At 35.6% G+C, this 144,179-nt stretch overlaps 2 protein-coding genes across 2 annotated transcripts; both read left to right on the top strand.

Annotated features, from left to right (window-relative positions):
* The first annotated feature begins 29,848 nt into the window (after positions 1–29,848).
* LOC126759567 (uncharacterized) lies at positions 29,849–71,714 on the top strand. The gene is made up of 4 exons (XM_050474443.1): positions 29,849–30,075; positions 32,025–32,357; positions 66,852–66,982; positions 71,622–71,714. Exons 2-4 carry the CDS (start codon positions 32,067–32,069, stop codon positions 71,635–71,637), a joined length of 438 nt encoding a protein of 145 aa, XP_050330400.1. The 5' UTR covers positions 29,849–30,075; positions 32,025–32,066; the 3' UTR covers positions 71,638–71,714.
* Positions 71,633–93,976, top strand: LOC126759541 (delta-sarcoglycan). Its single transcript, XM_050474406.1, has 5 exons — positions 71,633–72,617; positions 72,933–73,053; positions 80,869–81,130; positions 92,843–92,966; positions 93,157–93,976. The coding sequence occupies exons 1-5, from the start codon at positions 72,348–72,350 to the stop codon at positions 93,343–93,345; spliced, it is 966 nt and encodes a 321-aa protein (XP_050330363.1). The 5' UTR covers positions 71,633–72,347; the 3' UTR covers positions 93,346–93,976.
* Positions 93,977–144,179: the final 50,203 nt, after the last annotated feature.

The following is a 144,179-nucleotide window of genomic DNA, read 5'->3' as shown; positions in this document are numbered from 1 at the left end:
GCAGAAGATGTTGAACCCAATTTTCGACGGTTTTCAAACATAAATCGGTCGATACTAGTGCAATTTCACGTTCAATATTCGTACAAAGTTCATCAATCGTTTCTTGTTGGCATAGACCGCCAATTGACTTGACCATTTTAAAGATAGCACGGTCACCAAACTTATTTAATAAATCGATTGTGACATTCTGTTCATATCTAATTCAGCCATAAATATCTATCAATAGATTCCGATTCACTGTATCGATCTTGATCATCTCGGAAGAAATACCGCCCAATGACGCCGCCGGTCCATAGACCGCTGCAAATCGTAATACAAAAAGTTGTGTCTGTGCAACATCCAAATATCGTCAAGAAACATTCGTCTGATAGTTTTAATTATTTTTCTGTACAAAGCTATGCATTCGACTAGAAGATATTTTATAGCCCCTCCTTCTTCTATCTCTTGACAGCTTTTACAATAGTCATTATATTGTATTCCTAGTCTGCTGGCATTAAGTGTCATTCTTTTTGAAGTTTAATAGTCAGCATGTATGCCCCATATTTCATTCATACCATGTTTGTCGCTTCTTGAACAAGTCGGGGATTACTTCAATCGAAACTCTACAAGTAGACAGAAGCATATAAACTACCTCTTGTTCCATGTCTAATTCAAAAATGATGCCTGCTCTGGCTAGTTCATCTGCTTCACATTTAGCGTGAATATCACTATGTCTTGGAAACCATTGCAGGTTTCTCGTGAAATTGGATGTTAGATTCACTAACAGATCAAAACATTTTTTCAATATCTTGAATGAAACCCCAAGAAATTTTAGTGACTTCAAAGCCGCTTAACTATTTGTGTATATAAAAATATTTATTGTTGTATGAACCCTCTTTGTCAGAACATGAAAGCTTTCTTTAACTGCTGTGATCTTCGCTTCGAAGATCCCTCTGTGGTTTCGTGGACGAAAAGCGATTTTGGTATCATATTTTTATAGGACCGCTTCCTACTCGACTATCTAGTTTGGATCCATTCATATAGACGCTTATCCCTGCGACTCAGTCCACCTCGTCACTTTCCCACTCTTCTCTGGAAAAAGAAAACTCAAATATTCATTTATAAGTACAGATGTCACTTTAATTTAAGATGGATGTGTCAGCCGAGTAACTGCATACCGGAGACTATATTATACTTTTGAATTAAGCATGCCTAACCAATGCTGAAACAGGGAGGAGCTAATGATTTTTTCATCAAAATGTTGCAATTTTTAATAATGTTCTTCCAAAAATTGTGTATTTCTTATTGGAGCGCATTCACACACGAGGACTTTTGTTGCTTCAATTTGAAGTTTGTATGCGAGGTGGCGACGAGCAAAGACGAAGAACATCGGGTCGTAACACACCTTATGTTATTATTCGTAACATTCTCTGCTACGTAATTCTTGTAAATGGTGAATATAAGACAAAACGGTGATCAGCCAAAGGCTCCCAATATTAAATAAACACTAAATCTGTTGAAAAAGAATTTTTCGAACTTGTGCACAAAAAATGTACTCATCAGTGTTCTTAGATTCAAATGAGATGGCGGAAATGGAAAAAAAATATATGTATGTATATATATTTCTATTTAATTTAACTTTAGTAATTAAATATTCCATCATGACCTATAAGAAATGTGGTGGTACACTATAGAATATTTACTTTCAACTGCCTAAATACCAATAGATCATTTTCTGACACAACGACAGATTTTGGTTTTTGTACACAGAAATTTTGGAATGAGATATATATATATATTTAGCTCAAACCCTAGAAGTTTCCACGATACTTTTTTGGAAAGATAAATGTTTTAATTCAATTATCGTACCTTTAGTTTTATTTCTTTACTATATTTTATTTATGTTTATGGAAACATGAATTCATATATAAAAAGTGAGTCTACCTACAGCTCAAAGTTAGACAAGCAACACAGACACCTTGGATTAATAAGATTTCATGCAGTAACTTGCTAAAAATACAGTGCGTTCAAAAAATAACGTTTCTGTTTTCCAAAGTAGGTAGCGCTTAGTGGGACATTTTTTTAACTATAGCTGAGTTTAGTTAATACTTGCTCCAATCTGACGCGTTGTCTATTATAGCCTGGCATCTTTAAATGAAATCTTCCGTTAACATTAAATCTTTTCTTGATATTTTGGCTTCCATTGAAGGCCAAACACTCTATATTAGGTTAGCGTCGGGTGACTGTGATACCCAATCTAAAGTAATAGTATGGTTTTCTTCTTTGTTTCGATGCATAGTCTTATTGCAGTTTCCAATCAAGGTTATTTTTATCATAAATCATATCATCTGACTTCAGTTAACGCTTTTTATACAATTGTATCATTCTAACAGCGTTTAGGTTTTTTGTAAAGCATCTCGAAACCCCAAATTCACGAGCGACAATCATCAATAAACACGCGCCTTTTAGGGAAGCTACTTATGGACTTAATTATGAGCGGTTTTAACTCCAAGTTTTTCGGTTTTCCACCGCGAACTAACAAGTAACAAAATGCATAAATAATATCCCATTTCAAATATTAATTGTGTATTAACAATTTACTAAACACACGATTTGAAAATCACTTTACCTAACTCCACATTAATTGATATTTTATTTTACATTCAGTGAAGTTGGTAATGTCAGCCATTAACTGCCTTTAAACACGTGTTTATCTTTCGAAATAAACACCAACAGTAAACATCACTTCGACCACTGGACGCACGTACGAGCGAATCTATCAACTCGCATTAAAAATAAACCACTGAAATCAAAATAGAAATTAGCACGAAAAACCGCTACGAATGATTATAATTGCAAATAATTGTGTGGTCAATGGAATCGTTGAACTGATTTTATTGCTTTATTTTGGTTGGTGTGTACTCGCGTTCGCGCAAATGATGTGGCAAAGGTTAATGTCAGTGATTGCTAAATTATCCCAACGAAATGCAATATGCATATGTGCGTAATAATATAAAGGGTGACGTTTTTATACTCTCGCAACAAAGTTGCTAAGGAGAGTATTATAGTTTTGTTCACATAACGGTTGTTTGTAAGTCCTAAAACTAAAAGAGTCAGATATAGAGTTATATATACCAAAGTGATCAGGGTGACGAGTAGAGTTGAAATCCAGATGTCTGTCTGTCGGTCTGTCCGTCCGTCCGTCCGTGCAAGCTGTAACTTGAGTAAAAATTGAGATATCTTGATGAAACTTGGTACACGTATTTCTTGGCTCCATAAGAAGGTTAAGTTCGAAGATGGGCAAAATCGGCCCACTGCCACGCCCACAAAATGGCGGAAACCGAAAACCTATAAAGTGTCATAACTAAGCCATAAATAAAGATATTAAAGTAAAATTTGGCACAAAGGATCGCATTAGGGAGCGGCATATTTGGACGCAATTGTTTTGGAAAAGTGGGCGTGGCCCCGCCCCTACTAAGTTTTTTGTACGTATCTCGGAAACTACTATAGCTATGTCAACCAAACTCTACAGAGTCGTTTTCTTCAGGCATTTCCATGTACAGTTCAAAAATGGAAGAAATCGGATAATAACCACGCCCACCTCCCATGCAAAGGTTATGTTGAAAATCACTAAAAGTGCGTTAACGGACTAACAAAAAACGTCAGAAACACTAAATTTTACGGAAGAAATTGCAGAAGGAAGCTGCACCCAGGCGTTTTTTAAAAATTGAAAATGGGCGTGGCCTCGCCCACTTATGGACCAAAAACCATATCTCAGGAACTACTTGACCGATTTCAATGAAATTCGGTATATAATATTTTCTTAACACCCTGATGACATGTAATATAGGTGAAATCGGTTCACAACCACGCCTTCTTCCAATATAACGCTATTTTGAATTCCATCTGATGCCTTCTCTGTATAATATATAGTACATTAGGAACCAAGGATGATAGCGGAATAAAACTTTACAAAAATTCGGTATTTGAAAAATATATAAATGACGTATAATGAAATCTCGATTATCACTTTATCATGCGAGAGTATAAAATGTTCGGTGATACCCGAACTTAGCCCTTCCTTACTTGTTAGATTTTAATTTCAAATAAAATATGGGAAAATACATAATATCCCCACTTGTCGCTGTATAGTATTACTTCGTACTTAATATTTGGTATATAAGAGCACAGCGAAAAATGATGTCCTTCAAAATATGGGGAGCTACAAAGTTTCGCATCTTCCGGCTGTAGCGATAATTATTTGTATCTTTTCACAGTTCACAAAGACTTTGAGTCAATAATAAAGTTGACACGCAAACCATATCAGACTGTTACCTTTTGTGGATGCAAGAGAGCGTTTCTTGGATATAAATTCCATTACTAATACGATAATATTGCTTATATTAAACAAATTCACTCTACTTCCTTTCTTATGTAATGTATAGGTCAAGCTTCATACTCAAAAATTACATTTACGCTAAAATCCTTACTCAAAAATGTCTACTTATGCTTCTTCAGAGTAGGAGTTCTTCGGTAAGAGTTCACATATGCTAAGTATTGTCAATATCTGATAGTGTATAATATGCTCAGATGACCCATTGACGTACCGAAGTTTTTATGAAATGTCAAATCTGCTGCTCACAGCTCGTGTTTTCTAAAATTTTACCGCTTTCAAGCGTTGGACTTAATTGTCAAGCACAATTTTCTCTTCTTTGACAGTTGGTTTGACAGCTATCACTCTACGAACTTCTCTACGTCTAAACATACACTCTTTGATTTTTGTTTTTTTACATAATATGTAGGTTGTATGTAGTTTTTTACACATTTCATGGGAGGTTTTTGAATTGCACTGAGAGCACATATGTATATATTTAAAGCGAACATGAACTTGTAATAAACCGTGCTTAATATTTTAATGTCGCAAACATTATAGCACGTGGAATCATTGGAAATGATAAATAGCCAAAGGGTGATCGAATTCGAGATTCCCTACTTTTTTGAAGAAACACATACCTTTCAAATTTAATGGGGAATGTTCATTACCATTAGAAAGACCATTCTTTGACATTTATTTTTTGAAGACTATCTTTGTTGACCACGGCTATGCCTCAGATGGTCTATCCATTGAGTCCAATTTTTCTGTATCGATGATTTCACCACACCAAACCGTTATTTTTTCTGGATGAAATGGCAGCTCTTGAATCTCTTCAGGTTGCTCTTCGTCCCAAATGCGGCAATTTTACTTGTTTACCTACACACTGAGCCAGAAAGGGGCCTCATCGTTGAACAAAATTTGGCTCAAAAACGTCGAATCATTTTGGAACTTTTTAAGATTTTGACATAAAATGCGCCAAGTTGTCCCATACGTACATATTATACTTTCTTCCCTGCGTGCTGGACGTGGTCTAACGTCTTAAGTGTATTGATATACATATTACTGTCTTTCAGTCTTCTCTTCTTTAATGACTTTTGAAAGCACTTATTTCTCCTACACTACAACTGAATATACCTGATTGAGCAAACAAAAAAAAAACAAGTTTTAATATCATTATTGATATGATCATGGAGGTAGTGCACTTCTACGCCCATATTACAGACATTTTTCAAGTTCAGCAGCATTTCCTCGACTAAATGTTTGTAGTTAGCTGCCTTATAGTTACCTAGAAGTTCTGTATTACAACAATGAAAGATTTCCACACCAGTTTTTCTTTTTCAGTCATAGAAACTTCATATTCATAAAACTTTTTATCAACTGGCGTATCTGAGGCCCATCAAAAATTCCTACAATTCATTTTTCAATACTCAGTCGCGATTTTTGAGCCAGGAACTTGAAGCATTGACAATTTTTGTCCAGAGTTTTGACAAATTGTGTTATGTGTCCAAATAATTGAAATAAATATTATATGTTAGCCTTAGTTGTCAGCTGACATCTAGTAGCAGCAATTACGATAATACTACCTACTTTAACGGCTAGAGATATGATAGAACTGCACCAAAAAAAAAAATTTGTAGGTCAGTGTATTTGTAGGAGTGTTTTATATTTTTTAGAGGTCAAAAGGCTTCGCAATATTTTGTAATAATAATTTATCATTAATACTATCTAAAAAGAACAACCAATTTTTTAACAACAATATACATATTGTATATTTGAGAAAAGAATGCTTGCAGATACTTTCAAAAAACACACAGTAACACCGATAAGTAATAAAAGCGAAAGCCAAACCCGCAAAAAACCCTCCAAGTAACCGAGACCGAGAAAAGTTAACTCAAACGACCTGCTCAAGTGAGAGCTTAGCGCGGAAATCTTTATTCATTGATTATTTAACGACTTCTTAAGTGGTTCCTTAAGTACACAAAAACTTGCTCCTTATATGCGATTAACTGCGGCGAATAAGAAATAAGAAAAGCGAAACTCAAAGGCGATGCATGACGACAAAAAGGAAAACAAAATAGAAAGTGTATGCAAAAAGTTAGAAAAAATTTGTAAATGAAACCAGAATCAAAGAAAAGACCAAACGCTGATGAATTGCTTTTGAGCTCAACAACAAAAATCTGGCTTCATCAAGATGTTGTGAGTGTGTATGTGGCAGGTCGCACGCAAGCATTTAAGAAAGTAAAAGCCACTAAGATTTGCTCGCTTTTTCTGCCCTTTACATTCACTCGAATGCGCAGTCAAATGGCAGACAAAAAGTAATCACGACACAACACAGGAAAGACGGAAGGAAACGAAGCAAAACAGAGCAAAAGCGAGGCAAGAAAGCAGTGAATCTCTGCTAAACAAAAAGCGGTTTAAAGATTTTAGCACAGCTAGACACTTATACTTATGCATGCAGATTTATGATACTGGCATCATTGCGCATGTGTGTGCATGTGTTTTTGTGAGCCAAATGCGTGGCATGCAAACAGCCGCTTCGCTGCGCTTAAGTAACTTAGCAGTTAAAGTTTCAACCAAGTGTGATTACGCTTTCAACAGCTGCGTCACCGACATCTGTCAAAGTGCGTTCTCTTCACTAATGCCACTCAATTATCCTTTCTTCGTCTTCTTAATATTTTTTTTGATTGTTTCAAAGCCGATTTTATGGTATTAGATACAGTTTGGTCGAGTTTTGCTGAGATTTGTTGAATAGTGAGAAAAATTACCGTGCAGCTATTGGTTTAATGGTCAGTTTGGATAGGCAAAATGCTTCATATGGTTTTCGCTGTTGCGAATATTGTAGTAAATGATACAATAGTATTTATGGGATATATTAATTATTTAAAAAAGCTGTTCGACTTTCTTCAATCTTTTTAGCTTTCGCTTTATAACAACTTTTATCTTTTAAATAAACTGATGACAATATTGTTGAAGTATTCAACATTTTTATACCCTTCACATGGTATATTAAGTTTACTACATAGTTTCCATCTTCATTGAACGATTTCGCACACGCTTAACACCCTAAAGTCGCATGTCCGGATTCTGTCGTTGTAGCAGCTGCATGTTCCGAGCTCATCATGCGAGGTATGGTTCCCCTTGCTTTAGGTACCGATGGAATACTGCTGCGGTCCACCACCTCCGGCTTTGCTTCTTTCCACTGCTTTGGAAGCATTTTGACCGCTTCCCTTACCCATGTTAGCGTCGGGTCGTCGTTACACGCTTGGTTCGGCGTCTATTCTCGAGAAGAGGACTTTCAATAGCTTCATTTCCACTATTTCCCCACCGCTCCTGTGACATTTTACCCAGCGGACTACTGCGTTCTATGAGCGCGACGGTCGAATGCCGTTTCGCAATCTCATTGGCTGCCGCCGCTGCCTTGGACGTTGTCGGTTTGTCGCCCGCGTGCTTGACGTCTAGCTTGCCGGCTACGTCTTTGCACTTCCTCTTTTTCGAGGGCGCCTTCTGTTCGCTTTCCGTCGAAATTCCCCTCAATGCGATTAGCACACGAAGGGGCCAAGGCATTAAACCAAATGCAAGTGGCGAAGAGTGCCAGCCGTTCAAGCCAGCCGTTTCACCTCTTCTACTTCAGGCTGGACTTACCTTCGACACCGTTGCATGTTTCGACATTCGCCTTGTACCTCACTTTTGCTTTCAACACCTCCTTGCTGGCTTCTTCCGGAGCCCTCTCTAGTTGCCAGAGTTGGAACCCTCGGTCACCTGCTCAGGAGAGCGAAGAAGTTCTTCTGCCTTTTTTTGTGTTTGTGCTTACAGCGATTGTGGACTGTTGCATCAGTGCGCTGTAAAGCTTATTTGGCAGTAGTACCACACCCGCTGGTGACACGGCTCATAAGATCGTTGTGTCCGCCATTGGCAGCAGACACGTCTCCCACCAACGTTTGGACTGATATCCCAGTCCGCTTTGTTCCTTCGTTGACCTTCATGTTGACTTTTATGATTCGGGGGTCTCTACCCTTAGCGTTTTATACCTGCCACCAGGTACCTCAATAGCAATAGCCGTTATACTACCCACTCACCTACTTTTGAAAATGCATATAAAGCAGTCCATCCCCAGCCCCAGCCTTCGCCAGGGGTCGCCTGCCTGCAATGTAATGACTCTGACAGGAGCCAGCTTGAAATCATGACATTGTAAGCAGTGACACCCATTGCTCAGTCGATACCCGCGAGGAGGATACAGATAAGAAGGATTTTTGCCGTCCAGATATCTTGTTACATTAAAAACATTTTCTATATAACCACTTGATTCCAATCGTTCGGTTTGTATGGCAGCTATATGCTATAGTGGTTCGATATAGGTGGTTCCGAAAAATGGGTAGCTTGTGAAAAAATACGACGAGTGCATAATTTTAGATCGATTTTTCAAAAACTAAGGGACTAATTCGAGTAAATACAGAGCCAGCTCGTCACGGTGATCTATACATTTTAGGGGGTACCCAAAATGGTATAAGATGGGCTGCTGGGCTTATTATTACTTTTTTCAATAATATCTATGTAAATCCACGTGAGTGAATTCCATGAATCAATCTGTTGCAGAATGCGTTTATCTAAATGGTGGATCTCATATATTCGCTTGTACTTGTACCCTGAAGTAACACTGATAAAACCACTGAACCTCTTTCAACGCAACTATGTGTAGAATGTTAAAGCTAAATAATCTAAAATTACGAAGTTCTTCTTTAGGTTAGTTTCGTTAGCTATTAAGTGTAAAGTTTAAAGTGCATATCTCACATCCCACTAAAGCCAAATTGACCAAACTTTCTGAAAGCAGAGTGAAAACTGATGAAATCGAATACATATGTATATGCAATACGTCAGCAACAAAAAATTTTAATCTGAAAGTGGGGTGAAAGTCCCTCATCAGAGTATACTCAGTATACAAATGATGATATGAGAGGTTTATCATCGGCTACTTTTAGGTAAAGTCCTATATTTTGAGAATTCCTTTACCACTTTTAACCAAATTTGGTTACATCATTATGCTAATATCCTTAGTTCAAATTGCAAAAATGGCGAAATCGGACCACACCCTTTTCCAATATGTCACAGTTTTTTTTATTATCTAATTCTTTTACTTAACAGTATACATATAATGTGCCAAATAAGGAAATAAGGCTTTACACAATTAATGTTTTGAAGGTAGTTCGTCTCACTTCTTTAAGCTGTCTCAATCGGAACATGACTCTTCAAGCCCGAATGTGTGAGCCTCTGTTTCACATGTGATTACTTTTCCTACCTCCACTTAACATAGAGATTATATACTTCGAAGTGTGACCCCTAAAAGCTTTTTTTATATATTAGTCGGCAAATTTTAATCAGCCACTTTTTTAGAAATCTCGTAATTGTTGGCTGAGAAAGGTTCACATTTTCTTTTTTGTTGATTGTCCTATAACCTGGCTATGGCTAATATACTCGTCTGAGCAGCACCTTGTTCATAGTTGTCATATAAGTTCGACCAATGTTGAAATAAAGAAGAATATAAGATCATGAAGTTGATCGTTTATGTACGAAGAGCATATTTAACAAGCACACACATACATATATATATATATATAAGAATGGTGAATATATATATATATATATATATATGTAATATCATTATGTTGCTCCAAAGTAAAATTTATTTTTATAATGCATAAAGTAGAAGCTCCTACCTGTCGCTATTATTTCATGTTATTGCAAACAACCGCTAATTCCTCACGCCAACTTTATGATCCTGCACCTACAACACGCAAATACATTTCGAGTGCTGGAATGCGATAAATTTTATTACATTTAATGGAAAGCCCAACGGAAGTCCTCGCATGAATCTATCACTCACATGTGCCTATTGTGCTCATATTTAAGCTCTAAATAAAAATTCGGCTTTATGGAGGGATTTTCGTGCATTAAATGCGAAATGTGTTAAATGGGAGGTGTTTTGTGGCATTATGAGCATCGCACTTGCGCGCACCGCATTTTGCAACTTTTAGCATTTTGATGCAAATATTTTCACTGTCATTGGTTGTTGTTATTGTTGCATTAATTTCGGTTGTTATTTCGAAAACAGCAAAACTTATTGACAGTCTGCCGCACTTGCTACATACTCGTACGGTGGCATGCGTCATTTCATGATTAAGCACACACACGCACACTCTCCAACATATACACTAGCATACTTATACTCACATACGCTCGCACACATAAATCCATGCACTTGCTCATAACTTTTGTTGCAGCAGCAGCTGTTGTCATTGTAACTCATATTTTTGCTATTAAATACCAACAACTACAACAACAAATGTTTGTTGCCATTACTGCATGCGTTTGGTGTTTGTTTTGTAACTGCAACTGCAACTACTGCTAGTGTTTTTCTTGCTCTTGTTGCCACTGCCACCTCGCTTGGCTGCGGCTTATCATTGCTGCACGAACGTGTTCACAATGCATCGGATTAGATTTTTAGCAAAAATTCACTTTGGTTTCATTTAACTTTGTTTGCTTGTTTGTTGTTGCATGTTTGCTTGTTGCTGTGATTACTTTGCGTTAAAGCTTATGCTTGCCAGCTATTTGCAATTAATAGATATGCCAGTTTTGTGGGTGAAAACCAATTTAGATTTTTGGATTAATAATAGTTGACAAAATAAAAGCTAAAAAATATATAACAAAACAAATTTATGAGAGGAAAAAGTAACGCACTTTAGGACACGTTAAAAATCCACAAACTTTTTCATATTTAAGGAATTTGGTTCTTACATTGATGCACGAGATCTTAAAAATATTTATAGATTCTAGAACAAATCGCACCATTCATTTTTACTGAGACGTTAAGGTGGGTTGGGAATATTATTTTTTGTACTTATTCACAACATAAGGTTATGTCAAGAATTGGCTCTTTTTAATAATGATTAAAACCTAATCGTAAAGTTATTATTAAAATAAAATTAGTGTTTTTGGCCACCCTAACTCTTTACTTCTGATCTCTATAAGTTTTGTATAAACTTGGAAATAGACGAATATCTAGAGATTTTTCAAATGTGTCTTAAAAACTTTCATTCTTATTCTGAAATGCTTACCTGCTCAAACACATTCTGCCAAATACATATACCGTTCCTTTTCTAGTGTCGGATACCATTGACACGGTTGAGAGTAACACAAGCGACACAACTCTATTGACTTCCGAAGTGAATCAACTTCAGTAGGAATTATAAGCAAGGAATATCTCTTTTATGGTATGTTTAACCGAAAAACTTCTTATAATAAGTAGTATTGTATCAGGTTCAAGAGTACTATTATGTATAGTACATATACAATAGTATATAATACAATATTCCGACTCATGAAAAAGTATCGTTCGATGCCTACAAGTACATTACTGATTATAGTTCCTTAGTTGGCAGATAATCTGGGTCTTCGTATTTTTCAAATAAGTCAATAAAATAAACTCCTTTATCCAGATTCCTACTCCTAATTTAAATAATCTATTATAATTGTCGAACGTTCGTCTTATTTGTATGCATATTGAAGGGAAAAATGGCGCTAGGACAGTATTTTCTCAATGATTTTCAAGACCTTATTTCGTGAATCTTTGAGAATAGTTTGTATACTTCTATATATCTACTATATACTAAAAGAGTTTTGAAGAATTTCTTTGAAAATTTTCGAACGTGACACCATCAGACTAAGACTAACAGCTTGTATCATTTGAAACAGTATTTATTTTAATTTAACATCTTCGTTACACTAATGTCAACAATTTTATTAACAAATTAAGAAAAAACGAAGAGCTAAGTTCATTTATAATTGAACATTTTATGCTCTCGCAACTTTGGCATTAAACTATAGTACTACATACTATGATCAAAAATAGTAAGACTTTGTTCATAATTTTGAAATTCTTAATTTATTCCTGGAATATATGTCGTCTCCCTCAAAGCAATTACCCCTGGCCCAACACACTTGTGCCAACCAATCCTCACAACAGTTTTCAAAGTCAATTTCCGGAATATCCGTCAACCCGTGTAGCGATTCACGTTTAATGGTTTCAGTTGATTGAAAACTGTTTCCCCGGGGCGGTTGCTAAATAGCCAATCATACGAATTTAAATCAGGCGAATGCGGTGGTTGTGCCACTCAAAAGGTATTCCTTGTTGACAGTTTGACTGGTCGGAAGTAATTTTATCACTATCGAGATTGTCGCAGAAACTGTCAACATCCATTGACCTGTTGTAACGTGGTATTTCTGCTTCGACACACCTTTGCCACGATTTTCGGCCGATTGATCATCGCTTTCCGGTTCGTGAGCATAGATCCAAGACTCGTTGCCAGTAATGATACATTTCATGACATCCTTGTAGTCGGAAAGCATTGTTTCACAGACGTAAACGCGACGTTGTTTTTTGAAAGAGTTGAGTGATTTTGGGACCAATAATGCTTTTACTTTTCTTAGGCCCAAATGATCTTTCTAAATGGTTTTTACTGATACTTCAGATACTCCAACGATGCCAGACCGTTAATCGTCGATTCTCAAGCACCATTTCATTTATTTTAATGACGATTTGTTCGTTAATTCATGTTGATGGCCGACCTGGTCTTATTACTTTAGACCACATCAGTATATCTAATATTATATATGTATGTACTATTATAAAGGGAACCGCAAGTTTGAAAGTATATATATCAATTTGAAATTCGTTTGTATTTTAATTTTTTGTTATAAATTTTCTTATTTATGAAACCTCCCATATACCTGTTATAGAATATAAAATCAAGAAGATGTTTGAAAATCCTTTTATTAGGCATATAGGGACTGGGGCATGTGTTCTCCTGATTTCATGCATTTTAGGCAAGAGGATACACTGTTATTAGAGAGAAAGTATTTTTGAATTTCATTAAGGTTCGTTGAATGTCGACTGTTAGATGCATCATAAAGTCAATCGGAAGTTCAAAAAGATTTATTTTAGGTATATGTTATGTTCTTAGAGAGACTTGATTTTACCCATTTTAGCAAAAGGGCATGTAGTCATCACAAAAATATTCTCCTTGAATTTCGATACCAGACCTCACAGATTGACCGATATGTTCAGTAAAACATCAGCCATATGCATGAGGGTTCACATATTTGGTGTCTGGGTTCTTGAAAAGTTATAGTCAAATTTGGAGAATTTTTGGACTTTGATTTTATTTCGTTTGTGAAAAGTTTTATTCTGATAACTTTATTGTTGTTTGATTTGTACACTGTTGAATGAAATTATTAGATGAAATTTAAAAGTTTCTTATATTAGGAGCAGGTTTTGAAATAACGATTACAGCGTATAATTAGAATGTTTGGGAAATACAAAACACCAAATTTTGGTTCAAATTAGTCGAGTAGTTCCTGAGGCTTTACGTTCATTGTTCAATATATTGTGAGCGTATAAATATTTAATCCGTTTCAAACTGTTTCGTCTTAAGTTCTTCATACTGTCTTCATTTGTCCCTTCTCACTCATTGCATGTCTGTTGGTGCCTCGTTGAAACTTGTTTATGGTCCTAGCTTTCGTGTACGTTTTGATGGGAAGCCTCAGGTTTCGTATCTCAGATATGTAAGTTTGGTGCAGTCTATTGTCAGGAGATCATTCAACCATACTTTCCCTGCGTTCGCTTAAATTGCCAGTTTCTGCTGAAAAATCCTCTATCCAACTTAAGAATGAAATAAAATTGAAATGCCAGTTACAGTCTCTAAAAAAGAATTCTTAAATGCGCTTCTAATACAATTTTCTTATTTTGCAAGCTTAATACTTCATTAGGTCGCCTTCAATTGTGGCAGAGCAACACGAGCGCTAAGCAAAAATGCAAAACAAACAAGCAACTAATTGCACACTAATACTAATATAATCCTGCACTCACACACACACACACACGCCGCCTTACAATGGATAATATCCTTCAGATACTATATTCATATATATATGATCTCTGCACACTCTGGCAACACTGGTAACAACTAGCTGCATGAATTGTTTCATTTTAGCATTTTTAATCTAATTTTCATTACGACACATAAATACCATCATAAATGTCGAGAGAGTGTCACGGACAATCAGACAAACATACAGCAGAGTAGTGAGTGAGTCCCGGCGGGAATGAAAAAGGCAGGGAGTTGTGTGTGGAGGTATTTTCAAGTGAACGTGGGAATTAGCAAAAGTAAAAGTAGAAAAAAAGAGATCATATCAAAATGTGTAGCACCACTGAAGTGCCGCAGAGTACAAGGAATGCTGTGGAGTTGTTTATTTATACTCACCATTGTTTGTCCGTTTGTTTGTGTGTGTGCGCGAGCACTCGAGTGGAATTGCTACGCGGCTTCGTGAAACTGTGACGGGGCACATCACACCCGAGCATTGTCCTTGTGACTAGGAGAACCGCCGCATAGTCGCAGCTTCATTGCCAGCAATTGTCAGGCGCCACGTAGCTTTGTCACAAACACTTTTTTATACCGTGAACAGTATATATTAAGTTTGTCACGAAATTTTAAACAGAAAACGACGTATCTGCGTGACGAGCTGACTCGATTTAGCTATGTCTCCATCTCTCTGCCCGTCTTTCCGTCCGTATCTTCTTCTTCTTTATCGGCGTAAGCACCGGACTGGCACAGTTATAGCGGAGTTAACAACAGCACGCCAGTCGTTTCTTCTTTTCGCTATTTGACGCCAATTCGAGATACCAAGTATAGCTAGGTCTTCCTTCACCTGATCGCTCCAACGGCGTAGAGGTTTTCTTCTTCATCTGCTTCCGCCGACGAGTACTGAATGGAAAACCTTCAAAGCTGGACTGTTTTTTTCCATTTGGACGACATGACCCCCCTCGCCAGCGCAACATCTGTCTCTTGATTCCGTATATCTCGTACAGTCCATCGTTCCATCGATTGCGGTACTCGCCGTAGCCAATGCGCAAAGGACCATAAATCTGCCGCAAAACCTTTCTCTCGAACACTCCTAAGGCCGGCCAACTCATCAGATGATCTAATTATCCATTCCTCCGCACCATATAGCAGGACGGGAATGATGAGAGACTTGTAGAGTTTGGACTTTGTTCGTCTAAAGAGGTCTTTACTTTTCCGCCTACTCAGTCCTGTTGGCAAGAGTGATCCTGCGTTAGATTTCATGGCCAAACTAGCCCACATGCTTTTAAGATATTCTTTAGAAATTTTGTACACGTCCCTTTCTCACCAAGAAGCTGCTCATTTGTCGGAACCGTTCATATCGGACTACTATAAGATATAGCCGCTAAACAAGCATACCGAGCGAGTCCGGGTATGAAAAACTTTTTTATATTATCTTCATGAAATTTGGCACAGCTTAGTACCGAAACCATCGCTATAATTTCTGAAGAAATTGTTCGGAACGGACAACTATAGCACATAGCTGCCATACAAATTGACCTATCAAACTCAAGTCTTTGTATGTAAAACTTTCTTATTTGGCACAAAATCTTCGCGAAATTTTACACAAATTATTGACCAAGGAAGCGCTACAATCACCTGTGAATGGTATTAAAAATAACTGCGGTGCAGCCGAAGTTATAATTTTTTCTTGTTCCCCATACATATTAGCATTGTAGCGTGGCAACGAAGTGACTGGTTAATGGACTCTCCGTATCCGACTGCGAAAAAAATGTCAAAAACAAATACCAGGCAATGCTGCAGCGACGTGCAACACTTAGTGGCATGTCTCCATTTGTTGTGATTTGCGCGCTGTGCACTCTTCTTCACATTTATTTCGTTCGCCGTTTTTGTTACTTCACTTGTGCTTTATTAATTTGCATTTGGTTTGTAGTAAACTTTGTTTTTTTCTGTACAACAACTATGGTAAGCCCGGCTTGAGCGCGTGTGGCATGCTCGTTATGCAGAGCTCAACTGTTGCGAGTGCATTTGGCGTCAAAGTAAAAAACACAAAAAAATAATAAATGTAGAAGAGCATAGAAATTGCAATTCTTTACGTGATCTCAAAGGAGCAGCATATGGTAGCGTTGTTGTTGCCGCCGCTGATGTGCCTTACAGTTTCTTGATTGCGTTGATTGTGATGGTCGCTTAGCTAGCTCCACATGGTCCGGCAGATCCCACGTTTGTACACACTCGTCCAGCTGGACAATCAAATACTAATGCTTGTAGTCTTCTAACTACACATACATATACACACATATAAATATTTATATGTATGTATAGTGGGTCTTGTGCGTCACATCTCCACTAACTCGCTGCAGCTACCCTTCTTCTTCCTGCCCGCCTTTGAAATTTTCCAATTTTCTGTTTTCTTCCTTTTACTTTTGCGGTCACATGTTGGTCATTTTCTCTTTCAGCAGTTTTTTTCCTAACAATTTTGCTTTCTATCTCCTTGCTGTCGCATTGTTTTAAGCGTTCCTGTTGCCGGTTTTGCCGCTGCAGCTGTGATGACCACTTTTATGATTGCTTAAATGTCAGCAACAGTCAGTTGGCATCAACGTTTATGCCACAACATGGCCACAAATGGCAACCGCATCTGTCAGTCGCACGTTCATGGTGTCCATGCTGAAGAGTACGCATGAGATTTGAATTTTCTAATTTATTTAGTGAACGATTACGGTGACTGCTAGTGGCATCGGTTGCACGGTATGTCATAAATTGAGTTATATTAGTATTTATGTTGGTCAAAGTATGTCATATGTCATGAGTACAGTAGATTTGTTGAAATTAAAGTGCTCAATAACGCTGAGTTTATAGCAAATGAGAGTGAGTGTCAACTGCTTGGCTTGAAAATTTATTAAGCGCTTGATTTTGTGACTTTCATAAAGAAGATATATTGCTCTAGTGTATATTCAACACTGGCGTTTCTGATACATATGTGTATCGTAGTCCAGGAACCGATATTTTTCAAAGCTACTACTAGTTTAGGCTAAATCGCAAAGAACGGGGTACATATTATAAAAATGTCTTTTGGCTTTTTTTCAACCGTCTCTATAATCCAGTTAATGCGAGTTTTCGAGCTTGCTCGAATTCTTTGTCTGCTATAAGCGATATCTAGAAAAAAACAATACAACCATTTTTCAATCAAATATTGCAGTATTTTGGTCAATCTGACCAAACATCAGTGTTCTGATAATCCTTTTTGACTCCAATCGTTATTAGATAACTTATTTTCAATTGCAAGCATGTCTCTGATTTCCTTGTTCTACGACTAATTCAAGCATAAATTGCTAAGAAAGCCAATGTTTTGAGGTTGATGAATCCTTCTCTTTATAAATAGATTCCAAGAACTTCCACTTTTGTTAGAGGTTTCAGGATATATTAGTGCTATTATTCAAATGTTCGATAGTATTTCTATATTAGTTAGTCTCATTCAACATTTGCTGATCTGCTTGAGATCTTTGGCCCAACAGTGAGGTTTACTTTGGGAATACCACTAAGACTTCCCCAATTATGCTGTGCTAAAAACCCTCAATGTGCTTTCAATCCTTTTATTGAAACAGCTTCACAGAGGATTGTAACTTAAGATAATGTGAAGATCATACAACGAAGGATTTAAGGTATGATACCGAAGTTTGGCTTCAACTATCACAATGCATTCAGAGCTAGACGAAGTACTACATACAGGGTTTGTTCGATTTGTATATCATGAATTTGAAATACCTTTATTAAATAGACAAAAACAACTGGAAATATTAGCTATATTTGTAAAGTAAAGAGACTAGCTGTGAATGTGAGGTGTTTAGATTTAATGCTCGCTTCAAAGCTGTATCTCTAGTACTGTTTCCAATTGAAAGTTTTTTTCATAAAATATTATGTTCCTTACCTCAAAGTTGTGTCTTATATTGAAATATATCCATTTCTAAAAAATGTCAAAGGATTTGTAGCCTCGATACTACCAATTGTTCACTAATAACTTAAACCAATATATTCAAGTTGAAATATATTAACTCATAAAACCCTACAAAGAATGATCTGTTCACAACTATCTTCATTTTAATACACTTCGATATACATATGTATACTATAGTATGCTGTGAATAAGTACTTCCTATATTAAAGTAATACTGTTCAACCCAAGCACATATGTATAATGAAAAGAACCACATTCATATATTGTTTTAAGCCACACAATAGCCCTTTTTGGAGTTTCGCTTCTTTGACATCCTAACAATAACGCAGAAAGTTGATTAAAGTTTCGTTAAAAGCATAATTTATTCATTGTGTAATTAAGTTGACTCTACGAAAACATAATCAAGAGTACATATGAGAGCATTAAACTCACATGAAGTGATAGAAGAACAAGCGACTTGGGAAGGAGTTTAAGTTACAGAATGAGCGGTACATTTATCAGGGAATATTTTAGGAAATGATAGTTGATTATAAGTGAAAATAATATATCCATTTTCCATCCTATAGGAAAGTTGCTTGGAAACAATTTAATAAGAATGTTTTAATGCATTATTTTCGTTAAAATTTTAAAGCTATAGAGTGCAATGATACATATATATTTTTTTCATAAACTTATTTCTGATAAGATGTTTACACGAACGAGTGTTCCTATTGCTCTTAAGCCAATATCAGATGAGAAAAAAAAAAATTCCTCAGAATAATCATATATTTTTCAATAATTTTCGGCTGACGGCAAATGTATAATCGAACATGAATTGGTTGAAATCCTGGTTGGCTTATATAATATTCTTACGACTGATAACAAGTCGGCATTTTAAAATAAAAAACTTCTGAATTTTTATAAGCAATATTCTCACATTTTTTTCATCAGTATAATTGTTGTCGTGGTTATACTATAAAAGAAAATAATTTTAGGGTACAAAATAAATCATATTCCCCCATGTTACTGATCAGACGATCACAGATCTCACTGACTCACCACTGTAAAGCGATTTTGACGAAATGCTCTTCGATTAATATCCAAAAATTTCTCATTTGACAGAATTCTGTTCACTGAAATACATATATATTTTTTATAGGTATTCATAACTAGTACTGCCCACATATTTGTAGCTTCTTATACATTCATAAATCCTATACATCTAACAGTCAACTCAAGTGGTTATACAATTAGTTAGGACTGCAAGCGCAACTAGTCAGTCAACTGTTTATTGGATTTTGCAAATGTTGATATTCTAGGTTAGGTTAACAGTGATCTCATTCAGATAGCTTAGGTGTGATACCTAAAACCTAATGCCTAATTGTTGATCACAAAGACTCTTATAAATCAACAAAGCATATTGGGTCTATCTCAAATTTGTTCAGTACCAGTTTGGTTATCTGTTCTTTGTTCGCCGCAAGTATGACAGCAACGACTTTTCAACCTCAGCATTGCAGAAGACAAAAAGTGCTTGCATGACCGACAAGATTATTAGTCCTACCACATAAATGCCTACTGAGCATTGTCTAGTACTCCAACGGGGTCCAGTGTCAAAACGCAGGAGTACAACGGAAATCTAAATCGTTTCCACTCCAATGTAAATGGAACAAGGGTTCCCCTTCTGCTAGCTCATTGGCTATCAGCATTTCCGCTGTGACCAGGCATCCAAACGAGTCTGCTAATAATGTAGCTTGATGATATTGATATTGAGGGCACTCAGTGAGCGATCTCGAGGCTAATACTACCGCGCTGTTGTGGTGGTGAATGTTTATCAGATTATCCTAAGAGATATCAAATGTTACATTCCGCTCAGACACTTGTGTCATTTCAATCACTTTGATCCAAGAATATAACTTTCTGAATTTTTTTAATCGGTGTAATTGTAAGGGTTTGCTGCCCATCTGATTTTCAGACAGGGTTTGTACTTATAAGTTGATATACCACACTCTCTGACTACTTTGCTACACTAAATGATCATATGCACTCTCCACTCCCATCTTCATATTCCCTAGGTGGAACACAGAGCCTCATATACGTGCTCATAAATGTCATAATAAGATTACAGAAATTGCAGAGCGTAAGTAAATATTTTATGTATGTGGGCGCGTGCGAAGAAGGAGCCTTTTATACAATTGTTCTATATTTTATGCCGCAGCCATTGTCTTTTTAGTGGAGTTTATTGTACATGCAACATGCAGTACAACTGCCAAAACCAACACCGCTTTGTTGCACTATTTTCTTAAGCGCAAAGCCACTAACTCAACACACCTTCCCCTCTATCTCCGCTCTCTCCTGCTGTCGCACTTTAAGCGCATAACAACAAAGATGCGCCAAAGTCATTCGACGGTACATTCAAATCCACACATACTGGCGAGCAGTGCTTCGTAATATGTGAAAGCACAAGTACCGTTTAGCAATTCACCACAAAAGCCACCAAAATGCACAACAACCACCCGGCAGTTGCAGCTGTTCATTCATTGCGGCGGTATACAACCCACACAAATCCACATTTGCCGGCTTTTATGCGATTTTAAATGCCGTTGCATGCCACAATTTTGCATCGTGTCTTCATTGTCATCCCTCACGCGGTCGCCGCTCAACTGGCAATTGCTCCCGCGTTGCGCATTTCCCAGCGAGTTTTGTCTCGCTTTTATGCATTTATAATTTGTAATTTTAAAACTGAAGTCAAACTGGATTTGGCACCGGCAAACAGCATCAAAGTTTTACACTACGCACCCCCACCCACTGTCGCCCCCACCGGCAGCTCCATCTCTTTATTATTTATGCTCACGTGCATAAATATTGTTCAAAAGTGCTGGCAGGAACGGTAAATAAATGGGTTTGTGGGGATGTGTGTGCGCGCACGTGCTCGTAGGTGTGAATGAAGTAGTGCCATAATAGTCATATGTTGTCTTTGTTGGTGTCTGTATTTGTTGTATTTATTTTATGAATCTTTTTTCCTCACATGACAATGAAAAGTTTTGTGGTTGAGTTTTCCCAAAAAAAAAATGAGTTTTACATGTGGTGGCATCAAAAGTTGCACCTTTCTCGTTGCCCACCACATAACTATATATGTATGTACATACCTACATAAATATATTTGGGAAATAAATTTGTTGTGATTGCAATGAACTTTTGAGTTCTGTGAATATGGCAGTTCGAGGTAGGCGTTCCAAAACTTTTGGCTTTCAACAAAACTTCATAGGTTACCAAGTATTCAATGTTGGAAAAAATCTTACTGGATTTTGAAAAGGTTGAAAGAATATAATAAACTTTTCGCTTGAACTTTAAACATTTATAATATATATTTTTATGCATTTCCGTTTTCAAAATTGCTTTGTTTATTAATTATTTTTAGATTAGCGCAAAAGCCTTTGAAAACGATAAAAAAGAAATAAATTCCTATAGATATTGAAACCCATGATAAAATAGCAAATATTATAGGAAAGATTATTTAACGGCGATCTGAGATTGGGAAAAGAAAGTGGAGGGACCTACAAGTATATGAAATTTTAAGGGTTAGGTATGGTTTAACTGGTCTTCCACCGAAACTACGACTCTTATAGAAAATAGTTATATAGCAATGTTGTGGGTAGTTAAAATAACCTCAAAATTTATGTGAAAAATTCAAATAAGCTAAATTTTGGGTTTTATATTTTTATCTTGTACACAAAAATTTTTCCTTTCACCAAATTTGTTGGAATTTAGCTACTTATGTACCAAATATACCGTATCATTAAGAGCCTACTAAGGCTTTTATATTAAGAAAAGATAGATATGTATATTATAATTGTTCCATCCCATCAAATTTTAGCTTAAATAATACTTTAATTTTATTTTATATTTGAAACAGTAAATTGTTGCCCGCTTTCTGAAGCACAAAACAAGAGCATACGCTGATCATATCAAAGAGAAACAGGAAAAAACGTTAACTTCTTTTCTTGCATTTCTTTTAGTAACTATGTGTATAGTTTGTATGGAAGCTATATGCTATTAGTATTAGTATATAGTAATCCGATCTGAACAATTTTTTTGGAGATTGTGTTATTACCTTAAGCAGTAATCCATATCAAATTTCGAAGATACCACGTCAAATGCGAAAGTTTTCCATACAAGGACTTAATTCCGATCGTTCAGTTTGTATGGCAGCTATATGTTATAGTGGTCCGATATCAGCAGTTCCGACAAATGGGTAGCTTCTTGAAGAGAAAATGACGTTTACAAAATTTCAAAACCATATCTTAAAAACTGAGGGATTAGTTCGTATATATACAGACAGACAGGACGGACATGGCTAAATCGACTCAGCTCAACAAACTGATCATTAATATATGTATATACTTTATAGGGTCTCCGACGCTTCCTTCTGGGTGTTACAAACTTCGTGACAAACTTAATATACCCTGTTCAGGGTATAAAAATATCCAATTGATAATATTCGACTCGACACGCTTTCACTTCTTCTTGCTTTTTTCTGGCTCAGTGATTCCGCTAAGTATCCAGAGAAATGTAATTATGAAAAAGACTCTTTAACTGGACCAACTTTGGGGGAAAATGCCCTCTTTCCCGAAAAAGGCTACACTTGGGAGCAGTACAACAACTGCAACCGTTTTGGCAGTTACCGCTGCTTGAAAAACACTGCATTGACCTAAACTTGATCAGGCATGTCATGCTATGACTGCGCGAAATTTAAATACACTTCGGAAGTTTTCTCTTATAATTTTCACACAATTTTTTTTCTATGTACAGTTTTTATACCTTGTGCAGTGTTTATAAAGTTGTTATATACCGTTAGAAGGCCGAAGAAAACGAATCTTTCAGATTTTTTTTTGAGAAATCTTTTAAATTTATTGATTTAAAAAATTGTACACATGGTATCTTTTAACTGTATTCTAAGACTTAGTATTAGTAAATTATTTATTTGGAAACGAACTACAGAACGATAAAAATTTCTGTGTATATTCTTAAATATATGTACCTTAAGAAAATAATATAAAAACATCGATTGTTTAAAAATTCTAACTGTAGATAAGCCCTTACGTTTGCCACGAAATTTGTAACAAACAGAAGTATATACTGTCTGTCTTCAGTAAATAACGCGAATTTTAAAATATTGCAGGTTTGGAGAGTTCAATTCTCAAATTTTTTTAATTATATGAATTGGCAAGATGACACCCGACCCACCCGTCTATCAGAAACCGATGAAAACGTGGAAAAAGTGAAATCAATGGTTAGGAATGACCGTCGAAGATAAGAGAAGTCATAAATGATGTTGGCATATCGATTGGCTCATGACATGAAAGTTTTCCCTATGTTTTGGATATACAAGGCATTGCGGCATTCGTTGTATTTTTTTTAAGGCAACGGCCTAACTCCACGAATAATAATGCGTTGATTAGTGCCCCAAATAATACAAGCTTTTTGCAGGTAATTTCGGAAGAATTTTCAATTCTGCCTGCTTTAAGGCCTAAACCACAGCCACCATGAATCTCCCAAAAGTTCCAAACTCAATGAGTAGATTGAAGTGAACTCGAAGGACTAACTGCTTCTCGTGATACCAGATTTAAGTCTCCGGTCAGACCTTGTAGCTTTTGCCACCATCAGTTGAGCACCCATAAAACTCAATTACTGGTGACATTTATTGCTTGAATTTCAAATATCTTTTCATTAGAAGAATCTTATTCAAAGTCATTATAGACTAAATATTATAGCACTATTTCTGACAAGACTATGCTGATATTTCGAGGCAAGCCAAAAAATACAGACATAGTGCATACTAGATTTTAGCCGCCTCTTACGACAGACATACCTTACCACGGGCAATTCTACCCCCTGACCGCTGGGCAGAGAAATTTGTTCCAAAACTGTTAAATTTTGGATAAAAAAGCGGCGTCGGGAATCACTAAATGAAACCAACACTGTTACAGAAATAGTGAAGCCTGGTGACGAAAGCATAGGTTTTAAGAATATGACGTTGAATCTACGGCTCAATCGTCTCAGTGGAAACATTCGGGCTCGTCCAGACCGAAAAGGCTCGACATGAAGGTTATGCTTATTAAGTTTCAATGATACAGTGCATCATGAATCCTTGCTTCAAAGTCCAATGGTCAATACCAAATACCTACAACAATGAGCCCGGATTTGTGGAAAAAATAATCATGGCTTTTTCAATACGATAATGTCGGCTTACACTTCGTTGCATGTTCGTACTTGACCAAAAATAATACCGTAACGATTCCCTAATTTCCATATTTGGCAGAAATGGCTTCTTTTGATTTTTTTCCTATTACTGAAAACAAAGAGAACCTTAAAATGCTGTCGTTTTACAAGCATAGATGGGATTAAATTTTAATTAATGATTAAAAGCAAATCACTTAAAGAGCTAGTCGAGTTTGAGATATGTATATTTCGATGATTGGAAGCTGCGCAAACTTAAGTGCATAAATAGTGATCCATTTCGAGGTTCCCTACTTTTTTTTAAAGAAAAAAATGATTCCATTGGCCCACAAACCACACCAAATAGTTGTTTTTCTGGATGAAATGGCCGCTCTTGACTCTCTTCATTTTGCCCTTCGTCCCAAATACGACAATTTTGCTTGTTCACATACTGATTGAGCCAGAAATAGGCCTTATCACTGAACAAAATTTAGCTCGAAAATGTCAGATTTTTTTGGAACTTTTCAAGGATTTAAGCCCTGTATTAAATAAAGGAACCTGAACTTTATAAGTTCTTATTACAAATATTATGTAATATATTTGCTATTTTTTTCAAACACACATGTAGTATATCAATTATCTGTAAGGCCGTAAAAGGGTGTACAGAATCTAATTGATGCTTGCTTCTCTACTAGATACTTCAATGAACTTCTCCACGTATTTCGATATGCTCTGGGTGTTCTCCGATTAGTGAAGAGATTTTAATGTTTTAAGATGTTTTGCTATTTTCTAACTCACGAGAGGAAACCGCTGGAAGCATAACTTCTTGTTTGTTGCTCAAGTAAGGACTCAAATCTTAGTTCTGCGTTCAGATAGTACGCACCTCTAACCTTACTATTAGAAGTTTTATCGAGCATACGAGTACAATACTCTCTAAGCATTTTATATTATTTTGCGCTGCTTGTGATGCGTACACTTTTAATGGAGTTAAACAAATATAATATAACAATAGCAATGTTTATTTGACTCCTTTTCATTGTGTGGCAACAACACATTCGCGCTGAAATTAAATGCTTTTGAGTTGCAGCATAATTTCTACACACTAATGAATGGTTTTATGGTTTAGCAGCTAAGCACACACGCACTCACACTCACACACATAAGCGCTCACACATTATGCACATATATTTGGATGAATTAAAAACAAATGCAACGCACACATGCGCAAGCATTCACCTACTGATTATGACCGTTGGTACAATAGCACAGTTTGCCAGTTTGTTTAGCATTGTGTTTTTGCTGTTGGTGGCAGCCGCGCGGTGGCAGTTCAAGTGTCAAAAACTGCAGCATTGTTGCATCTACTTGGGGCGCTTAGCGTACGCCTTCGCAACTCGCGTGTTCACAAAGTCGGTCAGGCAGCATATTTTTCATTCCAGAATCAGGCATTTTATTGTTTTCGCCGCGCTTTTGTTTGTCCCCAGCTGTTGTTGTTGCTATTGTTGTTGTACGAATGCTGCTGGCAACCGAAAGTTGTTTTAAATATATTGTTGTTGCTGTAAGTAAGTTAGTTGGTTGCCTGGTTAGTCAGCTAAATGCTGCTGCTGCTGTTGCCTGCTGCTGGTGTTATTTTAATGAATGGATTACGAGAATTCTATGGACATTTGCGAGGCTAAAAGGTTTAAATGAGTTTAGAGTAAGTTCTTGTTTGGTTTTATTAGTATTTCGTGTGGAATAAGTTTATTGTTGGCTTTTTTTTTTATAGTCGGTGTGTTTTACTTAATTTAGCAAAATAAACGGCGAGTTTAGGTGGAAAGTTGGGACCAAGTGAGATATAAGCGTTCGGAGCTTACAAAAGCGGTGGCAATAAACCTTAACAACTACAAAAGATTCCATGATTCCATGAAGAACTGGACTTTGATCGGCCAGTTTGTATGGCCGTTATGTACTGCCAATCGGATCTGAATAATTTCTTTGGAGATTATACATTTGGGAATAATCCATTCTAAATTTCGATATCTTGTCAAATACAAAAGTTTTCCATACAAAAACTGGATTTTTATAGATCTGTTTGTATGACAGCTATACTCTATAGTGATCAGATATCGTCGGTTCCGGCAATTAAGCAGCTTTTTGTGGAGAAAAGGATGTATGCAAAACTTCAGAACGATTTATATTAAACTGAGGGCCTAGTTTGCATATATACAGAGAGACGGACGAAAATCGACTGAGCAGTCATTCTGATCATTTATTTATACATTTTATTGGGTCTCCCGCGTTTCCTTCTTGGTGTCACAAACTTCGTGGCAACTTAATATATCCTGTTTGGAATAATAGAAGTACTGGCCTATGGTTTTTTTTACTCTGCTTCATCAATATGTCTAAAACCGCCGCATATTTACATTTTTTGTCTGTAGCAATTGTGCTCTCTCTGAAGGTTCCTGTAGGGGTTTATTCACCAAATTCATTGTAATCAATTATTATTAAAACGGCAGAGTTATTTTCTTTATTACATTTACCGTTGGAGCTTCTTAGCACCCATTTGATATAGATGGTATTCATGTTTTCAACTGCGAAGTTTACAGTATGAATAGTTCGTAAGAGTACTGATTTTCTTTTTGTGGATCAAGATTTGCTGCAAAATTAAGCCCCCCAAGCCCCATTATGTAATTTCTCAACAAAATTCTCTTTTTAATGCAATTCATTGCTTGTGAATGTTCTTCTCTTGTTTGCTAAATCTATTTTACTGTTTGAGTCTATTAACTAAAAATCTTTTTGCTAACCGTTACGTTGCTCATCCTGCGGTTGTAAGTCAGAACCAATCGTCTTTGTGTCTGTGTGAGTTTTGTCCTGAGATGTTTGGAAGTCATATGGACACTTCCAGCCATCTCAGTCACTGATTTTATCAAAGTTTTTCTATTTTTTTATGTCTTCATCATATTAGTTCATCCCTTAGTTTTCAATTGTTTTAGTTTTAGAGTTACATGATCTCGATCGCTGCGCTTCGATAAAGGATATATTAATTTGGCTGTCAAAAGTAATCAAAATCAAAAAATAAAAGTAAAATCATAATTGATTCCGAGCTGGTCAATTACTAGCACTTACATAGTTACAATACCCTTATGGCCCAAAGTAAATCGCAAGGTAGATATCGACATTACGCCCTCAGCTCTCAGGTTCGTCGTGTCCTAATGATAGAGATTTATGCTGAGGATTCTTGCCTGGAAGAAGGCGATATAAAATTATCTAAACGCGTCCTTCTTTACTGACGCAACTTGGGAAAATGAAAACTAGAACACGTTGAATCCCACACCTTCGGACACCCAGTTGACTTAGCGGAAGTAGAAATAGAATACCTAAATAGATTTTTAATGCCGTTTGTTGAAATTTATCAACTATTTCGAGCCTCAGAGAGTACTGTTATTTGGCATCTAAATATGAGCCTCTCATCTTGCAGATCAGCCATACAATCAAAGCTAAACCAATAAGGGAAAGACTCTTTCGTAAATCCATTAGAGTAGTTTAATCATTGATATATCCAAGTTAATTCCCTGTTTCATAAAGCTATATTCTTGGAGAACTTTGTAAAGTTATTAATATTTAATTCATTGTCTATACACTAACCACAAGGATATAGCGAAGTGCATATGAATTTGCAAAAACTAATTTATTTACCTATGCGCATTCCTTTAATGCAATAATAATGAAAAAATCGGGACAAATTATAGCATCGATCAAATTTTAATAACCTAAGTTTAAATTAAAAACGTTACCTTCGGCTGCACCGAATTTAGAATAGCCTTCACAGCTGCATATCTTGCAGCATAAAAGTGTAAAAGAAATAATTTTCTTGATTTGGATTGGTAAATTTGTATGGCAACTATATAGCTAGTCGTCCGATCTGATAAATTTGTTGGATGATTGTAGTGTTACCTTGGATAATTTCGCGAAGATTAATAACCAAAACTTCTATACAAGGATTTAATTTTGATCCGATCGGTTTGTATGACAGCTGTATGCTGAAGTGATCCCATAACTCCGATTCCGACAAATGAGCTTATCCTTAAAGAGGAAAGGATATGTCAAAAACTGAGGGACTGGTTCTCTACACTCAGACAGACTTGGCTAAATCGACTCAGCTCGTCACGCTTCTGATTTAAAAATATATATATTTTATATATATAAATACTTATTCTGGCTTTACAAATTTCGTTGCAAACTTAATACATATATTATTTTCAGGGTTTACACATTATTGGGTGAATAGACTTTGTGGTTTCAGGCGGAACCATAAAGAGCTTCAGCAAGATATTAAGGGCAGACTTAGTTTCTGAAATAAAATGAAGTTATTGGATTCCATATGACTTATTTTTGGTCAATAACTATACTTAGTAACCCAAAAATCAGCTTCGTTTAGTCTAAGATTTCCATTTTCTTTCTATTTCTAAAAAAATAATACACAGACGACAATCTGGTACAAAAATCACGGACTGATTGATTTATAATCAGATTTTCTACCTTTAGTTAGTAGTGGTGTTTGGTTCAAAATAGCTCAGGTTAGGTTATGTTAAATGTCAGATCCTTCAGCACTGTGGGGGGATAATGCACAGACATTTGTATGCCAAGCGAAAAACTCCTCCTTTAGTTGTTCCTCAGTTATCGGCAGAATCACCGAAGGCTAATACTGTCGGAGTGGATAGTCACCACTCTAAAGAAGACTGCGCTCCGGAACAATCGATATACTGCTAGCTTTATGGTAGTCACCTTGGCTTGGAAGACGCTGCAGTTGTCAGGACACCAAAACCTATATAGAATCTTCCACCACCATACTTTACAATCACCTGAAATATTATTTTCACAATTTTTAAAAGTTTGGAGTAAAACATGTATAAAAGGTCATGAATTATTTAATTTTTTCCCAACCTTGGCAACTCTATTCACTTGTACACGTGCACTTTAACAGTTTCAACCCTTGAGCAAGCTTACAAGCCAAACACCAACAAATACTGCACAACAAAACAAAAAGCACATAGCAGCAAAAAATAAACAACAATAAAGTATCGCAATTTACGAGCACAGCCCCGAGTTGTGGAAGCCACACTGCACATTGTGCTGCAAACCACGTGTTGCCCACACTGCCTAAAAACAGCAATAACAACAGTACCAAAGTGCGATGTAAACAAACCGGCAATGCAAAACAAAACATTGCACGACAAATGCTCACATTTACTCTCACATCGGAGAGAGCATAAAACTGAAAATGAGCACTTACTAGCGAAAGCTTTCAATCGCCTGCAAAGCATATTTTGTGGCTGCACAGCATTGCTTGGCTGCAAAGCTGCTGCCGGCAAACGAATTTTCCGCTAAAGCGATTCGCCGCGCCGCACGAAGTGATGAAACTACCGCCGAAGATGTTGACCAGTCAGTGTTTGGCAAAGCGTGCGCGTGAACAGTTCGCAAATTGTGCCCGACGGCGCGTGAAAATCGTGAAAGCACTAAGTGCAATATAAATATTTAATTGAGCGGTGAAAGCAAAACGACTTACAATAGAATAAAGCGCCGAAATTTTGATTTTACGAAAACGCTTAGTGAAATTTTAACACTTTCGTGTATGATGGGCGGTGATTATTATTATTAGTGTGTGAAAAATAATTTTTGTGGAATTGGTGAGTGCAAAGTGTTGCAGATAATGCAAAAGTAGTCAATAGTAGTAGTGTAAATTGCAACCGCGACGAGCTGGGCTAATAAAGTTGCGTATACGCCGTGTGCAACGCGTGTGAATTTAACTTTCAAAAAATAAAAAAACACATTTTTTTTTGTAATTTTTCCAATTGCCACAAATGCCTGCTTGTCACTGTTTTACATGCTGGAATTTAGCATCATTTCACGGGCAATTAAATCACTGCAATTGCTGCCGTCAGCGCATTCGCTTTTGTGTTGCCAACACCGGACAACCGGAGTCAGACGGCGACCGCCGACGCGCGTTACGTTGGCATTTCTCGTTTAATTGATTGGAAAATCATATAATTTGACTGGACAGAACCGTGCTGCTGTGCTGCACGCACTCATTTATCACACATTTTTTGCCATGCACCGTTGCACTTGCAACATATTGACAAGAGGCTATAAAATCGCGCGATATTTGTTGCTTTTGATGCAAAGCAATAATTTGTGGGATTCTACTAGCTATCTGCCTTAACGTTTAACTTTCTTTATTTTTATACCCTGAACAGGGTGAAAAAAGTTTGCCACTAAATTTATAATATCCTTTCCTTCTGGATGACGGATACCCCTTAATATATATATACATATACATATGAATATATAAATGATCAGCGTAATGGGCTAAGTCGATTTTGACATGTCCGCCTGCCTATTGGTCTATGTCTACGCGAACTAGTGCCTCAGTTTTTCAGTTATCGATCTGAAATTTTCGACATCTCAACTTCTCTCCCTGAATCTGCTCATTTTCTGGAATTATCGATATTGGACCACTATATCATATAGTTGCCATACAAACTGAACGATCGGAATCAGGCGCTTGTATGGAAAACTTTTTCATTTGACGAGATATCTTTACGAAATTCGGTATAGATTAATAACTAAAAATATAATGTCATATCCGAAGAAATTTTTTTGATCGGGTCACTATAGCATATAGCTGCCTTACAGACTGAACGATCAAAATCAAGTCCTTGTATGGAAAACCCTTCTGTTTGAGCAGGTATATTCACGAACTTCGGCACCTGTTATTGCCAAAAGAAATGGTGCAATTTCTGAGGAAATGGTTCAGATCAGATCACTATAGCATATAGCTGTCATACAAACTGACCGAGCAAAATCAACTCCTTCTATGAAAAACTTTTTTGTTTGACAATATATCTCCACGATATTATATACTGATTATTTCCCAAATCAACTATATAATTTCCGAACAAATTGTTCAGATCGGATAACTTTAGCATATAGCTGCCATACAAACTGACCGATCAACAACTAATTATTTTTATTTGTGAAGGGTATAGCTTCACTAACCCAATTTAATTTTTTTCTTGTGTTTTTGTTTTTTTTTTGTTTTTCAATTTTTTGTTTTTGTACTGGTATATTTACACCCAGTCCGGAGGCAGACCAGACGTAGACCATTTAACGGTTTATTGTTTTATTTGTGCGCCTGTTTATTCAACTCTCGTTGAGCGTTTGTTTACTTACTCATCAATTAATTAATTAATTAATAATTTGTGCGGAAAATTCAGCGCGAGTCAACGCTGAGTCAAGTGCAGTTGCAGTCACGCGCTGACTTCTGACGCATCAGGCATCAGTGTATGACCGGTGTTTATGGTTGCACGCATCGTTGAGTACATTTAATATGTGGCAATAAAATTGTGTGCATTAAATGTGCCACGTGTGTGTCTGCATATAACGGAAAATGCCAAAACAACAACAAAAAGATAAAATATAAATTTACACACACATACGCAAGTAAAAATAACAATTAAATAAAACAATACAATTAATTGATAGAATGCTATAAATTAAAGAAGAAAACCAACTACAACAGTTAAGCGTAAATCAAAGTGCCCATATATTTTTCGTTTTCTCTTGTTCTCGTTTGTAGTGCGTCAGCAATCTTTCGGCACCGTGTTTGGCTTTCTTTGCCATGGTGAATGATACTGTCGACATTGCCGCACATATTTTAGATTTTAATTTGGACTCTTCGACGTCACTGCCGCAGCCGCAAAATCATAACCTACAGCATTCTACTAGTAATAGTACGCTGAGAGTAGCGAAAAAACAAACGAAAGTGCACGATAATTTGGCCAGGCAAGAGCAGCAAGGTCAACAAATTACTAGCAATTTGAATATATTGCCGAATAGCGCTGAGAATTTGAGTTGGACCTTCTTTGAACATGTTTCCACATTGGACAACCAATTGCGCGGCGATGAAGAGGTGAGTGCAGATATTTGCTTTTATTTGTTTCGCTAAGTTATATGTATTCTTAAGTGCGAGAACCGAGAGAAACTATACGAATGTCCAAGTGTTAAGAATTTTATGAAATTTTAAGAAATAACCAACTTTGCTAGAGGAGAGTAGTTTTCTTCATTTCTCTTTTTAATTTATAAAAAAAAAATCATTTCTTTCTCCGAAAATTAAATTCGATGTTACAGAAATTTTGTGTAGAAATCTATCGCAAACATGTATAGAAATGTTGGATCATAGACTCTTTCTATGAGGAATTTTCCCCAACATTTAAAAAATTTTAGAATTACGAATATATTTTTTCAACACTCGAGAACATAGTAAATTTGAATAAGTTTTTGAGTATGAATTAATAAAGATAGGCAAAAATTATTTTTCTCACTAATTTCTTCTAATTTAAATTCAATTAAAATTTTCAATTATCTCGGGTAATCGTAGGGAAGTAAATACTCTTAAGTTGATTTACAACAAAATTTTTTTTTATACAGTATATCAACATTATCCAGTGCAAGTCAAAGAGCTTGGTTTAACTAAAACTGACTTAAATCAAATTATAGAAATGTAGAAACTTTTCTATTCGACATAAGCTATTTTTCCTTTTGAACGTTTATCTAAAATTCGCGTTTGCATATAAAAAACTACGTTATTCTTCGAAAACTAAGTCTACCTAACTAAATTTTTTTTACAATTTCATAAAAATTGAGTTCAGAATTTTTTTAATTACATTAAAATCATTTCCAGGCGCCTAGTTTATCTTCCCATGCTTTTCTCAGATCTCTATAGAATAATGAACGTATTTTTGTACGTTGAAAGCACAGCTTTTGACTAGAGGCTAGACGTGGTTTTATGAGCTTGTCGATTTTCGTTTGTTAAAAGAAATCAAGCTATCAAGCGATTTGTTCGTGAATTCTTGGTATACCAAAAAAACTGTATCGATGGCCCAGCCTCCATATTCTTCAAACATGGCTTCGACCATGAGACCGTTTCCTATTTCAAAAATGAAAGAAAGCTTTGAAGAGCGGTCGGTCGCTTTACAAATTATATGAAAATTGCTAAAAGGCTTATAAAGGCTATCCCGAAAATGGAGCTTAAGAAGTGATCCGACGATTGGAAGGAGCGCTGGCATAAGTGCATAATATCGAATGCGAACCATTTTGTTTATGCTATTCATTCAAACCTCATAAATAAATAAACATTTACCCCACAAATGCATCTTGTTGGTAATACGCGTAGTATACGCAACATTTTGGCACACCTAGTGTGAAAATTTAAATAAATATATATTTTTGTCCTTGCATATTTCTACATTCTACAGCTTTAAAAATAACATGGTAACAAATGAAATGTAGCCGCTCAGTTTAATCAGATCAATAAGTTTATTTTTAAATGCACAAAACGTCATTGAATTATTATTTCATTGTAAATAAAACGCAAAACATTTAATTATTCATCAATATTTATTTTTTCACCATCAAAGTAATCCCCATCAAATGTAATACACTTCTGCCAACGATTTTTTCAATTATCTAAACACCTTTTATAAGCAATTTTTGGCATGGTCTTCAGCTTCTTCAATAAATTTGGTTTTATCCTTTTGATCCACTGAAAACGGGTTCCATAGAGCCGCAATTTCAGTTTGGGGAATAAGAAAAAACACACGGAACCAAATGTGGTGAAGACCGTGGCTGATCAATGGTATTCATTGCGTTTTGGCTTTAAATTCGGTCACAATCATCGCTCGATGGGATGGTGCAGTATCATCGTGTAAAATCTATTAATTGTTCTTCCACAATTCCGGTCGTTTTAGATGGATGTTCTCACGCAAATGTCTCAATTCGACAAATAGAACTCTTTATTAGCCGTCTATTAATAATGATGCCCCATGAATATCGAAAAAAACAATGCCCATCACCATGGTTTTTGAGCGGCTTTGGTGTGGTTTTTGGTTTTGTGTCATTTTTTTCCCTCCATTCCGATGATTTTTGTCTTGTTGACATGTCAAACTCGTAAACCCGTGTCTCATCGGCAGTTATAATGCTATCCATGAATGTGCGATCGGAATTCGCACTATCAAGCATGACCAAAGAGACCTTTTTGCAGTACTATTTTAGAAAAAATTCAGCTTCTTCAGCACGAGTCGTTTCATACCCAAAATATCCACCAAAACCATTCGAACGGACTCGCGAGAAATGTCGAATTCTCTTTCCATCTCTCTTACATTGACGATTTTCAAGCACCATATCCTCCACTTGTTTAATATTTTTATTGGTTGAAGAGGTCTAATTATACCGCACACATCGGCAAATACATATATGAGTTATCTTAGTAAACTTGTATTTCTAATAATAATATTTTTTTTTTTTGCATAAAGTGAATAAACCCTTGAGAAAATTAGACGCTAGATAATTAATATCAGGACAATTGATGGTGGTATGTGAGGCACTTTAGGGAAACTCAGAGGGCATCTTTTTCTGTTAATAGTTAATAGATAAAATCTGGTTCATATCTAAGCCCTATCTCCTATATGTATACCTAATATAAGATCAAACTTCCGGTTGGCTTTATACCATATATATTGGCCATTATCTTAAGAAAATTAACTGAGCGCTTACTAATGGATATGCTATAGTTTAATGCTAAAAATAAGTGGAATTCGTCCACGATTAACCAACCTACAAGATACAATGTTTTATTTTCATTATTGGAACAAACCCTATATCGAATTGTCGGTCAATGTATGACTTATCTATATATTTATTCAAGTTTGATTGTAATCCGTTCACTATTTTGTCGAACAATGATTCGCAATATTCGTAAAATAAGCTTTTGACAACAAAAATCCTGGAAAGTTGCAAGAGTAAGCAATATTCGGTTTCGTCCCAACTTAGTTATTCCTTACATTTTATTTGTTTTTGAGTTTAGCCAACGACAAGACTGCAATCACTGCAGCAGTAAAGGGTTATATTTAGTAATTTGGAATAGCGAATAACTAACATAAAATATATGTTCTTTTTCATATTTGGCTTATCTTAATTAAATATATCCATATATAGAATGTGTGAATAGGTACATAATAAAAATTTTACTTCAGGCACAAGCTTTGTAAAAAAATTCACTATGTGTATGCCTCGCACCAGGTGTACCTCTTAAAATATTTAATCTTTAATAATTTTAATTTTTAAGCTAACAGATCAGCCCAAGCGAAATAGCTGGAAGAAGTATAGATAGAATTAATCAGCATCACAGCCCTTTTCTTATATTATTTTCAAAAACTAATTGGTACTTTCATTGGCTATTATAACAGAACTTCATCTATATTATGGCGATTTACATAAAGATAAAATGCCATCGCCTAATTTTATCAATTCCAGTACACACCTTTACCAAACACAACAAATTAAGCGCACAAGACTGCAGAGGCAGCAATTTCTTGATAAAATCAGCTTTACGCATAATTTAAAACAATTTCAGCTTCCATGAAATCACACACATATACACACATGCACATGCTTGCATGAGTATGAGCAACGAGCACCTTTCGAATAGCCGGAAGAAAATGAAAATGTTATTCATTTTATAGGGCGACCGCAATTACATCAATTTTAGAATGACAACAATAATAAATTTTTAAAGGCGTACACATGTTGTTTACAGTTTTTGCTATCACACAAACACACACTTATATATTTGAAACTTGTTGTGCTATAATAGGCGAACACTTGGTCTGCTCGTTGAGGGAATTTCGAAAGGCCTAAAGATGCCTTGCAACTACACGTATGCATGTGCACCCTTAAATGTGTTTTGTTGAGCAAGAACGTGCAACTATTTAAGCGCTAAATGTGTACACATGTGTGGCTGTTGTAACCGCACGCACAATGTGCCACAGATAGGAACTAATGCGTTGACAACAACTGTGTCGACAGACAGACAAAACACTCAGCCAGCAGAGTCTACTAAAATGTAAAGGTTACTTGGGTTGGGGTTATTATTAAAGAGTCTGCGAGTGGCGGAGCGGGGGCCTGTTGGGCGGCCGCTTGTGCTTTACAGTGTGGTCGACACAACATAAGCGACAATAGTAGAGTGGCAACATTAAATTACACACATCCGGTCAGGATATGCTAAACACAAGCAAAACACACGTATGCACACACATAGAAGCAAATGGTAATTTTTCGGCAGCGCCAGATGTGTGCGACATACGAATGCAATGGGCATGCCACATGCCAACACACACACACGCCTATGCGTTGAATGGCTCTGTCGAGCATAGGGTTTTAATATAGTTGTTGCCCGTTGTTGTACGTGTTCTTGTTGATATCTTAATGACATGGCAGTGCATGCAGCTCAGCAACAGTTTTTCATATAGTTACACTCGTTGCTTATTTTTGCTGTCACTTCTAATGTTGCAACACCAATGCGATTGTGGTAACGGCCACAGACGGCATCACAATCAGACCACTAGGCGCAAAATGTTTGCACACTTGTGATTTGGAGGTAACACGCCACTCTGAGGAAGGTGGTAGTTGCCTTGAAATTCACCACTGCCAAGGACAGGTTTCTATAAAATATTTGATGTTTCAACAAACAGTGGAACATTATGTATTTTTTTATTGTAATCTCTAAATTATTTTTAAGTGGGTATTCTGGTCTAAGAGCACGAATATTATGTGTTTTTTGGATGCTATAAGTAAAAAGCAAAACAAGTAAGGAAGAACTATGTTCGGGTATAACTAAACTCTTCATATTCTTGCAACTTGCAAGGATTAAAACCAGGGAAGTCCCTTCAAGTACATAAGGCGTGTTAATTAAATGAGGTCTAGGGCGAGTCTTCACCCGATTTTATTCAAAAATGTACCGTTATTAGAAAAACACGTTCTCTCAATTTTATTAAGATAACTCATTAACTGACTGATATATTCGGTATACATTCACCCGAAAGTTCGAACATTTTTATATTAGGTATATGGGGCCTAAGGAATGTATGCAGTTAGAAAGCCGAAAAAATCGAATTTTCCAGAATTTTTTCTGAGAAAACTTTTAAAACTATTGGACCAAAAATTTTTACACATACTATTATGGTTACTTAAAAGAACTACAACTGATATTCGGGAGCTGCTCTCAAAAGTTACCCTTTTCGGTTACCACTATACCACTGAACTTGATCCTTTGAAATTCAAAATTTCGACTTTAAATTTAAAAAAAAAAAAAACAAATATTTATTGATTAAAAAAATTATTATAATTTATTTCTTCCAAGCACTCTGAAATACCCTTTGCGTGTAACTTCGAAAATATTCCCCGGAACGAATTTTCTGTGCATATTCTTAAATAATGGGTTGTCAAAAAAGTCTTGTGGTTTATTGAATTTTTTTTTTATTGAAATTGAAATGAATTTTTAATGACTCATGCCCAGCTCTTGACCGATGCTACAGCTGCTACTATGCCGGTCTCTTTCGACCAATTCAGCGATTTTATCGCAATTTTCGACGACAGGCCTTCCGGAGCGTGGTGCATCTTCGACCACCTCTCCACCAGAACGAAAACGTTGAAACCATCGTTGTGCGGTGGAAATGGAAACTGTATCGGGTCCATAAACTGCACAAATTTTACGGCTTGAGATGCATTTTTGCCTTTATCGTAGTAGTACTGTAAAATATACCGTATTTTCTCTTTATTTTGCTCCATGTATGCGACGCTATAACTCACGAACGACTTAAAACAAACGACAATCAATCAAACACGTGTTAGCGCGTGAAATGAGCTTTCCAAAAAGGTATAGGTATGACCCGATGCGACGAATAAAACTAGAACTACGCGCTTTCAGCGCCAACCAGCGAAAATACCGCAAGACCTTTTTGACAACCTTTATATTATATGTACAATAAGAAAAAAATTTAAAAATCGATTTTTTGAAAATTCTAACTATGTATAACTAACCCCTAAACCAGATTCAAACAATTTTTGACACATAGAAATACGATCGACAAGAAAGGATTCTCTCTGAATTTCAATTATAAATTTAACACACTGACCAATATTTTCGGTAAAGTATCAACTATAAGTACTGAGATCCAAATATTCCGATATTTATTTATAATTTAAAAATACACAAAAAACTGAAAACAAAATTTAAAAATGTCATGGGCTGTTAAATTTGGTGTTGGGAAAAGTGGGACGACAAGTATGTCACTATTGCAACTTTCCAAATGAACTGAAAAATTTTTTTTTTTTTTAATATTTATCTAAATAAATACCAAATGCTGAAATTTGGTTAATTGACAAAAAACAAATAACTTTCAAGTTGGAGTGCCACGTTAATCCGTTAAATACAACTAGAGAAAACATGACAAGCTTTTTGAAAAAAGTAGTTTCGAGAAAAACGCGCCCAAAGTTTTAGCCAGTGTCGGTTATGCGCATCATGAAACTAAAATACCATAAATTCATTAAGAACATATGTTAGTTTTGATGGGTCTAACTTTCAGAATATTAAAAAAAAAATATTTTTTTATGACTATAATGCTAGGAGTATTAAAAAAAATTACAGAAATTTTAGTTTCGTGTAGACGATTTCATTAATGTTTTCAATTTCAAAATATTCCCCATTCAATTTTATTCACTTATGCCAGCGCTTCTTCTAATCGTCAAAACATTTCTCAAACTCGATTTTTGGGATAGCCGTTAGCTCTTGCAACGATTTTCATCTACCTTGTAAAACGACTTTGGAAATAGGAAAAATCACACGGAACCGTGGTTAATGAAGAGGCTGGTCATCGTCGCATTATAGGTTTTGATTAAGAATTCACGAATAATTTCCTTGATCCATATCTTTTAAAAACAAATCGGCTCATTATAGGGTGCCAAGACCAATAAATACCAGCTGGAAATGGTATCGTACTTCAGGTGCATTATATAGCATAATAAAAAAAAAAAAAAATTTAACAAGTTCGAAATTTTATTTTAGCAAAAATCCTAAAAAAATTTATTAATATTTTTGAACAATCGTTGTATATCAAAAATATTAGCGAAAATCCTAGAATTTTCTTTGCAATTAATTTTTAGAGAAAAATAGAAAATGCTTCACATAGAAAAATATAATCGCTTTGAATCTTTTTTTTCAAAATATGGTATTTGTATTACCTTAATCAATAAAATTTTGAACCAAGGAGAAAAAACTGAGCAGTATTCCTCAAAATTTCTATTTTTATTTTTATTGTACTACTTTATTCAATTTGGTTAGCAATGAAATCTTTCGCTTGTAATAAACTCATCACAGCTTTTCTTAATGCTTGAAGATTTTCTGAAATTTTAAATTTTTTTTCTTTCTTTGTGTATGCTTTTTCATAAAAAACATTTATCGGTAGTTTGAAAGCGCTTCACCATCAACCTAATTTAGACATGCTCAGTAAAATATTCTGTTCTGATTATAAATCAAATATGAGTACTAGATACAACTATATAAATATTCCTAAATATTTCCAAATGATGCTCTGATTTCAACTAGAGGTTTGTGGTAGTTATCAGATAATATTAATGATAATAAATAAGTATTTTTCAAAATGAATTTATGCAACTTTTGGAACATAAAATATGCTACATTTTTATAATGTCTGTTTAGACCTCGGCAAGAAATGTACTTAAAAAGTTTCAAACATAAATATACCTCTCCGTTTCCGCAGCAACTTTTCTCAGATAGCACTAATTTCAGCGACGATTTGCCTCATACAAAAAACTTCGTATAAACAGCGATGAGTAAATAAAGAAGAGTTGTAAAGAACTTTGTTGTTGAAACGCTTTTATAAACCCGAACCCGAACGCTAACCCGAAGATCTTTTATTATTTAGTATTTTTTTGAATTTATCTTAGCTTAACTTATAATGGGGCGACACCTTTTCAATTATCCATTCCATCAATTATCTATTGTCGGGACTCTATTGTGCACTTTTTAATATTTTTAGAAATATTCTTTAATAATTCTGCATTATTAATTCAATTAGAAAATCAATCAAAAACTTTTCTTTATACTAAAAAATGTGCGATTTATCATATATCACATCCTCATTTTCACTTTAGGTTGAGTGGTTTTTGGCTACCCAGTGGATACTTGGTCTTTGCAAGTAGTTATCTCTTCGCTTATTTTTAAAATCTGAATTGCAATTTCTAGCATCTAGCAGCGAAACCCAGAAGGAAACATCGGAGACTCTATGAAATATAAATTATCAGCGTGACGTGACGTAAAGTCGATCTGACTGTATAAAATTAGCCCCTCAGTTTTTGAGATTCGATCTGAAATTTTGCTGACTTTCTATTTCCCCCAAGAGACGTTGTCCCTATCTACTATCTAGCGAAACCACAGCCAAGTGGTGGTTGTGGTTGAAACCCAAATCGCGGGAAGAACTGGCTTTGTCAGTTGAATGTGAAGTTGCATTGCAACCGGGTGCCGGACCCAAAGCACGGCAGAGGTTTTAGATGGGCCTCGAACCCTACCAAGGTGGTTAGTGTGTCCATTCCACACTGCCAATTGGTACTGAAAATGCTTTGCATTCTCAGGGTGCTGATCAACGCATTGATTTGATCCGCTGTGCTTTTGAGCGCCGTGGAGTAAGGCTGTCGTCAGCAGGTGCCCACGTAAAACACACCGGACGTTCCCCCAAGAGGCTACTCCTTTGAAGGAAACGAGACTATCGGACGACTTTAATATATAGCCATATTAACTGAACTATCGGTTTCAAGTACTTGTATGGAAAACGAGATATCATCTCGAATTTTTGGATTGATTATTGCTATTTGATGTAGTTGTGCAGCCTCCGAAGAAATTGTTCAGATCGAATCATTATAGCATATAGCTGCAAACTGATCTATCAAAATCAAGTTCTTATAAGGAATCTTTTGTAATTGTTTTTTTTGGTTATTGGGTGAAACGGTATATTTATGACTAATTCTGCTTTTGAAAGATTAGAACTTAACTATAATGTTTCATGTGTGTTTTATTCACGAATTCAACTTTGTTTTTCGCTTTATGCTTATTGTATGCTTATTTCATAATATATAGCAATTTGACTTTCATATTTTATTCAGTAGCTCAAATTGGAGAAAGTAGGCATAAAATATGGCTTTTGTTCTCAGTGTGGTCTCAGTTTAAGTATGCTTAATTCGCATCCTCGAACTCACATACAAATATACACACATATTCCGCAGTCTCTTTTAAAGTTTGCCTGCTTTACATTTGCCCAAAAATGATCATAACCCCAGCGTTGGAGTGGACTTTTCAATGAATGAGCTGCATATGTTACACATACTATACAAAGTATAAGAATTGACATACATACATAAGTGTAAGCGTAAGCTTGTGCGCCAACATACAGTTACGAGGCGGTGTGTGCGTGCTTACGTGCGTAAAGACACCAGACGACATTTTATGAGTACATGTCTCCAGCGTATAATGGCTGCAGAGTCAATTGTAGCACATGTATGTACATGTAAGTGTATGTGTGTGTGGTTATAAGCTTATGGCGGCATGCGTGTAATAACCGCTTGTCTGCAGATACTAAATCAACTCAATCGCATTTGCATTCATTTCATTACACGCTGAAAACTTCCCCACCAACAAGCAACCCAAAAGGCGAGAAGAAGGTGTAAGCCATGGGTAGAGGGTAGAACTGTTATTTCAGACAGCGGAGGCATGGGTTCATGATGCTGGCGAGTAATATTCGCCGAACATATGTTGCTTGCCGGCTGTAGGGTACACTATTTTAAGTGAAACATACCCAGCACCCGTATTTTTGCAACACATTTCGAGGCAGAGAGAAGTGCCACCAACTGCCAGGCGCAACACACTCGCGGACATACACACGTATGACTACTTTTCACTCTCAACAAGCGGATTATGGGTTACATTCATAATAATAAAAGCGTTTTCATTTAGTCGCCGTACAAAATATCCTTCTGCGATATCCTTGTGAGCGCTTACAATTTGGCTTGTTTTCATTTCATTGCGACACAGCGCACGCTGGTACATATACATACACACTCACATATAAGCATATAGCTACATGCAAACAAACAAATTTGCGTGTAAGAGGAAAAGTAATGCCACGGCCATACGTGTGTGAGTTCATGGCCGCAGTCGGTGTCTCATTGCGACCACCGAAATTGCTACACCGACAGCCGGCGCATTTTACCGCGCAATTGTAATAGCAAATGAATGAAAATGTTTGCCGGTAACAAGTTAACTTCTCAGTCGGTATTGCCAGTTTGGGAGACTCCACCGCCAACGCAGACATAATAACAATGGTTGAAGGGAGAGTACCTTGAAGCCCAGATGACGTTTGTCTCTATTTCATAAACACTAGTTAGTTTTCATAAACACTAGTTAATTTTTTCCTTGTTATTCCTTTCTGGATAATGGGAACTCTACAAGTTTATGTCATCCCACACGATTGGAAGCTATGGTCTTTGCGCCTTCCTCTTCTTCATATTGTTTGTGGCCGGCCGTGACTTCTGCTTCCTTGGAGATTCGATTCCAATGACATCATCAAAATGCCATCTGTAGTCTTCCTCAGCATATGACCTTTACAGCACCATTTAGTGTACTTAATTTACTTCTGTACGAGGTCCTCTTTCGTTACACTCCTTAGCGATTGATTGCTTATAGTAGAGAAGGTTACAAAGTATACTTATATACTATTATACTTTTACTATTTCTGTTTTTTAATGAAATAAGTGTCCACAGCTAAAATGGTAAAGGCTATCTTATTTTGTTCGACAAAAACTAGAAAACCAAAAAACAAAATTAACTTCGGCTTCATCGGAGCTATAATAAATTCTCTTCAGAACTAGATAAGATTTCTTACAAGAACTTGATTTTGATCGGTCAGATCGTTTACAGCTACGTATATGAGCTAAGAGCAAAAAATAGTAAGACTTTGTTAATAATTTAAAAATCCCTAATTTATTCATCAAAGTTTATGTTGTCTCCCTCGAAGTAATTACCATTGGGCCCAGTACACCTTTACCAACGTTTTTTCTCATCCTCGAAAAAGTTGTTAAATTCAATTTACGGAATAGCCTTCAATGCGCGTAGCGATTCTCGTTTTATGTATTCAGTTGACTCAAAACCATTTTCTTGGAGGCATCGTTCGGTTTACTAAATACTATTCAGTTTAGTTTAGTTTTTGATTAAATTTTTTTAATCTGTAAATAAATTTTTCAAACTAAAATAATTCCCTTTAATCATGATTAAATTTTGATTAAATTAATTTTCAATCATTAATTAATCAACGAATTGCGAAAAAAATTAATAATCGAATTAATTAAAAAAATATATTAATTCAATTGATTATTAATTTTAATCCATTTTTAACAGCTCTGCTAAATAGCCAGAAATCACAAGGAGCTAAATCAGAGGAATACGGTGTTTGCGGCAAGATATTGGTTGAACATTTGGTGAAATCACGAAGAATATGCGACGGTGCATTATCATGGTAAAACCCAAGAATTTTCAGTCCGTAATTCCGGCATCTTTTTACCGAAAGCTTCGCGCAAACGGCGCATAACAGTCAAAAAGTATTTTTGTTGGCAGTTTGACGGGTCGGAAAGAATTCGAAGTACACCACACATCAATAATTGAAGAAAACTATCAAACTACTTTGATTTTTGACCTGTTTTGACGTGGTTTTTGCGGATTATAGGGCCTTAGGCCTAAATGATCAAAATGGTTTTCACTGATCCTTCCGATATTTCAATAATGCCAGTAAGAACTCTGACTGTTAGTCGTCGTTTCCGAATCACCAATTCCTTTGTTTTATTAAAATGTTGGTCATCAGTTGATGTTGATGGCCGTCCTGAACGTGGTTCGTCGTGAACGCGTTTTTGACCCTCTTTGAATAATTTGGACCAGTCAAAAATACTTGCTCGCGACAGACAATTATCAGCGAAGGCCTTTTCCAACATTCTTAACATTTCAGCATCAGAAATTTGATTCCGCACACAAAATTTAACGGAACTTCTTTGTTGAATAATTTCACTCATTGTAAAAGTCGCCGAATGCACCTTATGTACTTCAGAAACACAAACGTAAACTAAACAATACATAGTGATTAGTTTGATCTGAAATTTGGCACAGATGTCACTGATCATACCAACCTAGCAAAAAAATATTTTGAATGTTTATTCTTTTAATTTAAAGAGTTATTCGAACCTAAACTGGTAAATCGTGTCGTTATTTTGTTCAACAAATACTAAAAAAACAAGAAAACACGTTAACTTCGGTTGCACCTCTTCAGAGCCAGAAAAGATTTCTTACAAGAACTCGATTTTGATGATCGGTCAAATTTTATGCAGCTAAGTATACATATATGCTATAGTCACTCATTTTGAACAATTTCTTCGGAGATTACACTGCTGCCTTAAACTGTAACCCTGGCCAAATTTGGGGAAGATAACTCTTAAAATGAAAAAGTTTTCCATGCAAGCGCTTGATTCCGGCGTCCACTTTGTATGGGAGCTTTATTATATAATGTTCTGATATTGACCGTTCCGACAAATGCGCTCCCAATGCATCTGTCTGTACGTAGACGAACTAGTCTCTCAATTTTTGAGACATCTATATGAAATGTTCCAAACGCCATTTTTCTCCAAACAGCTACTTATTTGCCAGAATCGTCGATATCGGATTAATTTCTTGTATGGAAAACTTTCTTGTTTGACATCTTCATGAAATTCGACGTGGAGAATCATCCGTGGCAACTCTACAATTTTCGAATGTGGTCGTATGTTCAGAACGGGCCTTAGCATGTAACTGCCATAAAAGTGTCCTGTTTAAAATCAAGATGAAAGTTCTTTGATCCTTACTACATAAGTGATCACTAGTTGAAGATAGTTATATACATGAATATCATATTATTGACTTTTACTTGTCGTATATATTCAGGATTGGTAAATATTGCATATTTCTCCGCCCGGAAATTCATAAATAGCTTTTTTTTATTTTTAACAATTATTTCCGATTTGTTCCCATTCTTAAAAGTATCTCGCCTGTGATTAACCAATACTATCCGTCATATAAATCTGGCCCCCTCTATATATACTTGTATGTAAGTATTCATAAATAATATTTTTACTACTGGGATTTATAAATTTCCGATTACAGACATACGTATTTGAGCTTTTCACATCCACATACCATATTTGAGGTTAAACTCCGCACTGTCTGATGCTCAAAATCCTTTTCCATTTCCATATCCATTCATTCCATTCCATTTCACTGTCATCTCAATGCTTGGGTATATTCATTGCCTGCCCTCTATTTATTTTAAGCATGCAACACTCTTTCACTTGGTAGAGACAATTTTACTCTGTGATCTGCTTTTTATTCATATCATCTTGCACCCTTCAGTTGCAACTGTGTACTGTTTTTTGTGAAATGTTAAAATCCTTAAATATGAAATAATTTTCAACAAAAATACACAAAACTTACTATGTACCTTTTCGAATGTATGAAGTAATAAATTGGAGATTCGCTTCTGGTTTTTTCATATTTTTTAAAACAAGCACACCTTCCTTCGGTTGTGCGACGTGTCTCCTTTATATTTTAATTGTGTGGCATCCGTTAAATCCTTTATGTGGAGTTGAAAATACATACTTATGTCTGAGCTGGAGAATTGATATTGAGAAATTTTAGTTGTTGCCTTGCATTCTTGAAGCTTCTTAGATAGAATTAAAATAAATGTAGACAACTAAAATTTCCAAAAAATTGCCAAAAGTAGAGTAAAGACCCTTAAACGAACTTTTTCAATTCAGAATTTTTGTATGTAATCCGAAAAAATGTGCATGCTTCCAAAAATAGAATGTCCTTATGATTATAATGAAATCAGCTCTATTAGTAAATATGTATCGAAATTTGGAAGTATAAATTTCTCTCACAGTAATTATATTGACTCAGTGATGTCTTTCTTCTCTTGTCTCTTTCTACATCGCTCTCTCTCGAGCGCCAAAGCATGAAAATATCGAAAAAGTTTGACAGAACTTTGCTAGAATTTTGTCGGCAACATTGAAGAGACGTGTTTCATAGAATCTTTATATTATCCATATCAAGGATTTCTTCGTTTAATCACGTTAATATCTTTCTTCGGTAGTATGCCCAACTTTTTGGTTCGTTATAGGTTTTGCATATCGAGCTGGGAAATATTTATCGCTCAAATCTTAACAATTACACAAAAGTCGTCTTTTATATAAGATCTTATATACTCTCAACTAAATATTTCACTACTCGCCAAATCTGAAGAAAAAATTAAAAAAAAAATTGTGTGCGGTATTTGAGGTGTCCGGATTACGAATTTGAGTTCAAAACGGTTAAATTTCCATTTTAGCAACCCAAAATTAGCAAGAAAAAGCCTCTAACATCACAGTTACGAACTAGTGTTATTAGACGAAAACATAAAGATTTTATGTATGTATATCGGACAACTCAAAACTGTTTGTCTTCGAGCATGGAATGAATTTGGCCTCGTTATGCTTTGAAGCAATTTCCGAAAATTTGAAAAAAGTATTATATAAATAAACAACTTTGTCTATATATTAGATCACCCATACAACTAAGTTTATATGAACCAAATTACTCGACCAAGTTTTTTCAAGTTTTCCGTCCTTTTGGCGCATATCTGTCATTTGATATTAAGAACTTCTGCAGGCATCCAAAGAGGATTGACTATAAGAGTCTTGAATGATCTGCTCCAATTTTATCAGGAGAATTGTTATATACCGTAATGATTTCTACATGAGAGAAACTGCCTGAAAAGGCGATGTCAAAACTGTGTTTCGAAAACAGTAGATTTTTGGCTCCGAAATGAGTATATGGCTTTCATAGACAACCAAAAAAAAAATATTAGCAGTTAAGCCGAAGAATGGCGCTCAGTTGCGGTTTATATAGAGCACTAAGCTTGCTTCGGAGCCAGCTTATAATTCTGAAAAATTACGATTAAAATGCAAGAAAAGTTTTATTTAATTTTCTATAGATCTTAATGTCTTTAATATAATGCGAGTAAGAAACATGCTGCCTCAATCAGTTCAAGTTAAGAGTGCTTGGAGTGCTTGACATAAGTTATGTCAAAACATATATTTATATAAGGCAACATACACTATCACATATTTGCCTTCTACTTACCGCCTTTTAACCCTTGCGTCAGCAATAACAACACTTTAGCCGCGCTGACAGACAGATCTGCAGGTGCGACACGTATGCAAATGCAATGTTGCACGTTGTGGCGCGCGTAAAGCAAAGAGGAAAGTAACACGCTACGTGCGTCACAGCGTGAAAGTGAAGATGAATGTCAACTTCTTGCTGAAAATCATATCAAGAACATGTGTGGGGTGCATTAAGATTAAGGTAACATGTTAAGAGAGTATCAACCTTAAATTGCTGGGGATTGCATTTCAAGGCAGTGAATGTTAGATTTTAAAATTGTATTATCTTAAATTTTGAAATATAGTTGTATAAAATATATAGAATATACAAGGTCTGTCGCAAAAGGAACAGAACTTTTTAAATAATATTATAATTAACATTATAGCTGTTTCTGGTGGCGCCACCTACTGGTGGGTATATGAAATAAAAAGTTTGATCTCTTGTTGACATTTCGTAAAAATTTTAAGACAATTGGATAACTACAATCGATGTTATCGATAAAAAAGTGACAGCAGCATTTGGTCATCGGTCGTAAAATGCAAAGAGCAGATATTAAATTTTGTTTTAAACATGGGAAAACGTTTACTGAAACATTTCAAATGATGAAAAAAGTTTATGGTGATCAGTGCCTATCCCGTAGTAATGTGCATGAGTGGTTTAAGCGATTCCAAGAAGGTCGTGAGGACCTCTGTGATGATCAGAAGTCGGGCCGGCCAAAATCAAAAAAGAAGTCAAAAAGAAAGACAATACTGATTTGTTTTTACGATTCCGATTCCGAGGGTATTGTACACCGAGAGTTCGTCCCACCTGGCCAAACGATTAATGCTTTGTTTTACCTTGGTGTTATGAAGCGTCTTTTGTCACGCATTCGTCGTGCTCGACCACAATACCGTGAGGCAGGGTGCTGGCGCCTGTTGCACGATAATGCGCTGTGTCATCGGTCGACGCTTGTCCGATAACCATTAATCACTCACCCTACTCACTTGATCTGGCACCCTGTGATTTTTACCTATTTGGAAAACTTCATTTGCCCATGAAAGGACACTGGTTTCAGGACATTTCAGCTATCCAAAAGGCGACGACCGATATTCTCAAGATCATTCCGAAAAATGACCTTAAACACTCATTTGAAATGCCGGGCTAAACGCTGTATCGAAGCACAAGGAAATTACTTTGAATAAAAAATATAACTTTTGAAAAATATAATTTTTTGTTGTTTTTTTAACAGTCCTGTTTCTTTTGCGACAGACCTTGTATATTCCAAATAATATATCATTTGTTAGTCTAAACTGTCTGGAAATTTCTCGGTTTTTGTTAATCTAGCTATCCCTGCAAACACCTCCCAAATCAACTCACACATCATAAAATAAATTTTCAGCTCAATCTGGAAGCATCTTTCACCTTAAATATAAAAATCATTTATAGTATATTGCGCAGTGTTGCTTCTTTTTTAATTAATTTGTTCAAAATGTGGAAAAGTACAAAAGGAAAAGCCATTGAAAATTATATTCGAAATTTCAAGCATCAAACGTTAGGCAGCAATTTGATTTATGACTCTCCGAGAGTGGTGCGGCGGCAGCAGCTGTTGTACGAAGGCCACCTGCCCACTGGTCGCCTCGCCGTCAGTCGTTTTCAAATTAAATTATACACACTTTCTTATATACCATTACTCACCAATGCCGAATACTGGCCGAAGCAAGCGTAGTGCGAAGGGGAACCGAATTTTCATTTTTATCTCACGGTTAACTAATAAAAATACTTAATTGGGCTTCATGACGAGAAGTGGGCGTTTATTTTCGTAAACATAAATAGTTTTTTATTACTTAATTTTCGTAATGCATTTCTCTTGAAAAAAGTAGTTTTCCGAAGTAGTACAGTAAAATATAAGCTTTTGGATCTTCAGGTTTTGCAATCGATTAAATATAGAAGAAATCAGCATTAAAATGTTTACTTTTTGGCAATGGCGGCGAAATATTAAAATCACTCAATATTTTGTATTTATTAAATTTATTTTTAACTACAAAATTCTACAGGATATAAGCTATATAATAATATAATTTATAGGTCAAATTATCTGAACAATTTTCAAAAAATTTAGTACCATTTTAACCACATAAATTTTATATACAATTTTTTTGTGGTTAACGCTTTCGAGAAGTTATAGTTAAGGTTTTAGAAATTCGGATTAGAAGCTGACAGACGGTTTTGCAAGAATACAAGTCGTGAACGTTTTCTGAACACACTTCCGCAAAAGGTTCAATGTTTGTTCCTCAATTTTATGACTATACAGTGCTTTCTTCACTATCAAAAATCTATTAAAGTTTCAAGTGTGTAATTAAAAACAAGAAAGAAAGGGTTCTAAGTTCGGTTGTAACAGATACATTTTATACTCGCATAAAATTTGCAAAATCTCATCGGTTCTTTATTTGCAACTTGAAATAATCCTAATCGTTGAAATCGGAAAGTCCAATTTGGGCAACTTTTTCGAGCATTTCGGCCGGAATAGCCCGAATTTCTTCGGAAATGTTGTCTTCCAAACATATATATTTCTGTACATACAGCTACGTAAATAAGCAAAATTATTTGGGGTGAAGAGCAACCAGAAGCCGTTCAAAACATGCATCCCGAAAATGCACTGTTTGGTGTGGTTTGTACGCTGGTGGAATCATTGGATTGGTTTGTACGTTTCAAATAAAGAACCGATGAGATTTTGCAAATTTTATGCGTTTTTTTTTAAAAAAAAAGTTATGCTCTTAAAAAATCGAAAATCTTTAAAATTCAGCTAGGCCGATATAGTTATTGTAAAGGGTTCGAAAATCTTTATATTAGTTATGTAGGGCCATGAAAAGTATTTATCCAATCCAAGCCATTTTTAACACAATTATTATCAGAGAAACGTTTTTCCCATATCTCAATAATACAAGTACTATATATCTCACAAGTTGATCGATATTTTCGGCAAAAAGGCAGCCATACGCACAGAAGTCCACATATTTGGTGTCTGAGTTCTTAAAAAGTTATTGTCCGATTTCGACGATTTTTGGGCGTAAGATGAAATATCTTGAGGGCACTATTTAAGTAAAGTTTCATCCGGATACATGGATTGGTTCTTAATTTGTATACTGGCAAATGAGAGGAACAGACGGAACTTAAATTTTTTTTATATGGGAAGTAGGAGTGGTTTTTATCCGATTTCGAACATTTGTACACTGTAATGTAGAAATATCAGGATAATATTTCGTACCTAATTTGGTTAAAATTTGTTTCATAGATCCTAAGATACAAATTTTCACCTAAAAGTGGGAGGTGCCATGCCCATCGTAAAAATTTCACACCGGCTACTATAAAACCTTTCCGTACCATCTCGGATGTACAATGTTATGTCTCTGTCGTATTTATTTATTGACTGGGCCAAGCTTTGAGAATCTTTCGAATTTGCGAAGAAAACTATGAAATATAGGGCACAGCTCTGCAACTCAGTTCCTCAACGTTTCCAATGCAGTAGTCGGTAACTTGCTATCTTTTGACTTTTGCTTCTGCCCCCAATGGCACTGCCAGTGATCAAGTTCGCCTTTGAGCTGTAAACGTCGCTGACGTTATGATTATCTATTATTAGCCTTTGAATCTATCTACCAAGCAGTCAATAAGGTTTTCCATTTCTTTGGTTTTGAAAGGACATACTTTTTCTAGAAGCAGCAAACTCATTTGAAATCTATCCAATACTTCTCTAGAAATCTATCAACAGAGGAATGTACACTGAGACCCTGTAATATTCTTCGCAAGTTCTCACGCAAAACATTTTCGCGTTTTGTTTGTCAGCCGCAGATTCTTGGCTTCTCTTCGTCAACTTTCAGCTAGATCCTTTCCGAGGAAGGTATTCCTATAGAATGACCTACGATTTTTTGAAAAATATCAAAAATTAACAAAATGGCGTAGTTCTGAAAAAGTGTTCGTTTTTTTTAATGCCAAATTGACAATTTTCAACCAATCAAAAATATCTTAGGTCATTGTACAGTAAATATATTCCACAAGTCGAGCAGTCAATTTCTCGTCGAGTACTGATGTCAGCAATCTTGAAAAAGGTCGTTTCGAGAAAAACGGTCGCTCTTTAGAACGCTGCCATTTAAAAACTATTCAAGATACGACCTTGCTGTTTTAACAGAATATTTTTGACAATATAAATTATCGAAAAAACAAAACAATTGATTTTTGAAAGTGTCACACTGGTATAGCCTTTTAAGGTTTTGAATTTAGTTTTGGTTTTATTATCTATATATTAGTTTAACCTAAGTAGGCAAATCTTGTATTGAAATGTGTATCTTTTTTAATGTTAGTTGAAGAATACTTTCTAATCCACTAGACACGTTAGTTTCACTTAAAATCAATAAATATTTTAACTGAAAATATAGATTTCCATTTTAAGTGTGTTACGTGTTTGAAATGATGAAATATTTTACTTAAGTAAACATACAAGCACAACAAATGGAAATGTCTGTTCCTGTTAAAATGTAGTCCATAGGAAATGTATAGACAAACAAACAAAGCAAGCACCTTTGTTTTCATTTCAGTTTCTTCAACTAGTCTTTTGTATGTAAGGAAATGTTTATGGTGCTTGCTTTTCAAATCCGCAAATAATTTTACGTATTAGCTGTTGAGCGAAATCCGTTTCGCAACTACATTGTAATGTCTAGTATGCAATCAGCTGAGAAAACAAACAGTGCCAATTTTATTCTTCGTATTTGTTTTAGGTATTTTAAGTTATCGGAAAATGAGCAAATAGTTTTTGTGTTTTTTCTTGAACTATGTAATCATTGAAAGGAACTTTAAGAAATAAATAACTGTATTGCTGACGTCACTTCGCTTTTCTGTTGGCACACGATGTTTTTTTTTTTTTTGTTTTTATTTTAGTTTTGCGCAGGCAGCTGTCATCTTTAAACTTGAAAATTAAATTTAATGAAATATCCTCAATTTTCTTTTTCTATTTTTATTATATTTATATTTGCTTACGGCCCTCAATGCAAAGTTAGCGAAAAATATACCAAGTCAAATAAGGACAAACTTAAAAACTTTAAAAACACATGCAAATATTGTCAGCTGTCAGTCACCTAGAGTGAGCTATCAAATTTTCGTTAGTGACTTGATATATACTTACATTCTGACCGTACCCGGCACTCACTGTCGGACTTTCACTTCTACTTCTGCTATACATTGTGTACCGAAAAATTATATTATAAGTAAAACGCAAAATATTTAATTATTGATCAATATTTATTTTGTTGCCTTCAAAGTAATCCTCACCAGATGTAATACACTTACGCCAACGATTTTTTCAGTCCTCGAAACAGATTTCATAACACATTTTATCTCTTCGATCAATGGTGTTCACTGCGTTTTTGGCTTTAAATTCGGTCAGGATTGTGGCTCGATGCGATGATGCATTATCCACAATTCCCGCCGTTTTCCACAGATGTTCTCACGCAAACGCCTCAATACGGCCAAATTGAACTCCTTATTGACCGTCTGTCCCTCTAAATATCAAAAAAACAATGAGTATCAACTGGATTTTTGAACGGCTTTTGCTTCGTTTTTTGGTTTTGGTTAATTTTTCCCTCAATTCCGATGATTGTTGACTTTTTTGCATGTCAAATTAAGAAACCCAGGTCTCATCGGCCGTTATAATGCTCTCAATGAATGTGGTATTCGTTCGACCAAGCATGTCCAAAGACACCTGTTTGAGTACTATTTTTGAAAAAATTCAGCTTTATCGGACCAGTCGAGCAAGAACGCGTTTCATACCCAAAATATCCACCAAAATCATTCGAACGGTCTCGCTGACGATTTTTAAGTCCTTCGCTTTTTTAATATTTTCATCACTTAAAGAGGTCGAGGATTGTTCAGAATAAAGCATATCTTCAACGTTGTCTTGACCTCTTTGAAGGTTTTATACCACTCGTAGACTTGTCTTTTTGATAAAGCAAATCACCGTAAGCCTTTTCCAACATTCGCAATGATTCCTCACACGAAATTCGGTTACAAATACAAAATGTGAGATAAATTCTTTGTCCGATAGTTTTGTCCGTTGTAAAAATCGCAACGCACTGCTGAGGGGTAGCGACTTCAGTAAGTGCTGTAAACAAACTGGTTGACAAACCCCACTCATATTTGGCTAGGTAATTAAGGACAAAACTACGAAGCAAAATACATTTCTATGAAATACCATTTATCCGAGGAATTTAATAACAATTTCCGGGTGGTTTTTTGTCACAATATAAATATAATTTTTTATATTTTCTATACACTGTACCCTACTTTTCTTTAGGATAAAAGTTTTTACTTGGTAAATATGGCGATACTTTCGTCGGTTTCCTTGTGAATAGGCTATGGGGTCAAAGGAGTCCAACAGTTTTCAGAATGAATGGTCGATTTTAAAGGGAATTAAATTCTGTAAATGAAAATTTTGTTATTTATTTATTAATGCTTCTTCAAACAAATTTGCAAAAATAGCGAATTTCGGAAGTGCATATAACCCTTTGAATTACTACAACCTGTTCCTAATGAGCAGAATAATAGCCTTGACAGACGGCAGCGTTAATCCGGATTAACTGCGCACTTAATCAGATCCAAATTTGTAGGTGACAGACGGCAGCTATGCGAGTTTTAAACTCTCATAAACAGCTCATTGTCCTTTTTATAATATTTTCAATGAAAATTGATAGAAGATAAACATTACGGTTGTTAGCCGACCAATTTTTACCAAACCATTTTTATTACAAAAGCATATCAACACATTATTTTTAAAACTGCATCATAACATAGAAGTTTTATTGATATTATATTGAGAATTTGATAAACAGCTGTCAGGGTTGCTTGTATTTCATTCATAATAGATGAAAATTGGCCATTTTTGACAATGTTGCCAACGAAAATCTCACAAACTCTCTAAAATTTTGAGAGTTATTTTTGGATTCAGCAACGGAGTTAGCTGTGGTAACTCCTGAATTAATCCCGAAAAATGCAATTAATCTGGTTTAACGCTGCCGTCTGTCAATGCTATAAGACAAAATAGTACCACTCTCTTGAAAACCAGCAGTAAGACAATACCTGCTAAAGCTACAATTCAAAATTTTCAATTTATTTAAACTTTTCTACAGATTTTATTAATTTTACCTTATTGCCATAATTACCCCATTCAAAATATACTTATGTACCTCTGCTGATCTATGCCACTCTATTATTACTTTTAGTAGTACTCCAAACCAATGACCTTTCAGCTTCATGCATTATTCGCTATTCTTACAGACGAAAATTTTAAATTAACTCGCTTAATTAATGAAAATTTTAATATTTATATTTATTGCTAATGCAGTGTGCTGGCGCAAAGTGAACGCCAAAGCAAAGAATAATTAAAAAATGCAAGCGAAAAAAACGAAAAGCACTGATTTATAAATATCAAATGTTAAAAAAGCGACCACAAAAACCACAGTTAAGCCGTAGAGTAAATACCTGTATGTGTGTATATGTTTGTGTATGTATGTATTTTAGTGTTGGAGAATAGCGAGTACTTCTGGGTATCGAAAATCATTTTTTTAATGGTTCGAAAATAAAATTGGTAAAATATTGTAAGATCGAAAAATTAAAAAAAAAAATTAGCAAATTAAGGGGTTAGGGGTAGTCAGAGGCACGAAAAAATTAGAATTTTCAGTATTTTTTTGCTATTAAATCGTGTTATTTTACAAAAGTAGTAATATGGCATTATTATGGAATGTGTTGACTTGAAGTCACGAAAATTTCAAAAAAAAAAAAATTTATTTCCAAAGTTATAGTTGTTTGTGTTGACCCAGTTCCAAAAAAAGGTACTTGCGGTGACAACCATAAGTCCTTGGAGATTCATCTAAAATCAATCGGACAAAAAAATAGTTTTATAAATAGATAAACTCGGGCCTGATCGAAGGATTTTTTTTTCAAAAATTAACAAAATGGCGGACTGAGGAAATTTTTGTCTAAATTTTTGGGAAAAAATCAACGTTAATTGGTCTTAAAAAATCGAAATTTTTGAAAAAAAAAAATCCTTCCATCGGGCCCGAGTTTATTATGTATTCTGAAAGCTGTATAAATTTCATTAAAATCCATTGAGCGGTTTTCGAGTTACAGTTGTCACCAGTTCAAAAAATATAGTTTTGAGAAAAATGCGTTTACAGTTTCACACTAGCGCTTTGAAGTTCCCGAGCTCTCTTTGTTATTTGTCGAATAACTCAAAAACTAATTATCGGATCAACTTGAAATTTTCAGAGAATATTTTTGAGATATTACAATTAACGAAAATGCAAAAAAAAAATAATGTTTTGAAAATTCTGACTACCCCTAACCCCTTAAGTTAACTGAAATAAAATTATTATTAAGCTATGAATTTATTTTTGATTTTATACGTGTCGTTTAAATTACTCATTATAGTAAACGCCATAAAGAGGTTATAGCTATTTGCTAGTCTAGTTTTTTGTTGGGATTTTTTTTTAAAAACTGTACATTTACAGAATTTATACATTATTCTGTATATTCGGTTTCAAAAATTTGGATTCTCTTGATCACATAGCCCATTTCCAAGAGGACCTTTCAAAACAGGTGTCTCGAGGTGGAAGATTTTTCTGCTTAAAATTATCTCAAATCAAGGACCAAACGACTTATTTCAATAAATGAGTATATTTCGTAATAGGAGGACTAATCAAAATTCTGGGAATGAAATTTACGCTTTAGAGGGGCATAAAAATTTAAAATTATAACAAAAATTTTATTGCTTCGAGCTTCATCTTACTAATATTTATAGCTAAATAAGTCGTTGTGTAAATTTCAAGTCAATTGGTTGAGCCGTTTCAGATAAATTTTCCTCTGAAAACAGTGTTTCGAGAAAAATGCATTAAAAGATTACTCCATTTACTCTAAGTTAAAAAACTCTTACAAATACGTTCAGATCTCTAAAATTATTTTCCAAATCATCTTCAAATTCTGGGAGAATACTCAAATATATTTTTATTCGATAAATATCGAATTTTTGATTTCGTTAAATCCATAAATGGATATAACGCCTTAGTTGCTTCAAAACACTTGAAATCGCTAAACTTGCACTAATTTATAGTAGGACCTCCACTTACTAGAATGTCGACACATATAATACTATGTTTTTCTTGGATTTTTTCCGAGTACCGTGATTTTGTTACACGCTCGAAACAACTACTGAATATATTAACCGAAAACATTTAATCGAATATCAGTTTACTTTCGAATAGAGAAGCCTCTACATTTGGTATCTCTTTTGCACAGCTCTAGTTAGTATCAAAATGTGTCTAAATGCACAGAAATGCAGTGGCAATAAATAAACGAAATAATAATGATTATTTTTTTGCCATTTTGTGGTCATTCGCACAGACAAGTGAACGGTCAAAAGCGAAAAATTGGAAGGCAAACCATATGGTACGAGAACAAGAGCTAACTTAAGCTAAAAAGGAAAATAAAATTAAAAAAAAACATTAAAAAATGCATTTAAAGGAGAGAGGCAAAAACCATTATTTTAGACAGCTTGTTGTTAGTGTTACAATAAATACAACGCCGCCTGGCACTGAATGAATGCTGAAAAAAGTATTCGCTCATGCATACCATATACATACATACATATGTATGAATGTATGTCAGTGCGGGCATTATATTGACCAGATAACAAATAAAGGCAAATCAGCCGCAGATAAAGTGGCATGCGATTGACATGTGATAAAAATGCAAAAATTCCAACTGGTTTACAAATGTGTATGTGTATGCTGCCCGCGTGTATCAAATATTTGATGAGAGAAATATTGAATGAGGCGAGCCGCATTATATGTTTTTTCGGCAGTTTGAGTTTTCACTAAATTAATGATTACTTTCCAGCAAACACACAAATCGACTTACATGCAAAATTATATTCGTTGATCAGCTTCCGTTATCTTCGAAAGTTATGTGTTTTCACTGAAAAATCGGTCAATAATTTCTATTTTGGGGGATTTTCAATTACCAATTTAAATAGCTTACCAGACGAAATAGCTAAACACACCAACGGACGATATCGACCAACCTAAGAGTAAATGCCGATAAGACGGATATGGTACTCTTTACAATGAGGTGCAAAATCCCAACATGGAAATCCCGAAGATCAACGGAGTTGAATTAACAACTAAGGAGCATACCAAGTACCTGGGATTAATTTTGAAAACCAACTATGGAAACTCAATAGGGATAAAATATTGAAAAGGCCAGTGATGCCCTATATGCATGTATGAAGTTGATAGAGTCTACATAGACCTATAACCTGGCCTCATGCATTGGTGTTATACAATGGTAGTTAAGTCAAAATACATAAAGAAAATTGTTGGAACAGATGCACCGACTCAATTTACGGGAGCGCTAAGACCCACTCCAACAGACAGCTGCACTAAAAAGGTTACTCAACATGCCACCATCGACATTGCTGTAGAAAGCTCTCTGGCAAAATCAGCTGCAAAACCCGTGACATTTGGTGAATGCTCTACAAAGACCGCCGAAAATAGCTCAATAAGCGGAGGTTTAGGGGCTAAAATAGGACATACATATCTCCCCTTTATTTGGAAGAGAAGCTTTTAAGTCACACTAAAAGATGGTGGATGGCGCCAGAGCATGCAACTCACCAGCGGAACTTAGGAAATTTGTACATGCAGATCAAAAATGCCTAATTGTTTTGGAACAGGAATCTGTTGCTCGGAGATGAATCTCAGGCGACAGCTTCCGGAATACTCTTTTATGCAGTATCTTCCTGGCGGAAGTCCTTGCGATCAGGAAAATGACTGAGATAGCTAACAACGTAAAGAAGAACAATGTTTATATGGATAGCGGCAATTAAAGCAATAATCTCGCATCGCATTACGTCAGAGAATGTCCTTAGAAACAGGAAAGCATTGTAGTGATTGCCGGAAAGCGGCTGCATATATACTGGGTTCCAGGCCACAGAGGAATTTTGGGAAATAGCTGAGAGGAGATTGGGAAAAGTTTCATCCGTTTGGCTACCAAACCAGTGCAGGAAATAAGAGAGTCACTAAAAACGATATACAATGAAATTTCCGAAAGTGTTGACAGACGGATCAGAATGGAAATGGAATACCTTAAGGATAAGCAGGATCGCCAAGATCATGTGCAAGAAGGTGAAAAAAATACACATGCTTTTCTCTCATACGGTCTCGAAAAGTCGGCAGAACCTAGTCACAGATTACAAACTACAGGCATCACATTAGCGGATAAGTTTGCGAAATGTGCCATCCGTCAGGCTACCGAACCAATACTGGGAAATACAGAAGTCACTAAAAGTGATATACAATGAAAATTGCGAAAGAGGTGACAGACGATTCAGTGCGAGATGGTATGCGGGATCGCAAAAAGCATATGCATATGCAAGGCGGAAGAAAAACTTGGATAATTTTTCTCCCACTGTTTTGAAAAGACTGCAGGACCGTTGTTGATCTAGTAACAGGTCACAACCAGATGCGGTCAGATGCCTGCGGCATAAGTAATAACGATACATGCAAAAGGAGCAGAAAGTGCAGGGAAGTAGGCATTAGATAGACGCTGGATCACCACTTTGGTTTCAGTTCGACCTGATCTAGAAATCATCTTAAGTATCTAGCAGCGTTGTAATTTACGGGACTGGATGAAGTATCCGAATTAGATAACAAGTCTCTATCAAATTTCGCAAAAGTCGTTAACATCCTGCACGATGTAAATTTCGTCTCGTATCAAACTGAACTTCCATCTGTCACTACAAGGGTAATGAAGGTCTGTGTATGGCGTGACAGCCAGTCAGTATAACCTAACCGACCGACATTATAGCTGTAGCTTGTTTTCCTAGTTTCCTAATTGAATGGATTCATTTCATCTTATTTTTTTTATTTTTTTTTAATATAGATAAAGCTTCGATTCAGTCTGAAAATATTTTTTGCTTTGTTTCTTAGATGCCTTCAACCGTCAACCAACAGAATGTGATAGGCAATATACAATTATTATTAAAAGAAATGTGTGTCCATCACATAAAAATCAAGGATCCAATACAGATAATCAATCTATTGAATATTGGACTCTATAAAAAATATTATTTAATGCTTTTGAATTTTTTTAAGAACTTTTGATTTCATAATAAAACTTTTCCCTTTTATTTTATGATATCATAAGCAGGGATAGTAAAAATGATCACTAATAATCGAGGTACTTATCTAAGGGCACACCTAGTGTGATTAAAAATTGAAGATTTTGAGAATTGAGAAACACTACTCTTCCAATTGTTTTAACCATGAACTCAAGGGTACATTTATAAATATTTTAGTTACAAACGATCTCAGTCTAAAGTCACATAAGTTTTACCTTCAATCGATGAAAAGTCCCATCTACAAAAACAATCTTCCAAATTATATCCTAATATTCTATTTATAAACATATAAACACTATTTTCTTTTTATACTCTCGCAACAATGTTGCTAAGGAGAGTATTATAGTTTTGTTCACATAACGGTTGTTTGTAAGTCCTAAAACTAAAAGAGTCAGATATAGGGTTATATATACCAAAGTGACCAGTGACGAGTAGAGTCGAAATCCGGATGTCTGTCTGTCCGTCCTGTCCGTCCGTCCGTCCGTCTGTCCGTCTGTCCGTCCGTCCGTGCAAGCTGTAACTTGAGTAAAAATTGAGATATCATGATGAAACTTGGTAAACGTATTCCTTGGCTCCATAAGAAGGTTAAGTTCGAAGATGGGCAAAATCGGCCAACTGCCACGCCCACAAAATTGAAACCGAAAACCGATAAAGATAACTAAGCCATAAATAAAGATATTAAAGTGAAATTTGGCACAAAGGATCGCATTAGGGAGGGCATATTTGGACGTAATTTTTTTGGAAAAGTGGGCGTGGCCCCGCCCCCTACTAAGTTTTTTGTACACATCTCGGAAACTACTATAGCTATGTCAACCAAAGTCTACAGAGTCGTTTCCTTCAGGCATTTCCATGTACAGTTCAAAAATGGAAGAAATCGGATAATAACCACGCCCACCTCCCATACAAAGGTTATGTTCAAAATCACTAAAAGTGCGATAACCGACTAACAAAAAACGTCAGAAACACTAAATTTTACGAAAGAAGTGGCAGAAGGAAGCTGCACCCAGGCTTTTTTTAAAAATTAAAAATGGGCGTGGCGCCGCCCACTTATGGACCAAGAACCATATCTCAGGAGCTACTAGACCGATTTCAATGAAATTCGGTATATAATATTTTCTTAACACCCTGATGACATGTACGAAGTATGGGTGAAATCGGTTCACAACCACGCCTTCTTCCAATATAAAGCTATTTTGAATTCCATCTGATGCCTTCTCTGTATAATACGAGTATAAACATTAGGAACCAATGATGATAGCGGAATAAAACTTTAAAAAAATACGGTATTTGAAAAATATGTAAATGACGTATTATGAAATCTCGATTATCACTTTACCATGCGAGAGTATAAAATGTTCGGTGACACCCGAACTTAGCCCTTCCTTACTTGTTTGTAATAAAAACATGTTTTCTCAAATAATCTTATCTAATATGCAATGTGTTAGCACACCTAACCACATACCACATTATTAGTCATAACATTAAAAGAAAAATATACAAAAGCTGCTAAATAATAACAAAAACAACAACAAAGTAATAATAATAAAAAGTTATAACACCACAAATAGCAAAACAATCTCTAGAATATAGAGCATATAAAGAGGAAGAGGCAGTTGAGGCTCTCGAAATACGTACATAGATTACTTATTCATAAACATACACACTTTGACGAAACTAGTCAACTTTTTTGTTGTAGTATCATCATTGTACAAATATTTTACATAATTCGCTATTTTTAGAACATTTTTACACTTTTTGTTGCGCCACGTTGTTATCATTAATTTTTTGTTCAATTTCATTTGCTTTTGTTACGGATGCTTTATTCTTCGAAATGCCTTGTTCACTCAAATTTGGCACAAAAATATGTAACAATTCATATATGCGATATATATTTTTAATTTTCCTCTCAAAGCGTACACACTACGTCGCCAACGAATCGAACACAGAACATACCAACCGACAGATCGCTGTCAAGCATACTATATTTACGTACATACAGACATATGTAGACGTGTGCATAAGACCGCGTTCAGACAGGGAAATTTAATTCATTGTAGGAAACTTTTTTACACATTACAACTCATGTGCAATAATCTAAGCCAAATTTTATGAAGATAACTTGTCATTGGTTTTCATAGATGGATTCGATTTTTATCAGACTTGTATGACAGCAATATGCTCTAGTGGTCCGATCTTTATAATATCTTCGGATATTATATCGTTGCTTTGGACCCTAATATGTCTCCAATTTTGGAAGATATTTCGTCAAGTAAAAAAGTTTTCCATACAAGGACTTTATTTTGATCAATCCGATCTTAACCAACATGTTTGGAGATTTAATCGTTGTTCTAGAAAGTAATCCATGGCAAATTTATGAAGATAACATATCAACCAAAAAAGTTGTTCATACAAGAACTTGATATTTTTCGGACGGTTTATATGGCAGCTATATGTTATAGTGGTCCGATATCAGCGATTCTCACAAACGAGCAATTTCATAAAGAGAAAAGAACGTGTGCAAAGATTAACCCTGGTCGAGACCAATGGTCTGATACACTTAGTCGAGACCAATAGTGCTTGGCTAGGCCAAGTGGGGTTTACATACATTTGTATGGAAATACGTGTTGTATTTACGCTCATATATGTACGATATAGATACATTTTTGAAATTTCTTAACTCTCGATTTGGTTGAAATCAAATTGACTGCCTTGTTCACGCTTGGCGTGGCAATAGCGTTCACAAAAAATGTAATATTTTGAGAAAAATTACATTTTTCTTAACCTTTAAAACACTCTAGCGGCTAAAGTATTTGACCCAGATAAACATACAAACCAATTTGGACATGTAACGAACATGAAAACAGATAAATGAACCATGCGAAGTGATAGAAACATACCAAAGTTCATATATTTTCAGCCAAGTCCAGCCAAGCACCATTGGTGCACTAAGGTGTAATATTATATTATCCTTTTTTCGTCCTTTTCGATACGATATCCTTGCATTTTTTTTCTGAATTCAATAGACAATAAAATTCTAGGAAGCTACCTGGAAGCGCAAGTCGTTTGCTACGCTCTAAATATATTTAAATAACATTTAAAAACAAAATATGCCTGGCCAGACCCGAGGTTCTTGATGAGGGTTAAGGTCGATGTCAAAAATTGAGGGGCTAGTTCACGTACAGACAGACGGGCATGACCAAATCGGCTCAGCTGGACATGCCGATCATTTATATATACACTTTATAGGGTTCCCAAAGATTCCTTCTGGGACAAACTTGACATACCTACCCGGTTTAAGGTATAAATATGGAGAATGGTAAGGCAAAACTTGCCATGTCTGAACACAGTCTGAACACAAGCGAAGTTTCAGCAGAAAAAATTTCCGCCTGCTTCGCTTTTAACTTTTTCGTCTTGTTTACAGTAATTGAGTGTGAATGTCGACACGCCCACTCAGTGGCTGGCACTTTTGACGTGCAACAATCCGCGTAAGTGCATACAAGTTCAGTGTGTGTGTGTGTGTGCAACATGATGCTGATGAAGGCTACACGGCACGGTGCAACGTTGCATACATTTGCATGGCTAACATGTTGAGGTGTTGCATGCCGCTGGCTACAAGCAACAGTGTTACTGTATATTAATTCATACATACATACACATATTTGGCATATATTACTACAATTAAATGCATGCCATTGACATGCCACACGCGCACACACGCTGTCAATTTGCATAAAAAACTAGAAAGTTCACACTTGCAACACAAATAGCTTGCAGGTGTATAATAAAGCGAGCGCGAAATTTTTCTGAACTTGCAACACCAAATTCAATTACACACCTGAAAACACGGCTTGCATGTATATGCGCTTGTAGTTGAGGAAAAACACGTAAATATGTAAGTTGCAAAAACTACTTGCAACATCATATACATACTGTATGTATGTATGTAGGTATTTGAAAGCGCTGAACTATGTTGCTGACGAAAAAACTGAAAAGGAAATATGCCAAAAATGCAGCAGCGCATTTTATTTCATTTTCCATTGCTACAAGCTGTTGCATGCCGTGTTTATTTATTTATAATAATGTTTTCGCGCTTCTGCAATAACTGTTTAAATACCGAAATGCTTGTTTGTATAGATAACCCGGAAGGAAATGCACTAGTTCCAAACTGTTTCGTTTCTGTTGCATTTCGAGTTATTAGTGGTTTATTTTTATCGTGTAAGGCTGAGTTCACACACAGCAACTTTTGTTTTTGTAATTTAAAAGAAGAGCCGGCTGATTCGAAAGTCTACATTGCTTTTCATTTTAAGAGCGGTTTCTAACTTGTTGGACCGAAAACCTGCTGTTATTTCTAGAATAGGCAAAATTATGAAAAATTCGTACAGTTGTCGGAAAAAGTTTAATGAAGATTTGCAAATTTTGTTTTGGGTGAACCAAGTAAAGTGGGTACCGAGCAATGGCGACTCGACCTCATAAAAATATTTTCTTACTCTGAACACTTTTCCTCATTCATGGTACTAGAACGAAGGAAAAAACATTAAATATTCTAAAATTTAATCACTAAATATTGCGAAAAGTCCTACTCTGTTTGAAATTGTAAGTGCACATCAAGAGAAAATTTCCGGATACTTCAACTTATTGGTTTTCATTCACTTTTCTGCAGAATTTGACAGTCTAGAAATGTAGCCTTCACGGATTTTTATGACAATATAAGAAACGACTCAAACTCCAAGTAAATTTCTGTTACGTAGACTCGATTATAGCGGTAACTGATAGTCTTTACACATCAACAGTTGATATGTTATAAGTTAGGTTAGGTTATATGGTTAATCTCAAGAGAGGATCCCACTTGGACTAATTATGAAGAGTTTCTTTTGAAACCAGAGAAACCAGAAGCTAAACTGGATGCCTAAAGATGTGAGATTCAAGGTGTTCTGGATTTTATCTGGAAAATACTGTCCAATCAAAAAAAACTAAATTTTTATTTTTTATATAGTCTTCATCCAAGCAGCTTCAATTAACAGTTAACAAAAGCTTAACCTTGTTGTGGATGAAAAGTTTCTTTTGCAATTTTAGATAGAAGGATAGATAGAAAGAATTGCGATGGCACTTGTACCAATCCACCACTCCCATCTATCCAATAGTAACCCCAAAGCGGCAGAGAAACTCCAGCCCGTTCTCATTTCAACAACAGCGATGCAAAGATGGCCTTTCTTACCAACTCATAAGCTTTAGAGCCTCCGAAAATTCCGTTATAGCCTGATACCCGAAATAGTCTTAACCAGAAGTAACCAGATATCGTTGCAACATAGGCTTTAACAAAGCTTCAATAATCACAAAGCTTGAAACACATATTGATGGATAGTTCTCAGAGTAAACTTTTTCCTACTCACAGCTTACTCTCAGTAAGAGAAATATCGACAGAGAAAATATCGACAGAGCTTGGTTCCATGACTCCATGTTCCAAAAGGTACGGTATTAAATCAAACTGAGAGTTCCGTTGTGGTCAGGCACAAGTTTATTTAGATAAACGGCTTCTATGAGTCTAAAAGTAAGATTTCTGGTAAGGCGACAGATGCCGTGTGCTAAATAGCATTTAGTGACATAGCGGGTTCGGTTTTATTTCGACTGAACAGTTTTAAACACTCTTCAGAATCATCAAGGCAGTGCTGTTTTTAATGGATTATGATCTCGCGCGACACCTACTTTATACAGATCTTTTGCGTACTCAAATATTTATTCACAATATATTCAAAACATTCCTTTGATAACTTTTGGGTTTCAGCTCTCTAGAACAACTTCACTTTACGGGCATCTGAAATTATTTTGGAGACTGTTTTGATTTTTTTGTCGGTAACAGCCTTTAGTTCGTGCACTGCGTGCATCGAGCTCGTTGCTCATTTCACCTCGTTCAAACTTAGCAAAACTCCTCATTCGTGATCAAATCGCCTCTCACCGGTTGATATTCCTGGTGCAGAGTCCGAATAATGTTCATCAATCCAAATTCTCGGCTTCAAAATCATTTTTTTCGATAAAAAGCATTGCTTTATTAAAACAAGAATTTCCTTTTACCCATTTTTTTAAACTTAAGTGGCTTCACTCAAAATACTGTAACTCATATACTATACTTCGACAGCTGTCAATTATATGCACGTATTTTCTGAACATTAGAGCTGACTAAAAATCATATCGACTTAATTCTGGTAGTACCAGCTATGTGTCAGCCTACGTATACCAGTCCACTTCGGGAGCTTGCTTCTCCACTTATCCATAGGGTATATTTTCTATGACGCGCTGAAATACAAATCTACTTATAATTTTTTCCAATTCATAGTCAATAAATGCCACCGTAGGTATGTGTATGTGTACACATATCCATTCTATTTACATTCAATTAAAATTTGTTCAATTCAGTGTTTTTTTGAAAACATTTTGCTTGCGAATTGCAGCACGCTTATACGCATTCAATGTAAATGCGCTAATTTCTACGCCAAAAAATATTGATATCTGCCCATCATTTCTTTACAAAGGTAATGAGTGAACATAGACACACGTACATATGTACATATGTGTTGATTTATGGAGAGTAAATGAAAAAAATAAAAATCTTGCGGTCGAAAGTTAATTTTTATGAATATCCATTAATATCACAATGCTTATTTACTCTGTAATAATATAAATAGTTAATAGATTACGGTAAAAAGCCAATTAAATTTTTTCAATATATGCGAAATTGATTATTTGATTGATGGCATGCGTTTCATTTAAAAATATGTTATTTTTTAAACTTTTTAAATTCACTGTTCTAAATGTTTCAACTGAAAGGAATTAAAAGGAAAGTAATTGCTCTGAGCAATATATTCAAAATAATTTCAATTTAATTTCTAAATAACAAAATACAAATGTATAAAGTATGGAATATTAACTAAAAATATAAAATGTTTTCAAATAAAATATTTTAAATATGTTACCTCTATCTAATACCTCTTTATAACGCAAGATGTATCCAATAAATTACTTCCTTAGTTTTTTCATACATTTTTCTACATCTTTGTAATGTTGACTGACATTTATTTTGATTTGTTTAATTACAGCTGAGCTCAACAACCACAAATGGTTGCCACTTAATGTCTACCTCACCCACGCAAACATATGCAATACACGAGGACGTTGACGAGAGGCTGTTGATAAGCCACTCGGGGCCAACACAAGAGACAATCTCACGGTGAGTAGTGACAAATATATATGTACTGTGTCTAATTTATGTAATCTTAGATCTTTATTTTCATAAGTATGTATGTATACCTCTTTGGAAAAATTCACATCGGTTAACGATTTTAACTACCTTATCTATCTATCCTTACCTATCTATCCATTTAGTGCTTGCTTACCATTTAATATTGGGTAGTCGAAAAAGTCTTTTCGCATTTCTAATCAAACTTCAACGTATTTTTTTTATTTATACTAATAAATAAATAAACAAATATGTACCATTTTGGTAGACCACATTTTGCCATTTTTCTCCTAGAGATATTATTCCATCAGTGTAAGTCGAAATTTGGTGGCTTGCGTGGCATTCTTCCTTTTTTATACAAAAATTTCAAAATACAGTGAATATTTTCATTATTTTCACTCATTTTTGAATAGCTGTAACTTTTTTTTCAACTTCCCCGAATTTAATTTTTGGTTAAATGAAGCTTAAAATCTCACCTTTCCAACATATTTGGTTTGAAACAATGTGATTGGTAGCACTGGAGATATACGACTGCAACGGCATCTATTGACAAAATACGAAAGACTTTTTTCAACTACCCAATATATTTAGTGATTTTTAATGCAATTTCCTAGCCAAAGCAATGGTGTTTTTATAACGTTCTGGCAACATCTGTTAAGAACATACGAAACTCTTTAAGATCACTCTAACTTAAGGGGTTATGCCAACTTTGGAATTTCAAAAAAATTGATTCGGCAAATAGTACTTTCATAGATATGGACCTATAAAGAATTTTGTTCTTTGAATTAATTTCCATTTTTGAACCACCCTCTATGCAGAAATACTTAGTGCTTATCCTTGATAGAAAACTTTCGTGTAGGCCAAATTTTCAGAAGAGAGCAAAGTAGTCATCAGATTCCTTACATTGCTTTAGGAGAGCTACTGAGAAAAAAGAGAGGACTCTGACCAAAAGTGGTGTGTTGTTTCTATGCTACCGTCGTTAAGACAACGATGTTGTATTCGTCTAGTGGAGGGCGCTCGAAAAGACTACAGTCGATATAAAGTTTGAATATGTTCTAAAAGCGACTCTCATCGGCATCTCCGGTGCACTGGGACTACACCGACAATAGCAATTAAAGCCATTTTACATATAACACTCGTAGACATTGCCAGCAGGTGTGCTTAAATTTCACCTAGCCCCCATATACATAACTAATATTAAGATTTTCGAACACCTGGCTGACTCTACTCCCTATGATTGGTGATGGTATGTGAGGAGCCTTGATGAATGCTTGGGAGGATTTTCTTGGCCTGTGGCCTTTTAATTATGTGCAGTATTGGCAAAATTATATAAAATCGGGTTAATCAACTCCCATATACTTCATATGATGTTTTCCTTTTTCTAACAAACCTTATGACATATAATAAAATTTCTTAGATTACGAATCTCTGGTTGATGTTTTGCACTTAAGGATATTTCCCTGGCTTTGGTCCTGTAATTTCGGGAGCATGAAATGTTTAGTTACAACCGAACATAGCCCTTCCTTACTTTTTTTTGGATTTAAGTTAGTTTAAAGTAGAAAAGATTTCTCATTGTCAGGCATCATTCTTTGGATGTTCTTTAGGAGATCGGCTGAGAGATCGAGATAATCCAAAATTCTCAAAAATGAATCACTAATAATTATAGTACATTAAATTATGTAAATGGATATTATTTTTATATATTTTTTGAACAAAATGTACAAATTCACGGTACTTAACGCGTTATGTACTTGCCAATCGCCATCTGCCGGTTCGCTTTGAAAATTTAACGTGCGAACCGTAAATATTACCTCGAAACACTTAAAACATTTTACTTTAAACAATGTTCCCTTAGCGTCATAAAAACTATTTAGTGAATTTTCTATAATCACTCTTTGTCCATCAACAAATTCGGCTAGGAAATCTTCTGATATTTTACTAACTAGAGGGCATATTAATACATTTTTGGATTCGAAATATATATTCCGGTGTTTTTCAATTACACTGATTTAAGTCCTGGTACCTCGTCTCGGCGCTAAGGAATACCAAATAGCATTGAAAGCTAGAAAATTGTTGCAAGTACTTTTAAGATTCTAACAAAAATTACAGAGGCCCACTGTATTTTAAAAACGGTGGCAAAATTAATAAAGACACAAGTAGGCAATTTTCCAAAACAAATTCCCAATGTTTACGTTTGTTTGTAATCTGTCAACTTCTAATTTCATAAGTCAACGAAAAGATTTTACAACCTAATATTTTGTCTGGCAAATTAAGCGTCAACCCGAATTGCCAAAACATATAAAGGCGTCGTAAAAATGCCACATTCTGGCCACATTTTTCCCAATTAAAAGTGTAATAAAAGTTTTTAAGTGCTTCCACCACATTAGTGTACGTATTAAATAAAATATTAAACTATTTTAAATTCACGTGTACTCATAATAATTCGTAGACGACGTTTGTTACTTTTTCTTGGCAGAGGACAGAATATAGATGACAAATGTCTCTATTAGTGAAGGTAAAGATTTGTGTTGAAACTTGGATTTAAAAATTTCATTTTAGCATACAATATTTTCAACTTCCCCGATTCGGCGAGCTAAAGTATGACTATTTAAAATTGATACATGTTTGTTTAGCAGCAAGGAACCATAAGTTGGAAATCAGAAAGAAGCTCCGAAAACAACTTCGGAAATCATTCTCAATGATGACGAATGATGTTAAACGAATTAATTTGGTCTTGATTTCTCTCAGCTTGTGCTAATTATTGGGCTTGTATAAGGTCTAATAAAATAAAATGTATTATTTTTTCATTAAATGCCAAAGTTGACCGCTTCTGGGCGATTGCTTCCTTCATTGCTGCAGTTCGACCTTAGAGAAGCAACTTTCGCAGGACGTTGTCATAAGTGACCCACTTTTCATCACCAGTAGTCATTCACTTCAGAAATGAATCGTTTTTATTGTGATACAGAAGTGTTTTGCATAGGGAAATTCAGCCACTGTGTTTTTTGGGTTAACAAATATGTTCGGATCAAAACCATAAGCCCTCTTCATATTTTTTAGTCATCGCATAATAAAAAATTGTCTTTTTGCTAGTGTCTATCCGTGAAGCATGATTGTCATTACTGAGTAACGCATTCCCAAAACGGTGGATAAGCCAAGTTGTTGTCGGGACGACCGATGATAAGTACCAAATTCAGCAACCGTCGCCGAATTCCCGAATACATTTTTATTTGCAAAATTTAGTTTGGACTCTGATTTAGAATTCTTAATGACCGACGAAATAACTGTCACACGCTTTATCCGTCTTCTGTTAAAATGTTCACATACAATATAGAATATAGGTTTCTTAACAAAACGTCTATTTTCGCTAGCCTTTCGCTAATATCTGTTAACAGTTCATATGGTAGGCAAGTTTAGTCTTTCTTTCTTGATCTCAGATTAAGTCAATCTTGATCCTCAAGGTCAAGATACAGTCCTTTGTGAAGCGAGATATATAGATAGAGAATAGAACTAGTGTAATACGTATTATTTTATATTTTATAAGTCGATAAAACACCAATTTTACTTAGGCGTTTTATTACTATTGCCATCAGTTTAGCGGGATGTCGCAAAGTTTGAGATCCGAAATATTAAAGCCTTGATGTCTCAAAGGCAGGACAATCAAGTTGGAAGTGTAGATATATTTCTACCTCCTTTTCTTCCGAACAGCTTCTACAACTGACACCCCCGTAAAATCAACCTTGCCACGTGGACACCGCGAGACCAGTTTGCACCTCTACATCTAAGCAAACGCTAAGTTACTGATGACGAAGAGCTCCATAGACCTCTTGAAAACCATTTTTAGCCAAAAAGAACTTGCGAAAGCCCAAGAACGAATTTTGCTGGCCAAAGCTCTCGCGAATCCCAGCTACCCCGCAATAGAACGCGCGAAGTCAGAACTATTTAGAAAATAAGTACTTACTACCAAAATTTGGTTTTCTGAAGCTTATTATACTCGAGAACTAAATCCTCTAAACTTTTCTATACTAACATCCCTATTATTTTCCTTCTTTACTGGCGGAGACATCGCTTACGCGGTTATAGCTGAGTTTACAGCACGTCAGTTGTTCTTTTTTTATTGCTTACTCAATCCGAAGTGGGCAAGAGTTGTTCTGCTGCTATAGTATCCAAAGAAAGTAAACACTTCTTACTTAGTTATATCAGGCATAATTCCTTGATAATCTATCATAACATGATCCAACAATCTTTATTGTAATATATACTAAATCATTATCCTCTATTCATTATATATCTAAAACAATATCAATATCATTATTTATATTTTCCATTTGATTGGCGCCATAAAATCATTTTCAATCAACTCATCGATGCTCTCTGCCAACTAAATACCGCATTATTGCCATAATGACCCTTACATCATGTAAAATAATTTCAACGCATTCCACATCACTTTTAACCCGGGCATGCAACATCCACCTGCCACTCATAAGTACCACCAACACTTTGACTCATGATTTCCATCAACTAACCAAACCAAAAACGCAGCAAACAGAATGGCTTTGCGCCACTAAGCACAACAACTATACCAACAGCCAACCATTGTGCTAAAGTATGCGATCCTATTCATTCACAGCAATCGACAGATTTAATACAAAAGCAACAAAGCGACGCAGCTGGTACCGAATTGCAATTAGAAAGCGCGGCAACTTTTCAATTCACATCGCCGACTGCAACATTTAAGCGCAAAAAGCAACAGCAAACACAGAAGCAACTACAGCAACAACAATTCGAACACAAATTCCACAACAATAACAATAACTGTGGTGGCAATCAAACAGTGGCAGCAACGGTAATTAATAATTCACTGGCAACCGTCGAAGCGTCGAAGCAGCCGAAATCAAAATCACCTAATCGCAACAGTGCGGAGAGCGGCAATGTGCAACACGCAGCAACTGTTACCACGTCGATTATATTGAATGGTATAGGTGTGGCAGCAACAACAAAAGCAACAAAAGCGACAAAAGCAATAACGGTTGACGATATTTTAGCAATTGGCGGCGGCGGCGGCGCTATTGGTGCGCACAACAATACAATAACGACAACAAAGCCAACAACAAGCTTACGTACACCGCGCAATCGCACCTTGCCACGCATCGCAACAACCACAACAACACCGCGGGCTGCATATGCAGCTGACAATCTCGATCTAGTGGGCAGCCACACAGGCAAAGCGCCGCTCAACGGTCACAACAGGCGGCAACGTGCCACAGCCAAGGTGAAACAGCCGCCACAGCAGCAGCAACAACAACAACAGCAGCAACGACAGCCAGCACTTCAACAACACGCGCTGCCAAAGAGAATGACCGCAGGCGCTGCTGGCGGCAGTAGCAGTGCGAGTGGCAGTGGCAATAGCAGCAATCACAGCAGTAGCAACAGTAACAACAACAACAACCACAGCAATACACTACACAAAGAAAACAGCGCGCTCATGGACAGTTTGGGTGCACATTTGGAGCTGGTGGGTTGGCGCAAGAAATGCCTCTACGGCCTGCTGGTGCTGCTAATGCTGCTCATCATCACAAATCTGGTGTTGACATTGTGGATACTGAAAGTGATGGAATTCACGACGGTGAGTAAACCAAACACACGCCACACCATACACACACATACACACATGCGCTCTAATGTTGCTTGCAACAAATTATGCTTATGTACTCATGCCACAAGCCTCAGCACAAAGGTGATTGTTGCCACACACCGATTCAGTTGAATTCCATTCCGTTCGGATTGAATCGACCAGTTGACATCAGGCATGCGGCGGTATGCAGGTATATAAGCGTGTGTGTGTGCTTGTGTGCATAAATCACTTTGCATATTTGCCTCATTAACCGGCACAATTGTTGTTAATTGACCTTCAATGGTTTCTGTCTTATCATCATTGCAGGACGGCATGGGCCAGCTGAAGATAGTGCCAGGCGGTATTCAGCTCACCGGTCAGGCGCTCATAATGGATATGCTGCGTGCATCGACAATACGCTCCAGGCATGGCCAGCCGATAGCGATAGGTAAGTGTGTCCCTCATATACAATACATAAATATATTCTTATGAGTGTGGGCATGTGTGTGCGGCAAAGACGTGCAACTCGCTAGAGGGTGATAAATGTAGGCACAAACGCATAAACGTACCTACGATGAATTGCACGTATATATACTTATATCAGATTTAATATCTGTACATATATATAAACAGTGTTGGACAAAATAAAAGAATCCAACACTATATGGTATGCCACAATGAATTTGGTAGAATATACGAATGCAACGACATATATTGACAAAATACGAAAAGACTTTTTCGACTACCAATATGTAGTTAAATATAAAAAATTGGCATGTGCCGATTTAGCCAAGTCCGTCTGTCTGTATATACACGTACTAGTTCTCCAGTTTATCTATCTGAATTCTGCACACGTAATTTCCTCACTTAGGAGCTGCTCATTTGTCGGTACCTCCGAATTCGGAACACTATAGCATATACTTTACGTAGCTACCATACAAACTGAACAATCTAAATAAAGAGATTTTTTCCCGAAGTTTGGCATGGGTTATGGTCGGAAGCAATGGTGCAATCTCTGAAATTTTTTTTCAAATCGAGTTACTATAACATATAGGTGACATATTAACTGAACTTTTCTTCTTTTAATAAATCTTTTGTAACTATTTGGGGAGAGTGTTATAATGTCGGTGCAACCGAATATGTAATGGGATTATCCACAATATCTCGATTGGGTCTGCTTGAATGGCTGGACTATTACCGTAAAATGGTTTCTTTTAGTGTTGGTAATAGAAAATAGTCACATGGTGATAGATCAGGGGATACGGAAGGTTGTTGATGAGATCAACTCGTTTTTCATAAAAAATTCGTTGACTTTTTTGATATTCATTTCATTCATGTGGAACACTAGTTAAGTTAGGTTAGGTTATGGCTGGCTCTCATACCACACATATATCTACAGGTCCTTTATTATGCCAAATGCAGCTTTAGTTTAATACGAGATGAACCCTTCGTCGTGGAGCAGGTCAAAGTTTTTTACGAATTTTAATAGAGGCTTGATATCCAATTCTGGTACTGCTCCAACCCCTTGAACTGCGAAGCTCCAATGTAATGTATATAAGCCGAGTTCTAAATAAAACCGAATAGAAGCAGAGAAGGTCCAAAGTCTCTCTCATATCTACTTCCCAGCACTCTCTACCAAATTTTTCGTTAATATTGCCCACCGGCTGGCTTGTAACGCCAGAAAGTTGTGACCTGTTGCTAGGCCAAAAACCGTTCTGCAGTTCTTTTTAAACTGTGTGAACAACAAGTATGCGTGTTTTCCCTCCGTTCTCATGCACAAGATCTTAGCGATCCTGCATCTCTTCATCTTACATCCCACCCTGATCCGTCCGTATCGTCAGCCATTCCCGAAATTTCATTTTGTATCATTTTTAGTAGCATGATTTATTCCTGAACTGGTTCCGTAGCCAGGTAGATGACACTTTTGGTAATCTAATCGGTTATTTTATTTCCACAAGTGCCCGTTTGGGCTAATTAGAACTCATTATGTATATAGAAGCAGCTCTTTAGCAGTCACTATACGAGTATCTACTGCCTTCTGCTTGGCAATTTTGGCGTATATAGTGATGTACGTTATGCCTGCTTTTTCAGTTAAAATTCTCAAAATAGAGTAGTGGTTTTACTCGTATTTTATCTCAATACCAATATTCCAGTAGCAAATTGTGCATAAAAAACCAACAACTTTACGGATATTTTCCTTACCTTTGGGCGCCATTTAAATAAGGAAAGCATTTTTAAATTTTAGTTTGGAAAATATTCCGTTTTGAATTTCGCGGCTATGTATAAAGCGCTACAGAGCTCGTATCTGGCAATACTATACATCTTTGAAAGGTCTTGACATAACCTGCAAAACGACGCTAAGCATGATTAGTTTGGATACTGCGTGTTTTGGGGGATGGTAGTCTATCACTTCGAACGGCAAAGGAATGGTTTCGACAATTCAGAGCCAGCCACAATAAGCCAGCCAGCGGAAGACCTGTGACGACGAATACTGATCAAATCATGGAAAACATTGAGTTAGACCGGCATGTGGCAACTCGCGACATCGCCCAGAAGATGGGAGTTAGTCATCAAACCATTTTAAACCATCTGTAGAAGGCTGGATACACAAAAAAGCTTGATGTTTGGGTGCCGCATGATTTGACGCAAACAAACCTTCGGGACCGAATCAACGCCTGCGATATGCTGCTGAAACGGAACGAACTCGACCCATTTTTGCAGCGGATGGTGACTGGCGACGGCCAAGGTTTTGCTGTCTGTTTGAGCTGCTCCCATATGGCCAGACGCTTAATTCTACTATCTATGTACTGCGCACAACTGGACCGCTTTAAGCAGGCGATCGACCAAAAGCGTCCAGTATTGGCCAACAGGAAGGGTGTAGTGTTCCACCAGGACAACGCCAGACCACACACTTCGTTGATGACTCTTCAGAAGCTACGGGAGCTCGGATGATAAGTTTTATCGCATCCGCCATATAGCGCGCACATAGCGCCAAGTGATTACCTGTCCATGGTGAACCCTTGTTGGTGTAAAATTGAACTTAAAAGAGGCTTGTGAAAAGTGGCTGTCCGAGTTCTTCGCAAATAAGGAGGATGGCTTCTAAGAGGGGGGAGATGAGTTGCCGTCTAGACGGAAACAGATTATTGAACGAAACGAACGAATCACTGTAGCACTTTTCATAAAACATTGAATAAAGATCAAAAAAGCTGAGGGAGATATATTACGATCTACAGCAATGCAGAGCACCTATTTTTATACATTAGTTAGAATTAGAAATTGGTTTTAAGTACAGGAATGAATGTGTTTTCTATTATATTTCCAACACTGTGCATACATATCTACATGTTACCTTCAAGTAATGATGGTGTAAGTGTGTTTGTGTGCTGCCAATGACATGCAAATTTGTTTGTATGCGATTTGCGGCAATTTGTACGCCGCCAGCATGACGCACCGCTACCAACACACACACAAACACATATGAACATTTGGGCATATGAATATGCATTAATAAGCGTATGAATAAATCTACAAATGCGTAAACATTTAGTCGGATAATGTTTGTCTGATAACGTCACGGCGCGATAAGATATTTACGCACGTAATTTATTATGGTGATGTCCCTATTAATATTCAGTTTGCATAAATTTACAAATGCTGAGATTATGCGGCGCCTAAAAGCCTATGGCCAACAACAAATTTCATCTTACACAAGCTCAGACGCAGAATTCAAGCATTCACTTCTACAGAATTAGTTGTTTGTCATCTTACGTTTATGTTATTTTAATATATTATTATTTGTTGGCTTACTGTTGTTTTTATACATGTGTAGCCACTCCCACACGTAATATAGTGTTTACTTGGTCCGAGCTCAGCATTAGGAATTGCTCAATCTTATAAAGTGAAAATTGCTTTAAAAATTAATTCCGTTGCAAATATAATAAGCCAGCAAACCTTTTTACAAAAAAATACTCGTACATTTTGAATTACAAGGAGGATTAAACAATAATATGTTTTCAAAATTGGTTCAACAAAATTTACGGCTTAGCCATTTGGAGCACACAGAACATACTTTTTATGTAGTATACTTAACACATAGCTTATGTAAACAACAAATTTTAGAATATATTGCAAAATGTTTTGCCAAAATTATATATGATATAATGGTCCGATCAAGATACCATTTTGTTCGATAACTTTTCTCAATTTGAAGGTAATTTCATAATGCCACCCTCATATATCCCTATTAACACATAACTGACACAAGCGATTTTCACAAGCTTACCTTGAGATGAATGCTTCACCAGCAAAATTATTCGTCATGGACAGGAACAGATAGTACTTAACCCTTAGATAGAACTATAAGATGGATGCCTATGAACATTTCAACCAAATTATGTAGCTTAGTGACTGGATATCGATGTGTGTGGACTGGCGTTGTCCCGTGTCTTTTATTGGTCAAAATTGCGTTTTTTGGACGATTGCTTCCTTAATACAGCTCCAAATTAAGCAATAAGAGGCGTTTAATTGGTTATTAGAGTATCGTCACCAGGAACGTCTGGTTTTCGTTTTCTCCTTTATCAAAGAAAATCTGCAAACTGTTGCGTTTTTTCATTTTTTTCTAGTATCCGTCCCTGACGCGTGATTAAAATATAGCGTGTCAGACAATCACTACATTGTCTGAAAAGTTGTTTAATATAAAATCTTATGTGTTCAACGCCATAGATCGTATCCCGAGATATACATAGATTACTTAAACCAACTATTAGAAAAATCATTAATTTCAAGATTTACCTTAATACTTTAATAAATGCTTGTGTCTTGCTTCAATCTCGATTCGAACTTTTGGTAGGTTACTCTTAATCTCATATTTTATAAATTTTTCGGTTTTAATTTAAAACCAACCGGGTAAACATTTTATATAATTTTTTAACATACTTGGTCAGAAGGCGACTTCAATCTAAAATGTGTTTAAATGAAAGTCTCATCATATACACTCTCCGAGACTCACTGGAACTCCTTACGTTAAGACATATTTGCCAAAATTTCGAAAAGTGGCAACTACTTATATTCCAACTATTTACCATTTGTTCTTTTTTCCATTTTCCAACCTTCTCAAAACGTCAAAGTGAGGGTTGTACAACGGACAACTTTTTTGATAGCTATATTTTTAAATCGTGTATTACTACTTAGTATACAAGTATTAATCGCTTAATTGTGTTAAGGGCAATAACAGAAATTGTTAATGAGTTGATTGACATTTTTGCACACTTGAACTTGAAATCCTTTACAAGTATTACGTAAATTTGCCTATGTTCCTTTATGGTTTTAAAGCCTTGGAATTTTTACCAAAAATTTTTAATTTGAAAATTATCTAGAATCTTAGATCTAAATTTTATTAAAACCATTTTAGTTTTTCACGAGTTTGGCCAAAAAAATATAGAGGGTTTATTTTTTTAGTCGCAAATCTCACACATTTTCAGTTTGATTTATTATTTTACCAAGAATTACTTATTTCTCAATAAAAAAGTTGTTGTATTCTGTGTTTATGAGTGGTAATTAATATTTGTTGCCGTTAGGTAAACTGGCCAATCCTTGTGAAAAGAGCCACAATCCCATGCTGATAATGCCATTTCAATTTAATGCCACCTACTCATTTTCGATACCCAGAACCCTCTTAAACGCCGGCTTGAGCCTATCACATAAAGAGTGATCAATTTCGTGGTTTACTATTTAAAAAAAAAACACAGAAACTTCAAATTTAATGGGAAATGCTTATTATCATTTGAAATAACATTCCTTGGCATTTATTTTTCGAAGAGTACCCCCTTCAAATGTTGGCCACGGCTATGTTTCAGATGGTCCATCCGTCCAATACGTGAAATTATCTGTTCACCGAAGTATTCGCTCAATAAATCCATTGACGTGCGATGTGTCTGAAGTTGCCCCGTCTTGTTGAAACCAAATATCACGGAGAATACGAGCTTGAATTTCAGACATCAAACAGTCGATTTTCATAGCACGATAACGATCGCCATTGATAGTTATGTTTTCATCGGCATCATTTTCAAAGAAATATGATTTTAACGGCGTACAAACCACACCAAACCATTTTTTTTTTTGACAGTTCTTGAATCTTTTCCCGTTGCTCTTCGTCCGATGTGCGACACTTTTGCTTATTTACCTACCCATTGAGCCAGAAATGGGACTCATCGCTGAACTTAATTTGGCTCGAAAACGTTGGGTCTTCTTGGAGCTTTTCAAGAGCCCATTAAGCAAGGCAATGTCCCGTGAGAATATCCAGTGGCTTCAGTTTTTGCACAAACTGTATTTTGTACGTTTTCATTTAAGATCTCGATGTAAAATGCCCCAAGTCGCTTCATATGTCAGTCTGAGTTGCTGAGAACGGCGCCGAATCGGCTCTCCACGGTCTTGGTGTACACTCTCAGCTTCGGCTGCTATATTTTATTCACTGTGTGTTGGACATGGTCTATTCGGTCGAATATTGGCTAAGAATGAATGCTGGGTATTAAGATGAGTGATGGTGTTGCGAATATTATGCTCAGTAGGCTGATTAAGTTAACCATAAGTTGAGAGAAGCGACCGAAACACATTCTTTACAGAACCTGATTTTTTTATAATAAATTTGAACAATTTGGAAATGTTGTTTAGGCATCGGTAAGGCACGTAGTCTTCCTACTAGAAACTGACCCTTATGGAAACAAAGTGTCTTTAAGAATACTAACTTTCTTCATAACTATTCACTACTATTCACATTATAACTATTCACAACTTCATAGTTAAAGTTCTAACAATTCTAAAATTTAAATTCAATATACTTCGACACAATCGGATACCATTTTCAATACACCGTCTTCATTCTTATCACCAACCTACCGAATGCTGTCAAATGTAAAACTATTACTCAACTAGAAGAAAAAAATAATAAAAAAATTCAAAAATCTCAACTTAGATTTTAGATATAACTTTTGGTGCGTTCTGCATATTTCATTCCAACAGAAATAAGCGACCTTAAGAAATTACTAGCAAGTTAGAGAAATACATAAAGCTGGAATTCTGCAAAACGCAATAGAAAAATTAAAACTTACCGAGAATAAATAAATCTCTCCACACTCCACACAATGTGGCGAGCGCTGAAAGTACGTGTGGCACGCACGAATACATTTCACCACAACCAAATATGCGTGTCTGTATGTATTGCGAGTATGCAGTTAGGTGTGCGGTGTGCGGTGCGCGTTGACTGGCGTTGGACAATTACAGATAAAAGTAGAGAAAGACAGATGGGATTTTCACCTAATGACAACATTAAGGTATGAGCAGAGACGCAGTCACAGCCAGTGGACCGCAGCCGAGATAAGATGCTGAAGAGGGTGTCGTACATATGTTTGGTGATGGCGGCAATTCCACCTCAGTGGCCCGGATGCAATCTTTAAATTTCTTCAACGTCTTACACGTTCGAAATACTCACACAGTCGTGCGCGAGGGAAGGGGGTTACCGCTAACAGTAGATGAAACAAATTTCCTGCGCGCAGAGTGTCTTTTAACTTTTTGGTGTCGTCGCCAAGGTTGAGTGGTTGGCTGGTCCATTGGCCGTGAGCTGCAGAATCGTGCTGGCACAAATTTTATTTCCGTTTCCGCTATCATGTCACACTAATCTTGCGGCTTGCACGCTTATTTGTAGGAAGAAAGATGTGAGCGCGCACTATGCGCTTTTTTACTTTACTTTCCGGGCAGCGTATGTTGTGGGCTTTGGTTGGGGGCGGCGGACGGGTGTGCCTTATTACGGCACATTTGTTATGCGGCTTGTTTTCGGCGCACGTGCACATGCTCGTCGCTTATTTATTGCTATTTATATTATATAGTTGACATTTGGTATATTTGATTTCACTATCTGCGCCCACAAATCGCACTCATATTTATGTTGTAATATTTCCTTGCAATTTTTTCGGTACAACCGGATGGATGTCATCATCAACGCCGTAATTCACATTGACTGCCACAAAACCAATGAAACTAAAAACGAAAAAAAAATCAAAAACAAATGAACAAAATGAAACACTCAACCGATAAAACAACAACCACACAACACTCTCGGCCAAACATCAAACATTCATATCCACCATAAACCAAATGGGAATTGTGGTCATCCCCACATCGACACCGACACCTCAACAAACTACGCTTCACCGCGCTGCTGTGATGATTACCTACTCACCTGGCGGCGTCAACCGAATATCATCAACAGAATCATCACGTAATTTTTCAATCAATACACGTGACGCGAATGGCATGCTGGAGAATCATTTATTCCTTGGGCACGATAAACTCGAATGCTTGGCTAAGGAAATTCGCATCAATGACACCAACGGACGAAATTTATTTTCTGTAAATCAAAACGAAGTCACAATCGGTGCACACGCGTTGCGAATTGACGGCGAAGGTGGCGCCATATTTCGGGAGTCCATACAAACGCCGCATGTACGCGCCGAACCCGGACGGGAGTTGAGGTGAGTACTCTGCTCGACACAAAGTAGTCATAAGAAATTGAAACGTACAAAGACAAATACAGCAAAATATATTTGTGTGTATACGGGTTCAAGTATAAAAAAAATAAAAATTTTGATCTTAAGGGGTACACTTAATGTCTCAGCATAAAACTAAATTTAAAGTTAAATATTTATAATACAATACATAAAATATTTTTAAGAAAAAAGTGCAACATTTTTCGAGTTAGATGTGATATCCAAGGCGTTAAAGAAAGGTTTATGCAAACGTTCTTCGCTGCCGCGTTCATGCCGGTTTGCTTCGTGGATAAAACCTAAAAAACATTCCCGTGTAAAATATTTTGGTTTCACAATGACCTTTGAAAAAAATCAAAAACTGACCAAATGGCGTGCTTTAAAAAATGAATTTTTACCTAAATTTTGGTCATCTATTGCCTGCCAAAATTCGGTTTGTATTGACATCAAGCTTACCATAGCGTTCCATGGAAAATTATATACAGAACACAGTCTAAGAGTAATCACGGTGTGCTGCCGAAAAATGCTACTTAACAAATTAAACTAATTGCCTAAATTTACCATTAATGGTTTCACTTTAAAAGGCTATGTTAGATATTCATTTAAAAATTTGAAGATAGAGAATATATCGTCACCTAAAATGCAAAATAACGTATCTTCAAAAAGTTCGAAATTGAGTGCTTCATTGATTGCGATCCACTACTTTAAATTACATACATAAAAGTATATATGTCCAACATTTTAAGGTTCTGCTATCAGATATAACCCAGTTTTAACCAATATTTAAATTTTGTTTCACTTATGTTTCGTTTTATTACGTGTTTCATTACTTCCTCTGTAAATTTCCGAAAATGTTGTTACGTTATTTTGCATTTCAGGTGACGATATACTATAGACCATAGCTATGTATAAGCAAAACCAAAAATTGAATATTTTCGAAAATTGACACTAGGTGGGCCCCTTTACATCAACGTGCCTCCAATCAGTAATTTAGTTAATACAAGTTTTAAAAGATTAATCCACTCTAAACGACATAGAAAAGACATCCATTCTCTCTAATATTTTTTGGGAAAAAATTTTAAAAAAATTCAAATTATTTCTGGAAGTATTTTTATGTCCTGAACAGGGTATAGTCCCTAAGTTTTTGTCACGAAGTTTGTAACACCATTTTCTCTTCAAAAATCGTCGGAGACCCTATAAAGTATATTTATAAATGATCAGTATGTCGAGCTGAGTCGATTTAGCCATGTCCGTCTGTCTGTCTGTCCGTCTGTCTGTATATATACGAACTAGTCCCTCAGTTTTTAAGATATTATTTTGAAATTTTTGCAAACGTCATTTTCTCTTCAAGAAGCTGCTCATTTGTCGGAACGGCCGATATTCGGACCACTATCCGAAGAAAACGGTTAATATAGCATATAGCTGCCATACAAACTGAACGATCGGAATCAAGTTCTTGTATGCACAACTTTCACATTTGACAAGATATATTAACGAAATTTGGTATATATTATTTTCTAAGGCAACACTGTAATCTCCGAAGGAATTGTTCAGATCGGTTAACTGTAGCATATAGCTGCCATACAAACCGAACGATCGGAATCAAGTTCTTGTATGGACAACTTTCACATTTGACAAGATATATTAACGAAATTTGGTATATGTTATTTTCTAAGGCAACAATACAATCTCCGAAGAAATTGTTCAGATCGGTTAACTATAGCATATAGCTGCCATACAAACCGAACGATCGGAATCAAGTTCTTGTATGCACAACTTTCACATTTGACAAGATATATTAACGAAATTTGGTATATGGATTATTTTCTAAGGCAACAATGTAGTCTCCGAAGAAATTGTTCAGATCGGCTAACTATAGCATATAGCTTCCATACAAACTGAACACATAGTTACTAACAGAAATGCACCTGTGAAGGGTATTTAGCTTCAGTGCAACCGAAGTTAACGTTTTTTCTTGTTTCCCAATGAAATATTAAAACAAAATTGTTATACTGAAATTTAAGAGGTTGCATGGGTTTCCTAGGGTAAAAAGCAGCCCTTTTTCAACACTTTTTCTCATTTAAAAAATTAAATATTTTATAGAATTTTTTATTATTACAAACATACTACATACAACACTATTAACAGAGAAACTCTGAAATTTTTGGAAACACATATTTTCAACTCGGCCATTGCGGCGCCATTTCCGGTGACTCCTCGAAAAAAGATGCGCTTGCGTTGGCAGGATAACTTCTTACAGGATCATCTGAAGTAAAAAATACGTGCTTTAGTTAAAACCTTTACTTAGAACAGTGAAAATTTCGCGACATTTTTTTTTCCAAATAGTTGTAATCGAGAAAAAAACCTTCGTCTAAACCTTTAAGAATTGTATTTCGAAGACCTGTGTAAAACTTCATGAAGATCGGTTTAGTAGTTCTCGAGGAATCTTGCCAACCGACCTCAAAAAACACAGTTTCGAGAAAAACGCGTTCAAAGCCGACGCACTTAGCCTAGCTAGCCTCGAGAGCACAAGTTCTCTTCTATTACTCGGATCAACTTGAATAAAAAAGAAATCGATTTTTTGAAACCCGTTAACCCATGTAACCTCTTAAAGCAAAATTGTGGCTTTATACACGCTTGGCTATTCACCTGTGGCTATTAATATGCACCAGAGAAGATTACGGGTCTCCAATTTTAACTCAGAATGAAATTCCAAGTACAAATTATTTATATTTTTTTTAACAAAAAGCTCGAGAAGCTCTCTCTTTTTATAAAAACGTTCAACATTTGCACTAAACTAACTAACTCTTCAAATTGCTGTACAGAGCAATACAAGTATATCCAGTGTTGAAAAAGGAGGCTTATATTTCAACTCAGTCAGCGAAACAAACGTAAACGTTTAAGAACTTTCTGGACGTGTAGAAAAAAGTAGTTTTGAGAAAAACGGGTTTCAGTTTTATACCTGTTCTAAAGTGTTTTCAAGTTCGAAGCAAAAAATTTAGTTCTTGAATAATTCTGTTTTACTATATATTAAAGAGATTTTCTTATAATATCATTCTATGAGTACTTCGGTTGCCTTTTATGTTTCGAGATTTGGCAACCCTAGTGTTGAAATCTGCCAACTCACAATCCTATTGTAAAGTTTGACCCTTTTGATGTTATACGTACTCAGAACGTTTTGACATACGAGCGTTAATAGTGTTGTTTACAACAACTTAAAATTTTTTTCTCGACCAAAAAATTGAAACATTAAATCACGAAAATTTTCGCACGATTATATTTTACAACTTTTGACGTGAAATAACTCACCAAGAGTGCATAGATGAAGTTAATTCATCTATTGACGATGGAGCTCCATCAAAGATCAGTGCTTATCGATGGACGGATTTTATGAAGGTTGTCTAAATTGAGTGCTTGTTGCCGAAACCTTTGATGCTGTGCACAAACTAATATTGTCAGAAGGTCATGTGACCTATTGTGAGATAGAGACAACTACTTTTGACTGTAAAAAAAATTATTTCACGTGATCCCACATAATTTGTTGCTGCTCGAAAATGGCTCGTGACACTTGGTCGATAGAAATTTTTACCAGTTAACTTTCAAGAAATCAGGAAAACCAACCACCGAGGACTGATTACCCTTCACCACGATAATACGAACTCTCTCACATCGGCTGCAACACTCAAAACACTCATTTGATGAGTCATCCTCCGTACAACCCTGACTTGGCACTGACTTGGCCTACTGTTAATTCCTATTTGTAAAAAATAAACTAAGAGGTCAACGTTTTTCGACATCTGAAGAGGTCCGAATGCATGTTTTGGAGATACCACAATCAGTGTAGCAAATATGCTCAGAGAATTTACTATTTTATGGTTTTGTTCTCTAATCTCGAAATATAAAAGGCAACCTAGTAGTTTAATGATTCTTGGTTAGACACTAACTCTGTTTATGTCCTGCTATTCCGGTATGATAGCAGCGCTTTTGCATTTGGTTTGATCTGCTTGATTTTTATAAAAACCAATTTTAGTATATATTTTTTTATTTATCATAACTTTAAATGTGGGTTATGCATCGATCTTCCAAATTTTATTGAGAATACCATTTTTGTAGTCTGTATATATTTTGCTTCAAAATAGGGCCGAGTCTTTTCATCTTCTTTTTATATATTTTTCCAAGGAGTATTTTTATATGGTCTGAGAACAAGAAAAAGTCACTTGTGGACTTTGTCCGGAGGATACGAAAGATGTAGTAGCAATTCCAATTTTCCAATTTGCCCCGGTTTTATTTATTTGTCATACAATGTCAGTGCTTTGCTGAAACAACGCTTTCTTCTTCAAACTGGGCATTGGACCATCGCTTTTAGTCCGTCGATTGAGCCGCGATTGTAGGTCTTTTTATAGCCTATAACTTTGCTATATACCCTTTCTATGGGAGTTTATGCTTTATCGGATATCGAGATAAACCGTTTTTAATTCTGAAAAATACAATCATGCCCTTCCCTTCCTTTTCCCGTCTTCAGATCGCTCGCAAATTACATTTAATTTTGTTACTTTGAATGGGTTTCAAATTTTTTTTTACCATTTTAAAAGCTTCTAGACAGTTCTAAAACTAGGTATGCTATATCTCACAAACGATTTTTTCTGATTTCTGTAAATTTTAACACTTGTCTTTTAAAGATTAAGTCTAACTGCAAGACATATATAATCAATTTTAGTGGTTCCCTCTCAGTGAAACGATACGAACAGTCTGCTATTTGATACTAATTAAAAGAACTTTTTTATAGAAAAATATTTTATACTTTATAACAATAAAATAAAATATAAAAATTTTAAGACCCTTAATTTGTAGAGTAGTATAGATGCATGCCTATAAATTGGAGAAAGTGAAAAACTGACAACGTGAAGAATAGCCAAAGCAATGAAATGAAAGCGTCAGATGGGCAGAAAGCATATGAATCACTAGCACACTTTGAGTACATAGCATTTTGCTCCAGTCGATTTTATTCTGACTTGAATTATGATGTGCAACATACGCCACACGACAGCAGCAGTTGGGCAGCTAGCAATGCACAGAAGGAGCACATACCAGCGAAGTCAACGCGCGAAGTGTTGACTCTGTTGAAAACACTAAAGGGCCGACAGACAAATAGGCTCATCTGCGCCCCACGAAGCCAACACATACACACACACCACACATGTGCATAGCTGCTCGCCTTAAGCGAGGCAATTGTCATCCGTATGAATGCGAAGAATAAATGGCTGGGCCTGCAATGGTCAGCTGCAAATTGCTGTGATGGAAAATATTGACTTGCTGGCATTTTATATGGAGCTTCTCGAATTTGTCGAATTGATTTAAAGGTGGACACATGCATGAGATAGCACGCTGTGGGGTATACCTATGGAGTGCCGGTATGCAACAGCTGCATATGTGCAATATGTGTCTTCGGTGTTATTTATGCCAAACTTGCAGAATATTTGCTTGGCATAGTGCCAAGGCATTACTTTAAATATTGCAAATTATTTGAAATAAAATGGTCATATTAAGTAAAAATCACATTTTATATAACATCAGCACTGAAATAGACACCTTCATTTTTAGATTGATAAAAAAAGGTTCGCGGAATACTATACTTTTACAAAACCAGCAACGACCAAGCACCGAGAGAGTTATACAAAATATACAATACATATCAAATAACAATTTAAATATAATTTTTATAGTTAATTTGCCATATATTTCATGCTCTACATTAGACAGGAATAACATCAGAATGTAACGCACATTTTTCTGAAAAGCAGCTGCAATAAATCTCTTCATCTACAATAAAATGGAAAATTATCGTAAATTTTAACTTTCTAACGCACCAAATCCGCTAAAACAAAATTAGTGCACTACTCGTCGATCTTTAATTAAATACCTCAATGATCACGATCCGTGCATAAATGTTTGAATTATTTAAAGAAAACTATCGGCAGAACTACTATTCGCTTCTGAACGCCTGGTACAAATTTCGAATTTTTCTTCGGGTAAGAAAATTTCATTTCCTCATAACCAAAGCCAACAGAAGAGGGTGTGCCAAAGCTAGCATTGCATAGTTGTTAGCTCTTTATTTCCCCTGCAATTTCATATATTGAAAGCTAGAAATGAGTGTTTGCTACATATAACAGTAACGAGTAATAATTTGGATACAAAATTGGTGAGTAATTGAGGAAATATTTACCCTTTCATGTGCGACCTCAGCGACCACAATCGGTTCATAAACGCGGGAGTTATTCGATGAAAATGTTGGACAGAATCCCTACTCGGTTCTGGGCGCCCGACAAATTTGGAGTTTTTGCTTTCTGATGGTAAATTGCAGTTGTATATCCAGTTAATATCAGCCCTATATATAATATATATTTTTAGCTTACTACACAAAAATATAAAATTACAAAAAACATCTGCTTGTTACAGAAATCATGTATTTATTTTAGTAAAAATCAATATTTAGATTTATATGAAAATAAAGGTTTTCAAAGTAAAAAAAATTCAATAATTTCTTTTATTTAATTACATGTGCTCGGATGCAATTTTAGTTTCACAATTTTTCTTCATCTTTTCCCATTTCAATTATTTCTTCTTTTAAATTTACTCAATTACTATAAATTTTCCAAAACTCCTCTTCAACACCTTTAATTTGACACCAAAATCTTCAAAATCGGTTAAGATTTACCGAAATTACGAAAAAATCACTATTTTCTTCATTTCTTCCAACTTTCCAAAACTCCTCTCCAACCCCTTTAATTTGGCACCAAAATCTTCAAAATCGGTTAAGATTTGACGAAAATACCAAAATTTTTTTCATTTCTTCCAATTTTCCAAAACTTCTTTTCAATCCCTTTAATTTGACACCAAAATCATTAAAATCGGTTAAGATTTACCGAAATTACGAAAAAAATGTTATTTTCTTCATTTCTTCCGATTTTCCGAAACTCCTCTCAAAACCCTTTAATTTGACACCAAAATCATCAAAATCGGTTAAGATTTACCGAAATTATGAAAAAAATGTTATTTTCTTCATTTCTTCCAATTTTCCGAAACTCCTCTCAAAACCCTTTAATTTGACACCAAAATCATCAAAATCGGTTAAGATTTGCCGAAATTACGAAAAAAATGTAATTTTCTTCATTTCTTCCAATTTTCCAAAACTCCTCTCCAACCCCTTTAATTTGACACCAAAATCATTAAAATCGGTTAAGATTTCCCGAAATTACGAAAAAAAATGTAATTTTCTTCATTTCTTCCAATTTTCCGAAACTCCTCTCAAAACCCTTTAATTTGACACCAAAATCATCAAAATCGGTTAAGATTTCCCAAAATTACGAAAAAAAAATCAAAATCGGTTAATTTTCTTCATTTTTCCAATTTTCCAAAACTCCTCTCTTTAATTTGACACCAAAATCATTAAAATCGGTTAATTTCCCGAAATTACGAAAAAAAATGTAATTTTCTTCATTTCTTCCAATTTTCCGAAACTCCTCTCAAAACCCTTTAATTTGACACCAAAATCATCAAAATCGGTTAAGATTTCCCGAAATAACGAAAAAAAAAAAATCTTCCAATTTTTCTTCTTTAATTTCTTCTTCAAAATCGGTTAAGATTTGCGAAAATTAGGAAAAAATCGCTATTTTCTTAATTTCTTCCAATTTTCCGAAACTCCTCTCAAACCCCTTTAATTTGACACCAAAATCATTAAAATCGGTTAAGATTTCCCGAAATTTACGAAAAAAAAATGTAATTTTCTTCATTTCTTCCAATTTTCCAAAACTCCTCTCAAATCCCTTTAATTTGACACCAAAATCATCAAAATCGGTTAAGATTTGCCGAAATTACGAAAAATCCCTATTTTCTTTCAATTTTCCAAAACTTCTTTCAAACCCCTTTAATTTGACACCAAAATCATTAAAATCGGTTAAGATTTACCGAAATTACGAAAAAAATGTTATTTTCTTCATTTCTTCCAATTTTCCAAAACTCCTCTCAAATCCCTTTAATTTGACACCAAAATCTCCAAATTCGGTTAAGATTTGCCGCAATTACGAAAAAATCGCTAATTTCATCATTTCGACCAATTTTCCCAAACTCCTTTTCAATCCTGTCAATTTGACACCAAAATCATTGAAATCGGTCCAATTTTCCAAAACTCCTTTTCAATCCCTTTAATTTGACACCAAAATCATCAAAATCGGTTAAGATTTACCGAAACTACGAAAAAACCACATCTGGTCCACTTCTGGTTACTTTGGGCAAGTTTCCTCATTTTTCGCCAAATTCACAAACATCAAATTCTACCAGGCGACCATAACCAGCCAGTAGGCAGCTGCGGGAAAAAATTTTACTTTTTTGTAGCATACCTCAAAGGCGCAATATGAACTGCGCTACCGGCATATACAGGACCACCGGAACTGAAGGTTGGTGCCACGTTTACATGAATAACTTTCATAATTCGCCACCGATTTCAATCGTTCAGGTACCAAATGAAAGGGCAAGCCAGCAGCAATACAATCAGCTACAAATAAACATTAACAAGTTACAACAAGAAGACATTTTTGCAGGAATATGCGAGCAAGCAACACTGTGATGAGAAACTCGAATTTTGTATTTATAAAACAAGATGAAACAATATTTGTGCCACTAATAGATTGAGATACTTTTATATGTGTAGTCTGCAAAATAGCATCATTTCGAATTCACTACATTCCGTTGTATTGCTATTTTTAGAAACGCTTCGTTCGCACTGAATTGCAATGTTTACGTACAAGATGAAACAAAGTGCACTATAAAATTATATTCTCGAAGCGATTGCCTTTCATTTGCCACCGAAATCATTGAAATCGGCAGAGTTTTGCCAAAGTTATAGCGAATATGCGATCGTTATGCATTAGTACTGCATTATCCACCATTTCCTGTAGTTGCTTGCGCGATAAGGACTTAACGCGGTCTTGTAAAACCCAGCCGATTTCAATGATTTTGGTGGCAAATGAAAGGTGATCGCTTCTAGAAAACATAAGTCTATTCACTTACTTTCATCTGTTATGTAACGTTGGCAATTAAGCTAGAAAGAAGCTATTCAAAAACACGCAATAACTACTAATGTATTGAAGTTGAAATGTTGCCGTTAACAGAATATACTTATGAAGCGTATTTGTAGTGATTGGTAACACGAAGATCCTTTCATCTTTGTTTATAAGTATCAAATTTTCAGTTTTTTATCATACAGTTGCTTCGATACATTTGCTTCAAAAAATATCTTCTATTTGTAGTTTGTTATCATTTTTTTGTATTTGATCGAGTAGCTGCACGCTTACCCTTTCATTTGGTGCCTGAACGATCGAAATCGGAGCTGAATTATGAAAGTTATTCACGTAAACGTGGCACCAACCTTCAGTTCCGGTTGTCCTGCATATGCCGGTATCGCAGTTCATATTGCGCCTTTGAGGTATGCTACAAAAAAGTAAAATTTTTTCCCGCAGCTACTTACTGGCTGGTTATGGTCGCCTGGTGGAATTTGATGTTTGTGAATTTGGCGAAAAATGAGGAAACTTGCCCAAAGTAACCAGAAGTGGACCAGATGTGGTTTTTTCGTAGTTTCGGTAAATCTTAACCGATTTTGATGATTTTGGTGTCAAATTAAAGGGGTTTGAGAGGAGTTTCGGAAAATTGGAAGAAATGAGGAAAATGGTGATTTTTCATAATTTCGGTAAATCTTAACCGATTTTAATGATTTTGGTGTCAAATTAAAGGGATTGAAAAGAAGTTTTGGAAAATTGGAAGAAATGAAGAAAATAGCGATTTTTTCCTAATTTTCGCAAATCTTAACCGATTTTGATGATTTTGATGTCAAATTAAAGGGATTGAAAAGGAGTTTTGGAAAATTGGAAGAAATGAAGAAAATAGCGCAACAAATCTTAACCGATTTTGAAGATTTTGATGTCAAATTAAAGGGATTGAAAAGGAGTTTTGGAAAATTGGTCGAAATGATGAAATTAGCGATTTTTTCGTAATTGCGGCAAATCTTAACCGAATTTGGAGATTTTGTGTCAAATTAAAGGGATTGAAGAGGAGTTTTGGAAAATTGGAAGAAATGAAGAAAATAACATTTTTTTCGTAATTTCGGTAAATCTTAACCGATTTTGATGATTTTGGTGTCAAATTAAAGGGATTTGAGAGGAGTCTTGGAAACTTGGAAGAAATGAAGAAAATGGTGATTTTTCATAACAAATCTTAACCGATTTTAATGATTTTGGTGTAAAATTAAAGGGGTTGGAGAGGAGTTTTGGAAAATTGGAAAAAATGAAGAAAATAGCGATTTTTTCCTAATTTTCGCAAATCTTAACCGATTTTGAAGATTTTGATGTCAAATTAAAGGGATTGAAAAGGAGTTTTGGAAAATTGGTCGAAATGATGAAATTAGCGATTTTTTCGTAATTGCGGCAAATCTTAACCGAATTTGGAGATTTTGGTGTCAAATTAAATGGTTTTGAGAGGAGTTTTGGAAAATTTGAAGAAATGAAGCAAATAGCGATTTTTTCCTAATTTTCGCAAATCTTAACCGATTTTGAAGATTTTGGTGTCAAATTAAAGGGTTTTGAGAGGAGTTTCGGAAAATTTGAAGAAATGAAGAAAATAGCGATTTTTTCATATTTGGGCAATTTTGAACCAATTTTGAAGATTTTGGTGTCAAATGAAAGGAATTTGAAAGATAACTTTAGGACAAGCTTTTCATTTATATTCTAATTTATTTAAAGACGTTGTATTTCTATATATGTCAGTGGCATCGGAGTAGTTATGAGTGTTTTGGTTTTTTGGTAATACTTACACTTATTTCCTTTCTTCTTGCAGCAATTAAAAAATCTACTTTTAATTAATTGTAATTGAACTATTAAATATTTATTTAAGTAACTTTTAGGCATTTGTAATTGTCGTTTCATTTGTTGCAGTAAAGTAATCCTAATATATAAATAATCATATTGTTTAACTAAAGCATACTTTCGTAACGCAATCATTGTCATTTTTACCGCAGAAGTTTGTGACACCCAGAGGCAAATATCGGATGCCCTATAAAGTATACAAATAATGAAATGATCGGCGTGTCGAATTGAGTCGATTTTTCCATGTCCGTCTGTTGGTCAGTATACATACATATACGCGAATAAGTCCTTAAGTTTATGAAATATCTAAAATTTTAGGCATGTCCTTGTCTTCTCAAGGAGATTTTGACTGGTCGGAATCACCGATATCGGACCACTATATGATATAGCCGACAGACAATAAGACCGATCAAAATAGAAATAACTATATTTTTATACATTTTTATGCTATAAAAAATGAACTTGTGAAGGGTATTACAATATTTCGTATAAAAATTATATTTTTTTTATTATAAGAATATTCAAAATCTTAGATGAAAGTAATAGAAAAGGTCTAAATAAAATAAATTAAACTAAAATTAAATTAAATAGAATAAGGAGAAATGTGTATTTTAGTAATCTATGAGTGGCTTGAGAACCAAATCTACTGGGTACAAAAATCCTTGTGCTCTCCTTTGAGGTCTCATAGGCGGATCAGTTCTTAAATTATGAATATTGGCAATTGAATGATTTCAGCAAAATATATTTCCCTTCACTTAACGGTTTTTCTATTTTTATTTTTTTCTAGACTGGAGTCCCCCACACGCCAGCTTGAGCTGACCGCTGCCAAGGATATAAATTTGCAGTCACGCGCTGGTGCAATAGAAGTGGCTGCGCTGAAGGATGTGCGGCTGAGTGCGTTGGATGGAAGTGTAAGTGGTAAATTGGATACTTTCAAGTATTTTAAAAATATACATATATATTATATATATGAAATATCATTATCACTGCATTAGTTTAGAGCCTGCTCTACCCTCTATGCCTCAAAATATCATTAATATAATTTTTATATTTTTCTATCGCCCACTACTTTACCCTTTCCAATTGATTCGCGTATCACAGCTGCGCTTGGAGTCCGCGAAAATCCTTATGCCGAATCTGCGTACGGCGCAGCCACCGCCACTGGGGGCGCCACAGAGCCGTGACCATTTGCATCGTGTCTTCCAGCTGTGCGCCTGCTCGAACGGCAAACTTTTCCTGGCCGCGCCGCATTCGATATGCGCCGGTGATGACAGCACTGTTTGTAGATGATTACCCGAACGGAGACAATAAAGCAAGTAGATGCAGCCCTGAGTGCTGGATGAAGAAGAAGGCAGAGCATAAAAAAGTAGTTAAATATTCAAATGTAGCATATAACTGTATTTGTAAGTAAGTATAAATAATAGTTATAAAAACAAGCAGGGGTTAAAGTAGTATTCATATCAATCAATGTAACTGTTAAATATCACATATGTAAATTATTAGCGGCATGTACAGTGGTGGGCAGCGAATTGGTGCAATATAATAAATGAAATTTGCATAGTCAATCGAAGTATTTTTTTTTACTATTTCAAACATTTGATAAGATAACTTAGGTATAATTTCTGTTGCAAAATTTTAACTGATTATTTTAGTAATAATTATTGAATAAATTTTATTGCCTTATAGAGTATGTCAAACAGGACGTTAAATGTGAATATTTGGGACTAAATTTTATTGAAAATTTGCGAGACAAATGGGTACATAATTTGAATTTATACTCTTTTGGGAATCTAAGGTTAATTCGTGCAAAAACGCCTATATTTTTGTGAATATTTTGTGGCGACACAGTTCAAATATTTTTACTAAACGAAATGATACTTTAAAGTATGGCATGTTGTATAAAAGTTTCATGAAGAAATATTGACAACTGCCCGCAATGGCAGCAATTATTCGAACGTGTCACGGCAAAAAGGAGGACTCTGGTACCCCTTATATGAACAGAGAGTTTGTTTTTTTTCGAAATTTAATTTTTTTTTGGATTTTTTTTGAGAATAAAAACATGAATTTTTTAAAGCAAAAATCAGCAAATTTGTTGTAGTAAAATAAATATTATTTATAATTTTGGAAAAAGCTCCCCGCCATTCGCTTGGGAATTATCTACAGAATTAAAGTTAAAAATTGCAAAAGGATCGGTGTAGTCTTTTGAAGTTAAGACGAGAGCCAACTTTGAAACGAAAATTTCGGGAAGAAAAACATTTTAAGGGGCTATACCAGTGTGACGCATGAAAAATTAGGCGATTTTTGTGAATTTTTTTAAAAGAAAGTACTAGATTGAATGTTTCGACGTTTTATGGACGTAATAAAGTATATTTTTAGCTATATTAAAAATACTTGTTTTTACAAAAATATTGAAAAATAACGGAGTTATGTGTTGTCTGCGGAAGTGCCGAAAAAAGTGCCTCAACGCTGGCATGATTCCGGTCGAATGAGTAGCTGAAACAAAAAATTCAAAATGTTTATTAAACTTAAATATATTTTCTATACAATGAACTACGATCTTTGAAAAATATCAAAAATTAAGAAAATGGCGTAATTTTGAAAAAAAATCGTTTTTTTACGAAAAAATGGTCTTTTTTTTATGGCAAATTGACAATTTTCAACCAATCAAAAAGATCGTAGTCCATTGTATAGCAAATGTATTCAACTATACCCAATTTTAATTTGAAGTCGATCGGTAATTTCTCGTTGAGTTATGATGTCAGCAATTTTGAAAAATGTCGTTTCGAGAAAAACGAGTTTAAAGTTTCACTTATATATGTTTGCACCTCTGAGCGGTCGCTGTTTAGAACGCTGCCATTCAAAAACTATTCAAGATACGACCTTGCCAATTTCACAGGATATTTAATAATAATTATAATATAATTATAATTTGAATATATAAACTATCGAAAAAGCAAAAAAAAAATTTGTTGAAAGTGTCACACTGGTATAGCCCCTTAAGACTAATGTAGAAGTGATCACAACTCCGTCATTTTTCTCCAATCGACTTTATTTTTTAGCAAAGAATTCTTGAAAAAAAACTGCAAAATAAAACAACAATGGAAGGGCTAAGTTCAGGATGGAACCGAACACTTTATACTCTTGCAACTTGCAAGAATCAAAGCCAGGGGAATACCTTAAGGTGCAAACCGTCAACCAGAGGACCGGAATCCAAGCAATTATATATACAGTTCAACTTCCTAACTCAAATCACCTTAATACATACAAAAACTTCGAGTTAGAAAGACTTCGATTTATGGAAAAAAACTTGTATGAAATTTGACTTTTATTGGCAATTCAAGAGTTCGTTTTACCGAAGCTACGCTTATCCAGTTAGAATCATCTATCTCTTGCAAGTTAATACGTGGAAAGTATAATCGAGTCAGAGGAAGAATACCATGTTGTTATGTTTCCCGAGTCTCCCATAGCTTCATAACTACAAGTTTAAGAAGAAGTTCTTAAATGATAATTTTTTAAAAATACTGAGATTATTTCAAGATTGTGATACCTTTATTAATCGTTTTTTTAAACAAATTGTAGGTTTAAATCAGAGGTTGGTTTAGCTTTTTTCAAAATTTAATAATAAATCATCATAAATATTAAATTCCTAAAAATCAAGGAAATCGAGTGGATGCACTTGTTATTTTTCCCAAAGTTTCGCAGAAAAGCCCAAACCATGACAACACAGTCTGCGGTTAAGTGAATTGATTATAGCAATGATTTAAATAAAAAAATCTTTTCATCGAATTGTTTCCTGATGTCAACAGAAAAAGAATGAAAATTAGAGAAATAACGCCCTGATAGGGACTATTGGACAGATAATTTCATTAATTAATTTCCGCTGTTACGTATACGTAACGTAACCCTTCAAAACATTCTATTTAGTGTGTGTGAGAGGTATCCAAAAAAATGATTTTTTATGTTCAGTAGGTATATAGTTAGGTTTTCACCCCCTCTATATCTAAACCCCCTACAGAGCACAGAAAATTCGAATTTCATGGAGACTGCTTATTATCATTCGAAAGAGCATTTGGCATTTATTTTCAGCAGATTTCTCTTTCAAATGCAGGCCGTGGCTACGTTTCAGATGGTCAATCCGTTGAATCTCATTTTCGATGACTCGTTCGAGAATTTCGACTGGTAACTGGCGAATGACACGCGTGATGTTTTCCTGCAAGGCCTGAATTGAAACGGGATTGTCCGTATAGACTTTAGACTTTACTTAACTCCACAGTAAAAAGTCCAACTGAGTGATATCACACGATCTTGCCCAAAATTATCTGCTGACCGAAGTGCTCTCTCAATAAATTGATGTAATCAAATGTCGACGAGATCACGAGCTTAAATTTCAGTAATCAAATAGACGGTTATTATTGCGCGATAACGGTCGCCATTGACGGTTTCGTTCGCACCGGTCCGTTGTTTTTTCTGAACGAAATGGCAACTTTTGGATCTTTTCAAGATGCCCTTTAGCCCCAATGCGTCAATTTTGTTTGTTTACATAACCATTGCGCCAGAACTGGGCTTCAAAATTTGGTTCGAAAACGTTGGATCGTCTTGGAACTTTTCAAGGGCCTATAGAGCGAAGCGATGTCACTTGGGAAGGTAGAGTGACTTCAGTTCTTGCACAAGCTGTACTTTGTACGCTTTCAATATAAGATCGCGACGAAAAATGCGCCAAGTCGTTCCATACGTCAGTCCGAGTTTCTGCGAACGGCGCCGAATCGACTCTCCACTGTCTTCGTGTACACTCTCAGCTACGTAATTTCGTAATAAAGTTGAACGATTTGAGAACGTTGTTCAGGCGTAAGTCTTTCCATGATGAAATGCCAAACAATGCTGAACAAAGATAAGATGACAGCTTGATACGACTCACGCGTGATCTGTCAAAAAAAGGCTATTGGAAAAGTGCCTTCACTTGCATCATCCGTTATATCCCGTTTATGTGAAGGGTATCGGTTTATGTTTTTGTTTTCTTTTGTTTATTTAGTAAGTATATCCTTAGTCATTCACCGCTTCTATATCTAAGCCCCCTACAGAATACACCCTAACCCACATTCTTCTAGACACGTTTATCAGACAAATTTTGAATCGCACACTCTAAAAATTGTCAAACGAAAATTCTTTTTCTGATCGACAAGATCGTGATATGTTCTCAGAAAGACAAGGAAAAATTATAAACAGTTTATTTCTGTCAAATTCGTTCTGAACAATTATATTTACGAGCGATGCCAGAGACGCACGCAATATGACGTCACGGTTATCCTAGGAGCCGGAAAGTATGAATTCATTAATATACATTTTTCAAGATTCTCTAGTAATTATACTCAAATAAAAATTTCTTGGCAAGAACGGTAAAAAAAGGGCGGCAAATAGAATTTTTTGAAAAGAAGACGCTTTTAATTTTTTTATAATTACTTTATTGTAATGACAACTAAATCGGTTTAGTCGTAACTCAAAGCTTTTATTTCGAAATAACTTTTTCGATACTTTTGGCACAATATGACGTATTCTAGTGTATTGAATTATATATTTTTGAATAGCTGCCATTTTATAGAAACAAATTAAGTTTTATGTGTTGATTGTTTTACTTTTTACTTTACGAGGTGAAGGTCTTTTTCCATCTAGTGGAAGAGCTCAGAACTTTAAGGCGAACTTGGTGTACTTTTGGAACACGATAAAAAAATTAAGAAACAAATATCAAATGATCAAAAAGCTGCCGCTAGAATAAAATTACCAGAAATTTCGTAATTAGCAAACTATTTTTAAGCAATTTTTAAAAACAAAATTTCGTTAGTAACCATTTCATATAATTTATAAAAGCCTTTTTTGACCATCACAGTTGAGGATGAGGTTCAATGGCAGTTCGATTTAGATCTCTTCGGGTCGATTTTGGACCTGATTTCATTATTAACACGACAGAAGCTCCGCAAAAAACCCAAGAGCCATGTGAAGGCGACTTACAAAAAAAAATATCCTTAAGTGGTTATTTGAATCAACTGCCCACCCTACCAAAGACTATATAAATATCAAATACATATATAAAATAAAAATATATACACATGTGTAATAATAAATTTACAGGTAACTAAAAATTGTTAGATGAACGCAGCGTTGTATGTATGAGTAAATAGGCTTTAATAAAATATTATATAAATACAAACAAAGAGTATAAAATTATAGAAAAGGCAAATATTTGTTTGCAAAAATCCATGTGGAATAATTGGTGAAAAAACCACCGAGTTAATTATATTATTAATCGAAACAATAATTACTGAGAACTAACGCGTGCATAGAATATACTGAGTATAGCTATAAAATACATAAATATATATATAAATAATCATATATTGTAGAGTGAATGTTTGTATGTAGGACTGTATGTCTGATAAGGAAGCTTGGCAAATTAGAATTTGTTGAAACATTACTGTAAATAAGTATGCGCATTATTTATAGTATATATAAGAGTATGTAATACATAGTGTTATGTAATAAATATCTATTAATTAGACAAATGTAAATAGCTGACTATTTCTTATTTTGTTTAGTTTTTTAATTTAAAGCGTTAGGGTATATTCGAGAGCTTGTTAACATTGGCTTGTTGTGTCGCAATTAGGGGAATGTACAGGGTGCGCGATCCTTTGGTATGAAAGTAAGGAATCAATTTAAAAACAGTAGACTTTTAAATTTTAGACATTTTTATTTAATTTGTTACAAACTAAACAAAACTTGCTGAAAACTTCATTTACATTGTACAAACATATGCTAGCAGCCATATATGTATGTATGTAAATGCCAAAATTATATATATTGATATCGAGGTTGGCGCACCCTGTACATAATTATTTAGAATAAAATACCGACGTACTGCATATACTCATTAGCAATTAATTAAATAAAAAAAATATATAACTTAAAAATTAAAAAGTGGAAACAGCTAACAGCGCTCTCTTGCAAGCGAGTGACAAACACACACTCGCTAAAATAATGAAAGGTCTGCCAATCCATAACACATATTTTCTATTTTACTAAATTCAAGAGGGTTGGTAAACGATCAAAGTTTTCGAAATCAAACAATTAAGACAAATTTCTTTTAAGTTATTAAATAAGAAACGTGGTTTTCTAAACTCTTCCTGAATATTTAGATAACTGAAACTTCGCTCGAACAACAAAAACGAAATGGGCCAAACGTAAGTATAAACTAAGAATTCGCTTGAGGGTTTCTTTTTGTCTATTAATAAGCAATTCCCCCAATCAATTTACTGAATACTCGGTGGCCTTCCAAAGTTCAATAATACTATGAGCAAAAAATAGTGAGACTTTGTTTAAACTTCTCTAATTTTTTTCTATCTATCTATGTCTTCATCCTCAAAGTACGTGTTTTTAATCCTCGAAACAGTTGTTAAAGTCAGTTTCCGGAATAGCCTTCAATCCGCGTAGCGATCCACGTTCAATGCCTTTAATTTTCGTGTTTTTTTCGGCTTCGGCTCACCTTTGCCACGATATTCGGTCGATTGATCGTCTGTTACCGTGTCGTAAGCATAGATCCAAGACTTATAGCCAGTAATAATACGTCTCATGACATCCTGGTAGTCGAAAAGCATTATTACTTCGCAGACGTTAACGCGTGACGCTGTTTTTCGTAAAAAGTTATTGATTTTGGGAACAATCGTGCTTTCATTTTTCTTGTATCCTTCCGATATTTCAACGACGCCAGTTAATCGTCAAGCACCAATTCCTTTATTGTATTGACGTGCTGTATGAGCAATTGATGTTGATGTTCGTCCTGAACATGGTTCGTCCTCAACGCGTTCTCAACCACCTTTAAATAATTTCGACCAATCAAAAACACTTGCTCGCGACAGACAATTAGCACCGAAGGGTTTTTCAAACATTCTGAACTTTTTGGCATTTTTAATTAATTTCACTCATCGTAAAAGTCACAGAATGCACTTTACGTACTTAAGGAAGACAATCGCATACTAAACACTAATGTTTATTTTGGTATGATTTTTGGCACAGATGTCACTGACAGTCATACCAACCTAGAAAAAAATATTTCGACGAATTGATTTTGGTGTGAAGTTTAAATTAAAAAGTTTTATTACTTTTTGCCAACAGTAGTACATAGGTTCAAACAAACAGTGGTGCAACTCTGCGCTAGAATTCCTCTGCCGCATGAGCAAATGTGTGTTGGTAACCCATTAGTTTCATTTTCTATGAATTTTAACTCTTAAGTTTTTAAAACTTAAGAAAAAATTATTGTATTTTTAATTGAGCTCTTAACAATAGGAAAACTTGTAGAAATGTGTAAAAAAATGTTTATAACAAATTGTTATTGTTGCTTTATTGGTGCTAAATTTTTTGGGTGAAGCACTTAAAGATAGCGAGCAGGAAAATTTTCAATCAAACACAGCTAATATAATAAGTATCCTTGATAAAAATGACCTGATTAACCAAATCAGGTAATAATTGTACCCACCTACTTGGTATGATTTAAAATAACTACAATTATACTTAAAATAATACCCCAGGCTAGTTAAACTGAAAACTAATCGACTAATTTTGAAATTCAATCTTGTATTTCACGTTATCAGAATGCGCTATTGGTACTGTTGAGCAAAATTGAGCCAAAACCACATTATTTGACGGGAACATACTTGAATACACCTTGGTTGGGTACGAGGCTGACCTAAAACTTCTGCCGTGCTGTAGGTCCGACCGCAGTGCGACCCCGCACTGAACTGAATTTTCAATTCTACTTGCCTTTTGGTTTAAACCACAGTTACTACGAATTTCCCCAAAGGGCCAAACTCAGTGAGCAGTTTGGAGCGCTCCCAGCAGCTTCAAAAAATCGATTTTTTTTTCTTAAATCTCTTTAAAAATATCTAAGAATATGTTCCCAAAGTTATAGATGGTAATTCGAAATATTTTCGAAGCTAGAAGGAAAATAGTGACCGAGCGTCTAGCAGATATACGAGCGATTGGGCAGAAAGCGAAACTTTGACGCGCGATTTCTCGGTTGTTCATTTTTACGATTTTACTGAATTGGCGGGCAAGATAGAAAAAAACTAAACGTCGGATCGAATTGGGGACAAAATGTATTATCTTTGGCATTAAATTATCTTCTATTTAAACTAAAAAAACTAAGAAAAGTCATGTTTGAACATATTTTTAAACAACATAAAGTGGAGCATTTTTGGCAAAAACCCAATTTTTTTTTTCAAGTTTTAAAAAATTGTAGAATTTTACACTTTTTTTAGAACTTTTTTAGTTTAACTAGAATATATAGTATGCTATTAAAAAATATGAATCTATTTAAATTTTTTGTTTCAGATAGAAATTGCGACTTGCATCCTGCCCGCCGTCCGGCTAATGCACTTGCGAGACGCAACGGGCAATTGCTTCCCAAAATCAGAATATAAAAGATTTTGTATTCAAACAAAGTGAGAATGATGTTTAAATATATAATTATGAACTCCAGAAATTTCTTTTTAATCAATTAATTCTTTCCCTCCTAAAGACATCCTCAAAAAATCGATTTTTTGGAGCTTCTAAATCAGGCTCCCCCCTTAAGTTTCCGTTCAGACCTTGTAGCTGTTGCTACTACTACTTGAGCGCCCATCAAATTAAATGAATGGTGACATTTGTCGCTTGAACTTCAAATATTTTTCATAAGAAGGAAGCTCATTCAAAGTCTAAAATATCAGTTCATGCTTAGTATTGTAGCACTATTACTATATTCATGTCAAATTGCAAATAAATCGACTGATTAGACCTTGAGATATCGTGTGTAAAGTATTCAGTATATTAAACTGGTCGAGATGCCATTACTCTAAACGGGTATGGCTTGACAATATAATGAGCTATGAAAACCTCTTTAAAAAAAAAAATAGTTTGATTTCTAAACTATGGAAATATAACAAAAGCATTTAATGTCTGCATATTTCCAGATAAGAATACCACTTTAACTCTGACAAATACCTAATAACTTTTACATATTTAATATGTTTTTTTGTTTTGCAGATAACTCATTAAATTTTATTGTTCCTTCATTTTTGTTCAATATTCTCTTAATAACTCATTTGTTAATATTTAATGTTGTTTATACTTGTATTATAATCGAAATTTAGTTCTAAGAAAAATAAGAAATAATATTGAAAATTGTAAATTTAATGGCTATCCCATTCAATTAAAGGCAGTGCTTGTAAATATGTCATAACATAAACAAAATGCATAAAAAAAAATCTAAAGTAAATACTCAAACAACCACCAAAGAAAATAGAATACTTAAGAAAAATATAAAATAGAAGATAAAAGTTAGCCTGATTTTAGTTTCACAACCAAAATTTTCATTAGGAAATATTAATGTACATACGGGCTAAATATAAAAAATACAGTTACGAAAATGGAAAATAATTTAAATTTAATGTTTGATACAGAACTATAAAAAATAATAGAAAATAATTGAATACATAGAGCAAAATAACTAATTAGAGCGGACCAAAATTATGCTGAAGTGAAAATAAAATATTACACTATGTAGCAAAAGTTGTATGTTAAAGCGTAAATAAAAAACAAAATATATATATACATATTATCGAAGAACAAATAAGAAACGAGTAAAAATAGATTAGAGTAAAAAATGGAATGGAAAGTATATATACAATACACACACATGAATATCTGAACAAAGGCAAGAGTTTTACTGTATTTGAAGAGTTTTGGGAGCCGGAAGATAGATAAGTAATTTATTTGATTAGAAAACTGCTGCACGAGAGAGAGGCGTAAACTTTTTTGCGCAAAACAACGAAACAATATAAAACGTGAACTTCGACTGCACCCTTGCTTTAATAGCCTACACAAAAAAGGTTGTTCATACAATAACTTTCCTTCGGTAAGTTTGTATGGCAGTAATGATCAGGCCTCAACAATATATTCAGAGACTTCAGAGTTGCCTTGGAGAATAATACTTTCCAAATTTCGTGAAGATATCTCGTCAAATAAAAAAGTTTCCATATAAGCACTAGATTCCAATCGTTCAGTTTGTATGACAGCTATATGCTATGGTGGTCCGATATCGGCGCTTCCAATAAATGAGCAGCTTTTTGAAGATAAAAGAACGTGTACGAAATTTCAGATCGATATCTCGAAATCTGAGGGACTAATAGGCGTATACACAAACAGACGCGCAGACATGGCTTAATTGACTGAGCTAATCACTTTGATCATTTATATACATATAGTATATACTTTATAGATATATATACTTTATACGGTATCCTAAATATAACCTGTTCAAGGTATAAAAACGAAAACAACAATGAAATAAGTCCACACAAAGTTGACGCCTTCGAAGACTCGAACGCAACACTGCCATGGATCACTAAATACGCACAAACAAGAACCATATAACTGCTCCAACTCACTTTATGGCTCATATAATCGAGCACCTAAAACAGTATTAGTGTGCGTATGCGTGGCTGGCCCCGAGCATTCGATATTCTAGGGATAAGCACTCGCCAGGCGGGCTGGGACTGCCACCTACTATTGATAGGGGCGCTGGGTGGGTGTTGACGAAAACGATTTTGAGTGGCTGTCTGCCGAAGACAAGCAACAATTACAACAATACGCTGACAACTTGCTTGCACTTAAAGAGCAACCAATACCAGCTGTTAGGGGGTTAAACCGAGTTGTCGGCGTCTAGACCAGCAAGCCACCACAACCAACACGCAACACTCAAGCAAAGCCATTCCTAACTTTTTGTGTGTATTTGGCGTTTGGGAAAGTCTCGGCGCACAGACAGACAAACGCTTGGTGAAGTGAGTGAAATTTCGGCCATAAATTGAGTTACTTTTGTTGCCAGCCGGTTGATGCCACTTTGAGTGCTTGCTGGCTGCCAGTTGGCGCTACTTGCAGCAGTTGAAATGTATACGAAGAGTATGGCTTAGGTGTGTGCCTCAATTGGTGTTGTTGGAAGCATTGAAATATTGCAGAAAGCTTTCTATTATTCGATGTCTGCAATGCTGCTTAAATTCAATTTAATTGAAATCCAGTTGCTCTGCATGCGGTTTTCGAAGAGGTTGTGCGGTTGTCTGAGTATTATTTTAATGTTTTTGTGTAATTGTTTGCTTGAATATCATCACCAAAAGTTGTACCACGCATTAGTTTTCAGGCACAAATAGAAGCAGAAAAATATTGGATAATTAATTAAAAATAATCACAACAACAACAAAGCTCTATTATCGACCCATTCACTCAATCATCCATATTTTTTGGACTTTTGCAAACGGGGATCACTCTTTTGCCCACTCTTCGGTCTACTTTTGAGCCAACTTTTCTCCATTAAGGGAGTTCTGCATTGACCGAAATAAATGGTAGTCCGATGGGGCAAGGTCAGGGCTATATGAAGAATGCATCAAAACTTCCCAGCGAAGCTCTGCCAATTTTTGCCGAGGCATCAAAGATGTGTGTGGTCTAGCGTTGTCCTAATGGAAGACGAAGCTCTTTTTGTTGATCAGTTCTGGCCGTTTTTTTCGATTGCTTGCTTCAATCTTATCAGTTGTAGTTGACAGTAAAATGTAGAATCAATCATTCAACCAGGCTGGAGCAGCTCATAGCGGATGATTCCTTTCCAATTCCACCAAGCACTCAACAAAACCTTTCGAGGCGTCAATCCTGGCTTTGCGACCATTTGTTGAGCTTCACCACGCTTGGACCATGATCTTTTTCATACATTATTGTCGTATTTGATCCACTTTTTGTCTCCTGTTATCACTCGCTCCAGAAATGGTCGATTTCATTTCTTTTCAGCAAAGAATCGCAGATGTTAATTCGGTCCATTAAATTTTTCACAGACAATTCATGTGGTACCCAAACATCGAGCTTTTTTTAAATGGCTCAAAACCATCTGATGATGAAATTTAAGTTTTTTAGCAATATTATGGCTGCTTATATGATAGTCCTGGTCAATTTTTTCATAATTTCACCGACTTTTTCAACGATAAGTCGACCATAGCGAGGTGCATCTGCCGCATCGAAATTTTCATTGTTGTGCTGTACGAACTGATACTGCATCGTCTCCGAGATTATACTATATATAAAATAAGAAGCCCTAACTTATACATCTTAGGAGAGTATTTCAAAGCAATTAGAAAATACGAAGTCCCCGGCACGTACCTCTATTGACGAAGAAACATATAGCTGCAAGAACAAAGTTCGAAAAAAATACATTTCAATTGGCCAACTACAAAATGTGACTGTCCACTCTAAAACACAGAAATCCTGGTATACTACAAAAACTTTTAAACCTGGTGATCTCAGCATTAAGATAAGGGCTTGCTAAAAAAGGTACGAGCAAAATATCTAAGCAGTGGTTTGCATCAAAAGAGATCGAGTTAATGACCTGGCCAGCAGAGTTACTGTACGTGAATACAATCGGAAGCTTATGGAGAAATGTTAAAGGAGATGATCCATGAAGTATAACATAATAAAACTGTTTATACACGTACAACTTACCAGCAAAGTTATTCTCATGAACACAGTTCTATATGCTTGGGGAAGATCTTACAACAACAGATATTCTTAATAACCACAGAAGCCTCTATCTTCACTAAAAGAACTCAGAGAAAACGGCCTAAAGCTTACCTGAAATATCATCTTTAGTGACAAGAAGGTTTTGGTTGAAGGTATCAAAAAAGTTAAAAAGCAAAAAAATTAATATATCAGACCTTTAATTTCAAGTCATTATAAGAAGATAGACCTAATAAGACAAAGGTTTGAAGAAGTTGCTTTAAAATGTTACGAAAACGTGGTAATTTAAACCCATACTGTTGACGTTTTAAGCCTACGCCAATAAGCTTCAAATGGGCGAAACTTTTAACTAACCCAAATGTTCACGTAAAAGTAGTCGGAATCATGTTAATAATGTAGTCGCTTAGAATGTCAATAATATCTCATTAAATAAAGCTGGTCTTTAAAACTCATAAAGATCTTTTTTGAATTTTGTTTTTAAATTTTTATACATAAAATTAAAAAAATAAAATAATATCTTAGAATATCTGTAACTTTCATTTAAGTTAATAGATATCTCTACATTAAGCTCAATACTTAATTTTACAAAGTTTTTCTAAGAATTTTTACTAATTGACGTTTTTAATGTTTCCCTCCAAACTTATTCTTATCAAAAAACAAGAAAAACGTTAACTTCGGCTGCACTGAAGCTAATATAGCCTTCACAGGTGCATTTCTTTTAGTAACTATGTGTTCAGTTTGTATGGAAGCTATATGCTTTAGTAATCCGATCTGAACAATTTTTTCGGCGATTATATTATTACCGTAAGCAGTAATCCATGTCCAATTTCGGGAAGATACCACGTCAAATGCGAAAGTTTTCCATACAAGTCCTTGATTCCGATCGTTCGGTTTGTATGGCAGCTATATGCTATAGTGAGCCGATATGAACAATTTCTTCCGATATTATATTATTTCTATGAACAATAACTCATACCAAATTTCGTGAGGATATATCGTTAAATGAAGAAGTTTCCCATGCAAGCATTCGATTCCGATCATTCAGTTTGTATGGCAGCGATCTGAACAATTTCTTCGGAGATTACATTGTTGCCTTAGAAAATAATCTATACCAAATTTGTGAAGATACATTGTCAAATGTGAAAGTTTTCCATACAAGAACTTAATTCCGATCGTTCAATTTGTATGGCAGCTATATGTTATAGTGGTCCGATATTGGCAGTTCCGACAAATGAGCAGCTTCTTGGAGAGAAAATGACGTTTGCAAAATTTCAAAACCATATCTTAAAACCTTAAAACCTGTTCAGGGTATAATAACAAGTTATAAGCAATCAATGTTGAATTGTTGTTAGTGTTCAAATTTTCATTGGAATTAAAATAAGTGAAAGAAATAACATATTTTTTTACTGTTAAACATTATTTAAAGTCATTTGGTTTGAAGATTGTAGGATATACCGGTTAATCTCTTACGTGAATTTGTGACAGTGCCTCTTTTCAAGGAACGCTTTGATGCGTCCGTCACCCTCAATTATACGCCTGATATTTATACGTATATAATTATATGTATAAGCCACATACACATATAAGGTGTCAGTATTCTTTCTAAGATTTATGTGTGTGGGTGTGAATTTTCAGTTACTCATATATGGCTAATACATAACTAATACCGTTAAGGTATTCATATTCATACCATCTATATATTTCACTACCACTTACGCTCCTTCACCGAACGGAGAATATGTTACATATGCCCACATATTCACACATGTTATACATATATGTATATACATATATGTATGTGTATTCGCACACACGAGTGAAGCGTTTTCCTGTTTCCCTTTTGTGCTTTACTGCTCGTTTGCTTTTTAATAGTGAACCCTTTATAACTACAGTTAACAGCGTCAACCATATGCGTTGGGGTCCTTTCCGTTCCTTTGCCAAGGCATACCGTTGCTTTTGTTTTTCTTATGTGGTCTTAAAATATGCAACATTCTATTAATATTCTAAAAGGACGCTTTTGTGCTTTATTTCATATCATTGGAGCTTTTGTTGTGGGCCATATACATTCACATACAGATATGCAAATGTGTGTGTGTTCAGCGGAGGTGTATGAAGGCGCACATATTGGAACTTACAGCCTGTTGAGAAATATAGCTAGCTGTATCCTCCACATTTTCTGCTCTGATATGCTTTTGTTGTTGTTGTCATTATGTGTGTTTAACAAGGAAATGTTCAGGTTGTCATAAAATTTTCTAATTACCCAACTTTACTAAGACAGCGCTCGAGCGCTGGGGCTGTTTATCCGTCAAGTGAAATCGAGTGAAAGTGTTCTAGGTGCCTGCCAGGCATTTGACAACAACAATAACAGCAACACATGTAACTAACAACAATAACAAGATACTGATATGCGCTGTAGTTGGCAAATTGAAGGTTTTCACTTTTACTCGCAACTATTTTTTATGAGCTAATGCATATAAATTTTTAGTAATTGCGGGTAATGAAGTGAAATTAAGGCAAATACAATGAAAAGGCAAAATATCCTAGCTGTAGGAAAATAGTGGCAGTTCATGTACTTCGCTTGGCTTAGGGCAACCCTTTGTTGAATGTCATATGCACCACATAAATATGTAGATAGCCTCCTGTTTTATGCATAGTTGTATTGGTGTGCACGCTTGTGTGTGTGTTTGTATTAAATTAAGTGGCATAATCCTTGGAAATTGAGATTTGAATAATTAAATCTACCGTGAATAGCAGCGCACACATAGGTGTCATATGGAAATTGCTGAAGAGAATGCGCTTGTGACAAGGGACACCGAGGCGACATGGAAACCCTAGAGAAATATCTTTAATGGATGTTTTGTTGTTGAGATTTGTTCCACAAATTAGTTAGTTTAAATAAAATCTACAATATGTAAAATCTTAAAGTAGATGAAGCTTGAAGACAAGTCATTAAATTAACTGAAAATAAATATTAAAAATAGTATTAAAGTCAGCTTCAAAAGGCTGTACAAACATTACACAGGTCAAGAGAAAAGGCTTTTTTGCAAATGGGTTTTACTTAATAATTCTGGTTGTAAAGCATATTTATATGAGAAAGACAATTACAAAAAGAAAATATGTATTTGCTTTTTAAGCAATATAACGATATGACCATTCTGGAATCTGAACCAAAAATAACACGTTCATTAACTCTGAAGAGATCAGTGATTATACAGAGAGTTAAATCTATAAGACAAAATAAAGCAGAGTTATTGGCATCGCGGTTAAATAATGCAATTTACTGAATTCTGATGTTCGCTTATCCCATCAAAGTAAAAGATATGAAAAATTTTCTTGTTTCTTCATTAAGCAAGATGAACTCTGTTTTTGTCATGATGTGAAAAGTATATTTAAAGAAATTGGTATTCCTTGTCATGCAATGAATTGCGATTTCTTATTGATATCTCAACAAAAGTCTAAAAGTTTTTTTTACTAGACAAAAGCAAAAATGTCCGTCTAATTTATTTTCATAATCCGTATATCTTAAATAAAAGTACGACAGTATTAAAATATCAATGGCAATTAAATATTTGAAATACAAATGGGAAGTTATTGGATATATCAAGATGGCATGTTTTTGTTTGGAATGCACGGTAGGTATACTAAATACTCCTGTTAGTTTTGCCTGTGGGATAATAGGAATGATACCACACACTACTGCCAAATATTGGCCAGTGCATACCGATTACGAAGTTGGAAATGCAATATAAAATGGGAAATTGTATTATTATATAATTTGTAAAGGATCTTAATATGGGTTCGAGGCTTCAATATTTGAAGAATTTTTTTCCAAAGCTTTCAGAGGCGAAAATAAAAAAACCTTTGAGGCCTAAAATAAAACATTTTTCCGAAGTTAATGATTGAAAACAGCCTGAAACAGTTTTGTAGTAAACGGTTTCCATAGGGCTGACAATTATGATGAGCTAATCACTGAAGTGATAACGAATTTGTCCAATATCAGATGTAGAATTGTAGAATGTCTCTAAAGACGTTACATTTTCATTTAGATAAGCTAAAAGATAATATGAGAGCTTATTCGAATGAACAAGGAGAAAGCGTCCATCAGAACATAATGAAATTTGAGAGACGTTACCAAGCCCAGTATATCAGTACTGAAAGAATGATAGCGAACCTTATTTGAGAGTTAATAAGAGAAAAATGACTGGAAATTTAAAACTGTTTACTTTACATTACAGCCTAGCAGCAGATAGCTTTATATACAAATATTTATTCATATGTTATAGCTTTTCCAGAGGTGCTAAACAAAACAAAAATGCACAGCCAAAATTCTTGAAATATTATTTTAGCATCAGAAAGTATATGAGACGAACTTGAAGAAAATTCCCATCATCTTTGTATTTGCACATCCATTTAGATACATATATGGTCTAGTAAATTAATTTTTCATTAAACTGAATGTAATATATTTAGCATAGTTAGATAACTTGTTTGCTTTGTTCGATAACTTGTTACCTCAGCAAATTAATTCATTTAGATAGTAGCCCATCCAATTGTTGGCAGTACAACTCGAATTAAGAGTTCTCACCAAACGCATAGCACCATCTTCCTGATTATTAATTCGGGCTTCACAAATGGCAGTTTCCCTTTATTTCATAATGCGTTTGTTTGCTTTAAGGGGAGAGCCTGCTTCAGAAGCTTCAAAAAATCGATTTTTTTTTTTTTGCTTAAATCTCTTTACAAATAATCTAAGAATATGTCCCCAAAGTTTTAGATGGGAATTCTAAATATTTTCAAAGCTAGTAGGAAAATAGTGACCGAGCGTCTAGCAGATATATGAGCGATAGGCGGGCTTTGACGGGCGATTTCTCGGTTTTTCATTTTTACGATTTTTCTTAATAGGAGGGCAAGATAGGAAAAAAAAGTAAACGTCCTATCGAAACGAATCAAAATACGTTGTATTTGGAATTAAATTCTCTTCTAGGTGAACCTAAAATACCTTAAGAAAGTTAACATTCAGGGGTGTTGTGGAATCCAAGACAGAATTGCTTAGCTGTCAGAATTGCAAACCAATTCTGATTTTCAATGGTGCCACAGAATCTGATGGGATTTTCGTCTTTTCGAACATACGCAAAACCGATATTCGAATCAGCTGTTTATTAATGTGACAAAACCTGCAAATGAATACATTTGGAAGCAATCCTATTAAAGTTTTTAATGAGTACCGAATTAAAGAAAGATTTTAAGAGATAACATTTATCGAATGAATAAAGACGCATTTGGATGTTAAATTACATTTATTACGTTTTGTAAATCTTCTTTAAGGGGGAACCTGCTTTAAAAGCTTCAAAAAATTGAATTTTTTGTTTGCTTAAATCTCTTTAAAAATTATTTAAATATAAAATAGAATATTTCCCCAAGTTATAAAAGAAAATTGTTGAAACGATTTTAGCAGATACATACAGTTCTTTGGCGCGCGATTTTTTTTCAGTTAAGTTTTCTTAATTGGCGGGCAGGACAGAAAAACACTAAACGTCGTATGGAATTGGGGCAAATCTTTGGCATTAAATTATCTTCTATTTAAACTAAAAGAACTAAGAAAAGTTAAGTTTGAACATATGTATGTTAAAGTAAAATTTTTTTAGTCAAAAACCACTTTTTTTCAAATTTTAGAATTTTTAATTTTTTTTTTTAGTTTTATTAGTTTAACTTGAACATAATTTATTAAAAACTATGAATCTCTTTGAATTTTTTGTTTCCGATAGAAATCGCGACCTGCATCTTGCCCGGCATATGCATATGCGAAAAGCATCTGGCAATTGCTTCCCAAAGGCAAGCCTTTAAAGGTTTCGTATAAAAAAAATTTGCGGATGATGTTTAAATATATAACTATAAACCCTAGAAACTTCGCTTTAATCAATTATTTCTTTCCCTCCCAAAAAAAAACCCAAAAAATCTATTTTTTTTAAGCCTCTAAAGCAGCCTTTCTTTTAAATATCCGCATTTTTTTCAAAACTCAATAATTAGACATTTTGCGTTTAATTCTTATGTTTTTTCCTGTAGAAATAAAGATAAATCAATTCGTGACAATAAAATAACTTGATTTCTTAACTTACATTTCAGATCTGTGTGTGGCTATCTTCTTGATTTGTTTCTGACAGCAAAACCTATAAAATTGGTTTCCGTGACATCCAAAACCGATACAAATTCTGTTTCGAATATAAAACCAATAATATCTGAATTCATGACACCTACTGCTTTTTTTGATCGGTTTCAATTCTGATTCCGACAACTATCAGATTTCACAACACCCCTGATTAATCCGGTTTTTAAACGATTTAAACTAAATTTTTTTAAATGAATTTTTTTCAATCTGCTAAAAATTGTTGAATTTTTCACTTTTTGTTGAATTTTTTTGGTTCACCTAGGAATTACACTATTGAAAATTAAAAATTTCGTTTGTTTTTTTATTTCAGATGAAAATTGCGACCTGCATCTTCCCGCCACACAGAAATTGCACACTCGAGAAGCCTCCGTAAATTTCTGCAAACATGAAGAATATCTAATGTATAATAACAAAAAAATTTTGAGAAGACTCTTCAAGTAAATAAGAATAAATCCTAAAGTTTCATTTCAATCAGACATTTCTTTCCTTTCCAAAAAAATTCTTGAAAATATAGATTTTTTGAAGCCTCTAAAGCAGGCTCGCACCTTAACTAATGTGGCACCTATACGTCAAGTTTTTTTGCCTGTTTGATTGTTATTAATTAATATAATGGTTACACGACAGTCGGACTCAACGATTTCTATTACGTTATCGATATTTTCAACAACTGCCACCACCTTTTCAGGCAACTGATTTGCGTTTTGGGCTTTATCGAAGAAAACTTTTAAAATATGGCATATTTTGCCAAATTGCAAATTGCCCCTAGAAGTCCTTAGAAGTCTCTTCTAGAACGAAATCTTATCTTTCTAAGTCTGATGATTATTTTTGTTCCCTTTATCGAAGAAAATACATTCCACGGACTTCGACGAGGTTACATGTATTTCCTCGGGTAAAAAACAGCCCTTTTTCAACAATTTTTTTCTCATATAAAAAATAAAATATTTTATTAGAATTTTTTATTGTAACAAGCATACACTATTAACAAATAAATTATGAATTAAAAAAAACCGTTTGCAGGATAACTTTTTACAGGATCATATGAAGTGACAAAATAGGTGTTTTACTTAAAACCTGAACTTATAATTTAAACGAGGGGAAAAAACTGAAAACTGGATTTTTGGCAGATATTTTTACCAGAAAATGAAAAATTCAGTGAAAATTTTGGGGATTTGTTTTTCAAATAGTTGTAATCGAAAAGAATATCATTCGTCCTTTGAGAATTGTATCTCAAAGACTTATGTAAAATTACAAGAAGATCGGTTGAGTAGGTCTAGAAAACTGTTGCCTACCGACTTCAAAAACACAATTTCGAGAAAACGTGTTTAAGGGTTAGGTGGGTTTGAAAATTTCAAAAAATCGATTATTTCGTTTTGTTTGACTTATTAAATTTCCAGAATATTGTTCAAAATTTTTTCAAAATACTTGTAGTTTCGAAGATTATGAGCGTTCTCAAAAGTGCCCGTCTGTGTGTTTTTGAAGGCGGTGGAAAAAAGTTATAAACCGATTTAGTTCGAATTGTGTACATGTTTTCAAAATAAGATTATCAAGTTATTGAACGAATGATTTTTTTGATTCGTTACAACTTACTTTTTTTTAACAAATAAATGGCGAAAATTTTACCAAAAAATGAGATCAACTTGAAATTCGGGACAATATTCTAGAGGTGTTGTAGAATTTAATAATAGAAAAAAATCGATATTTTGAAACCCATAAACCCATGTAACCCCTTATACAACGAGAGATAACCAACAATTGAATAAGCTCCACAGCGGCATGAATAATGATCAATTTTGTACCCTTTACTGAAGAAACTACGAGATAGATGAACTGCTTAAGTCAATACCAGCTGTGATCATTTTGAGCACAATTCATTCTGAAGAAACCAAATTAATACAGGTACCAACTAGGGGGAGCCAATAAAGACTCCAGTTGAACACTAAATGCCTTCGACTACCAAACAAGGGCATTTGACTTGAACGAATATTCCTCAATGTAGCAACAATGCAAAGAGACCTGCAGTGACTCCAAACGGTTTTGTAACTTCCGGCAATTTTGATGTTCATGCAACAGATCTCTACAATTTCTTTTCAAATTTGCCTTTTTGACCTTCCGTGATTTTTTCTATGCTTTTCTGCTGCTAGACAATGAAATGCAAAGTTTCATATGTAACTTTGTCTTGTTCTACATTTTTTACCCGTCGCTTTGCCGCATAAGTCCATAAATTGTTTTTGTAGAGTGTTACTTGCAACTGTTGGAATTTGCACGTGTTTCCAGTGAAGCAAAAAATCATCACCCATTCAACCAAACATTGCACTTTCGCTCGCAGGAGCTCAATGACGCAGTGACTAACTGAATTGCAACGTCTGAATGCGCGCAAAGCAAGTGCTTAGGTAAACCTACAATCATATACTACCTATGCACACATTCATATATTGTGTTGGCAACATTGTTGCGCTGAATGATACTGCATGCTTAATTGCCCACTTAAAAGTCAAGTTGGCTTAAATAACTCACTTTAAAATTATGCGCGTACGGCGCACAACTGTCGCCACGCAAACACACATATGCAGTTGCTGTTGCTTCACACTCGTTGACAGTCGGTTAGGTGCAAGGATACTCGGTAACTACTTGGCACCCCGGACTTTGCACTCTATCGGTAATTTACGTTTGTATGTGTTGCAAGTCCTTGAACGCCGGCGAAGGTCCTAAGTGTGGCACTGGCACTTGCCGCAAAACGGTTGACGGCGTGAAATTGTGAAATGTGAGCACTCAGTTCTTCGCATTTTCACTTTGCGCGCTTGGTTTCTGTCACACACTGCCATCTTGCTAACTGCCTGTCGAGAAGGTGAAGGTGAAGTGCGCGACAAACGTCGTTTATCGTCAACTAACATTCATATGTCAACGAGTAGGTAAATATTCATATGTCGCCTTAACTGCTGGATCCATGTTAACTGTTAAATAAGATTTATGCACTGCTATACGCTTATACATATATAAAACAATTTAGAAATGTTCTATTTTGCAGTATAAAATACACAAAAGTGACAACAGCTCCAGCAAAAGTTGACTGACTTATTTAGTGTTGTTCTAATTCAGTGAATATAATTCATTTATGATGCAAATTTGACTCTTTAATGCCATGAAAACAGCTAAATAACTTAATGAGAATGATGTAAAAATTAAATATCTAAAACACCTTTTTACTATATACAATCAGGTGTTATCTGAATGTCAAATATATATGCCAATTTTAGCTCTAGTTATCCGTCGCACAGAAAAACAATCGACCGGCAAACTAAATATATTGAATAAACTGTTTTATGTCGACTAAATATTTTGTCTTGCGAATGATTTTTCAAGATTGGAAACAAAATAAAATCGTTCGGGCCAAAATCTGGAGAACTCGGTGGATGGAGCAGATGTCTAGTTCGACCAACTCGACAGCACTATGTTTCGACCACTCCTTTCCAGTAGAATAATTTTTTGTCGACTGTCACGAAATGACACGCAATCGATCTCAGCTTCTACTTGAAATTTCAATTGCCGATCTGCAAATACTAAATCGTGAAATTTTATGATGTTACGTTATACTTCGTGATTTTCAGGACACCTGGATGTCAAGCTTGGTGTTAGAAATTATTCAGGCTTCGTCTTTAAAAAAAAAATAGAAATATCAAAATCAACATGAAAATGTGCATAGAATAATTTCAATCAACAACCTTAGAAATGGAAAAACTATCAACAGCGATTATTATATCCAATAGTACTACATACATATATAAACGAAAACCTCCATTTGAAAAAAGAAGGTTTTGCTTCCAAGATAACGCATTGAACCAAATGTCATAAATTTGGCTTTGTACAGCATTTACATAAGTCCACTGTACTGGTTGAATCTATTACCTGCTCTCGGAGAAAGCTCAAAAGAAAGATGGGGAACAAAAAGGGATCACGACTAAAAAGTATTTTGAAGCAAAAGTCAAATACGTTTTTAAGTACAAAGATGTGTAATTTTTTGGTAATGTATAAATCTTGGAGCATACTCTAGAGAACAGCAGTAACAAAACCAGAAAACATAAGTATAATATAGCAGGGGCAGATTATGAAGAAACTTTGCTAAGCTACGAGCATCAGCAATATTTGGGTCCTTAATCAAAATCAAAAAAATATTATTGAAGCCTCAGAAATTTCTTTAATTGGATGATTGTTCATGTTATGAATTAAATATTTTTACAGTCGAAACAGCATGATTTCACTGCTCAAACATTTTGTTAAGATATTATTTCGATATTTCGAAAACTTGTCTATACTAATATTATACAGAGGAAAGAACTGAATGTTTGTTTGTTTGTATTGATTAGGCTCTGGAACAACTCGACGGATTTGAAAAGTTCTTTCACCGTAGGCAAGGTACACTAAGTATATACGGTGAACATATACTATTTAAAAAATAGTTAGGGCTTTCTACTAAAGCGTGAGAAATGTAATCCAAGGTGTAAAAAATTATCTAAGAGCTATGTAAGCAATTTTCTTGATAATTTTTGTGCGCTGCGCTCAATAGTATTTGATGATAGAACAAAAGATTGACCTACGACTTTGAAGAACATATAATTATCTATAAAAAATATAGCGACAGCATATAACAATAAATGTTTTTTTATTTAAAAAATCGAATAACGAATAAAGAAATATTCAAGACTGATTCAACTTCAATTATTCGATACCGTCATTCCACTCGAGATATATCGAGCAAAAAAACGGTCAATTGACCCGGTCATTTCGTGAGATAACACGCTCAACAAACTTGGTTTTCAATAAGTCGATTGTGACATTCCCAGTGTGCTTTTGGCACCGTCCAGTAGGAACCATACATATATTGCCCAAGTCCACATCATTCAATTCGGGCCAAAAATGTTCAGTTTCATTGTCGGTCTTGATTATGACGGAAGAAGAACGGCCTAATGACGCCGCTGGTCCTTAAACCGCACCAAACCGTAATTTTTTCGAGATGCAATGGTGACTCATGGAGTACATGTGGATTGCGCCTGTCCAATGACGCATATTTTCTCGATGAAAATCCTGATCATTTTAAAGATGTTGCTCAGCCCAATCCACGAACATACGACGATTTTGGTGGTCCAGCGGCCTCAGTTCGGGGGTCAATTTAATCTTGTTAGTGTAGGCCAAAATCTTTTCACAAAATTCGCCGCAACGACGTCACAGAGATGCCAACCGCTTAAGAACGACTTAAGACACTGGCACGGAAACATTTTGTACAGTGCTTGCGGATTCCAATTTTTCCACTAGACGTTCAATTGTTTATCTGACAGGACGATTATGACGACCATACATTTGGTGTAGCGCTCTTAAATTTGACGCCACTGACTCCGAATTTGGGTGGTAAATTTTAATAATTTTTGAATAATTTCTGAATTTTCTAGAAACAGATAAGTTAAGTGGTTGCTTAAAAAATTAATCAAAATATTTGAATTTTTGGTAAAAATTAATTAACAAGGGTTAAAAGGAAAGAAAAAATTTTAGATGCTTATAAATAATCAAATGATGTCGATTCTGAACAAAGATATATATTTCAAACAATAACTATGGTGTGCATAAACTCTTCCTCCATTATATATCTAATTAAAACATCGCAGACAATAAAATTATATTCATAGTTAAATGAAACTTTCTATTAAGTTAATAAATCTCATAAAATATTACTTATAAATATATATACAGATGTATATTATATGTATATACGTATTAGGTTAATATGTTTACTTGGGCTTGTATAGCCTGGTTAACATACTTGTAACGATAAACGGTGGACCATTCATTGTTATGTCTTAACTAAATTGCAAGCAAGAACCTTCGAATGACCCCAACCACCAGCCAGTCCGCCAGCTACTAAAAAGCAATTTGGTCCCTTCCAAGGTGCCTTTGATAAAATCATACGACGAATATGGTTAACATTATGGCAAAAGCATTTTAATAGAATCGTCGCTGTTGTATATGGATACGTCTCGTCCATACGTCCATCCAAGAAGCAATTGGGGAGTGTCTTTAGACGTAAGCAAAACACCAATTTTATTAGCTGATTACGAGCTTTTGTGTGTTTGCGATGAGCGGGTGGCAGTAATGAGATTGAAAGATAGCAATCGCCCACAAAATATGTTACGGATGGGTAAGTGAAAACGTGAGTGTGTGTATGTAATGTGTTATTGAAATAAATTCAATGAAACGCATACCGAGCAATGTCCAGTCACATTGGCAAATTGCTCATATGAACTGATAAATGTCGTCGTTTTGGGTCAGCAAGAAATCGAAGGAGAGGCAAAGCGTCCATGGAATACAGACGAAAGTTTTATTTTGCTTCACCAACCTCAAAATGTAACCAGCAGCAAATGTGTAAAAGCACTGACTGCGTTTGTGGCATGCCACAATACCAACTTTTGCGCGCCATCGAGCAAAAATAATTCAGCTTAACTGAAACTAAAATGATAATAGCGAAAAGGACACAAAACAAACGAGTGCTATAGTTGCCTGGCTGTCGGTGAGTCTAGCAGCCATTTCGAGCATAAACGCGCCCAGCTGAATATGTATGGCAGCGAAATTGTTTATTTTGCATTTAAGCTGATTAAATGTTGCCTGCCACACAAGCCACGTATGTATGTGAGCGTGTATGTGACAGCACTTAGTTGCTTACTTACAACTTTATGTTACCAATAATTAACTGATACGCAATGGCAGTGAGCCACACACGCACACACACGGATATATACCTACGCAGTGGCGTAGCAGCAATGAGCTGCAAGCGCGTAAATTTTAATTAATGCCACCGAAAGCATATCAAATTACAAGCAGGCAACCGGAGAACGCCAATGAAGCGGAAAGGCTGTGAACTATATACGAGGAGACGAGGAGAACGCTTCACGGTGCCCCTGGAAAGCGCTAAAACCAAAGCGGAAAAACTAGCACACAATTTACATACATTGATAGTTCACACCGAAAACGAGCTCATGGCCAACTTTACTCTGTGGTGTGGCATCTTTTTTGCTTATTAGCAGCAAGCAAAGTAGACACTAAGTAACTTACTATTATAAACTAGCCTCAGTTTGGTTTTGTTTGCTTTTTAGGTTTTTTTTTGGAAAAATGTGTTTCGTAAAATGTCGCTAATTAGGCGCAATTACCAAGCGACCTTCGACCACAGACTTTGTAAATGACATTGCAGCAAATAAATAATGTTGTGCGCTTCGTAAGTGGCAAAATAACTTATTTTAAAGGAGAAATGTGTGATTGGCTGAAGCACAGCTATCCTATATGATTAGTACTACATAAATGACACGGCGTATACGTAACAAAAAAAGACGCACGTTAACTTTAGTTGCATCGTTTTTAAGTAAAATACTCTTCATAGGGACATTTCTTATAGCATATCAAGAAAAACCATTAACTACGAGTGCACCGAAGCTATTATATCCTTCGCACATACAAAAGATTCCCCACAAGAACTTCATTCAGATCATTCAGTTTATATAGGATATGAATGCTATAGTGATGCGATCTAAACAATTTCTTCGGAGATTATATAGTTGTCTTGGATAATATTCCATAAGAAATTTCGTCAAAATATCTCTTCTAATACAAAAATTTTCCAGACAAGGACTTTTTTCGTTCAATTTGTATGACAGCTATGTGTGTTCCGACACCGGCGGTAGCGACAGCTGAGCAGCTTTTTGAGAAAAAGTAATGTGGACAAAATTTAGATCGATATCTCAAAAACTGAGATACTATATATAGTATGTCAGACGGACATGACTAAATCGATTCAGCTCGTCATACTGTTCATCTATATATACATTTTATAGGATCTCCGAGGTTTCCTTTCAAGTATTATAAAGATGCAGTAATAAATGGGATTGGTAATATGTAGCTCGCGGTGCCTAAGTGCCATCGGGTTACACTTTAAGGCGTTAAAAAGGCAAAATTTTCAAAGTGGCTACTGCGATAAAGGCGAAAACGCAAATCAGGTGAGTGAGCATGTGAACACTGCTTATGGTTCTGATACTATAACAGCCAAGTCCGAGCAATCTTGGTTTCGTCGATTCCGTTCTGGTAATATTTATGCCAAAGGTGCGCCATTCTCTGAAAACCCGATTGTCGAATACCGATACTATAATCGAAATCGACGAGTCCGACCGAACGTGAACTGTTTCAATTGTCCAGGAACACAACACTCTACAAAATCCCATATGAAACCATTTAAATAAGGCAAAAGCTGCTCGACCCATGCTTCCCACATGAGATAACATAAAAATAATACCTCATGGACCAAATTTCCATCCGCTGATTCGCAAAAACCTCGATCCATTTCTGAAACAGGTTGTTACTGGTGATATAAAATGGGTCACTCACAACCACGTCCAGTGAAACCCGTCGGCGATAGCCGGGGCAAACAGTGGCCACACCAGTGTTGACGATCAGAAAAGTATTGCTATGTGGTTCGTGAAACTAACAAGTAATTAACTACTAAGCCATGCTTGCCTGCGACCAAACTGTTAATTCAAACCTGTACTGTCATCAATTGAACCGTCTAAGGGAAGCAATTGTTCAGAAGTGACCAGGAGAACGCTTGGCTACACACATCGATAGTAACTCGACAGCAACTCCGGAAGATTGGTTATAATAATGCCTACATCTGGGTTTATCTTTTCATAAAGCCGGTGTATATTTTGTCGAATAAATTGCGAATTTCTAAAACGAACTACAGGGTTTTTATTGAACCAATCGTTACAATTCTTTAGAAACTTTCGAAATAGGCTCCTTCTGCGTCGATGCAGCGCTGCCAACGCGATTGAAAAACATTGAAGGCGACATGGAAGGCATTCTCCGGAATAGCTTTGAGAGCCGAGATGCATGCTGCTTGGATCCCCTCTGTCGTCTCAAAATTCTTGCCCTTCATCGGCCTTTTCAGGCTAGGAAACTAAAAAAGTCCGGTGGGGGCCACATTTGGGCTGTAGGCTGCGGAAGCGTTGAGATGCCTGCCTTGATTAGGTAGCTGTTCACAAGAAAGACGGTGTGAGACAGGGTGTTGTCGTGGTGCAACTTTCAATCTGCTGCGATGTCTTGTCGGACCCGATTGACCCTTCGTTTGAGTCTCTTGACGATTCCCACGTAAAACTTGGCGCTGACGGTTTGTTCAGGAGAAACAAATTCATGGTGGACAATGCCTTTTCACTTTGGATTAGCTCATTCTTTCGGTCTTCATCAGCGAACTCTTCCCGGCCCTCCAAAAAGGCCTGATGCCACCGAAACACACTACTTCTTGCCAAAGGAACATTTGGGTAAGTCTGCTAGATCATATCAAACGTTTCTGTCGCAGATTTACCGAGTTTCACACAAAATTTAATCGCGTACCTCTGATCTAACGAACGCTGCATTTTCGGCTTGCACCACTCACAGAAAGCTTTCGCGCGAAAATGTTTGTCCTGACTCTCCAGATGCTCGGATACAACCGACTTATCGCTCGTTCGTTAACTAGGAACGCCCTCTACCGAATCCAGTCGGTGCGCGCACGTTCTGAAGTACAGTCGCGGCGGAAGAAAATCAGTCCTATTACCTTCCGGACAAACCCTGTACCTTGAAAAACACTTTTTTATGTCTGTGCATTACCGTTCTCTTTACAAATGTAGAATTCAACATGTAATGGATGTTGCTGCAGGCTCAAGTGCATGTCGATCGGCTTAGAGGAAAAGGCATTGAATATAAAAGTATTAAAGAAGGAACAATAATATTTTCATATCTTCACGAACAATATTATTTCTATATCTTCCGGCGATCAAAAAAAATTATGAAATTTCTTTTTGTTAAAAATCAATATAGTAATTGATTAATTTAATTTGGAATCTATTTATTTATTGCTAAATATACAGTGTGCCACACCAATGCCCTTCCTTCTTTTCTACATGTTTTTGGTTATTTGCAGAACAGCGCATTGTTAAAAGTTCTGCCTTTCACACTGTATGCAGCCAAACTCCAACCACCGGCAACCGCCTGTCCACTTAGCACCATCATGTAAGTGTCAGTATGTGGCTTGCAGTAAAAGTTGTGCCTTTTCAAAGGCTGCACAGAAAAGCTGATGGAAAAATATAAACGAAAACCGAAAAGTATTGCAAACAAAAGACATAACTTTGACTAAGCCTCTACTCTTCATTACATACAAGGGCGGTACGATAAATATTTTGCTTTTCAAATAAAAAAAGAAGAGCTTGATAAAATTACAATTAATTTTTAACATAGTCTTAATTTATACTTTATTGTTTATATATATAATATATTTTCTGGAGAAATTAAAAAAAAAATTTTGGATCGGTCGAATTATTTTTCTTTATTTGAAAACAAAAAGAAATGACACGTGGTTGGATTGTTTTTTTTTTCTCGAGGTAGTCGATGTGGATCACACTTTGTGAATCCCAAAGTCATCGCTTTCTTAGAAACATTTCCGACGAAAAAATCTACTGCTTCGACACTTTCTTGGTAAAAAAAATATACCAGTGGATCCGTTTTTGGCAACGCTTACGAAATTACGAAGTAAGTCATTCATATTACGCCTTAACAGCAGCAAACACTGCTGAGACCACTTCACTCACGACCACAATTGTTATCCGAAATGATCAAACTCGGCATCCATCGCCCCGACAGCTTTCTTCTGCACAATATTTCGCGCAGGATATGACTTATGCAGTTTTTTGGGTTCGCTACTACATCAACATTCTACTTATCTAAGAGTGCCGCCAGATGGCGGTCAGAATAAATATTTATTGAGCCACTCTTGTAAGTAAAGGTATATTTATATAAAGGTTTGCTCTTACTGTTTCGGCAAGTAATCAATCAAGTCTTTAGTATATGATTTGGTCTATGATGAATATCCGACACAATTATTTATTCCATATGTAGAAATCTAAAAAGATCTTCATTTTTGTCAAGAAGGTACATTATCCCATCGCCTTATAATCTTTTCGGGCACTGATTCCTCATGCTATTGCTACACATTTTACCCGAGACTACTTCCGACGAGCATGGAAGAACCCGAAAAATATTTTTCATTTTACAGCAAATAATGTCTTTCAAATGCGACTTGTTATTTCAGAGTTATTGTGAACCGTCATAGCACTTTACATATACCTACTTATATATTTCTTTACCCTTTTTGACTCCACAAACTATTAACACTGCTAAGCCATTGTTGTTGTGCCGTTTTTTGTACCCTCATTGTAGGTTGATTTCCGCTTTAACCAAATATTCAATTGTTTGCAACTTTTTGCGGTTTATTGAAAGTAAACAAAAGGCTGCCGTCGTACATATGAAGTAGTTGTGCGCTATGGTAAGTGGAAACCACAAAGGATTTCATTTGCGTTAATCTGCAATTTGCCTTTTCTACTGACTTAACTTTCTGTCACAGCAGCGGCAAATTAAGAGTTTATGTGAAATTAGAGATGTGGAAATGAGTTTGTGAAAGGAAAGTCATTAAGTATGTAGCCAATGTTGATTATAAGCAGACTTCATTATGCTAAATAATCTTGATACAAAAAATATATTTTTTTTGGCTCGTGTAAGCTTTCAATTTGAAAGGGAAACCGATATATTTTGAAGTGGCTCATTAAATGTAATGCCGCAAAATTTAACTCAAAATGTTAATATGATTTCTTGGACTAACCAATAGTTTCCTCGACGCCAGTTGGCTATCAGAAAAACAGCATGTTTGCCTAACCCTCTTGCAGAAACTCTTCAATCGCTTAAATTAAATGAACCTACGTAGTATTAGATGTTTACAGTTATGGGTTATTTTTAAGATTTCGAAATTTTAAAAACAGATTAAATTTTCTAATATTTTCTTACTTTTGGATAAACTTCAAAAATATTTCTATTATTCAACAGTCTGTTTGGACGAAGTAAAAGCTAGTCGTTTATTGTGATTATAAGAAAATATCGTTAGAAAGCGACTAAAATTTTGACTAAGATTTTAGAAAAGTCTAAGCACACGCTACAGATTAAAGCTTGGTCTTACATCCAATCAAGTTATTGAATCCAATTTTTATTTAACTGCAATCCGCCAATCATCGGTCAACTTATACTGCTGTAGAGGAGGAATTGAAAGGAGGTGGGCCTCTAACAAAAGAGGTGTTTTCGCTCTATAAAAACGTTATTAAAGTAGTAATATTTGGCCGACTCAGTCGTACGATTCGACGCCGTTAAACTACTCCTGCGGAGCTATGTGAAGTCTATGGTCTATGCCTACAAGCCAGCGACGATTGATGAACTTCGAACGTATATCCAACGTGAAATGGCAGCAGTATCGACCGATTTATGCTTGAAAACCGTCGAAAATTGGGTTCAGCGTCTGGACTTCTGCAAGCGTAACCGCGGTGGTGAAGCAAAAGAAATCGAGTTCAAGCTCAAGCAGAAATATGGTAAAATTTTCATAACTGACAATCTGGTTCATTATTTCCTGCTGGTTCCTGAAGCACTAAGGACAACACCTCTATTTCACATGTTGGAGCTACCTCCTGCTAGAGGTTTGTGCTTTTGCCAAAGTCACTCGATAAAAAATGATGTAAAATTTTCCACAACTATAACGAAGAATAGAGGCAAGGAAAAGAGAAAGTCTTCTATTGGGAACACTCCAACAACTCTAGCTTCAGGTTGTCACACTTTTAGTGTTTTTCAAGCAAATATGGCTGCCATGAAGATAGCTATGAATGCACTTATTAGCAACAGCATCAAGCTTCTTCTATATTGAACTTATTTCAAAGCCGTTGAGCTTGCTTAACTCAATTCCATCCAATTGGAAGCAAGTACACCGTTGCTCTACTTCTCTTTATGGAACGATGGAGTCATGTGTGGAAGTTCACGCAAGTAAGGAAAGTTCTCTGAGCGCCATTCATTTGGGAATGGCCGGAAATGATCCTTTTACATATAGCTCAAGCAGCTCATGACTTCCGTCTTGGACCAAGTATTCTCTGGGTAGCCAAGAAACATCAGTTTGAAGTCGAGCCAAGGTTAAAAGACGAACCATCCCTCACCAGGGTTGTGCGCTGGATTTGAGACCCGTCACGTAAAAAACACCCCCGATGAAAGGAAGAAAAAAGCCTCGTTGCCCTACTTGCTTTTAATTATGTCAATCTCGCCGAAATTGTGTGTCTTCTAAATGTATATTTTTTTGTTATATAATATTTTGTTGAACACTTTTTTACATTCTTTGGAGAAGATCAACCCTACGACCTTATATAACCTCATCTGTCATATGCCGAATATATTGCGCCTTTCTGTACCCCGCATCATAGAACACCTATGGCTTTTGACTCTATCGGATGTTTTCATCAACATACTTCGGCACCAAACGTGCCTCGAGAGACTTTTAAAGCAATAAATTATCCGTCGATATATGCATATTTAATGCAAAGTCACACCTATTTAAGTGCTTACATTGGTTTACGGGTTTCCAAAACTATATTTTTTTATTGTCTTATTAAATTCTACAAATCCTCTAAAATATTGCCCTAAATTTTCAGTAATCAGTGCGAGTAATAGTTTCGGAGATACAGCCTTGAGAACGTGTGCGCTCGTCTAAGTGCGCCGTATTTAAGACTTCGACGAAAGATTATTTTTCGATTACAACTATTTGAAAAAAAATCACGAAATTTTCACTGATATCCTCATTTATTCGCTTAAATATCTGACAAAATTCTAGTTTTCTGTTATTGTTTCCTTTCGTCAAAGTTCTCAGTTAAGGTTTAATTAAAATACGTATTTTTTCACTTTTGATGATTCTGTACGGAGATATCCTGTAAACGTGGACGCATCTTTTTTCCGAGGGATAACCGGAATGGCGTCGCAGTGGCCGAGTTTAATATATTTTTTTCCAAAAATTTCAGAATTTCTTTGTTAATAGTGTATGTGTGTAACAGTAAAAAATTCGAATAAAATATTTCATTTTTTAAATGGGAAAAGAATTGTTCAAAAAGAGCTGTTTTTTACCCGAACTTTTAATTTGACCGCAGAAAAGAACAAAACATATAATATTAGCGGCAAACCTATTTTTATTCCTACTCACTTCCCTTTTGTAAAATTACGTACTTCCTAATATCCACTCAACATTGTCTCTAAGGATAGTAACTAAATCGCTTCATCGAATTCCGGCACGAAATGTCAACATATTTCATTCAATTAACAGTGTAATCAAGAGTAATCAGGTAATAATCGTTTAACTCCCCTTCGACTTTAACATTTAATTCGCCATGCAATAATTCCATTCAATTCACTGAATTCAGTTGGGGTCATCAAAGTGAAACTATTTTAGGTTTATTCCCGTTTGGCTTGCCTTCCCACGTCAACCGCTGTGCTTATCACTTAGCAGCGATCTATGGCATTACGCTGGTGAAGGTAGTAACGGAAGCGCATAAATCTTCATTCGGCAGCAATTAAAAATTATCGCTAATTACCACATGCGCATTCACTTAGCCAAGCAACTTTAGACGCGGACGCAGAGGTAAAGTGCAAATGGGGCTACCAGAGTACACAAAAGAGGGAAGGAAAGCAAACAAAAAAAGTTGAGGGAAGAAGACTCTTTTCACGAATTCGAATGAGTTAAATACTGAAATAATTTGGCACGCACACTAAACGCTGCAGAGTCGGCTGGTGAAGAGGAAGGGGCGGTTGGGCGGAAGCATTAGCCATAAAGTACACCTGCAATTGCAACAACTACAAGAAAAAATGTAACAAAGTTTAATTCAATGATAACAAAATTTGGTGGAACTGGCATAAAGCAAGCTAAAGCAAGTAGCGTTGAAAACTTTGCCACACTGAACACCACCACACACACACACATACACACAAACAAACATATTGCAAACGACACACATATACTCGCGCTGAAAGCACAGAACTTAGTTAGCATTCACACAAATTAAGGAAGATAGGAAGTAAGAAGTGTAATTCGCATTTAATTGCTTGTTAACACGCACGCCACCAATGCAGCGCTCAGCTAAAGTTAGCAACAACAACAGTAAAAAGTATTTAAGGACTGGAAAAAATAAAAATAACCAAAAAGGTGCCACACACCGGAAGCGTCAAAAGGCAGCGCACAGCAATTGCAACATTTAAAAGTGAACAATGACGAGATGTTGTACTTTTAGGGGGAAATACAGGGTGGTTTGCATATTGGTTGCTTTTTATATGTTCAAAATAAGATATTTGTTCCGTGAAATCTAAAATAAAATTATTTAAGTTTTTGCGCTAAGGGCAAGGATTCGGCACGGTATGAATAAAATAAAATACTCTTTTTGAGTAAAGAGAGAACTTACAAAAAGATTCCCCGCCAATCTAAGCCATAGAGACCTTAATAAAACCAAATTTTGCGAGAGCAATTTTGGTATTAACTGTTGGTTAAGAACTCAACATCTCAACAACTTTAAAGCCGTATACTAAAGGGTGATCCAAGTAGAGGTAATTTTTTCAGTAGCCTTTTTTAATCATGGAAAGACTTACGCTTGAACAACGTTTACAAATCGTTCAACTTTATTACGAAAATTCACGTTCTGTGTTTCGCGCGCGTAGCTCAACTTATGGTCAACATAATCGGCTTTCTGAGCGTACTATTCGCAACATAATCACCCATCTTGAGACTAAGCATTCATTATTGGATGCAAGAACTAAAGCCGCTCGTCCTTCCGAAGCGACATCGCTTTGCTCTATGGGCTCTTGAAAAGTTTCAAGAAGATCCGACATTTTCGAGCCAAATTTTGTTCAACGATGAAGCCCATTTCTGGTACAATCGGTATGTAAACTAGTAAAGCTGCCGCAACTGAGACGAAGAACAACTTAAAGAGATTCAAGAGCTTCCATTTCATCCAAAAAAACGCAACGGTTAGGTGTAGACATAATTCAAGGGATTTATTGAGAAAACACTTCGGTGAGCAGACAATTTCACGTCACACCTTTAGACTGTAAAGTCTAAAGCCTATGCGGACAATCCTGCTTCAATTCAAGCCTTTTAGCAAAATACCGCACGTATCATTCGCCAGTTACCAGTCGAAATGCTCAAACGAGTCGTCGAAAATTTTACTAAACAGATGGAACATCTGAGACATAGCCGCGGCCAAGATTTGAGTTGCGGTAAACTTCAAAAAATAAATGCCAATTCAAAGGCAGCCATAAGCTCATCTTGAAGTGAATTTTTCCCCACTAAAATCATTTGCTCGAAATAGGTACTAATCACTTGGTGCCACGTCCGGACTATAAGATGATCGCATAAAAACTTCTCAATCAAACCTCGGAGCATCTGGCGAGTCATTATTGATATATATGGCCTGACGTTGTCGCAATGCGATAGAATTTCTCTTTTATTCGCCAAATTTAGCCCCTTTTTTCAGACAATTCAATTTTTGAAAGTACATGACCGCATTAAGAGTTTGGCCTAAGGGAGAACAGCTCATAGTGTACTATTCCTTACCAACCTCTCCAAACAGACAGCAAAACCTTCCTGGTAGAACTTTTTCGTAGGACATAGACAAAAGTTAAACACTTATCATCGCCTGTTCCTATTTGCTTCAGAAACGGATTGATTTTGTAGCGAATTGCGAATGGCGACTCGATTCATGAATTTTTTTTTCATCACATTCATATTTTCAGCCGATATGATGATAATGGCGAAAACCCATGCCAAGCGATGTATGTCGTAACCGGACAGATTAATTGTTATTGAAAAAAAATTAATTTCTCTTTACTAGATATTTTAAAACCACAATTCCAAAAGAAGTTGTCCAATGGTACAGCGACTTCTAAATTCCCATCAACATTTGCTAACTTATTTATAAAAATGTCCATGATACAAAAGTAGAATAAGGTATAATCACAGGAACCCATAAATTAAAAATCGCTTATGAACCACCCTTTATATAACACTCATATATATGTTGTAGGGAAGAGTGACTTCAGCGAATCAGTTAAGAAAAGACCACAGTGTTTGTTGCGCTTTTAACTTTGTGATATTTTTGTTTTGAGTTTTGGGCGTTTAACGCTTGTTCAGCTGAGAGCGCTAGAAATGCATAACTTTAACTTTTCACAGACTTCAGCAGTGTGGTAAAGTCAGAATGATAAACGTGCAACTTACCTGTTAAGTTGCACTAACTTATTTCCAATAACAAAAACTTGTTTATGCATTTTAATTTCTTATCGAAAGCAAAGCTCAGCAGAATTTATTATACTCGAGGCAAAGAAGGGTTAAGTGGCAGAAAAGTGGTTCTTGTTTTTTTGATATCTTCTGCGATATTGTTATAAGAGATTGCAGATAATCGAAAGAATTTTTTTAATATTATAATAGTCGTTAAGGAAATGTGTTGCATATTTTTTAAAATCTAAACATTCTTCATTTACGAATTACAAAAACTGCGATTTATTTCTCAGCATAGTCTTATTTTAGTTGGATAAACTCGACCCTGCTATCTCCCAACGGCCTCCTGAAATATTAATTTTTATAGGTCTGCAAACTAGGTCTCCGTTACGGCGATTAACTTTTTCTGGAGAATATGAAGAATGGGGCACAGTCCGTACCTTATTTCGACCAACTGTCCTAGCGACACCAAACGTATGAGGTGGGGCGTTGTTATGGTGGCCTTAAGAGGTTACATGTGTTTACGGATTTCAAAAAATTTTATTAAATTCTACAACACCTTTAGAATATTGTCCTAAATTTTCACGTCGATCCGAGTAACTGTTTTTGATATACAGCCTTGAGAACTTGCGCACTCGCCCTCTTTAAATGCTTTTTCTCGAAACTATGTTTTTTAAGTCAGTTAGCAAGATTTCTCGAGAAATACTCAACCGATCTTCATGAAATTTTACACAAGTCTTTGATACAATTCTTAAAGACTTGAATGATAGTTTTTTGTTTTTTCGATTACAACTATTAAAAAAAAAAAATGTCGCGAAATTCTCACTGAAATTTAAATTTTTTGTAAAAATGTCTGCCAAAAGTCCAATTATTATTTTTTCTTCCTTCGTTCAAGTTCTAAGTTAAGGTTTGTAACAAAAAAAAAAAATTCTAATAAAATATTTCATTTTTTATATGAGAAAAAAATTTTTGAAAAAAAGGTTTTTTGTTCGAGGAAACCCATGTAACCCCTTAAGACACTCTTCACCTTCTTCAAAGCAGGTTCGCTGAAAGCAATCTACTATTTCGACCGCTCCTTGGTCTCCAGTGTGTACGAGATTGTCAATGGTCACAAAAGCTTTTGTTATCCAGCATAAGTAAACGTTAGCTCGCGCATCTTCAATCGAAGGTATGTTAATACGAGATCCTGAACTTTTGTAACTTTGTTCTCCATGGTAGCCGTTTTCGTGGGATTGGCTTATCAAAATTTGAGGTATGATTACACTAAACCAGTTTATGGTGGTCTTCATTGAAGAAGAACAAAGAGTTATTTCATTGAACTTCGTAATTTCCCTACAAAAATAACAATCCGATTTTACATGAGGGTACGAGTAAATTGGTAATGCGATAGTGGCGCTATCAGGAGATGAGCTTAAATCCATATCAAAACGTCCTCATATTTCTAAGTCTGCTTTAGTAACGAACAATCCTAAGTCGGCTACTCATAAAATCAAACATTAATGTGAAGTCAGATAAAGTTTAGACAGAAAACATCAGAAATATCGAAAGCGGCCTTAGTGGTATGCACAGCATCACGCCAAAATTTCACATTCCAATCTTAAGAATATATTGATTGAATTTATACTAATGAAAGAATAAAGGAAACCGCTTTGTTTGTGTTTGCTAATATGAATTCGTCTTGTACCTATATCTTATTCAAAACTTTTTAAAAATTGCAAAATATTCCAATTTTGTTTCAATATTTTTTTATACTGTGATCAAATGTGCAAATACCTTTGCTTATTATTATGGAGTTGTTTACCTCCCTCTACATAAAGAATAAAAAACAATTGTGAAAATTTCACCTGCTACTTCAAACTGACCGCTACTTCCTGTTGTTGGTGTTAGATTTATTAACTTATTAAACATTAAACGTGCCCATAATTACGAAAAACAACCCCAGGAGTTCACAGGCTTATAGAAACGACAATTCCAAATACTTAAGTACACATACATACATATATACATGGGCTAAAGGCATGGTTGTAGGTATTATTTCCTTTGAGAGGGCTTTCATGAGTAGGAAAGAAAACGCTTTAATTGGATTTCGGTTGTTTAAAGAGCGCTGCTTTTAATAGTTAGTTTGATAGCATTAAATCTTCCTTAGAGACTTCTACAATCTATCTAATATACGGCTGGTAGATGGTTGTATAAAGAAAACACCAATAAAAGGTCTATATCTTAAAAAATCTAAAGAATTTGCATGACCTTTTTCCATGATAATTAACTCCGATAGTTGAAAATGAATACAGGATTCTGGTGCTAAGATTTCTTTAAAGAAACAAACACAGATAATTTTGTGTAAGGTACAACGATACAATTAAGCTCTGAATATAGTATCATTCAAACAACCTGCACGACTTCTTTGCAGGAACGAATTCGATAAACTCAATTTTCGAGTTCTTTTCCACTAAATCAAGTCGCAAGTCATAAATAACACGTTCAATATTGACTTCTAAAGATTGAGGATAGTGGGGCTTATTGCTAAGGACCAATGAATTCAAATAAATCCGCAATCTAAGGTGTTAAATCACAATTTCTTGGAGGATAAATAATGTCACAATTTCTTGAAATGATCGAATAATTCGGTTGTTGCACGCGCGGCGTAACACCGTCTTATTGGAACCAGATGTTGTCGAGATCAACTTCTTCAAATTGCGACCGTAAAATGTTGATTATCAGCGATAAACTTGTATATGTATGTATGTATATTGCTATCCATTGACAGTCGCAGTGTCAACAGGTTCATTTCGAAAGAAGTATGGACGATGATTCCACCAGACTAAAACCGCACCAAACTGTCAATTTAGGTGAATGAAATGGTTGTTCGTGAATAATTTGTGGATTTCCTTCGCACGAGAATCGACAGTTTTCTTTATTTATCGCACCACTCAGACGAAAGTGAGCCTCATCGGAGAAAAAAAATCCTTATCATTTTTAATTTGTGCCAAGGTAAAATCAGCAAATTAACGAACTTTTCGGCGGCTCAATGGCTTTAGTTCTTGAGTGAGAACAATTTTATATGGAAGCAAGCCCGAATCCTTTCTCAAAATACGCCCGTTTGTGATTTGACACAATCCCAATTCTTAGCAACGCCAAAATCCATGATCACCGGAAATTCCATCAAAACTGTGCGTGAATTCATCAAAAATCAACCGAAATCATCATTGAAATTCTTGGAAATGGAATTGAACATCTCCAAACCATCGATTTATGGCATTTTGACCGAACATTTGGGCTTACGAAAGGCGTGTGCATGTTTTTTTTTGAATAAAATAAATTGATTTTGCTGATAAAACTATTTCTTATAAATTAACATACAAATATAAGTATATTGAAACCGGAGTACATGAAATCTAATTGAAAGTATGCTAAGTGTTCAAAAGTGTTTTTATTTCTCGAAATTTTTACTATTTTTAAAACATTTTCCTATTTTTACCATTCGGTCGAATAATTGAGATTTCTTGTGTTTTAACAGGTACTTAACTCAAATAATTTTATAGAAAATATTGGGTAGGCGAAAAGTTTCTTCGTATTTTGCTAATAGACTGTCGTTGCAGTCGTATATCTCCATACCATATAGTGTTGGAAAGGTGAGATTTTAAGCTTCATTTAACCAAAAAAAACTTAAATTCGGGGAAGTTGTAAAAAACTTACAGCTGTTCAAAAATTAGTGAAAATAATGAAAAAATTCGCTATATTTTGAAATTTTTGTATAAGAAAGGGAAGAATGCCACGCAAGTCACCAATGAAATTTGTGAAGTTTACGGAGGCGATGCACAACAATAGTTCGCCCGCTTCCGTTCTGGAAATTTCGGAATTTCGATTTACACAGACGAAAGTTTTACACTTATGGAATAATGCCTCCAGCGGAAAAATAGCAAAAAGTGGTCGACCGAAAATGGTACATATTTTTTTTTTTGAATTATTATTATAAATATAAAAAAGATAAGTTACAATTTGATTAGAAATACAAAAAAACTTTTTTGATCTCTTTTAAAAATTTTGGACCAAATAATATACCAAAAATAGAAATTAAGCTGAAATTGAAAAAAAAAATTTACGTGTATTTCGAACAACCGCAACCCCCCTTTTACACATAAATATCCCCCCTTTTACACAGGAATATGTGCAAATACATATGTACGTATGCCCCACGAAAACATATTTGCATACCAGCGTGTAAAGCTGTCCAATTGTCGGTTGTTATCGGCGGCAAGGATCGCATTTCGACTCGCTACCGGGAATGTCGGTAAAAAAATGGCGGGTAATTTTTCGTAAAACTGGAAATAGACAATAACAAGAAATCGGAAGTGGCGCGTTTGAGCTGCCACAGCAAAGCGCCCCCCATACTCGCCTACGCAGCAATGTTTGCGCCATAAATACGTAAATAATCTAAAAACAGTGGCTAAAGCAAAAACAAATACACTGCTGCAGTCGGTTTGAAAAGGCAACATGTTTAGAATGTTGTTGCAAGTACGGCGCGTTGCACAGTCAACGGTGTTGTAATAAAATACGCCGGACATGCATGTTGAGCAAATTTATTGCGCAGCAAGTGAATAAGCGTCACTATCGTACGTCAGTTCATACGTTCGTCAGCCACGAGGCAGTTTATAAGTTGATGGCGATTTATTCTTTTTTCACTTTGCGGCAGGAGCGCTGTTCATTTACCTCGCTCTGCAAGGGTGGAAATTAAACTACGTGCGTGCATGTTGCCCTTTTTTGTGGCATTCAGCATTACTTCCGCTTGCAGCAGCAACAGCAGCAGCGTATCGTCTATCGCCTCGTCGATCTATGCGAATTGTGCGCGTCAGCACTTTTTCCAAAACGCGTTGAGGCGATGAGTTTGTTTGTTGTTTTTCCACTCTTCTCTGTGTTATGCTACTTTTTTTGTTCGTGTGGCTTGTAACGCTTTTGTTGTTGTTGCTCAAGTTACTAAGTTTTAATCCCACAGGTCAGCTGGTCCTGCTTCAATATATGTATGTATTTATGTAGTGTTGAAGAAATATTGCTTGTAGCAAGTTATGCATATTAGAGAGTGTTAAGTAATGCTGAAGAGGTGTAAAGTCAAAACTTCGTCTTCGGTCTTAGGGAATTATGGGATTTTTCACGGAAAAAATTGGAAAGTTAGAAAGTGCTTACGAAAAAGTTTATAAATTTAATATTACATGTACATAGTTTTGATTCAGTAACTGCATTTTTCAAGCGGGGCGAATACGGTAGTCGAAGACTGCCGAACGACCACTTGCAATTGAACCGTAACTTCACACTAACATAACCTAGCAAACTACAAGTGCATATGTACGATTTATTGTTAATATTACTGCTTTAATTATACTCTCGCAACAAAGTTGCTTAAGAGAATAGTATAGTTTTGTTCACATAACGGTTGTTTGTAAGTCCTAAAACTAAAAGAGTCAGATATAGGGTTATATATACCAAAGTGATCAGGGTGCCGAGTAGAGTCGAAATCCGGATGTCTGTCTGTCCGTCCGTCCGTCTGTCCATCCGTCTGTTCGTCCGTCCGTGCCAGCTTTAACTTGAGTAAAAATTGAGATATCATGATGAAACTTGGTTCACGTATTTCTTGGCTCCATAAGAAGGTTAAGTTCGAAGATGGGCAAAATCGGCCCACTGCCACGCCCACAAAATGGCAAAAACCGAAAACCTATAAAGTGTCATAACTAAGCCATAAATAAAGATATTAAAGTAAAATTTGGCACAAAGGATCGCATTAAGGAGGGGCATATTTGGACGTAATTTTTTGGAAAAGTGGGCGTGGCCCCGCCCCCTACTAAGTTTTTTGTTCATATCTCGGAAACTACTATAGCTATGTCAATCAAACTCTATAGAGTCGTTTCCTTCAGGCATTTCCATATACAGTTAAAAATGGAAGAAATCGGATAATAACCACGCCCACCTCCCATACAAAGGTTATGTTTAAAATCACTAAAAGTGCGTTAACCGACTAACAAAAATAGGCACAAGCACTAATTTTTACGGAAGAAATGGCTGAAGGAAGCTGCACCCAGGCTTTTTTTAAAAATTGAAAATGGGCGTGGCGTCGCCCACTTATGGACCAAAAACCATATCTCAGGAACTACTCTACTGATTTCAATGAAATTCGGTATATAATATTTTCTCAACACCCTGATGACATGTACGCAATATGGGTGAAATCGGTTCACAACCACGCCTTCTTCCAATGTAACGCTATTTTGAATTACATCTGATGCCTTCTCTGTATAATATATACATTAGGAACCAATGATGATAGCGAAATAAAACTTTACACAAATACGGTATTTACGGTTAAAAATATGAAAATGACGGATAATGAAATCTCGATTATCACTTTATGATGCGAGAGTATAAAATGTTCGGTGACACCCGAACTTAGCCCTTCCTTGCTTGTTTTATAAACAATTTACTATTAGTTGTATCTATTAATTATTCTGTTAAATTTTTTTTTTAATTATTGAAAATTCTAAAAATCTACTCGCTTTGCTAGCAACGTTTTATTCCGTTTCAGATGGCATGGATTCCTAAAACTAACGCCGCCAGTAGCTACCTTCACGAAAAAGGTTACTCAAAAGCTTGGGTCACGAATCGCTTTTTTGTATTCAAATTTCACCATAAATATTTTTTTCTATACCGAAATACATGTCCTTTTCTTCTTACGCCCAGGATAAATTGCTAACTTAAGCCCTGTTTGAGAGCTCTAGACCCCTAAGCCAAGCTGCCATATTTAAAATGCGAGAAAACCTTGCTTTTTTGATTTGCCGTTTAATAGTGAACAGGCTTATTTTGGAAAAACGTTTGGAAATCGTGTAAATCGTAATTTGAGTGACCATATATCGGTTTTGTACCACGTTTATTGAAAGAAACTACTGATCTCACGTCCTGGGCCTGTGGCATGGGCTTTAAGATCGTGCGATTTTACATTGTTGGATTATCTTTTATTGTATTTATTTCGGTCTTAAAAGGAAATGAAAGATTTTCGAACTTCCGGGTGAATTTATACTGGCTATATCGGCCAATATTTGAGTTATCTCAAAGAAAATTACAGAGTTTAACAATGTATCTAGTATACCTAGCCCTCAAACAACTAATATCAAGATTTTCGACTTCCGGCTGACTTTACTCCATTTCATTGGGGATCGTATGTAAGGTACTTTAATGAAACCCAGAGAACATTTTTTTTTGATATGTGACATGATAGAAGTTAATAGATAGAATCGGGTCGGTACTTCGCCAACTCCCATATACTACATATATAAATAATCCCATATATAAATAATCCCACTACCAACAACATACACTTCTCTATTCATTCTTTCTTTACCTGTCTTATCCTCTCATATCTCGTATTCGCACTCATTAGTTTTAAGCTCATATACAATATTTTAACTTCCTAGCTGTAAGGATCGAAATTTGGTGTTAATTATTAAAGTTACATCCGAAAAGAACGGACTTGCTATTATATAAAGATTTTCGTTTTTCTAATAAACCTTATAACGAACATGACGGTCAGTGTATGAGCTATATAATAGTATGTATATTTTACGTATGAATACATAAAATTTCGTGGATTTCGATCCTCTGATTGACATCTTACACTTTAAGGTAATATATGGTTATATAAACAAATGATCAAGATGAGAAGACGAATTGAAATCCGGGTGATTGTCTGTCTGCCCATCCCTCCGTGCAAGTTGCAACTTGAGTAAAATTGAGACACCTTGATGAAACTTGGAATGCGGATTTCTTGCCACACAAAAGTCTAAGTTCATTCGAATTTGGAGATCGCAGTAGCAAGGGGCATCTATGGGCAAACAAGTTTGAGAAAGTAGATGTGGCCTCATTTCTAATAAGTTCAATGCTCATATCTCCTAAACCACTCCTGCCGACAGTATAAAAATGAATAAAATCGGATTATAACTCCGCTCACTCCCTATATAACCGTACTGTTAAAAACTACAAAAAGTGGCATAATTCAACACATTTCTAATTTCAATTTGAGGCTTTCCATTTCCAGTATACAAAACAAGAATGAATTAATATATCTGTATAAATCTAAACATGAATAGTGTATTTGAAATGAGCATGACTAAAAATTGCGTAAATCGAACCAAAACTATTCAAGCCCCTAGGTATTGCGTATGCGGACCCAGCGCTTAAAGTTGAATTTTTACCAAATATATCAGTCAATGTGTGAGATATACATATAATTGAAATTCAGAGAGAATCCTTTCTTTATAATAGTATCTCTATATGCCAAAAATGGGTTGAATTGGATCAATATTTCTTTCAGTTCGCATCTACCTAATGTGAAGATATTCGAAATTCCGACTGACTTTATATCGCATATATAGATCAATATGTTAGTTATCTTAATAAAATTTAAAGAACGTTTTTTTTTTAATAACAATGCATTTTTGTGCTTAGAATAAATAGTTTAGGGTGAAAACTCGCCCTAGACTCTATATAACTAACAAGCTTTATGTACCTGAAGGTACTTCCTGGTCTTTATCTTTACCCGAACTTAGCCCTTATTTACTTGTTAATTTGCATTTCACGCGAAAACCCATTCGTTGAAATATTTTTTTTCTAGGTTAGCACGAGTTTCAATGACATCTGTGCCAAAAGTCACATCAAAATAATCATTAGTGTTTAGTAAACGCTAATCTTTCTGAAGTACATACATAAAGTGTATTTGACGATTTTACGATGAGTGAAATTATTCGTTCAGAATTTTGGAAAAGGCCTTCAGTGATAATTGTTTGTCACGAGTAAGTGGTTTTGGTTGATACATATTATTCAAAGAGGTTCGAGAACGCGTTGACGACTAACCACGTTCAGGACGGCCATCAAAATCAACTGATGACACAGTACAACAGCTAATCTGGGGGGTGAGAAATTCCAAGTCAGGGTGATGGTACTAGGTCAGGATAGTAAAACCCTCAAAGGGTTTGGCGTTCGTATGTGTCAGCTTTTTTTATGACCTTTTAAATTTTTTCTTATATTATAGTGAACGAAAATTGGGTACCAAATATAGTGTGTAAAAGCTGCTACAACCGTCTAATGGATTGGAAAAATAGATAATAGTAGTTCGCGAGTTATGTTAAACTACGTTTTTGTCAAAATGTTACAACTAAGCGAAAAAACATCAAGATAAGGAAAAAATTTAAAAGGTCATAAAAAAAAAACTGACAGATACGAACGCCAAACCCTTTGAGGGTTTTACTATCCTGACCTAGTACCATCACCCTGACTTGAAATTTCTCACCCCAGTCAATAATGCCAAAAATATTCCACAGTGTGATCAACGCGTCAATAAAATAAAGGAATTGGTGCTTGAGAATTGACGATTAAGAGTCAGCGATCTTACTGAAATCGTTGGAATATCGAAGGATCAGTGAAAATCATTTTGAAAGATCATTTGCGCCAAAGCAAAGTGAATTAAGCTTTTAAAAAAGACACCGGAATTATGGACCGACAACTCTTGGTTTTTGTTCCACGATAATGCACCCATGGATACTGCGTTGATTCTTCGTGAGTTCTTCGCTAAGTTGTCAACCAATATTGTGCCGCAACTACCGCATTCGCCTGATTTAGCTGTGACTTCTGCACAAATGAGGACATTAAACGCACATTGAAGACTATTCCGAAAATTGACTTTAACAACTGCTTCGAGGATTGGAAAAAACGTTGGCACAATTGTATTGGGGACAAGGCGGGAGTACTTTGTGGGGTACGACATAGATTTTGAAATAGTAGTATTTGCCTGTATATAATTATCGACTTGGTTTCATCAAAAGAAGGTCTCAAAATAATGTGTGAATAGAAATGAAAGACCTAAGCAGATTTGTGAGAGCTTCAAGTTGCTTTACCTATAATACCTCCTGATCTGACTGCAGCAATTATTTTCCTATCCTTACAGAGGATTGAATGTAGATGTTCAATTGTGATCCCTATCTGGAGAATCAGCCATAAACCCAAACCTGGTTAGTATTAGTCACGAATAAATTTATTCCACTTTGTTGGCTTTGATTAGAGTGTAGTGACATATCGTTAATATTACTTTGAGAAGTTATTTGCCTTCAACCTTGAATAAAAACTATCCTCAGAGAAGGCTTGTATATTAGAAACGAATCAATTATTAGCACAAATCTATAGAGTAAATAAGAGATCAATAAAATTGAGAAAAGTTCAGCCTTTAGCCAAGTCAAAAATTGCCACTCTAATCAATAAAACAATATAAGTAACAATTTAAATTTCAGGTTTCTGACAAACGAATCATTCTAATGCCATTTCAATATTGCTCCAAAATTTCGACATTTGTTTAAGTGCGCCAATATATAGCGCTCTTGCTTGAAACCCTTCTCAATTTGCGCACTTCAATTGTCATTTAAGCTTTAAAGAATTCTACAGCTGTCTAAGTTGTCCATCTTCGTGTCTACGTCAACAATTTGGAGCTGGCTATCATTACAGCTTATGGAATTGAGAAAGTGATAGCGCAGATGACAGAGCCAAGTATAGAACTACATAAGTGAAGAGGAGATAAAGCAGAAGAGTCAAATCAAGTTATGCCGCTAACTTCCTTTGACTTGGCATACTTTTGCTGCTTGCAATTATCAGTTGTTTTTTACGGCTTGATGGCACTTTAATTACGCGTCGATTAAATGACACAGGGCGATTAATTAAAAGCGTGATATGCGCCGGCACACACACACACACACACACAATTACACAGCGCGACTGTAGGGCAGACGCTCGCTTTCTTCTAAGCGATTTTCGTAAGCATGCAAAGCGGAAAATATTTTTAAAGGGCTCATTAAGCGGGAGCGAATAAAAAGAAGAGAAAGGGAAAAACTCGCGCGGAAATTAAAAGAAAAGAATTTTTCTACACCCCATCAACGGTGTTTATGTATGAGGGGATATTGTTGTTGTGGTGCGCTGGAGTTTGCATACCTTCATTGGAATTCCGGGTAGTAGATAAATTTCCGCTTAAGTACTGATACTCTTATCCCCAACTCTTGCTGCCGTTGTTCTCTTCTGCTTGCCATCACTAGTAGTGCTAATCCTTTTTTTGCATATTTTCGTGCTGCCTTGCCCCGCTTTAGCAATTCGCTTGTTGGTGCTGCTTCGCACTAATGAATCGTATAATTTCGCGTTATTAGAATTGACATGACACGCTGAAATTACTGCAATGACAGCTGAGTTAGCTGAGCTGTCACAACTGCTGACTCTTCTTACTTCACAAGCACAGACACACTCACACACTCTCAGCAACAACTATGTATGTGTGTATGTTGCAGGCTGCTCAACGCCTACAAGCACACTAAGCGCCGTTTAATTTGAGCTAAGTGGGCGGCACTTTTGACACGCTTATTTGTTGTTGTGCTTTGCAGCGGCAGCAGTTGGCATGCTCCTTCTCTCTGCTTCAATCCATATCCATGCCGCTTCTGATTTCTTACTTACCCAAGATAACAGCTGACATTTGCTTAACGCTAACAGCTCGTGGTTCTTTTTCAATTGCCTTCTCCACCCCTCCAACAGCAGCATAATCCGCGCTGCCATTATCAAGCGTGTCTCTGCGCGTTGTCCTAGTCGTTGTCGTGGTTTTAATTACTTTGCTACTGATATTTAGCAATTTCCCCACTACCACTACTTCTGCGCCAACAACTCCAACAACTACAAGTGCTATTAAATATCTGCTACTAGTCGCATTTGAAGTGTGCGCGCGGGGCGTTGACTGCGCCAAGTAATTTAGCTGCCATTTAGCTCCGCTTCGCTCTACTTTGTTTGTTTAAGCTTTTTTAATTAAATTCTATTTGGTGAGTTATGCTTTTGCCACTCGCACATTGATTGTCATCGCCGCTTAACTTAATCAAGTTGCAGCGAAACGATGTGGGAAGGCGTTAAAAGCTTGCTGCGGAAGTGTCTTTGGGTGTGTCGTAACATTTTCGTCAAATTAATTACTATTCTTCGCTCGAAATTTACCACCTTTACATTGTATCAGAGAAGTCTGTTACATTTCAGGAAAAAACAAGGTTCAGAGACATATATAATTTGTATGAAAAATTATAAAAGTGGACGGAAATACTTTAAGAACCTGTAAGATCACAGATTAATAATATATGAGTGTCATCTGCCCTATCAGCCTTATTGCATATACGGTTCTTTCGACAGTATTGTGTGAAAAACTTAAGCCCATTGTAAACAAACTGATTGGACCTTATCAGTGTGGCTTTAGACCTGTAAAAATCATAATTGACCAGATTTCCACAGTAGGTCAAATCCTTAACCTTATCTAATTCTTATTAACATCCGAAACAAAGAGATCGAGATCACGCTTTTGTCGATTCCAAAGCCGCTTTACACAGAACTATTTCTTCCTTATTAGCGTAGACACCGCTTACGGTAATAGCCAAGTTTACCACAGCGCACCAGTTGTTCTTTCTTTTCGCTGTTTAGCGCCAATTGAAGATTCCACGTGTACCCAGGTCCTTCTCCACCTGGTCTTTAGACCGGAGTAGTCATAATCTTACAACTAGACACTTTTCATCTTTGACAGATTGGTTTTAGGTTTCTCTCGTGGAACTTAATCAGTATAATGCTGGAAAAGGTGATATGTGTCTCTAATCTGAACCACAGTGGTACTGTCTTCTCTAAAAGTACAAATTTTGTTTAACGCAACCTCTTCCAGTCTAGAAAACGAAGTGAAAGAGGTTGGTCTTGTGGTGAGCGAAGACAAGGAAAAGTACTTGTAGTTACTCACAAAAATTTCTCGCTTCTTGGAATCTACGTCACTCTTGCCAGCAATAAATTCGGAAAAAGACAGATTTTGTCTATCTCTGAACTAACAATCTAAGCCTAGGGATTAAGCGCCGAATAAGTCTTGGCAACAGCTGCTACTTTGGGATCGACAGACAAACGAAAAGCAGATCCCTCTCTCGACGAACAAAAATTACGTTCTATAAGTCTGTTATCATTTCCATCCTACCATACGATGCATAAACATGGACGATGATGAATCGAAGAAACTGTTCTTCTAAAGGTCTTTTTAGAAAACTGCGTAAGTTTCGTAATATGGAACAACGATCTTTATGAGCTCGATGACGATGTGGGTATAGTTAAACTCATAAAAATCCAATAAATGCGCTGGTTAGATTATGTCCTTCACCATGAAATGAAAGATGACGATCGATCGAAACGCTTCTTCGATTTGAGACCCATCGGTGGACAACGGAAACAAGGGCGCAATCGTCTTAGAAAATTTTGTGGGTTACGCTAATGGCATTAGAAATATAAGCTTTCGTACTAAAAAAAAGGTTTACAGACAGGTTTGTGATTCCTGGACTCAGTATTGTATGAGCTTGTATCAAGAATGGGCATCAACAAAATGGAAAATCGGCATTTTTACAGTTTTTCTTCAATAAATGAGAAAACGCAACCCAAGCAGCTGAAAAGTGGTTCTGAAACTGCAACAACCAATCATGCGCAATTTCAGTTTCGTCGACTCCGTTCCAGTAATTTTAATGTTAAATCGCGTGAACCGTAGAAAGTTTTGATATGTGTTTGATGGGATTGGGAAGGAATCACTTGTTATGAGTTGCTCCCCTACGGTCAAACTCTTTATTCGGACATTTGCGGTCAACAACTGGACTGTCTGAAGGAGTCAATCATTCAATATCGTCCAGCTTTGGACAATAGGAGAGCAATTGTGTTCCATCAGGACAACGCCAGGCCGCACACATCGATGGTGGTTCGTCAGGGGCTCCTCGAGTTCGGTTAGGACGTTATTATGAATCCACTTTATAACCTGGATCTGGTACCTAGCAATTATTACCTATTGTTTCCTTGTTAAAAATTCGCCTGAAGAGAAGCTTGTAAAAATAGAGTGTTCGATTTTTTCAATATGTACGATGGTTTATAATAGAGTGGGATTGTGAAATTTCCTACAAAATAAAAACAATTTGTCGAACAAAAAGATGACTATTTAATCTCTTAGATTATTATGCGGAATAAAATTACCAATTTAGTCAAACATAGCGGGTTTCTTTTTAAGGGACCCTATATATCGCTATGGATGTCGGAAGTTTTCTGTACAGGCAGCCACTTATATCCAAATCTCTGCTATTTTTGATTATGTAATCCGTTATAAGTACGCCTTCGGGGCAGCCATTTCGACCTAACCTAACTTGAGACTTTTATCCATGGATTTAGCTCAGAGTCTAGTGCGCGTAGAACAGTGTAATCATAACACTTTTCGAAGTTTAAAAAATTCCAATACAGACATCTTTCATAATTTTCTTAAAAAATATTTCGTCAAAAAGAGACCAAACTTAACCCAATTAATGAAAAGCTAAATTTGCTTAATTATCTCTATTAATATACAACATTTGATATAATTTCTACAGAATGAATGATTAACCCAATTTTCAAACAACTCACACACCTGAGCAGCCTTGAGAGAATCCCTTAAGCTTATCATTAATTCATTACCCCGCCACCGGCTGTGCAGTGAAATGAGGACACCGAAAAGTATTGTGACTGCGTCAGTATGAATATTTCTAATTTATTTCTCAAGGACACCAACAACTTTCTTATTACACCCGCAATCTGCAATCCTTAATCCATATTGCCACTCAGATTTTGCAATTATTCTTCGCCGCCTTTATGCGCGCTCACAGCAATTGTTGTGCTGACTGCGAATATTTGTTGCCACTGAGGGGCTTGCAGAAGGCATTATAGTTATTATTTTTATGATTATTACTCAGAGATTTTGTTGTGCGGCGTACGTTTTGTTTACGCTTTCGCGCTTGCCATTCATTAATAAACCAAAATCCGACGCTCATTAACGCAAAGCATTAAGTGTAAGAAACGCAAAGGAGTGCGGCGTTGGAGGCGGTGAGTTTGCTGTTGAAGGATGTGTGGCTCCCATAATGTAGCTGTATATTAAAGGGTATATTTATTTGCATGGCTAAAGTGCAGTGTTGCTTGAAAAGGTGCGCGCGAAAAGGTAACCGCCAGAGCATTGTTCGCCGCGCTGCCGCCATACACGCGCTGCTAATAAAAGTTTATTATTTAAAACGAAATGCGCGCGGCTGCAGCGCTCAGCAAGCGCGGCGCAACAACACGCAGGATATCATTATAAAATATCCCATGGCTATT

This window comes from Bactrocera neohumeralis, chromosome 5, assembly GCF_024586455.1.
Source record: "Bactrocera neohumeralis isolate Rockhampton chromosome 5, APGP_CSIRO_Bneo_wtdbg2-racon-allhic-juicebox.fasta_v2, whole genome shotgun sequence".
NCBI classification, from domain to species: Eukaryota; Metazoa; Arthropoda; class Insecta; order Diptera; family Tephritidae; genus Bactrocera; species Bactrocera neohumeralis.
Note: the sequence above shows the minus strand (reverse complement) of the source record. Positions and strands in the feature narration are given on the sequence as shown.

Coding starts and splice junctions, on each gene's coding strand:
- LOC126759567 (XM_050474443.1), top strand. CDS start 32,067: ATGGTGAATGATACTGTCGACATTGCCGCACATATTTTAGATTTTAAT. Junction 32,358..66,851: donor AATTGCGCGGCGATGAAGAG/GTGAGTGCAGAT, acceptor GTTTAATTACAG/CTGAGCTCAACAACCACAAA.
- LOC126759541 (XM_050474406.1), top strand. CDS start 72,348: ATGACCGCAGGCGCTGCTGGCGGCAGTAGCAGTGCGAGTGGCAGTGGC. Junction 72,618..72,932: donor AAGTGATGGAATTCACGACG/GTGAGTAAACCA, acceptor TCATCATTGCAG/GACGGCATGGGCCAGCTGAA. Junction 81,131..92,842: donor GAACCCGGACGGGAGTTGAG/GTGAGTACTCTG, acceptor ATTTTTTTCTAG/ACTGGAGTCCCCCACACGCC.